General features: G+C 36.4%; 4 protein-coding genes, 1 non-coding gene and 1 pseudogene across 14 annotated transcripts in view; 2 read left to right on the top strand and 4 right to left on the bottom strand.

Annotated features, from left to right (window-relative positions):
* Positions 1 to 4,021: 4,021 nt before the first annotated feature.
* Positions 4,022 to 46,027, bottom strand: LOC126964788 (5'-3' exoribonuclease 2 homolog). Its single transcript, XM_050808042.1, has 17 exons — positions 45,854 to 46,027; positions 45,547 to 45,786; positions 42,582 to 42,811; positions 39,924 to 40,030; positions 39,079 to 39,237; positions 38,562 to 38,689; positions 37,873 to 38,052; positions 36,919 to 37,116; positions 34,259 to 34,345; positions 33,608 to 33,768; positions 32,230 to 32,398; positions 31,192 to 31,281; positions 29,966 to 30,122; positions 28,957 to 29,152; positions 26,580 to 26,776; positions 25,664 to 25,774; positions 4,022 to 6,725 (listed from the first exon to the last, which is right to left on the bottom strand). The coding sequence occupies exons 1-17, from the start codon at positions 45,926 to 45,928 to the stop codon at positions 6,352 to 6,354; spliced, it is 2,859 nt and encodes a 952-aa protein (XP_050663999.1). The 5' UTR covers positions 45,929 to 46,027; the 3' UTR covers positions 4,022 to 6,351.
* A 302-nt stretch (positions 46,028 to 46,329) lies between these two features.
* On the bottom strand, positions 46,330 to 47,785 carry LOC126965185 (UDP-N-acetylglucosamine--peptide N-acetylglucosaminyltransferase 110 kDa subunit-like; annotated as a pseudogene).
* A 1,768-nt stretch (positions 47,786 to 49,553) lies between these two features.
* Positions 49,554 to 75,344, top strand: LOC126964791 (ribosome-releasing factor 2, mitochondrial). Its single transcript, XM_050808053.1, has 14 exons — positions 49,554 to 49,819; positions 50,627 to 50,755; positions 51,497 to 51,634; positions 52,329 to 52,517; positions 54,275 to 54,641; positions 56,539 to 56,683; positions 61,885 to 61,974; positions 62,257 to 62,443; positions 67,786 to 67,941; positions 69,559 to 69,781; positions 70,262 to 70,379; positions 74,011 to 74,106; positions 74,692 to 74,838; positions 75,137 to 75,344. The coding sequence occupies exons 1-14, from the start codon at positions 49,681 to 49,683 to the stop codon at positions 75,296 to 75,298; spliced, it is 2,286 nt and encodes a 761-aa protein (XP_050664010.1). The 5' UTR covers positions 49,554 to 49,680; the 3' UTR covers positions 75,299 to 75,344.
* A 715-nt stretch (positions 75,345 to 76,059) lies between these two features.
* Positions 76,060 to 84,365, bottom strand: LOC126965186 (AMP deaminase 2-like; the record flags this gene model as incomplete). The annotated part of the gene is made up of 8 exons (XM_050808627.1): positions 76,060 to 76,245; positions 77,766 to 77,903; positions 78,481 to 78,591; positions 79,253 to 79,426; positions 80,641 to 80,761; positions 81,464 to 81,630; positions 82,309 to 82,432; positions 84,343 to 84,365. Coding segments are annotated over 8 exons (870 nt in total), but the record flags the coding sequence as incomplete, so codon positions are not given.
* Positions 84,366 to 105,157: 20,792 nt separating this feature from the next.
* The window catches only part of LOC126964789 (AMP deaminase 2), a 62,224-nt gene continuing 23,202 nt past the window's right edge, over positions 105,158 to 144,179 (bottom strand). For 4 of the 10 annotated variants that reach the window (XM_050808045.1, XM_050808047.1, XM_050808044.1 and 1 more), the window contains exons 2-18: positions 142,443 to 142,624; positions 130,235 to 130,376; positions 123,256 to 123,421; positions 122,521 to 122,707; positions 120,798 to 121,008; positions 120,346 to 120,471; positions 119,843 to 119,936; positions 119,061 to 119,165; positions 117,128 to 117,259; positions 116,226 to 116,389; positions 114,934 to 115,057; positions 113,704 to 113,870; positions 112,190 to 112,310; positions 111,883 to 112,056; positions 111,432 to 111,542; positions 111,137 to 111,274; positions 105,158 to 105,381 (exon numbers count right to left, since the gene is read on the bottom strand). In XM_050808045.1, coding sequence (XP_050664002.1) covers positions 105,274 to 105,381; positions 111,137 to 111,274; positions 111,432 to 111,542; positions 111,883 to 112,056; positions 112,190 to 112,310; positions 113,704 to 113,870; positions 114,934 to 115,057; positions 116,226 to 116,389; positions 117,128 to 117,259; positions 119,061 to 119,165; positions 119,843 to 119,936; positions 120,346 to 120,471; positions 120,798 to 121,008; positions 122,521 to 122,707; positions 123,256 to 123,421; positions 130,235 to 130,376; positions 142,443 to 142,515 — 2,343 coding nt within the window. In that variant the 5' untranslated portion in view covers positions 142,516 to 142,624 and the 3' untranslated portion in view covers positions 105,158 to 105,273. Of the gene's footprint in view, positions 105,382 to 106,131; positions 106,166 to 109,120; positions 110,796 to 111,136; positions 111,275 to 111,431; positions 111,543 to 111,882; positions 112,057 to 112,189; positions 112,311 to 113,703; positions 113,871 to 114,933; positions 115,058 to 116,225; positions 116,390 to 117,127; positions 117,260 to 119,060; positions 119,166 to 119,842; positions 119,937 to 120,345; positions 120,472 to 120,797; positions 121,009 to 122,520; positions 122,708 to 123,255; positions 123,422 to 130,234; positions 130,377 to 137,044; positions 137,200 to 140,160; positions 140,270 to 142,442; positions 142,625 to 144,179 lie in introns of those variants that run through there. The other 6 variants (XM_050808048.1, XM_050808049.1, XM_050808050.1 and 3 more) reach the window with 5 other exon arrangements.
* On the top strand, positions 141,856 to 141,948 carry Trnay-gua (transfer RNA tyrosine (anticodon GUA)). Its single transcript has 2 exons — positions 141,856 to 141,892; positions 141,913 to 141,948. It is a non-coding gene; the product is annotated as a tRNA-Tyr (tRNA).

Here is a 144,179-nt window from a genome sequence, read left to right on the forward strand (position 1 = left end):
TCAAAATCGAAGTATGTGACTGATGTCCATATTATCTTCTTCAAACATACCAATTGTTCCTTGCCTGTTATAAAATCTTTCGAAATATACCTAGTCCTGTCATAATTTCGGCCACAAATTAAAATTTAACTATGTTTTCTTATATTATGGATTGCTCTCAGCTGCGCTCAAACTAGAAACCGCAGGCGTAGTCGCAAAGAGCGGCAACTTATACTACGCCCAACTGGGCGTACTCTAGCCAGTCTTGAACAATGTGTGACGTTGCGCCACATGTTATGTTAAACTTTGCTAATAATTAAAACTAAAATTCCGGGTTGCGTAGTAAAACTTTGTAAAAATACAAGAAATAAGAAAGACACTGCCATTACATATCATGAGTTAGTATTTTGTATTTTATCAATTTCAATGTAAAATAACACTAAGCTCGTATGTTACAAGACTTGAAAGGTGCCATTGAGTGTCGCAACAACGCAACGCTACGCAACAAGCATCTCATAATTGCCGTAATAAAAAAGCTGTCTTTCTTGGTAGTGCGGTATCTAGTTGGAGCGCAGCGGAGACCAACCCTTAATCTAAGTATTTTATATGACACATTGCAATCGTAATAAAACTTATGAATTGATATGTCTTGGTAGTACTGAAACAAATAATAATTCTATTCGATATGGCTTTGATCTCCGTACTGTTTCCATGAGAAAATTAGCATTGCTTATGCCATAGCATAAAGGATGTTCCGAAAATAGTATGAAATAGTTAAGGGGGGGGGTCCTGAGTAAAAAAATTCCTCGAATTGTATGTATCCACGTTTTTTAAAGTAACAATATCAACTTTTGTAGAGGTTATTTGCTTGATCTTTTCAAACACACAAACAATTGTGGCCAGATCAAATACCATAGTAATTAAAAATGTTAAAACCCATAGCAAAATTTATTTTTCTCTCCAACAAAATTTTTGTGTGAAAAAATTTTTTGTTACCTTATTTCAGAGCGCGTATTTCTGTTTAGCAGCTTAGAGAGATTTTATAATTCTTACATCACGTGGATCTGCCGAGCTGTAAGAATCTCCGATCTTTTGTAGTCGATAGAAGAAGTACCTATTGTTATTTTTGTCGATACTACGATATAATCAAGCTTCTGAAATGACTTGAAAATGACCATGATGACAATGACTCCATACCAACTCGCTTCCTTACGAGTGAATCTCATCACAAAATCAGATTTTTAATATTATGCTTTTTACTAAATTTGCGCTGAACCCTAATTCATTTTCTTAAATAAAAGCCTAGGTTATATCCAATTAAAGGAAGGTAGAGGCAAAATTTAAAAATTGATTAACTGGTAGAAACTCGAGAATAGTTTAACAGATTCTTTAAATTTATGTAGGTATAAATACTATTCTCAATTTCTAAAAACATACAATGTTTGCAGTTGCCAACGAATTTTCATACGGCCAGCAATTCCAAAGTTAGCTGTCAAATAAGGAACATGCTCTGACAAAGCAATCTGAAGTGCAATTGTTCGCGTTCAATAGTTCTTTAATTTTACCACAATCGAAGGCTCGAAATTGTTCGGATGAAAGGAAATTAGGGTCCCGCGATGGCTGGAGGCCACTTGAGACCCTAATGAAGTATAAACTACTGCAACTTTTTGTTCAGGTAAACGATTTTAATGGACCGTTAATATTCTTATCGTACTGGATTTTTATTAAAGACTATTAAATTATATGCATAAAGGTGCGTTGGATAATATAGCATATTAGGTATACCTGGTCTTGTCACCAGACAACATATTATCGAATCGTAGAATTAATTTGGGAGTTTGACGGTAGGTAGGTACGTGGAAGTATGATTATGGGAACAGTCTAACCACAGCAATATACACCGGTCATTCATTTAAAAAAACTATATTAGGTATAATAATGTAATTTTCTACACGCCATCTTACTGAAGATAAAAGAGCTTCATTACTGAGGCTGCAGAATTTATATTACTTAGCACTTTTATCGGTCAGATTTTGTTGATGAATCGAGTACCGACAATACATTAATTTGATAAAATTATTCCATTTTTCAATTTGCAAAATAAGATTTTTGTTAATATATATATTTTTTCAACTACACTGGCCTGCAAAAGTAAGTATCACACTTTTCAAATTTTTTTTTTCTTAAATATTGAAGGTAAAGATTTAAGATTAAAAACGTTTTGTTGCAAATTTTATAGGCTTTAATTCTTAGAAACTAAAATCATAAGTAACATTTTTAACTTAAAAAAGATAAAACAATGAAAATAGACATTTTTAGTTTAGTGTAAAAAAATTCAACTAGAATGTATTACATGTTATTTAATTTTTAATAACTAGTATTGCCTCCTCGAGCTCTGATTACAGCTTCGAGCCGGTTTGGCATACTGAACACTAGGTTTCGGAGCCGATGTTGGGGAATATTCTCCCATTCTTCTACCAGGGCCTGCTTTAGTGCCCTGAGGGTAGTAGGTCTGCGATTTCTGACTAGCCTCCCAAGCTCATCCCAGGCGTGTTCAATCGGGTTGAGATCAGGACTTCTTGGTGGCCAAGCCATCACGCTGATACAGACCTCCTGAATATACTCTTGTACGATATGAGCCGTGTGTGGCCGGGCATTATCATCTCGAGTTTTGGGCCACTCGCTGGTCTTCGGGGTTTCAAATTTGCTTCAGCAAGTCTTCTTCTCACTGTACTGTCACTAATGTAGTCCCTCCGGGTCTGAAGTAGCTGTTGCTGGACTTCAACTGCATTTTGGTGGCGATTCCTTAACACAGTGGAAATAATATAACGATCTTCTCGGGCACTGGTACACCTGGGTCTGCCATTACAAGGTCTCCTTAGATGGTGTCCAGTCTCTTCGTACTTTCGCTTTACCTTCTGGACCGTTCGTACCATCACACCCACCATTCTTGCAGTGCGATGCATACTGATGCCTAGTTCCAGAAAAGCCATGATCCTAGCACATTCTTCAACTGAAAGAGGCATGATAAATAAATGTTATGTACTTTTTAGCATAAATTTTTAAAACAAGACCCATCGATCTTGAAAAAAATTTAAAACAGAAAGAAAAATGTGAATGGTAAAATTGTAATTCGAAAACGTCCACTTTGAAAAAGGAATGGTTTTGTTTTTGAAGTTTTTTTTCAGCCAATTCTTAAAAGAAGGTTACCGACTATAGAGTTTTTATGTAAAAAATTAAATTCTCTTTGGAGTCCTTTTTATTTCGAAAGTATATCTTGTGAACTTAAAACGTTATCCCAATTTTAAAAGTGTGATACTTACTTTTGAAGGCCAGTGTATCTTCGATAAGGCAGGAATTGATGTTCAACCATTATCTTTTTGTCAACCAAAGCGTGTTTTTTAAACTATTTTTATTTTATATTAATGAAACTCAGCCAAAGAAAATCGTGAGACAATTTTCTATGATGATATTTTACTTTATTTGCAAAACAAATAAAATATTAGCTAACAACCACCACTAACATCGATGAATATTGGCAACAATCATATTGCTACAATAATTTATAAGACGAAGTGACGAGTCGAGCAAATCATCGCCTTTTTTTGTGACAATGGGACGAGTCCAGCATGATATTCAGCTGATGGAATTTGACAAGCCCTGCCCATTACTATGCCGTGCACCTGATGATATAACATAGTTTTGCACTGCACAGGATGCCAGCTAGATTATGGGTACCACAACGGTGACTATTTTTGCCGTGAATCAGTAATGTGTAAGCATTATTGTGTTTCGGTCTGAAGGGCGCCGTACCTAGTGAAACTACAGGGCACATGAGACATGAAATGTCTTATGTCTCGAGGTGACGAGCGCTATTGTATTGGCGTTCAGAATTTTTGTGTTTTTCAAGAATCCTGACTGGCACTGAATTGTAATGGACAGGGCGTATCAAATACAATCAACTGAACGTTCTGCTTGTCTTATCCCTTAATTTCATAAAAAAATCGCAACAGTTTGAAAGCAAGAAATAAAAAAACTCAAATTGAGTCATAAAATCATTTATTATACAATATGTAATCTTGTAACAAAGGTGATACAAAATATATACAAATATATATCAGCTGTAATGTCAGAACTATGCACTAGATATACTAAATGAAATGACCACAGACTATTAAGTCCGCCCATACCATTTACTCGTCATGTCATATCATTTACGAGAGTAGATACAAAAATCATGTCGAATCATTTGAGAAATAACGCTATAATCATCAAAGTTAATCAGAGTCGTTTATGCATTTTGCAGACAAAAATTCCTTGTAGTGCAGGAACAGGTTACTGGAGCAGAAAGTGGGGAGAGAACATTTTGTTATACCGAAACATGTAATTCTAAGTTTTATTGTGAATTTAATTTCAAGAACGCTACAAAATATAGACGCAGTACTATCCGGATATATATTAGTAATATAACAAGTATATAGTTAGAACTGAAATGTAACATTGTTGTAAAAATTACGTAAATTTTTTTATCTCAACATTTCGATGATATTTCCAATAAGCATGTTGACGGGTGGTTCATTTATGTATATATTTATGTAGGTACAAATGTATTCGTACATTTAGTTGTCAAAATAGACGGCACAGAGTCGCTTTAGCCCGAGTCCTACAAAACAGATATGTTTTCATACCAAGTCCGTTCACAAAAAAGTTTGTATTTCAGTCATAAACGGTCGGATTCTAACGTGTTTTTGTAATCATTTAGCTATTATAATTATGAAGCCGTTTTGTAAATAAAACATTATATCTAGCAAGAGATAGTTTTCGAGTTTACGTTATATTTTCATCAGTGCCTAGATGATAAATTAGGAATGGCATACCTACTCACCCAAGAGGGTCTAATCAAAATCAATAAAATCGCGGCTACTCAAGCCCATTTAAATCAATTACATTGGTATGACTTAAAATATTATCTAATAAAAAAAATTAATGCTACTAACACCTTTACAACTACTATTGCTTTCAAAAAACTCTAACTTATACAAGTGCACCAAGTTAGAGTATTCTGGAAATAATAATATACATTTGACAGTATTATTTTTTTTTATAATTAATAAGGCTTTTTAATAAGGATATTTATATATAAATATATATATAGAAATGAAAGATAAATTGATAGTTAAGAATACTGAACTCTTTTACAAATAGTACTTTGAACTCTAATCGTGAATTCGCCACAAGAAGATCCCGTCACTTTAAACGTCCTACTAATATCTTCTTGTCGTGCGTCCGTGCAGAATGGGATGTCGCTATGTCAACTTAATGGCTGACAGGCTTGCCCTGCATGTTTCAGTATGACAACTCTCTCTGTTATCCCTACCTATTATTTATTTAGTTATCTATACTATATAGTTACAATGGATCGCAACAGACCATATTGTCAGATTTATGTTTTCAAACGTAAAGGTCTAAGTTTTCACGTTCTTAAAACTTATATAACTAAGGCTGAGATCTATAGAGCCTACCTATTTAGACTTTACTTACGTAAGACTTAGCTGCGTGCAATCTTAGCATGCTCTTTTTTTAATAGTGGTGATAGTGGTCTATTTCTACACGACGTTGGCAAACTTGTGGTATACCTTACACAGAAGCCACAGCAGGAAGAATAGAATGAAAAAGTCAAGTTCGCGTTTTATCACACTCAGCTAAGTTTTGTGTAAGTAAAGTCTGAGCAAAATCTAAGTACGCTCTATATATCTCAGCTTAGACTTAGACCTCCCTGCAGATCTGCTGTGATTATTCATTGATCGGCTATAAGCAGATTGATATATATGATGAAAAACAGTGACATAAAAATATTCTATCTACACCCATGCTTTAATACTTCTATTAAAGATTCTAAAACAGCTTATTGCCAACATTAAAACACCCAATGTCCTACTAACCATTACATAATCCAAACGAGTGTTGTAATGAAATTCAGTGCAACATTACAACACTCGTTTGGATGATGTAATGGTTATTAGGACTTGCTTTTTTTAATGTTAGCAGTAAGCTAACTGTTTCAAAATCTTTTAAAGAGGATTCATATTATGGGTGTAGATAGTCGTGTGTGCAACTGTTGATAATTAGGTATTAAAACACTCATGTGATCGTGTTTCCATACCCCTTATTATGCAACAACAGTTGCATAAATCATTTGTAATTGCCCCAACTATCAATTTATATTTTAGTAATATTTGTAACTGGCACCAAAATACCAACAATTATTATGTACCTATAATTGATATCAGTTTCAACTTCAATTCATCTTATTATGTTGTTGAGTTGTAAATTGATTCTAATTTATTAAAATATTTGCTTATCTACATAATATCAGCGCCAACTTGAGTTGCCCTGCCGACCTGAACTCTGGGGCCTCCAGTTGGACTGCCTGTGACTCGTCTGCTCCTGGTTGTGGCCGAACCTCGGGTTCTGGTTGTTCGACGAGTAGCCTGGGTTACTCGACCTGTATCCTTGGTTGAAGCGGTTCTGGCCGCCGAATCTGTCCTGGCTGTTGTACGGTCTATCCTGGTTGTATCTCTTGTTTTGGTCGTTAGATTGCCTTTGGCCCCCAAACTGTCTGTCTTTATTCCCGTACTGCCTGTCCTGGTTGGTATTATACCCAGGCCGGCTGTAGGGATGCGGCCGCTCGGCGCCTTGTGACTGCACATACCCACTCCGATGAGGTCCGAACGACTGCGAGCGATCTAAAACAATCATCACAAAATTATTTACTTTCTAACAACATTTAGGGTCTAGTTAGATCTAGCTTTACATATCTAAACGGCTGGACCGATTTGAATGAATTTTTTGTGTGTGTTCAAGTGGATTCGAGGATGGTTTAGATTCTCAATTGAATTACCTCCAAAACGGCTGGACCGATTTTGATGATTTTTTTGTGTGTTTCAGTGAATTTGAGATTGGTTTAGATTCTTAATTCAGTCCATATATAATTCTCCTGACCATGTGTATGTAAGAGAACTCCTCCTAACGGCTGGACCGATTTTTTAAATTTAACACGTGTGTACAGGGCAACGTCGGTCGGGTCCGCTAGTATAATTTATAGAGCGAACGTAGAACGTAGACTTTGCTCTGAACGTACTCTCTTACTGTACTCTTACGTAAAACTTAGCTGAGTGTAAAGTTAACATTATCTTTGTTTTTATAGTCATTTGACATCTAAATTTATAAAAAATTTGCTATTTTTTTAAGTGATAACCCTCACTTCTGGGATTAATTACACAAACAAAATTTATTAACAATGTGGGACTCGAACCCGCGACCTCTCACGTTCCGCGCGAGCGCTCTTTCCACTGAGTCAACTGTTCGAGTGACGTATCGTTGATAAATCAGGTATGTCTTGTTCAAATCTCAAGTTATCAACTGTAAAGTAGATCCTTTAGATGAAGCCACAAACTGAGCTTAAACTCACACTCAGCTAAGTTTTACGTTAATAAAGTGTGTAAGTTCTATAGATCTTGGCCTTAGAAAACACAATATGTCGTGTGGCTCTGTTTTTTGCTGAAGTAAATGAGCATATAATGACGCCAAACCAACTGGCGACGACAGAGACAATTTGTAGCACATACGTATATCCATGGGCGTGCATTGGTTTTCTAGTAACGTAGGCACTGTGGATCTAACTAGTCGTAGTTGAACTTTGGAATTTGAATAGATTGCTTACCATAGGTATTTAGTATCTAGCGTAAGGAAAAATTTAAGAGTGGGTGTTAAATAGAAGTTTGCTTATAAAATAACGGAACCAAATTAAACTAAATTAACTTTAACACTAGTGCTATATTTAATTAGGTTCATAACGAGGTAGGCACTGCCTAATTGCCCATAATATGATATGCACGCCTCTGCGTATATCACTTAACGAGTCTGAGAGTTAAATATGGAATACCTCGGACGGCTATCGTTACATCGGTTACCTACCCAGCAACAAGAACAATTAATATTTGTTACTAATTGTTAATATTACGTTTAAATTCAATTATCTGTGGGTATTATCATAAAAATAATATAGAAAAATATAAGAAAAAACAGTTTCATGTGATGGTTTTTTTTTATGAAAATAAGGGACGAGACGAGCAGGACGTTCAACTTAAGGTAATTGATACGCCAAGCCCATTACAATGCAGTGCCGCTCAGGATTTTTGAAAAACTCAAAAATTCTGAGCGGCACTACAATTGCAGTCGTCACATTGAGACATAAGATTAAGACTTAAGTCTCATTTGCTCAGTCATTTCACTAGCTACCCTTCAGACCGAAACACAGTAATGTTTACACATTACTGCTTCACGGTAGAAATAGGCGTCGTTGTGGTACACATCCGGCATCCTGTGCAAATGAGCCTCCCACTGGTATGGATACCATGCAAAATACGGAAGTTATTACGAACAACTTGTTAGGACGAGAGATGTCAAAATACATATTTACAACTTAAGAGTTTTACAAAACAAAGTTACTCTTACAAGAGTTGTTCATAATTAGTACTCGTAAAGTAAAGTATGCATTTATCATGACAACACAAAACATATATACATAGTAAAATTAAAAAATAAATAATACGACGTCATGAAATTTGAATTGATTTCCAACACTGATTTTCAGTAGGTACCTACCAAGTCGACCTGTTGACAGCAGCCGTCTTAAAAGTGACCATCTAAAAATAGTAGAAAAAGAGAAGAAGAAAGTGTAAAGAAAAAAAAAGAAAGAAAAATTTGTAATTATAAATTGCTAATTAATGTGCAAGCAAATCAGACCAACGACTGTTCGTTGATATTGAGAAAGATGTTTTTTATCCATTTTGGTTTGGATTAGACGACTTCCGTATCAGCTTCAAGCAAATTTCACAACTTTATTTGAAGGGGCCGAAAGTCAATCTGGTAATAAACGCTTCTGGATTTAATGACGCATTACTAATATAGCTAGCTTAAACAACTTCTGAATCCTTTAAAGTCTAATTTATAGTTTTCACCACTAACGGAAAACCAGATTCAGATGGGTCAGCATAAGAGTACGATCACTTGGTGCCTCGTTAGCCCCGTCCAAGCAAAGCATTTATTAGTTACTTCATAATAAACGATAATTGGCACCTATTATAAGTGATGAATATCTTTTGTACTAATACATGTAATTGTACAAGCAAATATTAGTTTTGAGTATTTTTTTTTTGATTAAATGGCTCCGTCGAAAGTATTCTCGACTTTATTACTACAACATCAATAAATTACTACAAAATTTGGCTTAAAAACTCCCGTACACTAAGTTATTAATATGTGATTCGAAGAAAATATATGTATCACTCTTAAATAATTTATACGTATCCAGCTGAAAGTTAGATAGAGCCTAAGAGCGCGTTCGCACTACGACACGGGTACGGATCGCATTCGGATCGGACATAGTGCGAAAGCGCTCTTATGCAACGCATGAAAACAGGCCACCACATTTTTTTTTGACGCGTTCACGGCTCATTTCATGTCTCAGTCTATCTACAGCCGTTTTCAATAACGTATCTCTAGTTACGGATACATTGCTATCACAGTTTAATGATAAGATAATAACTATCCATAGTTATGTCCAATATAGTTATAGTCCAATGCTTTATGTCGATATGTTATTGAAATGTAAGTAAGCGTAAAAGGATAGATTTGTCTACCTCTAGTAATTAAACTAAAGATAGATAGGTTATTGAAAACGGCCGTTGGACGTATAAATTATCTAAGGTATCACTCAAAACTAAAATTACATCGTCGACGTAAACAAAAATGTTCATAAAATGAAACTACTGGGCCAAGGTATGTTAAATTATTATGGGACCAAATTGTATGAACGAACAACATGACATTAGGTTCTTACTTAAATACGACATTTGACATTAATTTATTAATCATCATCAGCCGGAAGACGTCCACTGCTGTACAAAGGCCTCCCCCAAAGATTTCCACAACAATCGGTCCTGCGCTGCTCTCATTCAACGTATTCCGGCGATCGTGACCAGATAGTCGGTCCATCTTGTGGGAGGCCTACCAAAACTGCGCCTTCCGGTACGTGGTCGCCATTCGAGGACTTTACTTATCTGTCCGTCCAACTATGAGCCCTGCCCACTGCCACTTCAGTTTCGCAATTATTTGGGCTATGTCAGTGACTTTGGTTGTTTATAAATGACATATATTGTAGTATATATTATAGATTTTATATTACTTTGGTTTTGGTTTGTAAGCTGGAATATGATCTATTCTGATGGTCACTATTAACTATAACTCACTGATTATATATTTTGCCATTGAACTGAGATGGTATTCCCAAAGAAATGGCACGTTTACGCATTAAAGGAAACGCCCAAATATCGTAACGGGGTTTCATTTGCTCTGCAAACATCTCAGTCAGTTAATGACTGGCATAAAACTGTGCTCAAACCAGCGGCCCTCCCTCTTCACCCTCAAAATACCTACCGCTAAGTCGACCAATACACACAGAACAAAAGCTGGATTTGAAAGATCGCAGGCGTGTCGAGTACCGACGACTCGCGAGAGGTCTATTGTTTGTGGCGCGTTAAGCTCTGCCGCTGGTGATCCTTAGTGAAGCACCGAACCTACCGCCATCTATGTGATATCTTGCACTTGAAGAAACGCCGGCGGGGCCCTGGCTCTGTTTGTTAAACATACGACTTGGTGAAGCACGAACCAGGAGTGAATTGATTTGAAAATCTATTAGCTCTTGCGACATTTTTCAATTGTGACACATTATTCGCTGTAACTATAGTAATACGAAAACTTATGTGGAATTGGACCATACAATGTTATTAATAACTTGAAAAAATTTTAGTATTTTAGTACCCGAAAGATAGAAAAATAAAACAGCATAGCTACACGACAAACTTTTCATGGAGTGTGAACATAAGACATAACCTCCACCGCCTATTATACCAGGCCAGTCAGAGTTTGTGAATAAAAAAAATTATGTATGATTAATTGTTATTATTTAAAAATATATGATTATTTCCGTGTTTTTAAAAATACCATCGTTCGTATTTCAAATACCTCTCTATATTTTTTGACAGCTTAATTGAATTATCGCGTCTAACGGCCGTTCCCAATATACTATTTACACATAGAAATAAATTACTACCTTCTACTTTCAATAATCTGAAGCTGTCCCAATATACCCGATTAGTCATTGTCATCGCCTTATATTGGAACGCATGAAACTTTTATCGCTGGTAAGCTCTACGTCTTCCCATTGACAGACAGCGTGTACGGAAGTTTATAGGGACAGAAAATTCAACGATAGTTACGATTGTTATCTCAAGTAGGCCACAACCGGAGATAGACTGAATATTAGGAACGGCCGTAAGAAAGTTTCGCTATTTCAAAACGAACCAATGTGTATAGGGCCTAGTGGAGAGTAGGTATCTACTTTCAAGATTTAGTAAAATAATTATTTTATCTATATAAGGTGAGTGTCCAACGTATATTTATTTATTTATTCAATATTGCACAATCATTTCAATTCCTATTCTATAATATTTATTAACTATAATAAGTTTTGTTATTTATACGGTACATCAGTCAGACATGAATTTATATTCAACTTTTTAGGTAGCCTAAACAGTAATGTACAGAATATTGTAACTTTGTAAGACTGTTTAATAATTATTCGACCATGGCTGAGCCGTCTAGATGCTAACTAGAGTAACGAATTCTAAAAATGCGCGTCACATGAACCCCGGCCAGCCGCCATCTTGCAACAATGACAGCTAATGGCGTGTGCCGTGGACTCGTTACGTACTCGTATCCGAGAGTACAATAATTATCGGGATGCACGACTGTAGTTGTGGGAGGGATTCAAATCAAAGTTAAAACACTTTCGCTAATTTGCACCTGAGCTCCGCTCAAATTAAGCCCTCCTTTATTAACAATAAGGGTCTCTAAATGAAATTGGAGAGTAGTGTATTCAGTTTGGATATCTCACCTCGTTATCTTAGAGTTCTAGGTAGGTAACCAGTAAAATTGATAATTATAATATTGAAACTAAATCCAACTAAGAGAACTTATAAAATTGTATTGTAAACAAATAAGTTTTAGCTCAATAATGGTGGCTCAGAGGGCAATGGTGAGGGCTATGCTCGGAGTTTCCCTGCGAGATCGAATCAGAAATGAGGAGATCCGTAGGAGAACCAAACTTACCGACATAGCCCAAGTGACTGAAGTGGCAGTGGGCTGGGCACATAGTTCGACGGACAGGTGGCCATTGGGGCAGTAAAGTCCTCGAATGGCGACCACGTACCGATAGACGCAGTGTTGGTAGGCAGTATGGACCGATCGTCGTGGAAATCTTTGGGAGAGGCCTTTGTCCAGCAGTGGACGTCTTCCAGCTGATGATGATGATGATGACGAAGTTTTACCCAACAGTATACAAGAATAAGGTCGCAACAATTTTTGTGTGACGGTTAATGAGTCTATTATAATAGTAAGTCTCCAATTCAGAAGCAAAAACTTCTATCGAAATTGGCTCACACAGATTTTTTAGGGTTAACTGAAAACTACTGAGAGGTTTTTAAATTAACGGACCTGTTGGTGTGACTATGTGTTGCGGGTTCAATCTCTACACTTAACATTGCATATTATTCTTTATATGAGTGTGTGTATAATATTCAAGTTTACAGATGAAAGGCACGCTTGTCTCCCAGAGAGGTAGGACAAGACTTAAATTTGTCGTCTTGTGGTCCTGAAATACTTCCGACTTCTCCCACTATCATCAAAGCTTTCAAACATGTTCTCTTTCTTAGCCATTTTTCTGTATCCAAATTAATGCATCCCCTAACATATCGTGGAATGTACTTTAAGGTCAAACTATCCCAAAAATCTAGCTATCTAAATTTGGTATACATAAAAATGGTCAACAAACCATCGTTGACAAATTGTGTTAGTATCTGTGCCGTGACTTCCCATGGCCTTCGACTGATGAATGACGTTCAAAAAAAAAATTGATCCAGGTTTCAAATATCTATTTCGGCTGGGCCATTCACGTCTAAACGCGACGGGTAGAGGACTTTATTTGGTAGATGTCGCTTTATTTATATACATTTCTATATGCAAGCATGTCACTAGTAAATAAATAGTAAATGGGTCCTGATGAATGAATGATAAATAGTAATTTGCAACAACGATTTACAACAAACCACACTCCTTTCTTTTGGGCACTTGTCTTTGATTTCCCGTAAAAGGGCCTGATAATAAACATAATCAACGTAGCATAATATGCAACGAATTGTACACGTCCACCATATAATCATGCTGACAAATGACGGTTACCATATTATGGACAACATTGAAACAATTAGTTGAAATTGTAAAAAGCTTGTTATTTCCCTATTTTTCTTCCTTAAATTTTTTATTTTTGGTGACTTAATTCTGTAACTCCTATATATAACGGCCTATAAAATTCTTAATATTTTCCACAAAAAATTACTTCAATTAATCTTTAAGTCAGTAGGCACGTACAATCAGACCGTAGAACGAGTCAAAGCCTACATGCAAGAAAAGGTAAAAAAAAAGAAAAAGTGGAAAAAGTTCGCATTCATAATGGCCAGCTAATGGACGACGGCGCGACACATTCACCGTCTGAAAGCGCCACAAATGAGAGCAAATGCGACGCGTTCGCGCCAAAATTGCAAAAGCAATATGGCGGCAAAATGACGGCGGCTGTCAAACGTGAGAGACCTCGAGTGGCAGCTCGAGCTGTGTAGTTAATGTCTGAGCAACTTGACGATCCCGTAGCCTAGTGGTTAGTAACATTGGGTTCTAAGTTATGGGTCCTGGGCTCCAATCATGGTAGGTGCAAACGTTTGTTTTACGAATATGTTTGTTTCCAAGTCATTGAAGTTTGTATAGGTACTAGATAATTTGTGTGAAAGTGTGTCAATTGTATTATAAAAGATTGCATGGTGGCAAATGATCGCCGCCGCCCATAATCTCTTGCAATATCATTCATCACAAGGAAATTCATACCATAACGCTGCTCGGGTACAAAGTACAACAAGACTACTGATAATTTTTTCTGCTTGAGAGCAATATTACTTCTGTTCCGTCTATATTTTTTTTTGACAATAAGGGACGAGACGAGCAGGACGTTCAGCTGATGGATAATTGATAAGCACTGCCCATTAAAATATAGTGCCGCTCAGGCTTCTTGAAAAACCCAAAAACTCTGAACGGCACTTCAATTACGCTCGTCACCTTGAGACATAAGATGTTAAGATTCACGGCTGAAATAGTCGCCGTTGTGGTAACCATAATCTAGCCGGCATTCTGTGCAAGGAAGCCTCCCACTAATATATATATATTTGTTACGCCAATGTAATAATAATCAATTTAAATTTTATTCTTAGACAATTGGGGATTCACAAATCAACGCCGAAACGTACAATACACCCTTAACGGCCCTTACATTTACAAACAGTGGCTCTCTGTCCCGTCTTGAATAAGTACGCGATTTTAAATGCGGACACAAAAGCTGCTACTCGAGAACTACCACTCGACCACTCCGATCGCCGGATTTCCCCGAAAGTCAAGACTTCTATTAACGCGAGGGTTCTCATGCAGAAGCCAAAATCGCAATAACCCTAAGTTCGGAATTTTGAGTACTTTTGTATTGCAAAGATAATTTTTTTAATAGATATAGTTATTCGTCATCTTTTTTCCCTGGATGTAAAGGATCCATGACCTTTACTGGATGTAAAGGATTCTTGAAAACCCAATAATTAAAATGCAACGTGATTGCACTCGCAACATCCCAGCGGTTTCACTATTTTTAACTACATACATTCCAGTGTGGAAAGATAAGGTAAAATTGGACTGGTACCTGAAGGCGTCCGTAGTTTCGGACAAAGTATATTTTTTTAAACTTCGGTTACATAAATAATTGAAGATCGCTATATTAACAAATATGTAAGAATATGTAAAGTTGAATTCTTTGTTTCTTATCCTTTTTTTTAGCTTCACCTGTATGTATGTTTGTTTGTAAGCGACTCATTTGGGTGCGAATTTGACCCACTTTAAATGGCCAGACTTCGTCCAAATTTCGTAGATTTATCGAGGACGGATGGCAATACATTAATTCGATAAAATTATTCCATTTTTCAATTTGCAAAATAAGATTTATGTCGTTTTTTAATTATTTTAATGTTAAATTTTAAATTTTGTATTAGAGTAGGAATTGATGGTAATTTTGAATTACTTTTCCATTCTTTAATTCGGTTTCCTATCAAAGCGTGTTTTTTTTAGTTTTTTTTTTTAATTCTATTAATTTATAATGGCAATTATATTTACGCACTCTGTCAAAATTTCAACATTCTAACTAATACACAGGTTTTTGATAAACTGAAGCCGTTATCACTGTGTTATTGTTGGTTACACTTCGAGTACGGAACCCTAAAAATATGATAGTCAAGGCAGGTCACGGATTTCAGGAGACATAAGAGGTAAAGGAGACAGGGCGCTCTCGAGCGCGCCGTGCGGCGGTAATGAGTACGGGCGGGCGTGCCTGAGTGGCCGCGCTGAGCCGGGCACCTCGCACGAGGCACGTACCTAGCACCAGACGCTCCTAGCTATCTACTGTCACCGTGCCATTTACTCCGGTATCAGAATCAACTATATATAACCTATCATTAACAATATTGTAGGATGGTTTGGTCGAAATGACGAAGAATATTGGCAACAATCGTATTGCTACAATATTTTGTCAGACGAAGTGACGCGTCGAGCAAATCTTCACCTTTTTTATGACAATTATTATTAGAATATAGAAAAATCCAAAAATTCTGAGCGGCACTACAATTGCGCTCGTCGCCTTGAGACATAAGATGTTAAGTCTCATTGGCCCAGTAATACAGTCACTCTAGCTACGGCGCCCTTCAGGCCGAAACACAGTAATGCTTACACATTACTGCTTCGCGGCAGAAACAGGCGCCGTTGTGCTACCCATAATCTAGCCGGCATCCTGTGCAAAGGAGCCTCCCACTCCGGTATCAGAATCAAGTATATACCTATCATTAACAAAATTGTATGATGGTTTGGTCGAAATAACGATTGATGAACGAAATGCAATTGCATTAACATATTGAGTCCTATATGGATGAATCATTAATAGAAAAATTTAAGAAATGAACATTTAAACGTAACTTCTTTTCCTTTAATAAACTTGTAATGCCTACAACTCGGTAAAGTCGAGTTACTGAGTCTTTGTAGGGCGATGTGTATGCTTTTAGGTATAACATTATACCGGAAACTGTACAAAAAATAGATTGTGATGAAAAATTATTTAAAAAAAAGCTCGCTAAGTGTCGTGTGCTAACGGTATCCATTGTCTCTGCCAGAATCAGACAGCTCTAGAAGCAATCAACTTTCTAATTATTGTTAACACTTTTTTTCACGCATGATATCGTAGAGCCCATCCACATGCTGGTGCAAACATTCCATGAACAACTCCACGGCTCCTAACAGTCGCTTAAGAGGCATTTTATACGTGATTCGTAGGACTCTATATAGTCGGCGCAAATACGACCTCCACAGTGGCTCAAGTTAAGACTGATTGAATTTTTTTTTCAATGAAAATAAGGGACGAGACTAGCAGGACGTTCAGCTGATGGTATATTACAATGTAGTGCATAATCTAGCCGGCACCCGGTGCAAAGGAGCCTCCCAATTGTGTAACACTCCAAAGTTTATAATAAAATTAATGCTTGGCTTTTAATATAAAACATACCACAAAATCCCTACATAAAGTTTGACTGCAATTTCCAATTTCCGCCACGTCAATAAAAAATAAGCGTGCGCAATTAAAAAACCGTGCAGTTTGGCATCTAGATAATTAGGCCACGTGCCTGCCCCAATGCAGGAATCTAATTGTTACGCACTCCATTGGATTGTGAACATAAATCATTATTAATAGGGCTCAAAATAGTTGTTCGCGATCGTCTTGTGATATATTAATTGGGAGTCAAGTGGTTTTGTATGTTTGTAAATTGTACGATTCATTATTTTTGTGGGCTGGTACTATAACATATAAGAAATGAAACCATAAAAATCCTGTTAAATGAAATGTTATAAGTTTCTTTCAGCAAGGTTTACAAAAACAATTTAACACAATATCATTAATCAGTTGGATCCTCAACTCGTTCTGTACATCTGTAAATCAGAATGTCAAAATATGTTATTCAGTGCGGAAAATGTACAATCACCTTTTGAAAAAACCTATGCTAGAAAAAACAACGGACTTAAAAACTTAAATGTATAAAATAAGAAAGATTTAATTTAAAACACTTCTTATGCAAATTTAACACCTTTAATATTAACAAAATACTATAATTTGTATGTGCTTACTTATTGGTAGGGTTTAAGTCGGTGCTTACCCGTCTTGGGTTGTTTTGTTCTAGACCAAGCTATCCCGCTCAAAGTCACGCGTGGCGAGTGTAGGTACCTGCTGTTACATTTGGCTTGGCAAATAAATCGGTTCACAAACCTCAGCGTAATCGGTTGTGTACATACATAAAAAAATACCGATCGAATTGAGAACCTCCTCCTTTTTGTAGTCGGTTAATAAGCCAAGTTACAAGCTAATGATTTATAAGTCGTACCAATTTTTGTTGCTAATAATATAAGAATATTAGTGTTGCATAAACTGCTAATATTTTAATAAACAACTAGTTATATGATCTTTATTTACATGTACTAATGTATTCTATTGCATTATGTATTTATCCGAACCAGTAATATTGGTGCTAATACCTACAGAAAATTATACAAATCACAAGTAAATTCCTTGGCTGAATGGGTGAAGCTATTGCCCTGGTCATGTTTTTATGTTCAATAAAAATGGCGGCAATTTGAATATTGATATATTGTCCGTGGCGTCTAAGTTTAAAGCCTTTTAGCTTTAACTTTTAGTAACACAATATTACAATATTGTTAAAAATTACTGGAAAATTTGTAGAAAAACAAAAATTTAAATATTTAGTTTCGATCCACGTACATTAATAATATGGTGTCCCTTAGGTCCCTAGTTATAATTACAAGGTTCTTCTAATAATTTGTATTTTAAGCTTAATACCGCAACAGAATATAGTAAAATTACTTATATTATAATACTAGTCATAGTACTGGTATTTTGCCAATTGTAGTTTATTACTAATACTTTATTAAGCAACATAAACGTACAACCAAAACCACTAATAATATTAATAATAATTTTAAAATTTACCGCCTTGAAGTAACTTTAAATATACAAAAATCTATTTATTACATACATTAAGACAAAGGGGAGTAAGTAGGCTCCGCTTATGGTGCTTAAAATAATATTTTGCTGGTTTTCAGACATCCCCATCTCCCTAAGGTGTTAGGTGGGATACTTATTACAATGAATATAAATAAAATAAACTTTATTTTATTTAAATGTATCAAACTCTGTATTAATGAGTATATTTGGGAGCGTGAGTGAATTTGTATTAGCTTGTACTTTGTTATGCAAAAGGCCCCCGATGATAACTAATGACTATCATAAATGAGAATAGACTACCCCTATAGCCCAGTGCTTACTGACCCTGCCTACTGAGCTAGAAGTTCGAATCCTGGTAGGTGCAATCATTTATATGATGAATATGAATGTTTGTTTCCCAATCATGGATTTTTGTATGTTTAAGTAAGTATATTGTATTAAATATATCGTTGTCTTGCACCCATACTACAGGCTATGCCGTTTGGGGTAAGATAATTTGTGTAAAAGTGTGTCAGTATTATTATTATTTCAAAATCTAATTATGAATAAAAACTTTGAATTTGAAAATAGAACTGAGATGAAAATGATTTAGTCATTACGTCAAAATATCACGCTAACACACGTAGCGCCTACAGAGTACATGTACGCCGTCAACCGGTAACATATGATGGTGATTATATGTCTTCGTAACTGCCAAAATAGTGGAAATATAAAAATTATAATACCTGCTACAAAAAGTCCAATACCAATTCGATTCTATAACAAAAGTTCGTAAATCATTTAAAAAAGCTTTGCTCCATAAAGACATAAAAAACTCTAGCAAATCTTCGGAAACATTTCCGCGAGCTCATCGGATTATAAGCTAAACTCTAAAGTAAATACACATTACCACACCTTCGTAAGCCACCTGGCTGAGTGCTGCTAAAAAATCAATAACTTAGAAAAAAAAACCCTTCGATAACGTAATCCTCTTCAACCGGATAATAGGAAGCACTTGAGCCTATCGACCCGTTATTTATAAAAAGCTCCCATTGTGCGCGACAACCCTCTGATAATTATTATTTTCGTAGTTGGCGACACTGCGTCCAACAATGGCGTCCCTACGCACTTCCTGTTTACTTTCGCGCGCTATTACACGTCAAATGACGATTTGCATTCACGTAATGGATTCCTTTCACGACGTTATTAGAAGCAATTCCGATTCTTGTACATTGTCGGAGCTCCATTGATCTTTTATAGTTATTGTGTTATTTTAATTGGTATTATTATTTAAACATTAAATCGACAACGAAGGCCAATCCTGTCGCAGTCTATTATGGCCCATATTCCAGATCGCTTCCGAGCCACTAATCAAGTGTATTTTGTTTCTTTCATAAAAAGTAAAGTAAGCATTTATTCATAGCAAATTACAATATAAAATAATGTATACATAGTAAAATTAATAAATTAAAAATATGGTGTCATGAAAAGGACAAGAACAGGCTAATCCCAGAAAAGCTGTTGGAGACTAGATATTAGAGAGTGCTTGATATTAACACCGGACCAGAAGGACGCGGAAGACCCCGATTAACATGGCAATCAGTTAAAGACAAAAATCTACAAAAAGCCTAAATAGATCTGCAGACGTTTCAGTTCAAACGTAATCAATTCAAGACGTAATCAGTTTCGCCAGGACATAAAGTCCTGGCGAAACTGATTAGGAGAGCCAACCCCAACCAAAATGGGATAGGGCGAGGATTAAGAAGAAGGCGTCATGAAAGGCATGTACACCTGTCAGCTGTGGGTAACATTTACACAAAAAGCATTTAGAAGAATAAGGGTCCAGTATAATGATACATACAGGGCTCTTATGAATCTTCCGAGACGCTGCAGTGCATGATGTTGGTGGAGGGTGGGGTCCCTGACTTCTTCGCTGTAATAAGAACGAGAATCGCGACATTTTGGGAGTCGATTGCGCAGCTCATATAAAAAAATCCTTACGGCTATATCTGACGATATCAGGAGCCCTATATATAAACAATGGATATCTGTTCACATGGAGAATAACAAAAAATTAATTGGACTTGTAATTAATATTATGAATTTTTATATCTTTATATTTTGGACACCACACCCTTATACAGTGATGGTTTTCTAGTTTTTAAGTTTACTTTTAATAAGAATAAAGAATTAATGTTTACTACGGGACGTAATTGGACTGAAAAAAAAAAATTATTATTATTAAAGGGACATTCAGAATTTTTGGAATTCACATTAGGATAACCCCAATTCCAACACTGATTTTCAGTAGGTACCTACCAAGTCGAACTGTTGACAGCAGCCGTAGACAACACGGTTCCTTTTGTTAAAAAGTCCAAAGATGTGAAGACAATGAGAAAACATACTTTATCACGGAATAGATGTGTACGTGTTTGAATAACCTATAATATTATCGGTGGCAACAGTCGCGGAAAGCTGTATAATGATTGACAATTACTGAATTACACGTTTAAACTTTTACTGCTATTTGCATTTAGTTTATGCGTTTAGTATTACTAGTAACTACTAGAATCTTAAGAGTACATTTAGCAGATACGAAAAGTAATTTTAATAAAAAACAGTCAAATGCTAGACCATGGTTTCGTACTGCTGAAATAAAAAGATCGTCAATTTGTATTATTTTGGTACGTATAACAATTAAGGCGTACACAGCACTCATAACAAAACTTACTTATTATATACATCTCAATATTATATTCTTGATAATGTTATGCATGTAATATAATAGGCACATAAGCGAATTTTCGAGAAATTTCTCGTTAAGACCAACAAAATTATTAATTAAAAAAAACCGACTTCAAAAACTCTAAAGGATAAAATAACTTAGAGATTTAATTTAATACAACTCTTGTGCAAATCCTACACCTTAAATATTAATAAAATACTATTATTTGTATGTGCTACCTATTGATAGGGTTTAAGTCGTCGGTTCTCGATTCGATTTCAGTAAAGCTTACTGTAACATAAAATATGACTTGATTATCTTAAAATATCAAATCTTGACACAAACGGTAGGTAATGGTCGCCAACAAAGACTTTCAATCCTTCAGAACCGATTTAATTCCCATGTCAAAAACTTATTGCGACAATTCATACGAGCCTTAACACCTCCGTTCCGCGCGCCTCACAACAATGGCCTCTAATTAAAGGGAGCTAGTTATTCCGAACAAAGCGTCGATCAAAGACAATACCGGCTTAATTGGCATGCTTCATTGTTCCAAGATTTGCCACTGCAAGGCATTGTTCCAAGATTGTTGCCTTTGTACCAAATGTTTGTTTTTGTGGAATTTTTGATATCGCGTTAAGATATGATATTTAAGCTCTTACCTCACACATAGAGTGGGCTTAATAATAATATCTTTATATATGTATATTTATTTCTTCTGTGCGTGTGCATGTCAGTGAACTCTGGGTGTCTTCAGGTGGATACGAGAATGGTTTAGAATTCAGTCCATATATAATTCGTATGTGTATGTTAGTGAACTCCTAACGACTGGACTGATTTTTATTTAAGATGTGTGTACAGGACAACGTCTGTCGGGGTTGGTTGGCATCAGTGGGATGCTTCATTACATAAGATTCTGGCTAGATTATGGGTACCACAATGGAGCCTATTTTTGAAGTACCTATAAATGTGTAAACATAACTGTGTTTTGGTCTGAAGGGCGCCGTAGCTAGTGAAATTACTAGGCAAATGAGACTTAACATCTTACATCACGGTGACGAGCGCAATTGTAGTGCACATTGTAGTGGGCAGAGCGAATCAATTACCATCAGCTGAATGTCCAGCACGTCTCGCCCCTTACTAACTACGATTAGATTAAACTTCAGCTAAAAATTATTTTATTCAAACTATCTGGACTACTATAGTGACGTCACAAAATGGTGGTCGGCGTTTTCGGTCACGTGACATAAAGATAATAAAACTACGATTTCAATTATGAAAATCAAAATAATCCTAAAAATATTACAACAAATTAGAACTGAATTCGTAAGTCTTATGGTAAAAACACTATAAATAACATACTGTCATAAATTAAGTTTAATACGTGAAACTGGCAAATATTGAACCTTGTGCGTTCTATATTAATTAATTCTCTTTTTCATATTAAAATCATCATTTAATCGTCAAATAATATTGTTTATAGTAATCCCCGGCACGCTCCCGAACGTCGCTATACATCACGTCACGTGTGTTAACGCCCTCCCCCCCCCTCTCTCTCTCCTCCCCGCCCCCTCCCGCTCACCGCCAGCCACTATATCTCGGAACACGGGCGTCTCGCACTGATTAATAATGCAGTGTTAATTACTAAAGGACAAGTGGAAATATATTTATTTAACTACAGGCTGTTTACTTGAACGGCACCCATTCTATGCCAGTATTAGAACTAATTTAGTGTCGGTAATTTTAAAAATTCGCCAAAGTTTATGAATGAGACGAGGGTGAAAACAGATTGTTTGATACAAGCCATTCACTGAGTCTTTAAAGATTACATTTATATTATATACATTTTTTTGATGGATAAATATTTCTTTTGATTGATTTCATTTTGCAAGAGTTTACAATTTATTTTTTGTTCACTCCACAAAAACATCCATAAAATATATTAATAATATATGAAAGTAAGTCAATAGTTGACATTTTCGTAGGTACGTTAGAGATACTAGCACTAATATTTAAATATTTATTTTTACAAACAATATATTTTCCATCCCCAATACCTTGTCCGACTATTCAAAGTAATTGAATTGATCCTATTGAATAAATATATTTTTTATTTGAATTTAAAAAAATATAACGATACTCGTATTTGGCACATCACAAAAAGCATTTCGAGAAATGGAAGTAGTGTTTACTGCTCCCAGACTTTGTTAGAAATATTCTAACAGCAGGCAGTAAAAGTGAAAGCATATGACCTTACCTAATGAATTAAATGGACTAATGGACAAAATGATCGGACTAGCACAAAAATCAATTAAGTCGCAGAGCTATCATCGCCCTGACTCAAAGATGGAATATTTAATGTGCCTGTAATTCCGCAGGAACACCCATAAACAATTATTACACAAAAGGGCAATTGTTGAGCCCGTAAGTGCCAGATATAGGTGTGCTGTCAGTAGTGCCCCAGCGCCTATTTCTGCCGTGAAGCAACTGCTTCGTAAGCATTACTGTGTTTCGGTCTGACGAAATTTTGGGTTTTTCAAGAGCCCTGAGCGGCACTGCATTGTAATGGGCAGAGCGTATCAATTATCATCAGTTGAACGTCCTGCTCGTCTCTTCCCTTATTATCATAAAAAAACGAAGACTGGGATAAATATATCGTAAATAACGGGACGATCAATCGGGCGTAAAATGCAACTAAAAATCTTGGAATTATTAAAAGAGTGTAAGGCCCGGTATCACCAAAACAGAGAGGAGAGGAGATGTATTGTGATAGCCAATCAGATTTCGTTATTTTCACATCTCCTCTCCGTTTAGCTTCGGTGGCAATTAATGGGCAGAGCGTATCAATTATCATCAGTTGAACGTCCTGCTCGTCTCTTCCCTTATTATCATAAAAAAACGAAGACTGGGATAAATATATCGTAAATAGCGGGACGATCAATCGGGCATAAAATGCAACTAAAAATCTTGGAATTATTAAAAGAGTGTAAGGCCCGGTATCACCAAAACAGAGAGGAGAGATGTATTGTGATAGCCAATCAGATTTCGTTATTTTCACATCTCCTCTCCGTTTAGCTTCGGTGGAAATTAATGGGCAGAGCGTATCAATTATCATCAGTTGAACGTCCTGCTCGTCTCTTCTCTTATTATCATAAAAAAACGAACACTGGGATAAATATATTGTAAAAATGCGGGACGATCAATCGGACATAAAATCTTGGAATTATTAAAAGAGTGTAAGGCCCGGTATCACCAAAACAGAGAGGAGAGGAGATGTATTTTGATAGCCAATCAGATTTCGTTATTTTCACATCTCCTATCCGCTTAGCTTCGGTGGAAATGAATCCAGCTGAGAGGAGAGGAGATGTCTCATTTGTCTATTGAACGAACGATCAAGCAGCGCACCGTAGCGAAGATTCTCGTGCGCCCTTCTCCCCGCGCCTCGTACACCCAAAAGCGTTGCTATAAACACAGCTCAAATCTGCTCTCCGCTCTGGTGGAAATAACCTGACAGCTTCGCGGCTTATCTCCTCTACTCTCCGCTTTGGTTGATACCGGGCCTTACCACTAGCTAGTTGCTTTTTTTTTTGAAAGATTAAATAAAGTCATTTTTAACTAGATTCTATTCTCTTCATACAGTGAGTCTTGTTGTATTATAAAATAAAAGTCTGGTCAGACGAGCCAGACGATCACTAGATGGTGTGACACGCTCTGCCCATTACATTGCAGTGCCGCTCAGAATTCTTGATTGTTCTCGTTTGAGTCCTTCATTTGGAGACAATATGTTGAGTATCTTTGTCCCATTAATTCCACCAGCTAGTATCTTCAGCGTCCTTCAAACCGAAACAATAATGCTTGCACACTGCAACTTGATGGGAGATAAAGGAACCGCTGTGTTACCCATCTAGCCGGCATCCTGTGCAAGAACCCTTCCACTGGAAATAATGAACTTGTACTATTGCTTAATACAGAATTGTTATAAATACTATAATTTACTATAGTATTTATAATAGTTTCTTTGACAAACAAAAGTGTTACACATTTATTTAAATAGGTGTTTGCTAAGTCACATTTTTATTATTATTATGTTATATCTTTAAACAAGCAATTCTTGTATATATATAATCTGAATCTCGGAAACGGCTCCAACGAAATTTTTCATAAAATTTAGTATACAGGGGATTTCAGGGGCGATAAATCGATATAGCTTTCAATTTAAAAAAAATTTAGTTTTATCCGTGTTTTAATAAGAAACAGTTACAATAAGAATAGAATACAGTTACAGTAGAATATAAAGGTATATTTCGCCACTATATACAAGACTGTAATAGCTCATAAGACATTGGGTGATCCGGAAAGCAGTAAGATCCCGGTTCGAATCCAGATGTCCCATTAGTTTTTTTTTGTTCAGGTTTTTGTACATTTCTAAAGATCTGAGCAAGGCTCGGTCGTCCGGATATTTTACATAAACCGACGTTCTTGGCATTTGCAGAGTCAGCACCCGTTAACGCAAAAGCCAAACGTAAACATAAGAGTTCCAATTTTAATTCTTTAAAAAAGTATTTTATTTAAATATACTTGTAATTAATTGTAAACTATAAGCACACTAAAATGGTTTTATTTTGTGTGAGTACAGTTGTTTATAATCTATTACTTACTGTGTTGCGGCGGAGGCACAGACGAGTATGACTTGTCCCGCGGCAGATGATGGCCCAGCATCCTGTGTCCTGCCAGTTCTAGGCTGGCCACGGTGTGCGACCGCACCATACCTGTGTACAATAATATTATATGACATGTAAATAGTAGCCAAATGGCAATAAACGGAACCCTAATAGATTCGCCATGTCTGTCTGTCTGTCCGTCCGTATGTCGCAGATACTTTTTTCCGAAACTATAAGAACTATAATGTTGAAACTCGGTAAGTAGATGTATTTAATAAACCACATTAAGATTTTCAGGCAAAAATAGAATAAAAAGCAATACATTTTTGGGGTTCTCCATACTTATAACTGAAACTCAAAATTTTTTTTTCATCAAACCCATAAGTATGAGGATATATGGATAGATAGGTCTTCAAAAATGATATGAGGTTTTTAATATCATTATTTTCTAAACTGAATAGTCTGCCTCATTTATAAAAGGGGTATTTTTTTATTTTATTCAGATACATTTAAAACTATATAATCATAAATATGCAGCATAACACTCAGTATTATAGAGTGTTAATTTCTAATTTTTACAAGTCTTTGTTTTATTTTTTTTTAAACACGGAATTGTTAATCATAGCAAGGCATAAAAAGGCATTTATTTTGTCAAAATTGATTCCTTTAGAATTATTTTTGATGTCATATCTAATATACTAGATACTACTACGGAAACAAATGGCGCTCTGAGAAAGAAGAAGCGGTGCAAGAAACTCTCTTATCTAGTCCCAGGCTGTCGGATGACGATCAAGTTTTCGAGTTTGCTCTTATGAGCGTTTATAGAAATCAAAAAAAGATAACGTTTAAGATTTAAAAACAGATTGTAAATGTTATTGCATCCGTTGTCAAACAGTCGTAATATTAAGCTCACCAATCTGCGGCCTCCAGTTCCTGTTCTCCTGGTGAGACAGATCTCCAGGCTTGAGCACTCTAGGCGGCTGCACGGCACCTCGCAACCTTTTCGCGGGGAAGATAAAGTCATCTGGATATTCCGGGTCTTGGAACCGGACACAGACCACCCGGTTATGCAGAGCTGGTGGCAAACCCACCACTGGTGAGGCGAGCTGTCTAAAATATCATAAAAATTCCAAATCAATATCATGTGATCAAATCCGGGATAATTAAAGGATTTATTGATATTTGTTTATATCATTTTGTTATTGAAAATATTGCACGCCCCATAAGCGAAGCATTGAGATTGAGAGTGCAATATTATATTGAGAAAAGATTTTTTCACGAAACTGAAATTGATTTTTTTTTGCTTATATCGCCCTTACAGGAAAATATGAATGCGCTTATGTCAAGTCAACAAATCTGTGACGTAAATAAAATATATTTGAATAACAATAATTCTGTATAACGTAATAAATAATAACATTAAAATAATCTTTTCTGGATGTCTGTGTGTCAGTGGTGTGTTTGTGGCACGGAAATCGATCGAAACAATTATCTTTTTTTCATGACAGTAAGGGACGAGACGAGCAGGACATTGAGCTGATACTAATTGATACGCCCTGCCCATTACAATGTAGTGCCACTCAGGATTCTTAAAAAAAAACCAATAATTCTGAGCGGCACTACAAATGCGCTCGTCACTTTGATATGTAAGATGTTAAGTCTGATTTGCCCAGTAATTTAACTAGCTACGTCGCCCTTCAGACCCAAACACAATGTGCTTACACATTACAGCTTTACGGCAGCAAAAAGGCGCCGTTGTGGTACCCATCATCTAGCCGGCATCCTGTGCAAAGGAACCTCCCACTGGTAACTGGTAAAATCGTACCGGAATACATTTTTTTTACTGTCTAAAGTAACACATTGCGGGCTTTCTCGATTTATATGAGCGTTAAATTCACTGTCGTTTAATTATTATTTATAAAAAGCTAAAATACGACCAGACATAGATTACACTCGTTACAATATTGTTGAGAAACTTCACAATTATACTGACAGTTATATAATGATGATGGACTTTCCATTTTAGTTACGTTGTTTTTGTCACGACACTCTACTTGTCACATGGATCCCATTAACTTTATCTCAATCTATCATCTATGTAAAAGTGTACACACTTATTTACAAAACATGAATTTTACTGTGGTAATTGAGATTATCTGGCGGGCACTATTGTATTTTCTAAACTTTTTGCATCACTTTTTATTACGTTCATTTTCTTTTATTTTATTTTTTAAAGCGTTAAAATAAAAATAAAATTTATCTATACTACCTTTATTTGCTAATTTTAATTTCTGTTCAATTATATTCATAACTATTATGTAAAAAAATACTAGTCGCTGCTACTCCAGGAGTCAATAATGTTGGGGCTACTGAAAACCAGTGCTACATTTACGGTACGCCATTGCAGCTTACTACTGAGTCAGCTCCATTTGGTGACATTCACTGCCACACAGTACTTATTTTTTCGTTTTTAGAAATAAATTGTATTATTTAATTGGATTTATTAGTTAGTTTTAAGAATTTATTACTCATTTTGGTTTGTTATTTAATAATTGTGTGGTGGTGGTTTGTTATCACCGGCCGTTCCCAATACACTATCTACAGATAGAGATAAATTACTACTTACAACTGTCAGTAATTAGCTGTCAATAATCTGAAGCTGTCCCAATATACCCGATAAGTCATTCTTATCGCCTTATATTGGACGCGTGAATTGCAATTTCCATACAAACTTCTATCGCTAGTAAGCTACACGTCGTCCCATTGACAGACAGCGTGTACGTATAAGGTGAGTTACCGTCGATAAGTTTATTGGGACAGAAAAGTTAACAATAGTTAAGATTTTTATCTCAAGTAAGAAATAGACTGAATATTGGGAACGGCCGCTAGACTACTTGATGTCCTGAGCAATCCATGCCTGTGGGCCCCCGTATATCAACTAGAATCGGTCTTTAAACCTTTACCGGTCCGGTGATCGCAATTCCGGGGCATTCGAATTGTCGAATGCACAAGCGGGTATCGAGTGGGCCAGCGGGAGTGGGGTTATGACTCTAGGTCGGACTCTTTGTCCACTTAAAACGCGCGAATTATCAAATTAGTCCTACAAACTTTTATTGGTGTGGTTTTTGGTGAAGTGAGAGTGAGATGTGATGCCCTAAGGACGGATTTTTTTTGTGCTTCTGCCGGTACCCCCTCAGACGTGATGCCCTAGGCAATTGCTTAATTTGATTAAGGGTTAATCCGTCACTGATTCTATTCCACTTCGGTGTAGTACTACAATGTGCTCCTACCCTCCTATTATAAGATTGTCGTCGCTAAGCATGACGTCACCGCGCGCTCCCTGGCTGCGGTACGGGTATCGCTGGCCGTTGTTGACGAGCGCGCGAACATCTGTCCCCGACGCCTGGTACAGCCCCAGCAGGAACTCGTAGCTCTGGTTGCCGGTGCTCACGTAGAGCCGGTCGTTACCGCGAATGTTGCGCTTCACTAAATAAAACAATTTGTAGTAAGTAAACAAGTAATAATAATAATTCATTCAATTCTAATAATATATAGTACAGAAATAAAGAATGTTTTGTGCCCTACACTTTGCGGTAGGATACCATGTGTGTGTGTGTGTGTGTGTGTATGTGTGAGTATGTATTGGCGCGTTTTAGTGTGTATTGGCGCGTGTGTGTGTGTTTTTTTATTATGTGTGTTAGTATGATAGTTACGTTAATATGACACCAGTCCGTTCGTATCTGACAATAACGCAAACCTCCGCTACGCGACCGTATCATATGTAATATCATATGCAAACCGATAGGTCCACGCAACTTCTTAATTCAGCCGCTTAACACAGGGACTGTTTCGTTAACAACCAAATCAAAAATGGTATTTGTCCAGGTGTAATATTAGTGACAATGCTGTAAGTTTCATACCCAAAATTATAAGCAGAACGCTGGATATGATCCCTGTGGCGTTGTGACTAAGAACAGTGTTATGGCATTATGAAAAGACAGAACAAATAAATTTTGATCTTTAGATTTTCCCCTTACCATTGAGTATATGAGTTATGAAGCACTTGAACGTTTTTTAAACTCTACTCAAATAAAATTTTATGAACGATGCGGGACTCGAACCCCCGACCTCTCGGGTTCCGTGCGAGTGCTCTGCCAACTGAGCTAATCGTTTGTGTGACGTATCGTAATAAAATTTTAAATTTTAATTCTAGAAGTGAGGGTTATCACTTTAAAAACATAACATATTGTTTCTAAACTTTAGTGAGAGATCTAAGATTTTAAAGTTAAAGAAACCCACCTTCCGCCTGTGTCAGCTCCTTGTAATATGGCTCTAAGGCCTTGAACAGTCTTGTCTCATCGACGAAGGGCAGGAGAGCCACACCTTGCCAAGCGAACTTCTTGCCGTTTAAGTCTATCTTGAAATCTATGGGGTAGAAGTCGATGATGGGCGAGTACTGAAATATACAATAAAGGTTAATCTATATATATATAGAAGCTTTTCCTAATAAAAAAAAAATATAAAAGAGAATGTATGTTTGTATGTTCCCTAATAACTCCTAAACTATTTGACCGATCTCAATGTAATCTTTTGTAATAGATTAGTTGAAGCTCAAGGAAGGTTTACATATTATATAGTTTGTCGTGTCACGATCCCACCCACCACTCACCCACGCATTTACCATATCTCTCGAACCGTTTATTGACAGAACAACATCTGTCGGGTCAGCTAGTAATTAATAAGATTACAATTTAAACTATTTTAAAATGGCTAGGGAGTATTAGCTGGTGGCGAGCCGTTCCCTATACATATACATGATCGACGTAAGCGATGGCTGGTCCATTCGACATGCTTGTGTACACTACTTGTGATGGCTGGATGATTTTATCATCAGGAACCCATTTGTTTTTGTTGTAAATTTATAATATGGTATTTATATATGTATTATAAAATATGAAAAGAAAAGAGTGGGGAGAAAGAGAGGAAAGGAGAAATCTATAAAAGAGGATGTTACTGTCGTAACCCTCTTTTTAGTTTTTGCGCTTCAGCCGTTGTTTTTTACCCTCCAACTTAGGATTATTATATATATTAATTAATTTATAATATGCAATTTTCAATTATCAGATTAATATTGTGTTGTAATAAAACGATATTATATTACTGTTGCAACAATTTGCATATGTAGATTATATTAATATTTGTAAAATTCCAAAGTTGTTCGGCGATTTGAAACTGTGGAACTTTTGGCCATTTCTTCTTATTTTAGCTCACCTTTTCCTAATTGACAAATGAATAATGTTTAATTCTTTAGTTGCAGTTATTTGGCATCATTATATCAATTGGAAACAAAACTAGTGCTGAGAGACTATTGGCAATGATGATCACTTATCAACACAATACTTTTTCTCATCCTTATGGCCAATAGGGGTAGTCTATGGTATCTGGTAAAACGAAAAACGTATTCCTTACTGATGCTAGGTTGATTTATGTGAGTAATGTAGTAGTATTTAATATGCTGTACTCACGGGGTCGCTCATGAGGGTAGCCCAAGGTTTGGGCACGTGCTGCGAACTGGCTGCCGGGAACACACCCATCAGTTGCTCCAGTGGACGGAACTGTTTACAATCATGTCATACATTTACATTTACTTTTTTTATGGAAGCTATAAAAATTGTTATATTTTCGAATTAAAATATGCTATAATTATTTCATCATACTGATTGTCATTTTTGTCCATGACAGCCTTGATGTAAATAGAAAAAACAAGTCAAAAAAGTAGCTCCTAAAAAATATTAAAACTATGATTCAAGGGCCGACAGAACCAAAATCATATTTCAATAAATGCACTTTTGCACAGGCGCTTTTTAAAGCATTCAGATTCAGATAACCGGTAAAATATATCTATAAGTACATAGAGCCAAAAACCACTTATTTGGAATGATTTTTGTACTCGTACTGAATTATTTGTGTGTATTGGAGTAATTAGAGTTGCTAATAAACTAAGCGATTCAGTATGATTTCAGCTCTTTCAGCTCATCTGCAGTTTTTTCTTTGTACAAAATAATTTATACCAAAATTCATGGACGATGCGGGACTCGAACCCGTGTATCTCAGGTTCAGTCTAAGCAACAAATACAGATTATAATATAAATTTAATCAAGTGAGAGATGTCACTTTAAAATAACAAATTGAAAGAGCGAGATCTAAAGCCAATTTCCTAATATGCATTTTGAGGTAGAGCAGGTTATTAACTGTAAAGTAGAACCTGCACGTGGAGCCACAACCTGAGAGTTGAATAAGACATACCAAAATTTCGGCCGATGCGTCACTCGGACGGATGGCACAATTGGTAAGAGCGCTCGGAAGGAACCCGAGAGGCGAGGGTTCGAGGCCCAATTCATGAAATTAATTTGTATATTTATATATATCACTTAAAATTTGTATATTTATATATATCACTTAAAATAACAAACTGTTTAGTTTTTTCTTTGTTTGTTATGATTTAGCAACGGTCGGGGGGGACAGCGTGTGGGGTTTGTTAAAACAACATAATGTAATGTTACCGGCTGCGTGCCCTTCTCGAACTTGGTGCTGAGGCCGGACACGTTGACGAAGTCTGAGGCGAACGGCGCGTAGTGGTAGGGGAAGTACCACTTCCAGCTGGCGCAGCCCTGGTAGTAGTAACGCAGCACCCAGCACAGACCTCGCACGTACTGCAACGCCACGCGGTACCTAACACATACCATTCATTATTATTGTCTACATTATAATCTTTTTATCGAAGAGTGAACCTGAAACATCTGATGTTAAGTAAGCCCGATCTGCTACAACACCAGAGGAATCACAAAAGTGTTGCCGGCCTTTTGGTAATGTCTCAATCCATATATGAGTTGAACGTGGCAGAAAGTTCCTTGAAAACCTCACCGTCTAGGACGCCACAGATGCAGATGGTGGGGATGATTTTCCAGGTACCGAATTGTGTATGCGAACCAGATTGTACGCGAAGATGGAATTCGGCGGCAAGAATCACGTTAAAAAGCTCTTCGAAAACTAGCCGTTATAAATGCGGTAGAAGACACACAATGGACGCTTCTACGCAACGCCAAGTGATCGAGACGTTTACAAAATACAGTTCCCTGACGCGTAAGTTAAGGGTGCTCACCCTATAGATTTATGCTTTGTCAGCTAAAGTAGAGTATAGCAACAGGCCGTAGGTACAATTACTTTACACGTGTAGAACCTTCTGGAAACAATATTGTTGATGTACCAATTTACTTTCTGTGAAATAAGTAATATGACTCTCTATATTAGAATAAGCTATATAAAGTAAGTTTCCGTAAAACTAAGCATTCTGTGATTAGTCTTAGCTCCGTAAACATTGAAAATCGGGTTTATTGAATAAAGTTATTTTTTATTAAGTAACCATTCAGTTATTCCTTGACTCGCTCAGCTCTGTGTTGCACGTATAGTCTATTTTCCTGAAACGATTCTCCTTTATAAGCCTTAATAGGTTATTAGGGCGATAGATGCATACAGTATCAGCCCAAAAATTTAACGAGTGGAACGCAGAGCTGCTGGAACCTTCGAGAATACAGCTCATACGGCGCGTTATCTTTACGCATGTTAGTTCACTTCAATGTCTATATTATACAATATTTAATATGGACAGGTTTCCAAAAAGCTTATAAGCAATAAACTGGCTGACCCGACACCCGGTGCTCTATACATGACAAATAAAATACTGTTTTTTATGAATTTGTCAATAATATCTAAAAAATATGTCCATATAAAACAAATATTGGAAATAAAAATAATTATGGGTCCCAAATCGAATCACTGCACTCCATGAAGTAATCCCCGTTAAAATCTGTTCTTTAGTTTAGGAGTTCACTGGAAACAAACACTGGATTTATATATATAAAGATCATTTGCTAAATTCACCTGAACTCCAGATTATCCCTGCCAACCTCAAACTTGCTCTCGTAGTATCTCTCCTTGAACCCTTCCTCCCACAGACGTACTTCGTCGTGCTTATCGTCATCTTCATCTAAGCCGGCCTCTGCAGCAGATCGCTTGCGACTCTGTTTCTCTTCATCATTTTTCTGCAAATGTTACATGGTATTGACATCGACATTAATATAATGATTTTTAATCAGTAGTTACATCTATTTCATAAAATACAAAAATGGCATCACCACCATTACCAGTGGGTGGCTCCTTTGCACAGGATGCCGGCTATATTATGGGTATGCCGGCTATTTCTGCCTTGAAGCAGTAATGTGTAAGCATTACTGTGTTTCGGACTGAAGGGCGCCGTAGCAAGTGAAAATACTGGGCAAATGAGACTTAACATCTTATGTCTCAAAGTGACGAGCGCGATAATTGTAGTGCCGCTCAGAATTTTTGTGTTTTTCCAGAAACATTTACCATCAATTGAACATCGTGCTCGCGTCGTCCCTTTTTTTCATTAAAAAAAAAGCAAAGCCATTTCAGTGAGCATGACGAACGAACCGTGTTATATATCATTCCGATTCACACCGGAAGAAAGTTAGCCACTTGTCACTAAATTAAGATTATATAAGCCAAACTTACGTCAGCCGCAGCTTTCATTCCCGCCAAGCGGATATCGGCTGCTTCTTGTCGGGCATTCTGCACGGTGCGGGCACCACCGCCCACCGCCTGTTCACAACATTTGAAAATATAAATACAGATATAAATAGTTTATTTCACATGCGCGCAATGTATTGCGTGAGCCGTGGGCGAAAAGTTAACAATACACATAAGCTGGTGCAAAATTTAGTGGTTAAAAATTATGAGGATGTTGTAATTTTATATACATATAAAATTTGAAAACAAAACTTAATGAAGGATGCGGGACTGGAACCCATGACCTCTGCCGTTCCGTGCTCTACGTCAGAAGTCGTAGGTTCGAGTCCCGCATCGATCAAAAAATTTTGTTTTCAATTTTTATTTCTGTATTAATCCTAGAAGTGAGGGTTAACATTTTAAAAAACATATTGTTAACAAATTGTTATGTTTTTCAATATATGTATAATAAATTCAACTTAATTTAAAGCCTTTATAATGGTCTAATTACCTTTATCTACACCCATGCGTTAATTCCGCTATTAAATCCACATTCGTGTTTTAATACCCCTTATTACAAAACAGTTGCATCAATAACTATTACCAATGTCTAGTAACTATGAAGTGTGTGCCAAGCCATATACTTTGTTTGTTAAATAAATACAGTTATAATATATATATTATATATTTATATATTTATTTAAAAAAATATAATATATATATATATTATAACTAAAAAAACTAAATATATTATAAGTATATATATATATATAATACAAAAAAAACAAAACCTTCTCAGGGTCGTCGGTAAATTGTATGTAAAAGTCTTGATTGAAAGAGTTGTGAATGAAACAGACGAAAGAGTATGGGATGCACAAGCGGGATTTAGAAAGGGAATGGTATGTACGGATCAGGTCTTTTCCTTGCGGTGTATAGGCGAAAAGTTTTTGGCTTAAAACAAGAAGGTCTATTGCGCGTTCGTGGATCTAGAAAAGGCCTATGATAGAGTGGTGAGGAATGAATTGTGGTCAGCATTGTCCGCGAACGGTGTGAGCAGTGTCCTCATACGAGCATTGCAATCTCTTTATAGTGATTCTAGTGCTAGTGTAAGGATAAACGGGGCATACACTGAATGGTTTAATATCAAAAAAGGTATTAGGGATGTGTAGCGTCACCGTGGCTGTTAATCTGTTCAAGAACAATGTTCAATGCTTGAAAGATTTCAAAGAGAATGAAAGTGGGTTGAGAATAAATGAGTTACTCGTCAAATGTTTTCTCTATGCTAATGACCAAGTATTACTTGCATCTTCGGCCGAGGAGTTGCAGACGATGGTAACTGCTATGAATGGAGCTTTTGGTAGAAAGGGAATGAAGATGAATGTAAAGAAGACGAAAGTGATGGTGCTTGAAAGAGATAAGGTTGTGACAGACTGCAATATCGTGATTGGAGATGAAAAAATTGAACAGGTGAATGAGTTTGTGTATCTGGGTTCTAAATTTACAAGAGATGGAAAGTATCAGAGTGATATTGAAAGAAGAGTGAATGCAGGAAACATGGTGAATGGAGCTTTGCACTCCTTTATGTACAGGCAGAAGGTGTCTAATAAGGCTCGTTTGGCTGTGCACCCTAAACCGGAGAGCATGTATGAAAGGAATAATGAAAGTGGACGAAGCGAAACTAGTATGTACCTAAGGATCGTAGCAAGTGGAAAGAAGTGGCCTCTGCCTACCCCTACGGGAAAGAGGCGTGATTTTATGTATGTATGTATGTAATTAGAAAAATATGCATGTTCACTGCTTTAACACCACTGACCTGTATAAATACCACTGGACAGGCTGTTCCATATGTTTGACAGCAATTTTTTTGTGCCTATATGAAGCGCCACTCGCGAGCGTCCAGAGAACTAAATTTGACGTATAATACAAATGGCTGCGAAGGAACGTACAATACTCTGAAGTATTTTTGCATTTTGAATTAATTTCATTCGTTTTCCGTGTTATTTATATTTCAAGAATCAACGTTATAAAGTACACATTTTTTTTTGTAAATAGTTCCCCACCATCTATCGATGTTTGCCGAGGTATCACTAGTTTACCGCAGACTCTCGCTACTTGGCCAACAGTAAAAAAATGGCGAATATCAAACAGCCACAAAAGCACTTTGACAGCCACCAGTCCAGTGGTATATAGTAGAGGTCAGTGTTTAACACTCAGTCAAATGCATTATACTGCAAATAACATTATAACGTGTATATCGCGATAGAACTAGATACACGCATTAAATAAAGTGTTATTTAATTAATATAAAGTTATGTGGTGAGCACTGATAACAAATTACATAAATTTGATTGAAGTCCAGCTTTTTTAATCATCATCATCAGCCGGAAGACGTCCTGTTCTGGACAAAGGCCTCCCCAAAAGATTTCCACGACGATCGGTCCTGCGCTGCCTACCGACACTGCGTCTCCGGTACTTGGTCGCCATTCGAGGACTTTACTGGCCCCAACGGTCATCTTTTTTGAATACTTTTTATTAATTTATCATTTATTTAAATCATTAAGACCATTATTTTTAATGATTATAGTTTCATGACGATTAAAAATATACTTAGAGGTCCGTAATAATAATGTTTATTATTTAGATACCATAGGATGCAATAGACACACCTGTGGCGCAAACTGTGTATCGTTGAGCAGCTGGAAGTTAACCCTCTGTTGCTGCTGTTTCTTGGCCTTGTCCCGAGCTTTGAAGTTGAGTTCGTTCTGGTGGCGGCGCCGGAATATCTCATCCTCCATGCGGCCAAGCTCGTCCATTATTATCTGCACGCGGTCCAGGTTCACATCGCCCGAGTCAGTCACCCAGCCCTGGACATGACGTCATTTATATACATATTATTGAAAGGCCCGCTGGCTAAACAAACAGAACCGTCCAATAGATTAGCTATTATATATCTTAAATTAAATTTGTAACCCACACTTATCAAAAATGCGGGATTCCGTCCGAGCGCTCTTTCACTGAGCCAACCGTTCATTGTCGTTCCTCCCGAGAGGTCGCGTGTTTGGCTGCCGCATCGTTCATAAATTTTGGTTACAAATTTAATTTTCCCAGCAGTGAGGAATATCACTTTGAAAAATAACAAATTGTTGTTATATATTGTGTTAGTGATAGAAAAGTGTGGACAAAAAGTAGGCAAAGCCCTTCTCCAACTTGATGACAGCACTAAATACACTACGAAACATTGTCGGTTTTAATTTAATTTAAAGTTATTTGCTTACTCGAAAAATGTTTTCTAATAAAAAAATATTATTTATTATATTATTTACAGTATTTGGACGACTTACGGCCATTTTCAATAACCTATATACCCTTAGTTTAACTTACGGATACATGGCTGTCACCGTTTAATAAAAAAAAATCTTATCTATCCATAGTTATGTCCAATGCTATATGTTAATAGGTTATTCAAATGTAAGTAAGCGTTAAAGGATAATAAATAAATATTTGTAAAAAAAAATAGTTTATTGAAAACGGCCGCTAATGATGGTAAATATTTAAAATTGTACTCTTCCCCAAATGTAAAAGACTAATACATAGAAACTTATTATTGAAATTAAGCTCACTCTCGTTTTGTAGACGCACTTCTTGTAGAGATTGACCAGCCGGTCCACAGCGCCCTCCCTGATCTCCAGGCTGGGCAGATGTGGCAGGAAGTCGTTGCCCACAAAGAAGCACATGAAAACCCAGTCATCCAGCGCCCGCTCGAAGTCGTATGCGAACGGCAGGTTCGGCATTTGGAGTTCCTGGATACAAATATTAATTAAAGCGTGAATTTATTGCACTCCAGGAAATTTGTAGGATTTCTGTGGGTGCAAGCCAATACATCGGCAACTTAATTTTACAACTGTGAAATTTTTAACATTAAAATATCTCTGAACGTCAAAATATTCGAAAAGATTGAAAGTGTAGTATGTTTTATTGAAGTTTATAAGAAATATATACCACCTACCATATTCTCTTACAAAACCAGAGGGATCACGGGGGTGTTGCCAATCTTTTAGAAAGGGGTATGTGCTTTTTCGAAGGTCGTTTTTGTGTGTCTTCTACCATACTTATTACGGGAAGTGTTTTGAAGAGCTGTTTGGCCTGATTTTTGCCGCCGATTTCCACCATCGACACGACACAAATTAGGGTATCATCCCCACCATCTGGCAAGTGTGGTGTTCCTCCACAGTACGGTTTTCAAGGAATGTACGCTCGTTTGTCCTCCTATACCATAAAAAATATTAAAGACTATTGAATCTCAGATTACCTTTTCAAGATATTCTCGGAGGACGCTAAGCCTCACAAATATGAAGCCATCTTGATTTCCAAATGCAGGGTCCGATCTAACCAGTGATGCTTCAGGGCTGCTACCGGTACATTCCTTCATTTCGTGACCTGAAATAAAATCAAATATGATCTAGAACTGTTGGGTAAGTAAGCAAGCTTGTGAGATTGTTGAAAATAATAGAGAGAGTTAAGTAGAGTTGAAAGTATTAACCTTCCAAATACACCGTCGGAATCGGAAGTGCCGTAAGGCGCAGTACGGCCCGACCAAGTTCTGACCCTCGCTTGATTCATAACATGGTTAATTTTGCATGGTCTTATTGCTTGTTTTAAAAGCTTTCTTATACATTCACTCAAATCATCATAATTATAAGCAATCTTTTATACATGTAACATAATAAATAAAATCGTGCCGATCTACATACCGCGGCGCGGGGGCACTTGCCGAATTCGGAAGGTTAAAACTTGTTTTAATCAAAGTAAGGTTCAATGGTAAATACCTAATTGGCCACACACATCACAGGGTCTCGGCTTATTGGGCTTGAACTCCTCACGAATTATAGTGAAGTTTGGTTCATGAGTTGCCAACCCCAACATTATCAGATCCGCGTCAGCCCCGCACAGCACATGTTGCGTGTTGGGATCGTGATCAGGTTGCGCTGCAATATAATAATAATTCAAGTTACACACTGGATAAACCTGTTCTAGGTCCTACAATAACGGCCCAAAATTTATAAACTATCATGTGTCAGCTTGATGTGTTAATAAGCACTAAATAATATATCCCAATTAATAATTACATTTATTTAACTACTTTCTGTGTTAGTAATGTTATTTTATACAATTACCAATATAATTAGAAATAACTATAGTAGCACATAATATTCAGATCTTTAGATAAATTGATTCATGAAACTTGGTTGGCACTGCTGTAGTGCATCATCACGGTGGACGGTCGTACCCTATATAAGCGAAATCCCTAAGTTTGAGTAGACATTACTTATTGTGAATTGTAAGGGGTTTCACTGCCCAAATTGTATTGAGTCAGTTATTATTATAATTATTAGTGGAAACTGTAAAATTCAGATATTTCAATTTTATTAAGTGCGTTTAAATTACCAATCCCTTCTACACATGGTTGTTTCTTTTGGATGGAAAGAGATAACTTATTTTTTTTATATATGAGAACTAACAAACATATGCAAACACGCAAATAGGCAGAGTAAATTGGACACACAACTCATATTGGTAATATCAAACTTATTATAACCTTAATATCCTGAGCCAATTAACTTCAAATATACCTACAAGTAATTTAAATATTATCATAAAGTTTTATGTTTACCTCTTTGCCTCCGTATGTAGTCCATGATTTTATGTTCACCCTCACCAGGTACATTGGCATCTGATAATATGACCTTGATTCCCTTCCACCCAGGATCACTGTTTAATCTAAAATTTAAAAATAAAGTCTTGTCTTAAATATTATTACAACGTAAAAACTTAAAGCTGTTAAAACCATAATTTTCTAAGAAACTTTAAGGAAATAATTAAAAACCCACAGAAAAAGTGCGTAAATGTATAAATCCGTGGTCACACAGATAACAGCCCTGCATTAATTAAGGCCTAAGATAGTCATTCCAAATATAATTATTCTTCATTAAACGCTGAGACTAATAAATAAATAATTAATATAAGTTTTATTACATAACATAAAAAAAATTTTTAATTGTAACTGAACATTAACTGTCACTAAGTACCTATACTTGTGGTATAGAGGTATTCACGAGAATATATAGTGTGTGGAGGTTTCCTCACAACTCGCTTAAATTTCACTGATTGTGGCGGCGACATGGGACGAGTCGTCCCCTTCCCTAAAATATGGTCGAGGGTGGCGATGGCTGGCCCAAGCGTCATACTCGTGAACGGACGCTACTTGTGGTGGCATGATGATACTGTTACGGGAAACTCTGCTTCAGATTCTTAAGTTATTAGATATTTTTTAATAATCGCTTATAAAATGCTCGCAAAATACCTTTATCTATTTACGTTGTGTGTGGGTGATGCAGCACCCCTTCTTATTAAAATAACCTTTGTTTTGTATAAATTTCCATTTACTTTTTTCAATTTCAAGAGTGTTGTGTAAGTGAGTATTTTTGTTGCATCACTTTACACATATTGAAATTGTAATGATTTGTAAAACGATGAAAATGTTTAAGTTGATTTAAAAGAGTGGCACTGAGTTTCTTGATACTTCTTCTCGTTAGCCCGTTAAACCCTTTACGAAGTAGCGGTAAATTCAATAAGAAAAAAATTTTTTTGGCATTCCTAAGAGTCATTTCCATGACCTACATGAATAAAGTGATTTTGGTTTGATGTGTTTGTTTTTGATTTATATGATTTCGAGTTGAAGTATCTAAAAATCAATTATATTAATTTGGAAAATGGAAGATACATTGGTACATAGCAGGTAGGAAATCAAAACAGCTCTTACACACCACTTATGCAAACCAGAACAGAGTCACTCTGCACTGGATCAAAGGACCCAACAACTCACTGGGCAATGATGCTGCAGATAAACTAGCCAAAAGGGGATCCTAAGCTGTAGCATGGACCAGAACCTCTGCTACCCATACCTCAGGCCCAAATTAAAAGTGGCTGCGAGAAAACACGGAACTATCCCACCGAACAGAATGAAGAAACAGCAAAAGATGCAGGCAAACAAAGAAGGCGGTTCTGGTGCCCTCAAAGTGCTTCGCCCGCATCCGGACGAGGCTACACAGGGACAAAATACGTAAAATTGTAGGTGTTGTGTCACTAGTCACTGTCCCTTGAACAAGCATCTATCTGTCATAGGTGTAACAGACAACCCTTTGTGCAGGGGATCCATGCAGGCAGAAGAAACGCGAGAACACATGCTTATGGAGTGTAGGATTGTGGCTAAACAACGAGCACAAATCCTCCAATCACCAGCATCGCTCCCAGATGCCTGCAGAAATTTAAAAAGACTGCTAGACTTCTGAAATGATCTACAGGCCTACTCGCTTCGGAATGATACGATAATACTCCGAATATATCGCAACTATCCTACTCTAACAAATGTTCGAATTCCTTATCGTTTATCGTTACCATAGACTAATATTTTGAATTTTTTACGATGTAAGTGTGAATGAAATATGTTCGAACTTGAACATTATCTGTGCTGTTAAGTGTCAAAAGTCAAAACATAGATTAGGCGCTAAGGACCATGCCAGCTCCGCACCACCAATTTGGTATAATTTACACATAATGCAAATGTTAAAAAAATATGTAAATAATATAATATGACCATGTAAAATTGAATAAATAATACAATACTTGCGGATAATAAAATGTAAAAAAAACTTAAAAAGCAACTCAACCCTTCTCGTCGACTTCCTATTTCTCAGGCGGACATTTGCATTATTTCTACGCATAAACGATCAACAAAATGACGTACGAGTAAATGATGTAGATTGTCTGGCAAATACATCTATACAACTTGAAACGATAATAGCATCGACAGCCTAGAAGGTGTCGTTGAGATTATCGTAAAAGTGACGTTTGATTATTTGTGAAATTCGAATATTCGTCGAAGAGAAGGGTTAGGACCGATAATATAGAATAATGTCTCGTTCGTTCAATCATCGTTTTGACATTGATTACGATGTAACTAAGAGTAGGATTCGACACGACTAATGCCACTATTTATCGAATATCGATTTTAGGAGTAGGCCCTCTGAGCTGGTTGGAGTAAAAAGAGAAACGAAAACACACAATGGCCCAATACAAACGAATTGGCATGATAAATTTTAAGTGATAAAAAGATTATAACCTTGTAAAGAATAAAATTGATTGCAATTTCTTTTAATAGTGTAAGAATTTCAGATTTTAGTGAATATTCAAAACAATTTGTCATAAATAACTTTTGAAAAAAATTATGAAGCTCCAGTACAAACCTGAACATTTGGTTTACATAAGTTACCTGTCATGGATGTAATAATGCAGGCACTTGCTCAGTCGGTCCATGAATGGGGTACCAGGAGTAATGCAGTTTGAATCAAAATGAGCCTCCTTAGGTCTCTCGGGAGGTAAGTAGGCACCTTTGGATTGAAGTTCTGATCTGATACGAGCAATTTCTTCAATCTTTTCCTGGGTTTCCTTAGAGGCTCTAAAACGGCGTGAACGTTGTTGGTTCATTTTTGCCCTAGGTGCCTGAAATTAGAATTAATATACTGCAGGGCTATTCCGCTAAAATACTGCAACTGCACTTGAACACAATGCAAGTCAAAAATATAAAATTGTCACATATTGGAATTCCACTAGGTAGGCCTGTTGCAGTTGTTTTGCAGTTACACAGTGGTGCAGGTATATTATTATTATATGTATTCCACAAATAAAATTACTCTGCAACTTTACTGCAATAAAATCATATTCTGTAAAAATTATTATGATATTTGAATTTTTAGGATTATATTATTGTAGTTTGCTGAGTTCTCGTAACAGGTTTCATCATGCTCGCTTAAATGTCAGTGCTTGTGGCGGCGACATGGGACGGGTCGTCCCCTTCCCTAAAATATGGTTGAGGGAGGTGATGGCTGGCCCATGCGTCATGCTCGTGAACGGGCGCTGCTTGTGGTGGCGGGATGACCCTGTTGCCGGAGACTTGGTTTCAGATTATTAAAAGTTATTGTGTATATATATATGTATGGATATATACATGTTTATTTATTTATAATCGCTTATAAAATGCTCACAGAATACCTTTATTGATTTATGGTGTATGTGGATGATGCAGCTACTGTACACAATAACTTTTGTATTAATTTACATTTACTTTTTGACTTACCTACTTGTGTAAGACATTGACTATTTGATGTTTGAGTGTGTTTCTTGCATCATTTTACATTTTACATATTATATTGTAATTGAAATTATCTGTAAATCTTGATATAAAAGAGTGGCAATGAGTTTCTTGCTACTTCTTCTCATTAGCTCAACCCTTTACGAAGTAGCGGTAGAGTCAATAAAAAAAATATTTTATTTATTTTGACATTCATGAGCGTCATTTCCGTGACCGACGTGAATAAACTGATTTTGATTTGATTTGTAATGACAGCAGTATCTGTGCAGTTATTTTGCAGGTTTATTGATGTGGATCATAAGCAACTTTTTGGAAGTTTCAAGTAAATAATAAAAATGATATGCCGTTATAATAAACACTGTGTAACAAAACTCATTGGGTCCTGGGATCTATGTTAACTCTAAAATATGAATAATCAAATTAAATATTATTAAATTTCACTTCTGGCATGGATATATAGATACATGTCATATCAAATGAGCTGCATAAAATTGGGAAATTGGAAGCTGCTTGTGGTTTGTTCCTACACCAAGGTTGTGAACTAGTCAAGTGTCATGAGATATAACTCAGCTGTTTGCTATTTAACACTTCAAATTTTAATTCAGCAAATAATTTTCTTTAAACTTTTGCTGCAATCCAATTGTAAGTTCTCTCTACTTAATCTTAAGTTTACTAATTTATTATTTATTGAAGTAGGTCTTACTTTGCGGAAATCCATAATTATACAAATTATTTGAGTTTATATTATTAGTAAATTGGCGGAATTAACACTAAAGAAAACTCAAATCATTTGTATAATTTATTATTGTTATAATGATGATAATTTGATGTTTCAAATTCACAAATTTAAAGACAGTTGTGCTCTAGGCATTTGTCACAATGTTTGATGGTATTTATAATGAAAAATGTGTAGTAGGTATGTATTCAAATTTAATTCATTAATTTCTTTGACTATTCTTAAAAGTATTTCAGCCTCAGGCTTAGTAAAAGGAGTTGGTAGTTTTAGGTAAGTAAATTTCACTGATAATTTTCATTTTCTTAATGAGACCATTTTACGAGCTATCTTAACTATAAACAATTTAATAAAAAATAACAAACAACAAATGGAACAACAGGGTATTTGATACATGGTGCATAATTAATTAGAATCACTTCTATGAATTTTTCGCAGTAAAAATGTAATATTAGATCTCAAATATCATAAAATGATTTCAGAAAAATCTTTATCACAATGAAATTACTATATTTTATTACATTAAATATACAACTTTGAAGCAAAGTAAGAAACTTAAATATCATCCCAACATGCTCTCAATAAAATCTAGAGCAAGTTGATGGTGCTTACCTATCACCAAAATATTTGTCAATTCTGTTTCATGAAGAGGTTGTGTCACATAAATGGATCTTCATAAGTTTTTATTTGAAAATATGTATAAATTTATTAAAAGGATAAAAAGGAATGTGAATATAATCACATATTGAAATTTTAGGGTATTCAAAATCTGTAAAGACCAAAGAGTATAATTCATGAGGCTATATATACATATATTTCTTTATATGACAATGATGTTTGTAAAACATATTTTTCCCTTTTAATTAAACACTTCTTTTTTTTAGTGCTTAGTAACCAATTATATTAATTCATGTCTCATTTCGAGCATTCATTTATTAGTAGAAATTATATGGTAACATTAATTGTAGCAGTTTTATTGATTCGTGTAGTAGCAGTGCAGATTAGGAAATACATCAACTAGCACTGCACAACTTTAAATAACAATTGTAGAAGTGCAGTTGCACTTATTTACCAGAATTGCCCTGCTGATCAGGTCAGTAAGTAAATATTTATACCAAATTCCCATTTAATGTGGGATAGAAGCCTAGTCATTCTTATGGGACCCTTGATAGTATGTGATCACTGCTTCCTATGTTCTATGATGTTGCATTTTCCTTTCAGGTGATATCAACCTGGGCACTTAGCTGTACACACTGTACGAGGGAATTTGTTTACTGAATTATCAGTAAAACTAAAGCGACATTCAATATATATTTTTTAATTTCTAATGAGACAAACACATAATTCACTTACCACTCCATCAATAGCCATGTACAATAACTTTCTCGGACGGACTATACGGAAAAGCCTGTCGATGCACTCAAATATAGCCACCATCATCTCATCCTCGTCTTTCGGCGGTGGTTTATCTTCAGGATGAGTGCACGGATGTATAATACCATTCATATCTAAGTATAGATTGTCAAATTCCACTCCATTGGGATTGGGAAGCGACGAATCGGCATACACCAAAATACCATCAACATCAGTAGGCTAAAAGACACAAAACTATTTGAAAAACGGAAACGAAAGTAGGACATTTTAAGGTTATGGTATTTACCCTTTGCTCAATACATTCGACAATAACGCTTGCATATTTTCGACTAAGCCAACGGAAAAATGCTGGTACTCCCATTTTTTATTCACCACAAAATAAACACTGTTAATTTAACTGTGATTTTTCATTTATATTGTGGTGCGCGTAGTTTAACAACAAATAAAATGACGCGCACAAGAGTCAACGCACAACTGTCATCGTCAAGTTAAGCGTGACAGCTGACATTGTAATGATGCTCTAATTCTTATCCAATGACAAAACTTAAAACATCAAGCAAAACATGGTGTAAAGAAACATGCCGCTCTAGTTGCGAGGACGTTACAATGGGTAATGGATTATTTTTAACATAATATATGATTATTAGTGATGTGCAAATGCGCAAATGTTATACCTACTAATAATACATTACGACTTAATGTTGTTCGATTGTTCGATTTAAAATATTTGTGAGGAATCTTTTTTAGATTACTTACATACAATTATTGTATGATATTAGACCTTGCGGCCTTTACAATTTCTTTCATTTTCTTAATGTCCATACTTTCAAAAAAAGGCGACAAATCTGTAGCATTGATGACGGCCACATTATCCGCAACAAGCTATTGAGAGACTTTATTTTGCCACTGAGAAATGAGAATCGAGCGCTTTTGCAAATGCGGAAACATTTGCTTGTCTCCAACGAAGTATGTATGAGGCATGTAGGCGAGTTTCTCACAGGTCATCATAGTTGATTATATAGTCAATCATAGGTGATTAAATAGTCCATATAGCTACCTCCACTGGTACCTAGTACCACATGACTTGGACTGGCACAGGCTGCAAAGCGAATATCTCATTCCGCACTCCCTTTGTGAATATTGTGAAAATATCTTATCTGCTGTTTTTCTATTACAATGAACAATAGACAAGTAAAATGTTCAGCTTCTAGTGCTAACTTGGAATGGAATATCGTCCCATCATCTGTGCTTAAAGCGTAGCAGAAGACCTCAACGTTGCTAAGATCTTGCAAGCCGGGGAAAGATTGCATCAAATTAGGATTAGGATGATTCCCGATGTCACTGCTTACGTAGCCTATGCGTAAACGTCTTTGTAGTTCCCGAGGGAATTTGTAGGCTTATGCAACACCTGAACCTTTTCTAGGCACATATTGGAATGACGAGCGGCTTTTCTGAACTCGTGAGTCATAGGATGCAACATTGCATGATGTGGATGTACTGAAGGCAGTCTATTCTTCTCAAGCTGTTCAGCAACGATGCTGACCAATTTTTTAATTCTGGCTTCATAATCAGTCCGATCACATACAATTTGTAAGCAGTGTGCCAAGTTGCAATACGCGTCAGGGAAGTCAGGTTACAGCTTGAAAACTTGTGAATGCTGGCGAGATTATAATAATTAACAAATCCTTTCAAATTACATTAATTTCATATTACACTGTAGTTATAGAAAGAATCGAATTGTCGATGTTAAAAAAATCTATATCTTACAAAGAAAAAAATATTAATAAATAACACTATTCAAAACATATTTCGTTCCATTATGCGTTATCTTTTAGTCCAGTCATTATAGTATGTTCACCTCGGAATTCGAGATACCCAGCTGTAAGTCTGTAAATACTTGTATATTGACACCCTAAGAGTTGTCTCAAAACCTACATATGGTAGGGTGTAAGCAACTATTAAATTTCAAGGTCAAAGGAATATTAACCTAATTAATATTAATAATTTCTTAGATGATGAAAAAAAAAATCATAAATTGAAATATATCATTCAATACATTTATTTTTATAGAAAGTAAAAAATGGAATAAAGGGTACAAAAACTACAATTCATAATTTTAATCATCTTCTTCCTCTTCATCGTCGTCTTCTGGCTGCTGGTAAATTTCAAACTGGTCTTCATTATCGTCTTCAACGACATTTGTCTCAAGTTCTTCCATGATTTCGGGGTCAAAGGTTCCATCATCGTTAATGTCGCTCTGGTATGGTAGAGCATTGAGACAAGCTTGCCCATTACATTGGCCACAAGCTAAAGAGCATGCAAGCGCACTAAAATACTATGTTACTTAAGAAGAGTTATTAGTTTTTGGCCATTCTTTCGATTGGCATCTTAAAACTAGGGGTGTTTTTTTTACATTTAATTCGGTTCGATTCCCAGACGAGGCAAGTAATTTTTAGAAAATCTTTGAATGCAGAATTACTAACTTTTATAAATAACATAAAGTTTTCTTTCAGTAAAATAGCCTATCTTCGATATTTATTGTACTTTCCCTTCATGTCCCATAACTTTGGGAAATCCTGTATACTGCTTTAGAGACTTAGCGTTTGGCGATTAAATAAAACAACTGCTTGACTGTGAGGAATATGTGGAAGATATATGATTTATTAAAAAGTTACATGATATATATACAAAATCCTTAAAACTAGTTACCCAATCACAATTGTTACTTAAAAAATATTTACAAGTTCATAAAATACACACCAATACTAAAGCTTACATTTTAACCAATAGTAAAACGTTTCATTCAATAAGAACTGAGAATAATATTATGTGTTCTATCTCGCTCTAAAACTAATGCTATCGCAGTTTGTGTAACCTCGCGTCGAACCTCGATCGTACGATGTCAATGAGCATTCCGCACCTACTCTGTTGCTCATTGATTAGAATTGCATGAATAGCGATCGACGCCCGAGTCCCGACGCGTCATTCGAGGACGCTCGGCCTTGCTGTGCGGTTGTGTAACGCGGAGCATATGACTGATCACGTGAGTATATCTGCGGCCGTCGAGAGAAAGTACGATGCTTGCAACTTCACTGAGATGACTAAACTGGTGATCTGTATGGTTCTATGAGTTGATGTACAGCATTATGAAATGGTTCTTATCAGAGCTAATATTACGTTATACAAAATAAAATGTTCTTATCAGAGCTAATCTTTCGGCATACGCTTATTACAGTTATTATGCACGATTACTATTTCTACGATCTATAATGTTACGTTACAAGTTAGATATTAGACATTTGTGTTAATTGATATTATTGGTTGTTGGTACAGCTACACTGCCAATAAGGTTTGAGTTCCACTCTCTAATGATCTCTGGGCCGAACAATTTTTTTCCTCAAATGCGAAAGAAAATGATAAAATCTAATATAATAGTTAAAAAAAATTGACAACTATTTATGATCTAAATTGATTTAACGATAGTTCATCAACTATATGGCGCGTTTTCGACCGGAGGCACCGGTTGACCTGAAGTGATGCTGTGAGCGCGCGCTCTCCGCCCTCTATCTCAAAAATGGTTCATCGTATTAAAAAAAATTATAAAACAAAACTTGTAGAGAATTTTGTATTCTACAATATTGATAATAAATACAAATAGCATAAAACCCATAGGAAATGATATTTCCAAAAAAAGCGCAAAAAACCGATTTTTGTGACCTTTGACCTTGAAATTTAATAGTTGCTGACACCCTACCATATGTAGGTTTTGAGACAACTTTTAGGGTGTCAATATGCAAGTATTTACAGACTTACAGCTGGGTATCTCGAATTCCGAGATTCTTACCTAATTTAAGCTTAAATGACTGGACTATTTATCGTTACACCCTATCCGTGATTTACTTTATCGTTGATACTGTACCTACATCTCTATCATCTATGTATGACTAATCAGCTGTTTTTGACATAAGTAGTATTAGGTATTGTAATTAATAAATATCGAGGCAGCAAGGAAACTCATATAAATCATTACGTAGCGTAGTACATTTTAGTTGTGTTAACATTATTATTTAATCGTTATATCTTAACTTATAAAGCTTGTTTTAATGTATTAAAATGAGAACTTATTGTCTTTTAAACTATTTTCGAAAGTTATTAAAACATGGACATTTTCGCAAGTACAGCACTGCTAGTGCGGGAGATAAAAATATTCAAAATATCCGAAATATCGGAATCTTAGCTCACATAGATGCAGGTTAGAAATAATTGCCCTAAAGTTATCAAAAGTAATTCTTGCAAAGACTGAATGCATCCTCCAGAAATTTATTTCAGTTTAAAAAACACCTTAAATACAAACTTACATGTTATTAACATCACCATTTGGATAAGTCGCGTTCCTCCACACTATCTACCTACTCCCTTGCCTTGGATTCTTTGCACAGACTGCCAGCTAGATGTGTACTATACAGTTATACACTAGTGGCACGTTTTTCTGCTGTCAAGCAGTAGTGTGCAAGGATTATTGTGTTTGAGTAGATAGGATGCCATACTTAAAATTACTGGGCTCAGAAGACTTAACATCATATGTCTGGAAGTCAATTCAAGTCGCCTTAAGCAAGAAGTAAACTATGCAATTATATAGATACCAATCGGAATGTACTTGTGATTTGCAGAGAATATTCCGTCTACATTCCTCTCCACATGAACAAACCATCTCAACTCAAAGTATTACTATATAATTGCATAGTTTACTTCTTGCTTAAGGTGCTGTCAAGTTTTTTTTTTATGAAAAAGGAGGACAAATAAGTGTCACCTGATGTTAAGTGATCACCATCACCCACATTATCTTGCAACACCAGAGTAATCACAGAAGTGTTGCCAGTTATATAATATATTTTGATGATAGGAGAAAGCTATGTATAATCTTTTAGGTTAGAAGCGTGATGGTAAGTACTTTTGAGTGGTTGGTTACTTTGAATTGTCTGCCTAGACCTGACATCTTAATATAGGGGCCTCTTATATTATGAGAGGATTATAACTAAAATGATTGCACTGATTACAGGGAAAACAACAACAACAGAACGAATGTTATTTTACTCTGGAACAATAAGAACAATGGGTGAAGTGCATCACGGCAACACTGTTACAGATTATATGGAGCAAGAGAGACAGAGAGGAATTACTATTACTTGTATGTAGATTATCTATTTTTACTTAAATGTATGAAACTGTCCAATTACTGTCTCTACTTATTCTGAGTTTTGCTGTTCTCACATTGACTTTCTGGTAGATACAAAGTGGATACCATTCTCTCTCTGTTTCTCCACAGTACCTTCTTTCTGGTGTGGTGTTTCTGGACAATATGAGAGGTACCTTAAAAAAAACAACCTGGAAGGCTGTCAGTGCTCCTGTGACTTCTTTTTGATGAAAATAAGGGATGAGACGAGCAGGATGTTTAGCTGATGGTAATTGATTGCCCCGTACATTGATTATTGAAAAACCCAAAAATTTTGATCGGCACTACAGCTGTGCTCGTGACCTTGAGGCATAAGATGTTAAGTCTCATATGCCCAGTAATTTCGCAATTCACTAGCTGTGGCACCCTTCAGACTGAAACAGTAATGCTTACATATTTCTGCTTCACTACAGAATTAGGCTCCGTTGTGGTACCCATAATCTGGCCAGCATCCGGTGCAAAGGAGCGTCCCACTGGTTGTGTGGTGTTTCTAGACAATATGAAATTGAAAATGAAAAAAATTTTTTATCAAGGTACCCTTATCATAAAATTGCAGACAACTACCTAGAAGGATGTCAATGCTCTGATGACTTTGAAATATCTGAAATCAACAGTGTGGATAGCAGTGATCACTTACCAATAGATCTAATTTGTGCTTCTAAGTCATAAATAACATTTATTTTGATTTGACAACAGCTGCCGCTGTATCATTCCCGTGGCATGACCATCAGATCAACCTGATTGACACACCTGGACACATCGACTTCACCATGGAGGTAGAGCAGAGTCTTGCTGTTCTGGATGGTGCTGTTGTTGTCCTGGATGCTACAGCTGGTAATTATTTATATATATATACTAGCTGACCCGGCAAACATTGTTTTGCCATATTAATTTATTTTTAGTGTTTAACCGTTTTTTCTCATTTTGAATAATTCACACTATAGTTTTATAAATTATAGCCTATGTGTTATTCTGGTGTGTAATCTATATTATTGTAAAGTTTCATCAAAATCCATTCAGTAGTTTTTGCGTTAAAGAAGTACAAACATACACACAGACATACAAACTTTCACATTTATAATATTAGTAGGATGCAAAAGAAATCTAAATCTTGTGGTGGTTGGATGATCCTGTTAAATTTAGAAAGTCAGACAATTATAACACTAGCAACTTATTAGTTTTATTATATCTTTTCATAATAGTAGTAATCATTTTCATATTCATGTCAATGCATATACTCTGCATCTGATGGAACCACTGAGAAAGGCACATTGCCTATTCTTCGTAAGGGGCATTTAAAACGCAGCCACAGCTGCCTGGGCGTACATGAAACATTCTTCTCGAAGTCTTTCTTTCTTTCGGGAATTAATTTTGGGGTCTTGAAAGCATTGCAAATTCCTTGGTCACCTGGAAGGCAAAGCCAAATTATGAAACCCATCAAATAAATGACTGTATTTATATTTTATATAACAATAATCAATAGTTTCCAATATTTACAAACATCACCTCTTTTTGAAACATCTCTCAGGTGTGGAAGCTCAAACACTCACCGTGTGGAGACAAGCGAACGGTTACCGAGTGCCCCGGATCCTCTACTTAAACAAGATGGACCGTCCTGACGCCGACGTGCTGCAGTGCGAGCGATCTATACGCGACAAGCTGAGGGTTACTCCGCTGATGGTTCACACTCCCATAGTTCAGGAGGGGAAGCTAATTGGTAAGTTGACTGTTTCCACTCGGAATATTTTATGAAAGTAAACAAGTACAAACATAGATGATATCTTGGAGAAGTCAAATATTGTAAAGCTCTTCTTTTAAGAAACTATTTGGTACATACCATTTTGTTTTGAATTTATTTCAAATTGTACCAGGTCCTCATTTAACAAATGACAGACAAATAATAATAATACTTTATTTCAGACCCTTGATCCATAGTAGGTACAGACACAGTATAAAATATTTAATTAAAATAAAGTCATAAATATAAATTACAAATAGAAAAGAGGTTTCAATATTCACTCAGCGTCGGTACATTGCTCATAGCATCAGCCTGTCAGACAAACTCCTGATAATGCCGTTATTACACGTCTCAACCCTGGACATGAACGATGCAATTCTTTTACGCTGAATAGAATTAAACGAATCAATACTAGCCTCCGCGTACATTTCTGAAGCGCTACAGCAACGTTTCAGGCCCATGAGGAATCTGAAAATGTTATTGTAGGCGATTCGTACGCCATCATGCGACTTCTTAGAATAGTTAGTCCAAAGCTGACACGTGTAAAACGACTGGCAGAATGACGTGAAGAGAGTAATTCTCACGTCAGGCGCTGAACGGTTAAACTTTCTCGCAATCATATTACATATTCACATAGAGCCCTACGATGACGCTCGATATCTGCGTCATCCTTGAGACAGGACGTAACAATGTGGCCAAGGTACTTGAAGCTGTCCACTATCTTTACAGGCTGTCCTTTAATGCTCTCATTTTACAAAGAAAGCTGAAAATCAAATAGGTGTTGAGGCGAGTGAAATATTGCCACTGTTATTATTTGTGGACATTCTAAATATACTTCATAACTAAGAATAATAACGTTCAGAACGATTGTTTAATTCATAGTTCCTACCAATATAGCAGTAACATTAGAATTAATGTGTGCGTAAGCGTTACGTACTTACATTCGCCAAAACGCTCACAGACAGCCAAATAATGTTGCAAGTGAATAGACATTTCCCTAAATCAGCAAATTGTTAATTAGTAAATTAGCTTAAATTATAAGTTCTGAAATGCTACTAAGGTGTGAAATATGATTTTCTTATCGTTATTTTTATTATGAGATGCGTTATGACACCCTTTCACTGCACAGTAAGTCATTTTTCAATTAAATTTCGCGCGCTTATTGGCATCGAACTTTACAGAGTGACACTGAGGCAGCGGGAAACGTATGAAGTCTTAAAATGACACATTGAAATTGCTTCATTTCGCTTGGTCCTACTCACGTTCTGAGCGTTAATAGTCTAAGCTTCATAATATTTGCTCAAGATTTGCAATTCGTGTGTCGGTGATGCAGCACCCTTTCTTATCAGAATAACTTTTGTTTTGAATTAATTTAAATTTACTTTTTTGACTTACTCGTGTAAGGCATTGACTATTTGACCTTTGAGTATTTTTGTTGCATCACTTTACATATCGTAATTGCAACGATTTGTAAAACGATAAAAAAGTAAATGTTGATTTACTTTTAAATGGCAATTTTAAACACAGCGGCAATGAATTGCTTGCCACTTCTTCTCATTAGCCCCTTTACGAAGTGGCGGTAAATTCAAAAATAAAAGATATTTTTTTTGATGTTCATAAGTGTCATTTCCATAACCTACATGAATAAAGTGGTTTTAATTTGATTTCATTATTTTTACAATAAACATTTATCGGGCAACATTTGGACGATATTTAATAGTTGAATCTCTTTCCAGGTTTAATAGATTTGATATCTTTAGAAGAAATAGTGTGGAGCACTGGCCGGGGGCAAAATTACGTGAAAAGAAAACTGTCTGAGGAGGCTGATGGACAAAAATGGGAGAAATCAATGAGTGAACACAGGCAGCTTATAGACACGCTGTCATCAATGGACGATCAGTTAGCAGAGACAATTATACAGCAAGAGTCGTTGGACAACATTGATATAAAACATGTACAGGGTGCTCTTCGTAGATGCACGTTGGGAATGAAAGGGTATCCCGTGCTGTGTGGGAGTTCGTACAAGAATATCGGTGTGCAGTGTCTGATGGATGCTGTTGTGTCGTATCTACCTGATCCAGTTGAGATTAACCATCTTCACCGGTAAGATTCCGAACTTTTAGTAGATTGTAAGTAAGAAGTAGCACAGTTCTGCCTCTTTTTATAATCATTTTTTCTAGTGAGCCTTATTACATCGTTCTTAGGGCCATAACTATAACACACACATACATAATATTATTACACACTAGTGCGTGTTTGTGTCTACTGCACTGACCAACAATATATTGAGTCAGCTAGCTTCTTTTAACAGGGAATCACGCGCACACAGTTATTTTATTTATAATATATATAATAATAATATTTATTTATTTATTTTTAATTTTTATTATATTCGTTACATTATATAATTTAGTATTTTAAGATTTTAATTAATATTGTAAATTGTGTTTTTGAGTGAGTGTTTTTTATTGCTAATATAGTGTTTTCTATTCTATTCTAATAGAATTATCAGCTCAGTTAGTACCTAACTGCAAATTATATGAGAGTAAACAGTGCATCTTCAATTTATCTGAGTAATACAGTTTTTTTTCCAACAACAAAGATGTTTTATGCCGCTGAAAATCTATTTACATTTTTGGAATAATTAAATTTGTCCTTAATTAAGACGAAAAAACATTTATTATTATCAAATTATTTATAATTCACAATAATTTGTTATAATCATATAATATACTCGCAATATCACTAAAATTATAATTTTGAAGTAGGCTATATTATGTACCTAATCAATCACCTTACATTTGGCGCGTGCAAAAAAAACATACGTGCCATTTCCAATAATTTTCATATTTTGTTTGTATCCCACTTGCTGCTGTGTGATAAATAATTGTAAAAATGTTGTAAGTTTTAGTACAGAAGATGAACAATTGATTGATTTAAGCCCGCCAGAAATACTAAATGTAACAAAAACTGTGAAATTGCCATAAAAAAAGTTAAGTCCTAATCGTAATTCCCAGTATGGTACTCAAAATCTCTGATTCACATAGTAAAAGAAAAGCTTTAAAAAACACTACGTTTAAAAAACGACTTCAAAGCTATCAATATGTAGCACATACAAATAATAATATTTTATTAATATTAAAGGTAAAGGTGTATTAAATTACATTTTTAGTTATTTGATACTTTTCAGTTTTAGAACTCGTTTTTTTTTTATAATTATGTAGTTTTTTTTTGTTTTTTACTTTTTAGTATCAGTTAATAATTAAAATATATAATCAACCTGAATGAAAATTAAAAAAGCGCTACACAAAAAACTATTATATCATCGAGGTAAACAAAGATTTTCATTAAAATTTTTCATAAAATGAAAACTACTGTGTACCAAACTACGTAAGTTTTTATGGGACCAAATGGCATCTATTCTGCATCGAACTAAAGATACAAAAACCTCCTCCTTTTTGAAGTCGGTTAAAACAATCCTTGCCACTATGCTGAATTCGTGATACATATATATAGAGGTTAAGGCAAAAAATACAAAGGCAAATGTTTTGGAAAATACGTATGAAACTTGTGAGCAACTTGCTCACTTAACACTCGTCTGATTTACGCACACGCCTACGCCTCGGGCTACAACACAGCCTCGTGTATAGCAGTATAGCATTTCTCTTATTTTATGTAATAGTAATTGGTAAACACCATCCATGTATATGGAGGTAGGTAATGTACAAGGTAACTAATTGGCAACATATAATATTGCGAATCTCTTATTAGGTCACCAAACACATGAACATTTATCATAGACTCAATTAAGTTTGTTTCTTCTTATCTTTCTTATTTGTGAGTGATTTCCTTCACTTCTAGGATTAACTATACAATACTAAAATATACAAATTGAATGTAAATTTTTGGATAATAATATAAATTAAAGTTGTATATCTTTATCTGAACACGTCTATCTATCTCGAGTACTACACTCTTACATATGAATTAATATTTGTAGACATTTCGGTCCCGACCTCTGCGCACGCGCATTCAAAGTGCAACACGATGACCAGCGGGGCGTGCTCACTTACCTGAGGCTGTATAACGGGGAGATTTGTAAAGGACAGAAGATATATAATATAGCTCGAGACGAGAGCGAGCAGGTTTGTAATACAGACAGAGAGAGAGACATACAGACAACGAATCACAGAGAATATGAAAGATGCCTAAGAATACGCAAGAGACAGATATATATTTTTCTGCATACTTTTTATCATTTTGTTGGTAAGTCATCACTCGTTCTCCTTCCAGGCAACAACTTCTATTAAGTTTTTTATGAATTTCCAAAAATATACTTATAATATCAATGGGATAGACAGATACATTATTATATTTTACATTTTTATCCTTAAATTTTATAACATATTATAAATAACGCTACTCTCGGGAATTCACCCTGAGTGCAACAAAACAGATCCGTCTGCGAGGCAATTTCATTAAGGCCTATCACAGACGACAGACTATCTGTGACGCACTTTTTAGTCTGTGATAATAAAATATAAAATTCTGTGCAGTACCGCAAAGTGTGCAGTGCGCCAAAATATAATGTTCGCTTCTACACGCGCTAACGCAGACGACGCTCTCTTTAGTCTGTTGTTTGCACTTGCTTGACGTGTATCACGGCAGTGTGAGCTGCTAACGATCAACAATTAATGTGATTCTCTTTATTTCACACGGGATTGTACGTTTTTTGAACGAGAAAATAGTTGATAGTTAGCCACTTTCCCGCCGACGGTGAAGATGTGTCGTATTGGCTAATCGCAATAGCGGCGTTTGAGAGGGAAGGGAAGCACAGTGAGGTCTATCTAATATAATCTTAAATTAATAGAGGACATTGGTCGCGAGGTGAAAAAAGCATTTCGAGAAGAACTTGTTAATCTTGAGTCGTCACTGGAGTACCTAAGTGAACAAATGAGCACAATGCAGCAATCTATGAAAAAGCAAGATACCCTTATCAAAGACCTACAAAACAAAAACCTTGACCTTCAAAATTCCAATAAAAATATGCAATTAAGAATATCGGTACTGGAGCAAGAGATTAAGGATTTTGAACAAAAATCTCTTTCATCATCTTTGGAAATAGCTGGGCTCCCCGAAATTCCTCCGAGCAGCATAGGCAAAGTGGTGGAAACTGTGGCTTCCAAATTGAACGTTGACCCAGCTGATGTCCAGTCTTCACAACGTCTACCGGGTTCAAAGACTAGACCAGGAGTTATCCTACTGGAATTAAAGTCGAATGTATGCCGAAAAAAATGGATTGATGCTGGAAGGGAGAAATTACTCACTGTTGGACACATAGTACAGGGCGTCCCGAAAGAAAGCGTTGAAAATCGTGTCTATGTACGGGATGCGCTAACTAAGCACCTTAAGTCACTATTATTCAAAGCGAAAACCCAACTTAAAGAATCCTTTCAGTATATATGGTGCAAAGATGGTAAAGTGTGTGTTAGAAAGTGTAGTGATAGTAAAATATATTATATTCGTTCAGTGCAAGACATAAACCTCCTTGAAAAGCAGTGTTCGACCTCATCTAATTTTGAAAAGAAACTGAAAGGATCTACCCCTCAATAAGCTATTAGGTACAGTTTTTGTTTCTTTTTTCCTTACATTTGATAAAAAAGCTCATTAAATTCTCGCCTGTATAAGTTTGAATTTATATAAATATATAATATGGATACACATATAAAAGAAATACAAGATTGTAACACACTTAATAATTTTTTACAACATATACCGCCTAAAAATACTTTAAAACTATCATGTCTACATTTTAATATCAGGTCTTTAATTAAAAATTTCAGTAAATTAGAACAAACTATTCATAAATGTACTTTTCCAATTGATTTAATAGTGTTGACCGAATGTGGTATCTCGAATAAAATTTGCCATTTGTTTAACCTTCCTGGCTTTAACATGTACTCACAACTACGGAAAAGTAAAAAGGGAGGCGGCATTATGATATACATCCGAAATCACATAAAATTTACAAAATTCAATCATAAAACAAGCACTTTTGAAAGTCTAACAGGGTCGTTTAAAATAAATGATTGCCAAGATGTAGTTGTTTGTGCAGTTTATCGCCCACCATCAACAAACAAGAATAATTTTGTAAAAGAACTAGGTAACTATCTTTCTATATTTGAGTCAAAACTAAACTTACTAATGATTGGTGACATAAACATTGACCTAAAATCTTCAACGACATATAAAGATTCATATCTAGCAACACTCAGCGAGCATGGATTAATGTGTGGTATATCCGATTATACGAGAATTGAAATAAAACAAAACTATGTAACCAAATCTTGTATCGACCACATTTTTGCACGCTTCCCCACATTAAATCCGTACTCGGCGGCGTTAGATATTGTACTGGCGGACCATCGAGGCCTTGTCTTCGCTTGCATTGGCGATGCACAACCCGAGCGTACACGGGGTGATATCAAACAAAAAATTAACTATGACATTCTTTTTCGGGAACTAAAAAACGTTAAATGGTCTGTGACAAACGACATGAAATCCCCGTATGATATTTATAATTTTATTTGTCGATCCTTTCATAATGCCAACAATGCGGCTACAAGTACTGTGAAAAAAAGGATAGGTTTAGATAATGGTAAAAATAAATGTAAGCTGCCTTGGATCGATAATAATATCAATGAACTTTGTAAAAAGCGTGAGAAACTCTTTCGCAAATGGAAAAATAATGATTACGATCCTAAATTAAGATTAGAATATAATAAAGTTCGTAACAAGATACACAAGGTTTTAGAAGCTAAAAAAAATTCATATTACCTAAAAGAAATTAGTAATAACTTTAGAAATACAAAAAAAATGTACCAAATAATAAACCAAATGTTAGGTCGTGTGTCATCATCTATTGATTTAGCAATTCTTAAGGCATTCAATGCGCAAGGGTTACATACTGAAATCATTGCAGATAACTTTGCGAAAAGCTTTGATAATGCAGTGAATGATATTAGTCCAACATGCAACATAAAACTTTATAAACAAAATAATTGCCGCCAACCAAATGATTCCAGTATCTTTTTAAAAAAAGCTTCAAGCGATTCGGTCTATAAAATTATACAAAACTTAAATTCACGTAAGGCACCTGGTCTGGATGGTATCAAGGTATCAGATATTAAATTAATTGGAAGAGATGTCTCCACGGCTATTGCAAACTTAATAAATTGCAGTGTAAGCAAAAGTCATTACCCAAATGAATTAAAAGAAGGCTGTGTGAGGCCTATATTTAAAAAAGGTAAACATAGTGATTATGATAACTATCGACCCATAACAATACTATCATCGATTGATAAAATTGTTGAAAAGTTTATATGCGAACAAATACATGGTTTTTACAGGAAACATGAAGTACTACAACAAAATCAATTTGGATTCCAGGCTGGTAAGAGTACTTCAATCCTTTTATCAAAATTTACTGACGAAGTGAATAGTCACTTAGATCTTAAAAAACACGTTTTAGTATTATTTATAGACTTCTCTCGCGCCTTTGATACTTTGTTGCATAATCAACTTATTCAGGAGTTAGACTTTTGTGGAGTCCGTGGTCCATTACTGGAATGGTGCAGTGACTATCTAAAAAATCGGACATACAAAGTGAAAATAGACAACACGTTGAGTAAGCCAGTCATGGTGAGAAAGGGCACCGCTCAAGGTTCAGTATTAGGGCCGCTTCACTTTCTTTCATACGTCAATAACATCAAAGATTGTATAAAAAACTGCACTTGTTTCCAGTTTGCGGACGACACTTGTCTCGTAATCGCGGACAAAGATCCAATAAAGGCTTGTGATCTTATGCAACAGGACCTCAATAACCTTACCCGGTGGTGTCATGATGTAGGCCTTGTTCTTAATCCAAATAAAACTAAGCTCTTATTGATAAAATCACCGTTTATTAAGAAATTACCAATCAAAAACATAACAGCTCACGAACATGTCTGCCTACATAAAAACTATCACTCATGTAAATGCACACCCTTGGAAATAGTTAGATCTCACACATATCTTGGGTTAATAATAGATGATAAATTTAAATGGAGTAATCATGTGGACTATGTATGCAACAAACTTAGACAATTCCTTGCAAGTATCTCAATTCTTAAAAATCGCATACCCTATAAAGTCAAAATAATGCTCTATAACGCGTTAGCCGAATCGTACGTTGAGTATGGACTGAGCAGTTACGGTCGTACTTACAATTCGTACCTTGACAAAATTAATAAAATTCAAATTCAAATTCTTAAAAAAATAGTATCAAATCAAATTAAACGTAAATTTCAGGGTAACGAAAGCGGGCTATTTAAGCATTGTCAAGTGTTGTCAATATTTAAGCAAATTGAATATGCAATACTAAAAGAAAATTATTTTAATAATAAATTAAAAACAGCCATAAATCACCCCGTGTATACGCGCGCTGTTAGTCTAAACCGGCTGCACAAGCCTCGGGCATCCAATGCGTTCGGTGAAAGAACAACAGCTTACATAGTACCTAGACTGATTAATAAACTGCCACGTGACTTGACCGACTCGTTGACTGAGACTAATTTAAAACAGAATTTAAAAAAATACTTTTTAAGACTTGACTGACCACCGATCAACTTATCGTGCTTAACTATTAATTGTATCAAGTACTTTTACTTTTATTTGTATTATTATAATGTATAGCTAAGTGATTGTGAACTATTTTTTCTTTTATTAATTTAACTCTGTTGGTGTAGACTTAATTTAGCAATTGTACAAACCTCAGTGGTTTTTATTGCTTTGAAACCGCAATGTAAAATTTGTTTTTTATTAATAAATATATATAAAAAAAAAAAAAATCTATGATAATCAATGAGGGACGTCACGTCCGCAAGTCTACGAGTCGTGGGTTTGAGTCCTTTATGTAGTTGATATGACTGTTTTTTTTTATAAAAAACTAATGGTTCCTTTGCTTAGGATGCCGGCTAGTTTATGGGTACCACAACGGCGCCTATTTCTGCCGTGATGCAGTAATGTGTAAACATTACTGTTTTCGGTCTGAAGGGCGCCGTAATTACGGGGCAAATGAGACTTGACATCTTATGTCTCAAGGTGACGAGCGCAGTCGTAGTGCCGCTCAGAATTTTTGGGTTTTTCAAGAATCCTGAGCGGCAGTGCATTGTTATGAGAAAAGCGTATCAATTATCATCAGCTGAACGTCTTGCTCGTCTCGTCCTTTATTTTCATTTAAAAAAAATGTTTGAGCAACACTCGCTTTATATAGAAGTGAAATAACATGTATCTTTGTTTGTTCAAGATAGGCGCGTTGTACGTGGCACTGGCAGACGAATACCGGCCTGTGGAGACCGTGGCCTCTGGGAACATTGCTGTGGTTAGCGCTCTGAAGGTAACTTAATACTTAAAGCAAACATAACTTTAAAAGGGCTTGTTAAAGAAGGCTTGTTAGGCGTTCGGCGTGTGACGCACCAATCTATGCTGGCGCCTATTTCTGCCGTGAAGCCATAATGTGCAAACATTATGGCTTCATATAGGTTCAAGTACTGACTTGAACCTATATTGGCGGCACATCATTGTTAATGACTGCAGCTAACTAACACCTGATAAGGATGGGGTTGACGTCGAAAATGTTCTCCTGTTTTTTGTTATATATATTTATTATGTCCTCTAGACAACAATATCTGGTGATCTGGTGACAACGACGAATGCAGCGGCCAGCCGTGCCAAGTCCCGCCTGCGGGAAGTTCTCAGGGATCCTGGGCAAGTGGAGCATCTGATGTCACCCGGCGCCAGACAAAGGCTACAGGCCATTGAGAACCCTACCCCTGACGATATGGCCGATGTTCTACTTGGTATTGGTACGTTGTTCAAATTATATACACATTAATTAAAAAAATATATTTACTCGTATGAGAAGAAAAATTACAATGCAGTGCCGCTCAAGATTCTTGAAAACCTAAAATATAATATAATTATAATAATATTGACACACTTTTACACAAATTATGTTGCCCCAAACTAGGCATAGCCTGTACTATGGGTACAGAACAACGATATATTTAATACTACTATATAATTACTTAAACATACATAAATACATATAAACATCTACGGCTCGGAAACAAACATCCATATTCATGATATAAATTGTGAGTGGTATCGTAATAGCGCTGGTTACTCGTACTTTGAGGCATACGATGTTAAATCATATGCGCCCAGTTATTCCACTCTGTCGCCCTTCAAACCGAACTACAGATAATGTTTGAGTGAGTGCTTCACGAGGTGCCGGTGTGTGTCCATATAGCCAGTATCCTATGCCTAAAAGCCCCCCCACTTGTATATGGGATTTAATAATACATGTTGCAGAAAGTGTCACAACCTACATTTTATTTTAAATCTAATAACGTCTATAGTTCCAGTTAAATCAAAAATGATTTTCGAAGTTCCACTTGACAGTGACGGTCCTGAGAAAATAAGTCTTAACAGACATACAGTCATGTGATTCCACCATATCTGAAAAATAATTAATAAGTTTTATTTATTCTTGATATCTTCATGTTAGAAAAGAATAAATTGAAGCGCGAAATTATTAAATTACACCAGTCTAAATTTCCTTAAATATATACGTATTATTATCTACTGAACACACACATACGCATTCACACCCACACACAAACATAGACTCAGAAAGTGGAGAAGAGGCAGTTGTTCTGTAATACCTAGGTAACACTGAAAATGTTTAGAAAATGAAAAACGGTTTAATGTAGAAAGTTGCCAATACTTTTATTGTTTTTCGAAGTAATCTCCGTTCCTCTCTACACATCGTCGCATTCGATGGAACCACTGAGAAAAGCAGTGGGCTCATTCTTCCTCAGGGGTCTCTTCTATGGCATTTTCGTACGCTTTCACCGCATCTTCAGGGCTCGTAAAGCGAATACCTCGAATTTTATCTTTAGTTCTTGGGAATAAATAAAAGTCGCAGGGCGCCAGATCAGGACTGTATGGCGCATGACTCATTATCTCGACACCTGCCATAGTCAAATGTTCAACAGTCCGTTTTGCGGAGTGCACTGAAGCATTGTCGTGGTGAAGGAGAAAACCTGCTTCAAGGGCGCTGCTGTCGAATTTTTCCAAGACAACAGGCAAACAGCGATTGACATACCAGTCTGCAGTAACTGTCCTTCCATCTTCTAGCACAACTGTCGCGAAATGACCTTTCCGACCAAAGAATGAGGCAATCATCATTTTTCCTTGACTTCTTCCTTTCTTTACCTTAGTTGGCCGATCCACGAAAGTAAACACCCACTGAGCTGTTTGTCTTTTGGTTCCGGGCTCGTAGCAATATATCCAGCTTTCATCACCTGTGACGATGTCAAATACACATTTTAGTCACCGCCGTTGAACTTATCTAACATTTGGCGACACCAGTCCACGCGAAGGTGTTTCTTGCCTTCGGTTAAAGTATGGGGAATCCATCTGGTACAAAGCTTCCTGACGCCTAAATGTTTGTGTAATATTTTTTGTGATTGTGACTCATACCAATGCCTAGGCTTGCCCGTATCTGCTGATAGGTCACTCTCTTATCTTGCTCTATCGTGCGTCTCTCAGCTCTGATGTTATCTTCAGTAGTCGCTGTTAAAGGACGTCCCTCACGCGGATCATCACTCAGATTGCTACGTCCACGCTGAAACTCGTAAAACCAATTGTAAATAGTGGCACGAGATGAGGCTTCATTAAGAAATGCTAATGGCAGCCTATCATATATTTTTTTTTATGGAATAGGATGACAAACGAGCGTACGGGTCACCTGTTGTTAAGTGATCACCGCCGCCCATACTCTCTTGCAACACCAGAGGAATCACAGGAGCGTTGCCGGCCTTTAAGGAAGGTGTACGCGCTTTTTTTGAAGGTACCCATGTCGTATCGTCCCGGAAACACCGCACAAGGAAGTTCATTCCACAGCTTTGTAGTACGTGGAAGAAAGCTTCTTGTAAACCGCACTGTGGAGGACCGCCACACATCCAGATGGTGAGGATGATATCCTAACTTGTGGCGTGTCGTGCGAAGGTGGAATTCGGCGGCAGGAATTAGGTAAAACAGCTCTTCGGAACACTCCCCGTGATAAATGCGGTAGAAGACACACAATGAAGCGACGTCTCTACGCAACGCCAAGTGATCCAGCCGTTCACAGAGTACTGGGTCCCCGACAATTCGCGCTGCTCTGCGTTGCACGCGGTCAAATGGATCGAGCTGATACTGGGGTGCGCCAGACCAGAGATGACAGCAATACTCCATGTGTGGCCGGACCTGCGCTTTGTACAGCGCTAGAATGTGGGCCGGCTTGAAGTATTGCCGTGCTCTATTAATGACGCCCAGTTTCTTTGAAGCCAATTTGGCTTTGCCCTCCAGATGGCCACGGAATTGGCAATCGCTCGAGATTTCGAGACCCAGTATTCCGATACTAGGCGAGGCTTTTAGGGAAGTGTTGTCGAAGAGCGGTGATGCGACAAATGGGGTTTTTTTAGTGGTAAACGCGCAAACTTGAGTCTTCTGGGGGTTAAATTAGACAAGGTTCAATTTACCCCATTCCGCGACCTTCTCAAGAGAGGACTCGATAGAAGACACAAGTTTCTCCCGGCACTGGTCGACGATTTCCCGAGAGAGACGTGCATGGCCCGTGTATACGGCATCACCAGTGCTGTCATCTGCATAGCAATGAATGTTGGAGGTGTCCAACATATCATTGATATGCAGAAGAAACAGCGTAGGAGATAGCACACAGCCTTGGGGCACTCCAGCATTCACGGGCTTCGGGTTCGAGCAATGTCCGTCGACAACGACCTGTATGCTGCGCCCAGTGAGGAAGCTGGAGGTCCACTTGCACAAGCTCTCGGGAAGCCCAAATGATGGAATCAAAGGCCTTCGCTATATCCAGGCTAACTGCCAGGCCTTCCCCCTTGCTTTCAATAGCCGCAGCCCATCCATGTGTTAGGTATACCAGAAGATCACCTGCCGACCGACCATGGCGAAACCCGTATTGCCGGTCGTTGATCAACTGGTGACCCTCTAGGTATACCAAGAGCTGACGGCTAATTATGCTCTCCATGATTTTGGAGAGCAGGGAGGTAATAGCAATAGGCCTGTAGTTTGCCGGATCCGAACTGTCTCCTTTTTTTTGGATCGGATGGACAAGGGCTGACTTCCATGAGTCAGGGACTACGCCTTTGGAGTAAGAGTGCCGGAATAAACGCGTTAGCACCGGCGTCAACTCAGGGGCACACGTTCTAAGCATGATTGGAGAAATGCCATCCGGCCCGCTCGACTTCCTGACGTCCAACTAAAACAGAGCTCGCCTAACAGTTTTCTGTCTGAACTGTACTTCAGGCATAGAGTTCTGACACCGCGGGATGGACGGCTGTGTTTTTCCGTTGTCGTCAAGAGTCGAGTTGGAGGCGAAAAGATCGCACAGGAGATCGGCTTTCTCTTTTGCCGTATGGGCCAGGGTGTCATTCTTCATGTGCAACGGCGGCATGGACGGCTGGCTGAAGTTACCAAGAGCAGCTTTCGACAACGACGAGAACTTGCGTGTTCCGGTCGGGTAACTGGAAAGCTGCTCGCCGATTTTGACGACGTGTTTTGACTTTGCACGGGCGATTTGCCGCTTAAAAAATCTGGAAGCACGGTTGTATTTCCTCTGTAGAACTATGCAGTTCGGATCCTTTGTGCCCAGCGCCGCAACCCAAGTTCGATACGCCTGTTTTTTGCAGTCAGATGCTGCTTTAACTGACGCAACGAACCAGGGCTGTGATCTGCCACCGATCGGTACTACAGAGCTTGGTATAAAAATATCCATGCCCTGTAGTATCACATCGGCTACTGCAACGGCGCAGGCACTAGGATCATCCGAAGGGAAACAAACCCTGCTCCAAGGGTAGGATGCAAAAAAGGAACGCATGCTATCCCAATCTGCTGACTTGTAGTGCCAAACGCGGCGGGTCGCTGGTGGTCTGCGACGTGGGCGTCGTAAAGGCACTACACTCCTGACCAGGCAATGGTCGGACGTTCCGAGAGGGGCGTCGACAATGACCTGGTAACCATCGGGATGTGTAGTCAGCAGAAGATCTAATAAGGACGGCGTTTAAGTTGGAGTGAATTCCCCTGATATTGCAAAAGTCCACGTTGAGTGTGGAGCGGGGTGCTGTGGTGTTACTGCCTCGTTTGTCCTTGGTCATGCGCGGTACTGTGCCCTCCCCAGAATACGAAGGGCAGCCCGAGCTAGAGTGCTCGGAGAGGGATTCTCCGACTCTGGTAGAGCCGGTACCCTCCTGGGGTACTATCTCTTTAGGGACCGCTTTCATAATCTTTGTTGGGGATGGGGGGGGGGGGGGAATGGCCTCCGGTCCTCGACACTAACGAAATATGCGAAACATAGCGGCACTAGGCCGCTATTTCACGCCGGTATTCTGTGCGAGTGTGGTAATTAACCCGGACGAGTCTGGCCCGATTGTGCTGACGTCAAAAGACGGCTGCGTGACTCTCCTACTTCTAAAAGTTTGTTGCTCTAGCTTTGTTGTTGAGTAAACCCACAACGAAAGTCATAATAAATCACCTGTATAGCCGAGTGGTTAGCGATCCTACCTACTAAGCTAGAGGTCCCGGGTTCGAATCCCGGTATGGATGTTTGTTTCCGAGTCATGGATGTTTTAAAATGTATTTATGTATGTTTAAGTAAGTATATTGTATTAAATATATCGTTGTCTTGTAACCCATAACACAGGGTATATATATGCTTATATTATTATTATTATATTATTTTCACTTGTGACAAGAGTTTTAGATTTGCCGCCAATTCACAAAAACAAATGACGAATGAATGCAATATACTACATAAGTTTACCAAAGAGATCTAAAATTTAAATTCATAAAAGTTTTCATTAGCAATGTTTCTAACTGGCCAATTCTAAACATTTTCAGTGTTACCTACGTACAACTTGACCTACAAATCCTCCTATTGTAAGGTAATATTGTCAATATGAGTAATCTATAATAGCCTTAAGAATTATGTTTTATATTATTGTTTATTAACGTTTACTGTAAAGCTGTTGATTACCAATAAATAAATAAAAACTTAAAAATAAAAGGGCACCCCCTTTTATTTTTAAAGCTAAAGAATTTAAAATTATGTATAGCATATTTCCAGGCACAACGGTCCCTGAGCCCGTGTTCCTCTGTTCGATCGAGCCCCCCAGCGCGGCCTACCAGAACGCGTTGGAAACAGCCTTGGCTGAGCTGCAGCGAGAGGATCCCAGCCTCAGGGTCACGGCAGACGAGGAGACTGGCCAGATGGTGTTAGCTGGTGAGTTGCTTACGCTTGATGTTCACTCACTTTGGGTAGATAGTAGTATTAAGTGAAAATGCTGCATTTTTAGTCCTCATCAAAAATTTGCATTAAAACTCATAAAATATATCTTAATATTTAAAAGAGCAATGAGTTTCTTGCTACTTCTTCTCATAAGCTCAACCCTTTATGAAGTAGCAGTAGATTCAATAAGATTTTTTTTATAACATTAATCAGTGTCATTTTCGTGACTTACATGAATAAAGTGATATTGATTTGATTTGAATAATGTAATTTCAGTTACATATTCATCTGTGTAAAGTTCATTTACACAATAGTGACAATTTCTATGTAACAATAACGGATATATTATATACATAACTGTAGTACAAAAACAAACTAAATATATTTTTTGAAGAGTGATATATAAGTATTATATATATCACTTACATTTACAGAGCTATTCATACCTGTAAGAAAGCTATTCTGTTCATAATATTCGTTTTATATTTTTATTATTTTTGTTTAGTTTAGAATAGCTTGTTGGTGTGTCTATTATAAATAAATAAATAAATACATATGGAGTACGCCGAATACAAGAGTGAAGCAACCAAATAAAAAAAATAAAAAAGGATTGTGTGGTTTTATGACACCACGGTAAAAGTGAAACTTTTTTTCACATTATAGACATTTAACTAAAATTTTTTGGAATAATATTCCATTAAGGGAAGAAAAATCGCTTTATCAATCTTAATTTTATACTTGGAAAATTGGAATGATAAAGGGAAAAAATAAAAGTAGACTAAGTCTCAAACGAATATTTTTATTGAAGTCTGTGTCTTAGCCCTGGTTAAAAATATTGATTGAAAAGCATTAAAAATGATGAAATTTGAATACTTTTGAATTCTTTCAATTCTTTTTCATGTATATATAGATACACAGTTTACATGGGGTGACTGATTCCCAATACTTTTCAATCAATATTTTTAATCAGGTAGAGTACGGCATACATAATTCTTAACAATTATTTAGATTATATACACATACACATATTAAAAAACTGAAAACAATAATTTATTATCGTTTAGTCATTTAGATCCGTTTTTCAGTTATTTTAAAAAACAAACAAAATAACGTGGAGCACTGGCACAAATGAGTAATAGTCTATACACTACACGGTCAGCTGCTGCGAACTATAGGCGCCTCCCGACCGTCACGCGACATGCAACACACAGACGAAAAAGTTTCAGACGATGTAATAAAAGTTTCACTTTAATAAATAAAGTTGTTTATTGGTTTTAACACATTCTCCTTAACAAATAGTGGTAAGAACCTTCTTTGAAGCATATATACAATGCTTGTGCCAGGACGCTCCGCTCTTTCTAAGCCTCGTGGGCTATGTGACATTGAAAGTCAAAAGTCAAAACCGTAGGTATCGCAGATTATCCGGAACAAACAGACACAAAATTGAAAATTGGTATTTGTATATATATTTATCGCGTAAATATTTATGATATTATGTGTAAAAAGTTATTTTAATTTTACATCGTACTTAAATTTTATTAATGTGCCTGTACATTTATTATTTTAAATTATTTCATCCCGTCCGAATTTGTTTTGATTATCAACCTTCAGGTATGGGCGAATTGCATCTGGAGATAATAAAAGAGCGGATAGTCCGAGAGTACAAGATCGACGTGGAGCTGGGCAGACCCCAGATCTCGTACAAGGAGGCGCTGGTGGGCACGGCCAAGCACACACACAGCGTTGACAGGAAGATTGGCAACGCGCGGCAAACTGTCAAGCTTACAATGTCTGCCAGAACTGTCAAGGGCGTCACACAGGATAAGATTTTGAGGTTAGTAATCAAACGTCAATCAAACAAATAAAGATCTTACTTACTTACGTATCTCGCTGGGTTCGCTGAACTTATCTTCTTTACTATCTTTATGAATGTTTCTTTCACGTACGAACAAACTGTGGCTGAAACCTCGTTTCGTTAAGTATCCAGCTCGGTACGACATTGGTACTATCAAAAAACACTCGGAATATTCGAAAGAAAAGAAAAAATTCCTGTGATTTGTGTTCTAGTTTGCAAGAGAGTATTTGGAAAACAGTTGACCCGTCCTGCTAAGATATAATATATTTTTTAATGAAAATAAGGGACGAGGCTATGAAGACGTTTAGCGGCTTTTTCTCTCTCAGAGCCTTATTTGTTTCCGCAGCGGTGATGGTGTTAGAAATGACATCAAAAAGAATTCTAAAGGAATCAATTTTAAAAAATAAATGCTTTTTATGCCTTTTAATTAGTGATGAAATGGTTATGGTATGGTCGAAGGTATGACAAGAGTGCGGAGAGTGCGGCAAACCTGGCTCACATCCACCCTCGGTCTGTGATGGCCATCGAGCGAGGAGTGACCACCGCCCTGCTGCACGGACCCAAGCTGGACGCTGCGGTAACACACCCACACTCACACTGAGATTTATAGAGCGTACTCAGACTTTACTTAAGTAAAACTCAGCTGAGTTCAAGCTTAGCGTAATCTTTGATTTGGTATTTATAACTGACCTATATAAAATGGCTGTTCCATGTGTTTGACTGCAATTTTTTGTGCCTACTTGAAGCGCCACTCGCGACCGTTCAGAAAACTAATTTTGCCGTATAATACAAATGGCCGCGAGAGAATCGTACAATACTCTGAAGTATTTTTGCATTTTGAATTAATTTCGGTCATTTTCCGTGTTATCTATACTTTAGAAATCAACGTAATAAAGTACACATATTTTTTTGTAAATAATTTTCCTATGGATGTTTGTTTAGCTGCGGTTGTCATCACTAGTTTTAGTACCGCTGGCGCTGTTGGCCATGTAGCCAACAGCGCCAAAATGGCGATTATCAAACAAGCACAAAAGCAGTTTGGCAGCCGCCAGTCCAGTGGTATATAGTAGAGGTCAATGGTATTTAAAGTGATTTGACAGTTGAGATTATGTTGAGCTTACACTAGGACAGTCCAATAGAATGGTCAAGCGCGCGATTCATTATAAAGAGTGTCTCAGCGCCGATTTTAAACTTTGAAAATTTGTATAAAAAAAACAAATTGTATTCATAATATTTTTACTGTAGTAAATTAAAGTGTATTAGTGCGGATTTTATGTACGGAATCTTACAACGTCAAGATATCTTCCATCACGGCGAATGCACTCTTCAAATCGGACACGCGAATTTGCCGAGACGCGCCGAAGGATGTCCGCTGATATGGCTCTCACTTCTGTCGTTATTTTAGTCTTCAGCTGCTCCAAATTTGTAAGAGTGGTATCAAAAACTCTTGCTTTGAGATAACCCCATAAAAAAAGTCAGCGGGGGTTAAATAGGGAGATCTGGGTGGCCACAATATGTCTCCAAAGCGGCTTATGATTTTTCCCGGAAATAAAGCATTTAGTGTGTCCATGGAGCAGTGTGGGCTGTGGCCCCATCTTGCTGAAACCATACATCAGACTTGTCAATATCCTCTTCTTGCAGCTGAGGTACAAAAAAGTTATTAATCATGTCAATATACCGCTCACTTGTCACTGTAACCGTCGCACCTCGGTCATTCTCGAAGAAAAACGGCCCGATGATTTTCTGCGCCGATATTGCACACCATACAGTGACTTTGGGGCTGTGCAATGCTTTTTGATGTTTTTGCTATGGATTGCTGGATGACCAGTAACGGCAATTTTGACGATTGACGTACCCTTCGAGGTGAAAATGTGACTCATCACTTAAATAAACGTTGTCCATCACGTTTTCCTCCGAAAAAATCTCTAACATCTTCTGACAGTAAATTTTTCGCTTGTTGTACTCTTCTTCTTTAATATTTTGCACAATTTGGATTTTATACGGATGTAATTTTAAATCTAAAGCCAAAATTATTTGAATGCATGACCGATGGAGGCTTAAAGAGGCAGCATGTATTCTAAGTGAGCGTCTTGGATGCTCCGCGACCGCAGCGGCGACGCGGTCGATGTTTTCAATCCATCGCACAGGTCTATTTCGTGGTCCAATTGAATGATTTAGTGAACATCCTGTCGCTCTAAACTGCTCTACCCACGACTTAATTAATTGAGTACTCGGGGCATTACTCAAACGGCGGATTTCATAGCGACTACAAAATTTACGCCGTGCTTCACTCAACGAAAACCCATTGCATAAGTACGCTTCTACTGCGTTCGCGCGGTGCGCACCAGACCATTGCGCCATGGCGACTAAAAAATCCGCACTCGTCACCTATGACCTATCGAACGCTACCACTCCCCTCCAGCTAACCCCGCAGGTTGCCGAGAAATTCGTATTTAAAGTTTAAAATTGGCGCTGAGACACCCTTTACATAGTACATACATTGTTGATTATTATTAGACAAACTTTTACTAAACAATTTGTTGTTTTAAAGTGATAACCCTCACTCCTGGAATTAATTACAAAAATAAAATTTATGAACGATGCGGGACTCGAGCCCGCGACCTCTCCCGTTCCGTGCGAGAGAGAGACTTAGATTTGCAAGCGCGACATCTCAAGTCATTTTCCAAATATGCGAATATTGGGGTTGAGCAGGCTAACAACAGACTGTAAAGTAGATCCTGTAGATGAAGCCACAACCTGAGAGTTGAACAAAGCATACAAGATTTATCAACGATTCGTCATTCGAACGATTCGCTCAGTTGGAAGAGCGCTCGCACGGAACGCAACAGGTCGCGGGTTGAGTCGCGCATCGTTTATAGGTTTTGTTTTCAAATTTTATTTGTGTAAACTTTTACTATAGAAAGTATACTAAATTACAACAGAATCCAAAACATATCTAAATAACTATTAGTTTTATTGAAATAAGTTGAAGTTTTTCTTCCACGTACTACATAGCTGTGGAATATACCTCCTTGTACCGCGTTTCCGGGACGATACGACATGGGTACCTTCAAAAAAAACGCGTACACCTTCCTTGAAAGGCCGGCAACGCTAATGTGATTCTTCTTGTGTTGCAAGAGAATGTGTGCGGCGGTGATCACTTAACACCAGGTGACCCGTACGCTCGTTTGTCCTCCTATTCCATAAAAAAATATCGTTGAAAGATATATGCGAAATGCAGTCTTGATAACTTACTTTGAGAAGTTGAACCCCTTTTTAGAAGCTTGACAGCTATGGGAGACAGTAGGCACTGTATTATAGGGGAATTTTAAAACGTCGAACAACAGCTGTTGTGATGACGCAACGAATTCTTGATCTCCTTTTTGTTCGGATTGAAGTCTGAGATTTTCTTAAGTTGTCGATATTGTTGATATAAGTGCAAGTTAACTTTAGTGGGCACTTAAAGCGTTGTTTATAAATTCGGACTTCGACTCAACCCGCTAAGTAAGTGTGACCAGTCTATGTTCGTCGTACACATATAGACAATATTCACTCGCAATCTTAAATCCGCGATCAATTTACACAAACTGTAAATAAATACATACAGTTATTACCTATGCAATTTTTTTTTATACAAATGATCTCGAAAGAGAAGAGACGCACGAGAGTTGAGAGAGAGAGAGATACTTTGGCGAGACAACACGTTCTGAGGATGCCTCGTGTAGAGGCGAAACACGTGTGGAATTGTTTTAAAAACAAATATTGGTGGAATTAATCATTTGTATAATATTATGGATTTCCGCAAAGTAACGCTTAATTCAATAAAAAAAATTATGTCTGTCCAGTGTATATTAAACCTTATTACTTTAAAACAATTATTACACGTGGGTGGAATTGAGGAGCGAGATGTAGCTTATATTATTTGAGAGACCTACATTTGAACAGCATAAATCTAAAATCTCTCTACCTAACATGTACAGTTAGAACTGCAGACAGTTCTTAAAAAAAAAGTTCGTTAAATCAAACTGAAGACTGGATTTCCATGCGAGGTGTGTACAGGTCGATGCGACATGGGTACCTTTGGTGATCCATGAGAGAATGGGCGGTGGTGATCAGTAATGATCAGGTGGTGAGCATCACCATCATCTATGAGAAAGTGATTAATATTTGTAGTGTTGTGATAATGAATATTAAACTATTGGGAGCAGGTGGTGGACGTCCAGGTGACGCTCCACTGGTTCGAGGTGGGGCGCGGCACCTCTGACTCCACCGTCTCCTCAGCTGTGGTGCACTGTCTTCGTAAGGTACAATTTTCATCAAAAGTATATTAGATGACTTAACTATTTATTTCCGAAACAATTGAATAAAAATACTAAAGCCTAATCTTGCTAAAATACATCTGGGGTGACAAACGTACAGACAAATAAACATAAATCCTCGGAGCCATTGTTATAGGATCCATTGGGATTTTTTTTCTATGAAAATAAGGGACGAGACGAGCAGGACGTTCTGCTGATGGTAACTGCTACATCCTACCCATTACAATGCAGTGCCGCTCAGGATTCTTGAAAAAAAATCAATAATTTGGAGCGGCACTACTACTGCGTTCGTCACCTTGAGACATAAGATGTTAACTCTCATTTGCCCAGTAATTTCACTAGCTACGGCGCCCTTCCGACCGAACAGTAATGTTTACACATTACTGCTTCACGGCAGAAATAGGCACCGTTGTGGTACCCACAATCTAGCCGGCATCCTGTGCAAAGGAGCCTCCCACTAGTGAAAACTCCATATGCTGCAGAACAGAGTCTATTAGCCAACCCAATATAGGGCAGTGATGCTTAATTTTATGATGATATGATCCTATTCAAAAATATTGGTTGTGGAAGGTGTTTGAGCTGTGCGGCAGCACGCTGCTGGAGCCCGTCATGTCGCTGGAGGTCGTGTGTCCGGAGAGCCACTCCTCGCGTGTGTTGGCAGACCTGGCACGTCGCCGGGCAGACATACACCACATACACCTCCGACACACCAACAAGGTAACTGAAGAGTGGGGGTCGTCTGCCACTCACTGGCAGCGATAAAGAACTATTGAGCCAATGTGAATGTCAAAGCTCTACATTCTACCACCACTTTTGAAAATGAACATTTTTTTCGTCTTATTATATTTATATAATATGCTCAATAAAATGGTGCAATAAAAATACTGGTTAAAACTTTGTATCACTTAGCACAAGCGGGAAGGGGGGGGGGGATTTACCCAGTAATATCACTGTCATGTGACGCCCTTGCCCTTCGTAAGCTTTTCCAAACTAATTCATAAGTTTCTAATTTCAGGTGATAGAATGCCTCGCGCCGCTATCCGAGCTGCTGGGCTACTCCTCCACTCTTCGGACGCTAAGCTCTGGGCTCGCCACCTTCACGATGGAGTTCCACTCCTACAGACAAATGTCGCCCTTCGATGAGGAGAATGCCATCAGATCTGTCACGGGCTTTTAAAGAGTTGCTGATTCCGAAAATTGTAATAAAATGACACAATTATGAATATGTTTTTTTTTTAACTTTGAACATACAATACAGAAATAACGTAGAACGGTCAAAGTACTTTTGTGCCTGTTTGATTTTCGCCATTTCGCACTGTTGGCCATGAAGTGAGAGTCTGCGGTACTAAAACTAGTGATGACAACCTCAGCGAACATCGATAGGAAAACTATTTACAAAAAAAAATTGTGTACTTACGTGGTGCTGGTTACATGGTTCTTGAAGTAAATAACACGGAAACGAACGAAATTAATTCGATGCGGTAGGTATATTCACTAGGTAGCGAACAACTAATTAGCGGTGTGTCTTCGTGTGTCAACGCAAACAGACTGGCCGTGTATTCACTCGAGTGTTGCCACGAACGAACTGTGCTTGCGCTCGAGGCTATTCTCTGGCCTGCCCTCCAATAGATGAAGTAGGTGGTGTAGACGGATAAGGCTTAGGTGAGAGAAGAATAGATATATAAGGAATGAGGTATAATGGTACGGACAATGTTTTAAGTTTACTAGTATGTCTAATATGTTAACTTCAGTTCTAAATAATTAATGGAACTGCTAGGTCTGTTTGAATTATATACTATGTAATTATGCTTGTATATGACTGTTTGTTTCCTCAAATAAATAAATAAAGGCTTTGTATTATGACGTGTCTGGCAGGGTTTTATTAATTCCTATAACTGTCTTCGAGTGATTAATTTTAACTCATTGAAAAAATATATATCAAGTAAATATCATTTATTTCAGATAAGTGACATTCAAAATTTTGATTTTGACCACAAACAATTTACAAGTGAAATTAAAATATAACAACAATATAATATGTAGGTACATTTGTGTGAGTTTCAAATAAGATTCATCTGAAAGGGAAGTTCAGGACTCTTGATAAGGTGGGTACTACATAACGCCCTGGAACAAATATTATTACTAGGAACAAACTGTTACTTTAAGAGAAGAGTATCTAGGTATTGTTATTATAATACACACAATATAACATAGACAAGCAGTGCCCTGTGACCGAATTTGATAGTTTTTTTGTAAATAATTTCAAAAATACATCGGTTTTATATTGCTGTGTTGCATCTAGAAAATATGGAATTCCTGCCATACGATAAACATAGGAAAAGTCAAAAATAATAATACCATTGGTGATAAAAAAAAGTGGAGGCATTGAATCTAATATTTTTTGCAAAAGCGAGGAAGTTTTTGGAAATCAACACTTTTCACCAGTACGAACCATTGCTTCCGATCAGATATTATAGTGTTCAAAGTACTGAACTGTAGAATAATTTCATTTGCTATGTTTTGACACATCTATGTTAGAAGATATGTCAGCTGCAGACCTTTGAACTCTCAAATTCAAATATTTTTATTCAAAATAGGATGTGACATCACTTATTGAAAGTCAAAAAACTACCACCCATTCCAAAATAAATAAATCAGCCCTGAGAAGAATAGGCGGAACAAACTCAGCGGGCTTTTTTTTCATCAAAAATATGTTTTACAATTAAAGTAACATTTACAAAGTAACATTGTACAATTAAACTTATTATTTAAGAGCCTGAGGGCGGTCGCTCCATTCACATTCATATCATTAAGAAAGTCGTTTATGTTATAGTAACCTTTACCACATAAACGTTTTTTAACAATTCTTTTGAATAACGTAATACTTTTGTTTTGAACATTTTCTGGGATCCTGTTGTAAAAGCATATACATCGCCCCACTAGAGACTTGCTAACTCGACTTAGCCGACTAGTAGGCATTATAAGCTTATGTCTGTTCCTGGTGTTAACATTATGGTTATGACAGTTTCTTGCAAATTCACTTATGTGACTATGAACATACATTACATTATCAAGAATATATTGAGAAGCCACAGTGAAGATGTTAATTTCTTTCAATTTTGCTCTCAATGATTCCTTGACATTCGACGCAAAGTAACATACAATAGATAAGCACTGAGGACGTAGTGCTGCGGTGACCTTTAGACATTTATTGGAAGGTACAGCGTGCAGCTAATATGGCGACATTAAACGAACGCAGGGGGAGAGCGTTATCATAAAAAAAATACATAATCTAACTAATTAAATGAATTATCCATATTATTCACAACACCCTGCAAGTAAGTCACTCACTAGCGTAGATACTGACACCTATTTGTGCCACGCTGGGCCTTAGCCGTTTAGAACTCATCGGTGAGTAGCGCCCACTTAAGGATGATAAACCTTTGTTTGAAAATTTGAATTATTTAGTTTAATTTTTACATTTATTTTTTTATTATTACGGTTTAGCGTCACCCGTTTAGTTTTACTCGCTTTAAAGTTTAAAACTTTAAGCGTATGGTAATGTATCTAAAGAGTTAGAATCAAAATATGGATTTTATTTGGGCGAAACTTCCAAACTCCAGATTTATAAAGGAATCCTGTACCTTGAACAAGTTGTCTAGCTCGTCCATCAAGGTCTCGTGGCGGTAGGAGAGCCTCACGTCTGGTACGTTGGAGCGGGTGATGTCGTTACCGTCGGGTCCCTCGCGGGTGTACTGCGGGCCCAGCCAGTGCTGCTTCATCTACCAATCCATGTCCAATAAGAGAAATTGGTCAATATTACCAAGCAATGTCCTATTTCTGTTTTTTTTTTATAGAATAGGAGGACTAACGTGGATGTGGATAGTAAGGAATCATCGCCGCGTATACTCTCTTGAAACCCCAGAGGTATCACAGGATTAGTGCCGGCCTTTTAGGCTGTCAAGTTCGCAATTACACAGTTTTGTTGTATGTGGCAGAAAGTTCTTTGAAAACCGCACTGTATAAGAACGCCAGATTATGATATTATAGATTATTGTGTGTGGTATGATAGCGGAATTTGGTGATAGGAATCACGTCTGTTCCGAAGAGCGATCTCTTGATCGCTTCCTCGTGATAAATGGGGTAGAAGAAACACGTTGAAGTGAAGTGCTGTTGTCCTTGAAGGAAGCGCAGAAGCGTTTAAGGCCTTTTATGTAGGTGTAGGGTGCTTTTTATACTTTTACTAACGAGGTTTTAAGTAGAGTTAATAGTAGTATAATTTTATACAAAGTGCCAAAGTTTTAAACAATAGTATTCGGACTTATACAGAAGGTGCAGGTTAGGTTACGTCGTACTAACTTCATGCGGGAACCCCGACATGATGACCGAATGTCTCGCCAGCTCACACATGTCGCACGCGCTCAGCTTCCACGCCTGCGCCGCGACGCTGTACTCCTCCATCAGGGCTTCCTGGCAATTAGTTTTAAACTGCTACAGCACACATACATAATTGTTGTACTTGTCTTCACTTCATCCTCCCATGAAAGGATTAAGACTCACTGAATACAAATTCAACAAATACAATATTAAAGCTTCTTTGACTAAGAAAGCTTACTATAGAAGCGGAGAAAAAAAGAAAATTATTTATTCGCTTAGGTCAAAATGATACATGAAGTTTATAGATTTAAGAAAAGAGAGTGTCAAGAAACTCTTTGCCACTTATATAAAGAGGATAATGATGACCTCGCTGGTCTCTTTTGTCTAGCTCTCTTATTTTTGGAACCCTTGACCTGTAGTACGTGGACGACTTCTTCAGTAGATCTCCAATCTTATCGTGGGATGTACAGATAAAACTTCTCCGTCGAGTTTCTATTTATATGTTCGCTCCATAAATTTGCTCAGTCACTACTTTCATCCATCCTGTAAATTGCCAAACCACCCAAATATTTCCTGTTCAGATACTGTCACCGCATCTCCACACAAATTAACTTTCTCCCTACTTGCATTATTCGATATTGTTAAATTTCAGTGTCTGAAAAATGTACTAACAACAAAATCTTTGCTTCTCTGACAAGAATTGGTCTGCGATAGTGTTGTCTAGTTCGCTCAGCCGCAAACCCTGATGGTTTACCTTTGTGTAGTGAAACTGCAGCGGATCGTCTGTACTGAGGGTGACCTTCAGGCCCCGCGCGAAGTACTCGGGCAGCGGGTTCCGGTGGTAGCGCAGGAACAGAGAGTTGTTGCTGAGTGGCGACATGGCGATGTAGATCTGAGCCAGGTAGTAGGCGTACTGGAGCACCGGCACCTGCATCAATCAACAAGTGAAAAGGGCAGACGGCCCACTTGAACTTCAGCTGCATGATTGCTGTAAGAGACCATGCCGATTACACTATGCCTGTCGCTCTGAATGGTTAACATTCAACCATTCAGTATTACCAGTAGAATAAATTATTTAATATAGTTATCTTTTGGATTTAATGTTATGATATGTAAAGTTGCGGTGATGGTTTAACATTTAGGGCGAAAATTGTTAATTACGGATCTGGTACTCAATCACTTCCACCTATCACATGATAAGCGATGCGCTACCGATCGAGTATTTTAATTACTTTGAGTACCAAGGTGATTTAAAGGTCATACGCATGTAATGTCTATACAAATAATGATGCAATGGATGTTCCAACATTTCGCGTTATTACATTATGATTCAACTTTTTAAATCAGCGTCACACTACATACAATTTTAATAAGAAAACGCCTAGTTTCTGTCAACTTTTTTTAATGTAATAGGAATACAAGGTTACACCGGAGGAACCACGCAGAAAGTGGCCGACCCTTATGGGTAAATATTTGCGCTACAATAAGACAATACCACATAAACAAGAACACGCGGGGAGCGGTGGACCGCAGCTGTCAACACTAACTTTTGCGGAACTAATGCAGTTAGGTCTCACTCGTCCCTAACACGACAGTCAAGACTATATCACATCAAAAGTCAAAACGGACTTGCCGACAGAGCATATCCGAATAACTGGTACTACTAAATGTAAAAATACCTTTAATCGGTTGATGACAGATATAAGCGAAATAAATTTTCTTCCAAAAAAGCCAGTTGCGATGCCTGTATATTTCTTTTTTTTATGAAAATAAGAGACGAGACGAACAGAACGTTCAGCCGATGGTAATTGATTCGCCCTGCCCATTGCAATGCAGTGCCGCCCAAGATGATTGAAAAACCCAAAAATCCTGAACGGCACTACAATTGCGCTCGTCAATTGCCTTGAGACATAAGATGTAATTTCACTAGCTACGGCGCCCTTCAGACCGAAACACAGTACCTAATGCTTACACATTACTTCTTAACGGCAGTAATAGGCTCCGTTGTGGTACCCATAATCTATTCGGCATCCGGTTGCAAAGGAGCCTCTCACTGGTAAATTTAAATTGTCCAAATAATGTTATTGAAGCGATAAAAACAAGCCCTTATCTATATTAGAGAAGACTGTCTCTAAAAGCTACCTTTCTCAACACGAGCCCGTGTGAGATGTTTTCGGCCAGCAGGAAGCCGGCTGCGAGGTGCGACGCCGGGCCCGCCTCGCCGCAGTGAGGACGTAGCACAAACGTGTTCATACCTTGCTCTCTGAAATATTGTAATATATATATGTTACACATTACTGCCTCACGGCAGAAATAGGCACCGTTGTGATACCCATAATCTAGTCGGCATCCTGCGCAAGGAGCCTCCTGGTAACTGTTAATAATTGATAATCGCTTCTGAAGATCTCCTATAACTACCGGACAAGTGTTGCCAGCTTTATTTGCATTCTACCTGGAACACTTACACTTTAAATGGAAACACAGTCGATGGAAGTTCTTTAAAATAGCTACGTATAAGATCTGAACATTGTAGTATTTCACTCATCAAAATATAAGTTTTTTAATTTATGTACCTACTAAAGAAAGGTTCTCAATTGTTCAGTTGCTTTTTCGGTCCAGGCGACCGAGGAGAGTTGTGACAACCTTTACATAAATTAACATATGTCGCAAAATAAACTCTTTAGATATTATGTGTCGTGTGAGCTCTATAGGTCATTTGGTTTTTAAAATAATCATCAAAACAAATGAAAGCATTATTTATTTATTTTCTTTGTGTTGTGTTCGTGTTTAAGTTAGCTGATTTCGCTATTTGTAATTTGATTATAGATTTTTTTTTTAAATTTTGGGATAAATCATCATCGTCAGTCGATAGACGTCCACTGCTGGACAAAGGCCAAGTGTTTATATATTCAATTGAAACTTGACTTTTTCTTTACTGAACGTACTCGCAGCAGACAGCACTTACTTCCTGAGCTGGTTGATGGTGCAGATGTTTGCGTACATGTAGTACAAGTAATACGCGTACGGCGGGTTCTCTTCGTCGTTCCACTCCTCAGGGCTCCTCATATTCTCGCTCAGGATAGGGTTCTCGGGCTTAGACTCGTCGTCGACGCTGTCGAAGCCAATTACGTGCTGGAATTCAAAGGTAGAACTAGTTTTGATCTAAGTGGTTAACTTAGATAATTTACACGTCTAGATAGACAACCGATAAAAACAGGCCAGGAATATAAGTTTAGTGTGCGTGAAAAGCTACGTCTTACATTCGCGATTTCTATGACACTGTGTTAGTGTGCGTGAATTGCTCAAAATAGAGGTTAGTTCTTAAAATATTTTTTTTCACAGCTGTCATAGTCTATCTATACCTATAAATGATCTAACGTGGTTAATAGTAATCTAATGCCTTGACATTGTTTGCCAAGCGACTAACATATACTCCCGAACCACAACTTACGACAACAATGAAAACTTTTTTGCTTCACTACTCTTAGCTACGAATGTGAAAACACGTAAGGATACATGGTTTCACTTAATCTTGCAGCTCAAATCTGTCTCTTAGTTGAAGCAACATTCTCTTGGGTATTTCTTTAAAAATTAATTATTACAGCCCCTTAAGTACAATATATTAAATACAATTTGCTTAATTAGAAGGAAGTTTAATTAATGTCTTGTGCGCTAACTTCATAACAGCGTACTAAACGTTGGCCTCATGCCGTTGCCATATGGCAACGTGAGCAAGCAAGAAGTAAATAACTATTAAATATTAATACACTGTAAACTACACGAGTTAATTAGAGTTGAGGATACGGTTACCGTGAGGAATTTGTGAAGCTCCAAGTTAGAGTTGGGATTTATGGAAACTTCAAACAACGGGTCGAAGAGATTGCTCAGAAACTGTTGGAAGTTGTTCAGCAGTTTGTTTGCGCGGTAAATATCACTGAAACAAATTTATTATGCTTTGATTTTTAATAAGCGTTATAGAATAATAGTTTCTAGTTCGAAAACAGGCTTAGTTAGTTAGTTGTTAGTTACCAGAATGTCAGTGTGGTGTCGCACCAGAATAGTACCACCTCATCTCCTACCGTGGGTGTCGTAAGAGGCGACTAAGGGATACAAATAAAGGAGGATCTTTCCGAGAGAGTATCAGCATCTACTGCGATTGAACCCGCATGCCAAGGGTGGCGATTATGGCAAAACCCCCCGAATAACATAACATAACAGACTGACAAAATCAGGCCCCGGTCCCAGTCTCCGGGGGCCATATTCGTGGTTTATACAGTTACATAAGCGATGGGGCAGGGGGTTCTAAGAATCCCAGGGTTTGTCAAGTCTACCGAAATACCATGGGCCTGGCAATATATGTCAAAATAATGCGGACCAATGAGAAATTGGAGAAAGCTTTGAGCTGTTGAGGGTGAGGACTCGATAATCTTAAATTTTGGACACCTGCTCTACTTCCCGGAGAGGGCGACCAACTGTCGTGCTATATTAACTCAGAATTACCGAACGGAATTCGTTAAAGGTCATTCAGGTTGAAGGTAAGACTTCGTGGAGGCCATATATGAGGACATCTCAACAGCCATCCACACTTCTAAGACCCAGTTTAACCCACCGACTTAGCCCGGATGATTGCGAAACTGAAGTGGCAGTGGGCAGGGCACATAGCTCGAAGGATAGATGGCCGTGGGGGCAGGGCAGGATCTCTATATTATGATGAACTCCTTCACCAAAAATGATGATGATAGGCAAGTCAAGTAATTGTGCGTTATTTAGACAAATTGTATAATACGTAGATATTAAATACATCAATTAGGCGAACACAAAGTATGTGTTTGTTAAATTGCTTGTTCTGTGCTACATCAGTGGTCACTAACTAGAGCCTCGGCACCTGCACCACCCAGCGCACGTGGCTGGAGTGCACGTCGTGCCGCAGCGCCCACGAGGCCAGCTTGTTCCACTCGTTGCGGTTCTTGCAGTAGATAGAGATGCGCGGCTCTATGTACGTGTACTTGTTCTCTTCCAGGTCGCATATCACCTCCTAATCGGATATTCAAACAAGTCACTGTCTAAGTACGAGCATAAATGTTTCGGGAGATATCTATGATCCAGTCTTATTTTTGAAAATGTTTACATAAGTATCCGCGATGTGAGGGCATCCTTAGCTCAGGTTTCTGATTTACAATATTTATAACACACGAGAGTGAGACAAAGAGAATCGTCAGTTGAGACGCAAAGCTGGCCCTCACCACGACCCCCCAGTTCGTTCGCCACGTACATGGGTACACCTACACTCCCACCACCATAAACGAGTAGGTTATTAGGTAGGCAACGCTCTAATGATTTTCTGATGCCACAAGAGATAGGCCGCGGACGTGATCACAAACTATCAGGCAAACCGTATGAAAGCTTGTACGCCAATGCAACTATGAAAGATCGAATTCTCAAGAACATCTTGGCAGACATTGACACTGGATGATATTTTAGTTTAGTGAAAAAGAAAGTCTAAACATTGAATATTTCATGAGTGTTCTATGTCGAAATAAATTAAAAATAGTCAAAACAAAGAATATTTGATAGTAATATATCTATGAATTAAAAATAAAATTCTATTATAATATTTTAAAATATACCGATACCTAATAGACCACCTGTGGATAGGGGCCATGGATTGATTGTGGCATCAAGTAGTTTTAATCCGTTTATTTATTTAAATCGGCTTTACTCATAGATTTAAATAAATAAAGTTAATAATGTCTTATGCAAGTTTTAATAATTGAATTTTTATCGCGCACTGAATTGAATGTAACTTTTGAACAATTCAAATTATGTTAATGTGCACATAAGTACCTTAATAATCCTTGCAAAGTAAGCACCGTTCAGATAATTATCCGTCTTGAGGAACGCCTCACGAAGACTACTTTCCCCTACCGGATTGTACTTCGCGTTGAATTTGTCGAATCTATGGAAAGTGTTTCGATCCTGAAATGATAACATTTTATACCTTTTATTAAGGAGTAATAATTGTTAATTGTAACTGCTATTACATTATATTTAAAATATTGAGATAGGTAGGTGATTGAATTTTGGAGAAAATATTATGGCTTCGCTGTGTGACAGATATTTTAATATTATTTAATGTAACGAGATAACACATCTCGTTCAGAGGAGCTGCATGAAACCAAGATCAGTTATGGTACGGGGAGGAATAGCAGGTCGGTGAACCATCTATCCTGTTGTGGACAGTTCTCCTTTTTTGGTAAGTAATTAAATGTTTTAACTTAACTTTAAATTCAACTTTTCTGAAGAAGCGGTAAATACTAAATGACTTTGATAAGCACATTGAGTCATTTTTGACAAAAATAAATAACTTGTTTATTTGACTTTGCCTTTACAGGTAAACTCACCGCGTGGACATCGAGTAAGTCTACATTCAGATCGTATGCATCCAGTCGCATCTCTTCGAACACGGAGCGCAGCGTCTTTGGAACACCATCCTGCATGGACACTACCTCGTCGGCATTGGACCGTAGCGTCCGCTTTATGAAGCGCAGAAGATGCTTCTGGTTCATACATGAGGCGGCATGGATGTGAGTATCGACTTTTCTAGAATTAATATTGTTTTTAAGCTATTGCATAGCTTCTATCGCGGGCCTTGAGCGTGGAGACCGAATCCAGAAATTCCGTAACGAAAATAACCTAACACCCCACTACTACATATATATATATATTTCGCCATGACCATTACAGTTGCCGTGGAACAGCGGTTATCACGTATGCTTTTTGTGCAGAAGGTCCCAGGTTCGAGTTTTTATCACGTTTTATTAACTTTTATTATTACTTAGATTTCTCAGATTCCAAAATTGGACGAGGTAGAGCATTTTATTTATTTACATTGAAGAACGGTCGAAAATACTTGGTACAAATGGTAATAAATTTCCACTTATTTTGGCTGGTGACTTCAACATCAACTTCGCTGATAAAAAATCAGAGCGGTTGACAACTTTTCTTTCGAAAATATTGAATTTGAAAATGAATAATGATCCATAAGAATCCACAACAAAATATGGCACCATTGACGCGGTATTTTCCAGATATTTAGAAGATATCAAGTCTGAAACTTATGTTTCTTATTTCACTTACCATAAACCTATAGTTTCAATGATAAATATTCCTGAATAACCTACATATATTGTAAGATAATAAAAATATTTTGTACAATATTAACTTCCCCTTTATTTAAAAAAAGAAAAAAAAATTGTTTTGTTATCGGTCACCACGCTCAAAAAAGTGTAACTTGAATTAAAATCAAAGAAAATAAAATACTGCATAAATAAAATAAATAAATAATTATAATTGCATAAGTTGATAAAAAATGCTATGCAATAGCTTTACCGCGGCAGTCCCCGAGTGCCACACGTCTTTTTATTTTTTATAAATATGTTGATATACGAAGAAATTATAAAAAAAAGTATAATAATAATAATCTCTCAGGAAAATACTAAATGCCAAGAACATAATTGACATAAAGAAAACAACCAGTGGGAGGCTTTTTTGCACAGGATGCCGGCTAGGTTATGGGTAAAACAACGGCGCCTATTTCTGCCATGAAGCAGTAATGTGTAAACATTATTGTGTTTCAGTCTGAAGGGCGGCGTAGCTAGTGAAATTATAGGACAAATGAGCCTTAACATCTTATGTCTCAAGGTGACAAGCGCAATTGTAGTGCCGCTCAGAATTTTTGGGTTTTTCAAGAATCCTGAGCGGCAGTGCATTGTAATGGGCTTGACGTCTCAATTACCTTAAGTTGAATGTCCTGCTCGTCTTGTCCCTTATTTTCATAAAAAAAATAGTAAACGTAAACTTTTTGTTAGCGTCTTTCAAACCGAAACACCATTTCGATCTCCCATGTCAGGAATGAATATTACAGGATTCTTTGAATTTAGAGAACTGTAGAATGTAGAATGTAATATCTTCTGTATTTATAAATGCAGCCTTAAGTTGACTACTATAAACCATATGGACAGGAGTCAGGACAAGGCTTAATGTGATAGCAATAGCCGGGAACTGATCCTAAAAACAAATCTTTTCAATTTAAGATTATCCAACCATCCAAGAAAGACTTATCTTTCTATCTTCAATTTTGGATCAATTCTGTGAATTTATCAAAAGCGTTTTTAATTTGCCGCATTACTGTGTCGCTGCCACAATAAGGTAGTGGCATGGCTCTTCTTTGAGATGGGGGTAATACAAGCCCCATATCATGAAAAGTTCTATCGTCATCATTATAATCCATAATATGACAATGGTCCTACTGAATTGCGTATTTTTGAGAACTACTAAAACATCTATTATTCAATCTACTCTCTTCACAAGTAGTATAAATTATTATGATACGCATACGCAAATGCATTTAATGAAAATCTTACAATATGTTCACCTACCTGACATTGTAGAAGTCTCTATGCGGGACTGCCTTCTGTAGGGCGAGCTCGTGAAGTTCGTTCAGCAACACGTGCATTCTGAATCTCGAAGAGAGATAACTCAGGCGGCGAAAGCAGAACGACTTCCTGTGAGAGTGTCGGGTATTCAATAAGAGATGTGTGTGTTTCTTACCCCACATACCACATTTCTACTATTAGATGCTAAGCGAAGCAACTGTTTCTCATCTTCTCTTGAAGTTTTTACAGTTTCCATGACATATAATGAACTTTGAGCTTAAACTATATTATTAATTAAAGGAGATATTGTCAAAAAAAAATCAAAAACTTTTTGAATATGTCTATAAGCAGTACTAACCCTACATGAATTATTCCAAAGTGAATGTAAAAGTGTCCGCGTCAATATAATAAATATCTATTATCTATATATTACCACGGTCATGTCAGGTTCAATTTACTTAGCTATGCGATTTTGTGGGGGTGAACCAGAGGCCAAAACGCTCTTCATTGCAAACAAAATGACACGACGACAATTTCTGACGCAATTTTCTTAAAAAAGGTTATTTAAATAAATTTGTTGCAAATGCGTCAACTTTTGGAGGCGATCGTATTCAGCACATTAGTGGTAACATGGATCCGTTAGGTCTATCAAATGCATTCGATAGTTACATGTGAAGCAAGTATTGTTTGTTATGGGTTGTTGTCAAGCTATACTCACAGTGGACCATCAGCAATCATGTTGGAGAGTAGCAGGAGGTCCTCGACGTACTTCCGGAAGGGTATGTTCCTGTAGGGTAGCGGACGGTGCTCCTTCTGATCATCCTCGTTGCGGTACAGCACCCCCACCCCGCGTTCCCAGCGGTACAAGTAGTAGCGGTCGCTCGGAACCGGGCAGGACCACGGATCTAATTATAACAGGCGATAACAAAAAAGTTGTGCATGAAGAAGTCTTCGATTTATTTCTCTTAGGTATCGTTTATGCGGAGCAGATGACGTTCCTTGAGACGTCGCTTAATTATGTGGAGAATTCGACTTAATGCCTGTCGCCGAATTCTACTTAGTACTTTCAGACAAGTTACTACAAACTTGGATATTTTCCCCTCCATCTAGAAGTGTGAACCTTTACAGTACGATTTGTAAGGACCTTTACAATATGGGTAAAAAAGCGGTCCTTCCTATTAGGTGGAGAACGCTGCGAGTCCTCTGATATTATAAAGAAATTTGTACGGCGGCTACCAGGGACTAGTAAAAAAAGAAGGACTCCGAGCCGTGATATTAGCAAGTGAAGCACCTTTATGCTAGTGTGTGTGCGGTTACGGGGTATACCAGTTACACAATGTTTTCTCCCTTAAATAATCTTATATCCACAAATACTTTTATAGTATTGTTTTTACACTTTTAGACAACGCACGACGGCATTTTTAAAATATTTTATTGCGACGCAAACTGATCTGTCATAGACATTGGCAAATCTCATAATGGCGGCAGATCGGCTTGTATTAGTGTAAGTGTATGCGCGGGGCTATGTATTTAAACGTTAATTGGCTTGTTTTGGTGCCTCACTGATATGTAAGGTGACACGGAGTCCTTCTTTTTTTACTCGTCGGTGGGCGGTTACGACACTTATCATATTGTCACTGTTATGGGCAGGTGACGCTACTGAGTCAGCACCTCGCTGTCACTTGTGTGACTCGCTGAGTCTCTCGTGCCCGTTCTTCTCAGGCCTGACGCATATATTTTCGAATGGGTAGATTTTGACGTTCAAAAAAGCAATTCTGTGTTCATATTTTGTACTTGATCTAATCTGAGTCCTTAAATTAAATGAATGAATTGTTGTTTACCGAGTGTATTGGTGTCTTCATTGAGATATTCTTCCTGGCTGTCAACTGTCCCTACCCAACCGCCAGCTTTGACCATTGTAACTGTTCCAGCTACATTCACTGTATGCACCCAATAATCAATTTATAGTTTCAGTTCACATAATACACATAAGTTAGTAGAATAAACAGATCTTTTCAAGGTCAAAAATACTTTATTGACATAAAACCAAACAGATTGTCAAGTAGAAACTCTTCAACATCAATCACTAAAAATACTGTGTATATACTAAAATACTATGTAATTATTTCTAGTGTTTAAATAATGGCGGTCACTAATTTTACTATAATATTTTTTGTGAATGTACGTGCTTGATCGTTATAGCCGTTACATATATATGCGCCGTATATGGTCATAATGTGAATTTCTTTGAATTTTCCCTAAGAGATTCCCGTGTCATTAATATTTAATTATGTTTGTACTTTCCTTACACTTGGCAACGTAAATTTCAAATACTTGTTTTTATTTTATTCAAAACTAAATTAAAAATAATTTAAACCGTTTTTATACTTCTAACAAAGCAATATTTATTTCAACACATAAATTAATAACAGTATCATGGTGAACACAGACGAACGCTTTTTTCAGGTCATAAAAAACTCCCAAAGCATCAAAAGAATCTTCCCAAACACCAAAAATATCGCTAAGTGTAGGTAAGATTGATATGGGTCTATAATAATTATTAGGATCAGTTACACTGCCTAATTTAAGTACAACATGAAAAACATCCTCGTCAATACAGCTGGTATACTATCAAATAGGGCTCCCTAAAGTTTACAGTTAATACTTAATACTTAATTAAGTACGTAAATAGTTATTACGTATTAAATGGTGTAGAATTTCTTTCTACATAATGTAAGTATATTGCATGCAGTATGGCGCTTAAAATAAACACACAGGTAAAGCTACACAACCGTAATGATATAAAATAAATTCAATTCATCAAAACTTTGAATATTTTTGCAAAGCGCTGTCAGGACCAAAGACAATAAACATTTTTTCATTTGGGTCGTTCAGTAACACTGAATGTCACAGATTTTTTCACAACGCCTGATGGAATGTTAAACTAGCCGCACTTAACCATAACCAGCGATCAAGAGATGCGATGCCTTAGTTTGAGGTAGGAGTCAACGCTCTAAGCTTGAAGGTTCCTAAAGTGAAATCATTTCGGGAATACGGCAGCCGGCAAATGAGTCCACAAAGTAGTTGCGCAGTGAAAGTTCCTTGCATAACCAACCAATGTAGAATGGGAGACATTACCATCAACCTATCATGTGCGTGTTATTTCACATTTTGTCAAGATTTCTGGTGGTGAATTTGGTTGCTGGTTTGAACCAGAATAACTCGTCTGAAAATGATAATTATGTGTATTGCATAAAATATATCTACCATTTAGTGGAGCTTAAGTGAGAAGAAAGGCAAGAAAATTATTGCGACTCTTTAAAAATGTTTACAGCTTCAGCATTCTTCACCAAATAAGTATATTGCAAGTATGCGCATTTTGTGTAAAAAAAATACTAACACGTATGATGATCAGATCTGGGTAGACTGATCTTGTCAGAGTATGAGGACTGGAGGTCTTCTGAAGAGCACGTCGTTAGCTTCAGGTACTGTTCAGCTGCAGCTGCTACAAAACAAAAAGTAATGGAAGATAATGTTCCTCGAGTGACGCATAACAAGATTGTATCAAGTAGGTAATAGGTAAATATTCTAAGATAAAGTTTAATATCACAGATCTGTTAGAAATAAATTCGTGCAGACGAAATAGTTAAGTAGGGGAGTGGGGGGCTAGTTGTTACAGGGGTAAGTAGTAACAAGCATTTTTTACCTAGATAATAGAAGAATATTCGTTTGATTTTCAATCTAACCCACTACGTAACACCCATTCTATAATATAAGCGAGAACAGTATCACGCCGGACGGCACAGGTCGCGGTGTTGTGCTGGCGTTCCGATTTAGCCAGATAATGGACTTTTGTCTGTTTATACAAAATTGATTATCGTAGATTTTAAATGGTTTAGCAGTTGTTGATTTATACAAATACATTAAGCACTTGTTAAGTTTGATTATACTAAATGGAATTTCACACCAAGTTAGCCAATTTTTATTAATTGAGGTTATTTCCAAAAACCGGGGTAAGTTGTAACACATTTATATATATGTATATATGCAAGTTGTAACATGTTACTTATAAGTTATTTATAAGTATAAATCCTGCAAGCAAACATTAGTGCCTCTAGCTTGACAACAAATATTCCTAATATAGATTCATTCGATAAGTAATCTTTAGATATAAGTGTCAGTGAAATCATAAGTTCCATGGAAAATTTAAACACAGTAACTTAGATTTAACAAGAATTGAGGATACTTAATTTACAACAGCTTTACCTGGAAGTCAACCTGACTTTGAGCCGACTCCTCGAAGAGTGGATACAATGCATCATGTGCAAGATGTGGGCACATGTATTGTATGTATGTTTAATGAAGATTTTTTTATAATAAATGGTTTTGATCCTAAAGTTCATTTATAGTTTAAGAAAGAACATGTATTTGTTAATATTTGATTACTTTTCTATCAGATTAAGAGTAAAATCTAAAAGTTTGCTATAACGTACCTAAGGTTTATAATGCTAAAAATTAATAAAAAGTCTGATTACTGTAGTAGTTAAGATTATAAATGGCTGTAAGCCTAAAATGCCTTAATAGTTTTAGTAGAGAAAGCACATGTTATTTGTTTGTTTTTGTATATATTCTGTTAATTTTAAAATTTAACTTAACGGTTTAAACCTGTTTTTAGTCTTTGTAAAGTTTCTTATGCAAAATATGCCAAATAAATATTCAAAAAATATAAACTGGCTTCTTATTCCTAATGTTACAATTTGCCCCAAGCCTGTTACAACTAGCCCCAGTCACGGGGTAAGTAGTAACACTCGTCAGTTTTGTTTCAAAGTCGTTTCTACAAAATATTGTTACAGGTTAGATAACAAGATTATTGGGAATCAATAGTTGAATAGTTGTTAATTGGAATAGTACTGCTAGATTTCATAAATAACCAACAAGTAAGCTATCATAGCCAAGAAGCGTAAAATTGTTACAACTAGCCCCCCGCTCCCCTACGATACAAATTTAAATTTTATCGTTTACCATAGAATACAAAATATACTCCTAGATATAATGCTTCTTAATATATATTTCGGGTGCTAAGGTCTTTCGACGTGTAAGCGGCGTAGGTAGTGGCTGGCAACTGTGCTCTAAAATAGAGTACCTAATCTATTGTACTCTATAACATTTAAGTGTACTTTATAATCTGTAGCTCTAAAACGAGTACGCTAAAACACCTTTAGTAAGACTTTTTCCTGAGTGTTGGTACATAACAGAGATGCACAAGAAGACATTATATTCACTGAACTAAATAAAAAACCTACCTACTGGTTGGTGGTAAAAAACATTACTCTTTTTAATTCACCTGTACTCTTCATCTAGCCTCTTTTAAATAGGGCATACTTACTCTACTTTTTACAAAAAAAGTTTACAACCTAATAGTTAATTACAAAATAATGATTTATTACAAAATAAGCCTATTGAAAATATAAAGAAATCAATATATTCATGAAATTATATAAAACAGTAGATGTATTCGAGCCTAAAAGTTTCTGCATCCTGGAGATCATTACTGGCGTACTTGTAAAAATAGGAGAGTTAGTTTAGGTACTTCATTTGCAAGAGAATCGATAAATACGTGTAAAACCAAAGAATATGTAATAGCACATGTATAACGCTGAATAAATACGGAAAGACTAACTATCAAAATGCAGCAAGGTGCCCTCGAAGTCCACTCCTTCAGAATGCTTAAAGGGAACCTTTGGAGGCGCCTCGTGATGGTCCAGGTAATAGGCGAGCTCTTGTGGAAACGACTGGTTCGAGATCTGCATGTAGCTACGGCGAAGATTCAAGGCGTCGATGAGAATGTTGGCCGAGCGAGCTAGCTCCTCGAATGGAACCTTTGAAATAACCATTCAAAACTATACCAAAATTATAAAGAAACATGGTAAAACGACTTGTGCGGGTAAAGATATGCACTTTTGTAAGTTTAAAAAATACCTCAGTAAGATGCAGACTATCAAATTCGGCAAATATGAAAAAAATCATGTAGCTGAAATGGTTGACGTTGTATTAGATAGTCCGGCATTACAGGCTCAACCATTTGACCGCGTGCAACGCCTCTGCGATCCCCGAGCGACTACTCGAACTTCCGAGGATCACTCGGTATTGCGTAGAGACTTCGACATGCTACCGCATTTATCACGGGGAGTGATCCGAAGACTTTTTTGACCTGATGTCGCACACAGTGCGTTTCTCAAGAAAACTTACTTCCACGTGGAACCAAACTATGCAATGAACTGCCTTGTACGGTGTTTCCAGGACGCTTCTTTTCTAAACGGCCGAAAACGCTCCTGTGATTGCTCTTGTGTTTAAGTAGATTGTACTTGCGTCATGATGCTAACATTTATATTAATAATATATAGACAAATTGTCATAGTACCTAGACAGAGCACACGAGGTAACTGACATGTGAGAGGTTGATTTAACATTAATTGTCCCAATAGTTGTTTCCGTAAACGGTTTTATAGCAAAGAGCCTCGACGATCAACGATCGATAACTGGATTAAGGGTCAGTTACAGGAAACAGCTGTTTTGGGAACGGCACGCATCGTGCGAAAGTTCCTCAGTCTGTCGCCCTAACCACCGGCGGAATTCAATTATTATATTTACATTCATAATATTGATTTTTTTATAAATACGTAATATACCTATGTAAATGTAGGAAAAAAGATGAAATTATGAGAAAAAGTATAATAATAATAATAATCTCTCGGAAGAAACACTAAATGCCAAGAACATAACATAAAGAAAACAGCCAGTGGAAGGCTCCTTTGCACAGGATGCCGGCTAGATTACAGGTATCACAACGGCAACTATTTCTGCCGTGAAGCGGTAAGATAGAGTTATTAACTCCTTATTTATTAATAGCAATGTGTAGACATTATTGTGTTTCAGTCTGAAGGGCGCCGTAGCTAGTCAAATTACTACAAATGAGACTTAACATCTTATGTTTGGGGACTTTTTGGGGTTTTATAAGAATCCTGAGTGGCACTGCTTTGTATTGGGTATGTCGTATCAATCCATCAGCAGAACGTCCTGCTCGTCTCGTCCCTCATTTTCATTGAAACAAAAGCCAATGTAGATGGTACTTATTAGTACTCCTATTACTCCTATAGTATTGGTACTCCTCTCCACATATCCTTTTTCTTTGGTCTCATTTAAACTAAGATCCGAGTCCCTTTAATTTCAATACCGGTAGGTGCGCGTACAGACTTTTGTATGATAAATAAAAATGTTTATTCGGAGTCATAAGACATGTTATTTATTTTGTTTGTATATTGTATTTCATTGACTGGGACTAGATTATTTGTATAGAAGCACGTCAATTGTATCATGAGTGAGTTTATTGGTGCTGGAGTTACCCCGGTGACGTGCAGCCCGCACACGGAGACCCGCTGGAACGGAACGGAGAGGTGGCGGCCGCGCCCGTCGCCCGGGCCCCGGACCAGGAGACGGGCTGACTCAGTTATTTCGCGTTTCATTTCACTGTGGACACATTGTATTATATGGCCTCGAGTAATCAAGTAATCACCGCCACCCATGCTCTCTTGTGAATGCTGACCAGTTTCTATCAGATCAAACAAAGTGGAGGCTCCTTTGCACAGGATGCCGGCTAGATTATGGGTATCACAACGGCGCCTATTTCTGCCGTGAAGCAGTAATGTGTTAGCATTATTGTGTTTCGGTCTAAAGGGCGCCGTAGCTAGTGAAATTACTGGGCAAACGAGACCTAACATCTTATGTCTCGAGGAGACGAGCGCAATTACCATCAGCTGGACGTCCTTCTCGTCTCGTATCTTACTGTCATAAAAAAAATACTATTTGAGCGAGTGCAACGCAGAGCTGCTTGAATCATCGTATATCCCGAACCAGAGCTCGATCACTTGGCCTTGAGAGACCTCGCTTTGTCCTGAGTGTTCTACCTTATTAATCACCAGGAATGATCCAAAAGTCTTTGTAACAGTGATTCGAAAACACATGACATAAACTTAAATAATATCATCCTTACAATCTGGATGTGAAGCTTTCCTGAATGATTTTCGTTGCGCCGGTTGTTTCCAGGATGATACGACATGGGTATTTTTAAGGAAAGCTTTTCGAAAAGTCCGTCATCTAATGAATGATCTGTGCTTATGCACTTTGAAACGAAAAAGATTCATCATTGGATACTAATAAAATTTTAGCTGGACATTAACTTTTGCAACCAGAAATAATTTCTGCTACAAATAGCATACTTTATGAAAGATCTCCATTAACAAAAACGGTCAGTGAATCAAAGATTTTTAGACCGTGTGAAATTTATGCAGAAGAACAGCAGATAAAAGACAATCGCAAATCCCTTAAAAAAAGCGAGTGCGAGTCAGACTCGCCCATGAAGGGTTCCGTAGCAGCAAGTAACAGAATATATGTAACTTTGATTGATGTTTTAATAATAGTGTATTTTTCTTCAATTAAGTTATTGATAATACGATTTATGACGTATAAAAAATAACTACTTACTAGATCTCGTTCAAACCAATTTTTGGTGGAAGTTTAGATGGTAATGTACATTATATATTTTATTTTATTTGCATCATTCTCTTATCTTAGAAGTTACAGGAGGGGGACACATTTTACTACTTTGGAAGTGTCTCTCGCGCTAACTATTCAGTTGAGAAAAACATGATAGAAACCTCAATATCATTTTTGAAAACCTATCCATAGATACACGAATGGGAAACTCCCAAAATTTACTGTTTTTTTTCCTGTTTTTGTGTGAAAACCCTAATCTACTTACATCTACATATACTTACCAAGTTTCAATAGGACATATAGTTTTTATAGTTTCAGGAAAAAGTGGCTGTGACATATGGACGGACTGAAGGCAGGCATGGCGAATCTAGATAATGCCTATTAGTTTAGACGCTAACAAGAATCATGACAAAAGGAAGTAGAAGCAGTGCGTTATTTATAATGATGACCAGGACTTCGAGAATACCTAAGCCGTTAAGTATAATGAAGAAATCTATATTTTAGCGTCTTAAGTTGGCGTCATATACTATGCGCAGACATACCTACCTTAAAAAAGAAACTAACGTTCGATGGTTACCTGTTATAGGTATAACATTAAAAATATTAGTCAGAAGCTGGCCTCCCATGAATTAGTTTGAATCATCATCATTTCAGCCGGAAGACGTCCACTGCTAGACAATGGCCTCCACCAAAGATCGCCATGACGATCGGTCCTGCGCTGCCCTCATCCCTCTCATTCTTTTGTAATAACTGTCTAATATAGTAAATCATCGAACATAGGGGAATTCACTATTGTGCCTGTTTTAAATTATCTGTTTGTTATTTCAGTTTGTGGCATTATACTTGATGGTAGAGTTGAGCTTGGATTCTGTTGTTCAAAATAACAAAGGTGGCTATAAATATAAAAAACATTTATGACTAAAAAAAACTGAAAAATAGTTGTTACTTACCTCCGTGATTTTGCCCACCTTTTATAATCACTGTGAGTCCCGAACATATTTATTATTTCCACGACATAACTGTAATACACTCAACTATATTTTTATGTATATTTACATGATTTTCTCAGATTACTAAAAATCTGGTCCAGTTATTAGCTTATCTGACAAATGGTGACACCGTGACAAAGATGTGTCAATTTCAAAAAGAGCCTTTGAGAGTCGTTGTTTAGCAAACAATCCGTGGATTTTTGAACTATTTTCTAAACTTTCATAGCACTGACCTGTATAAATACCATTTAGTAGAGGTCAGTTTTCATAGAAACAAGATAGAAACCGACTGAGAATAAACAGTCATAATACTAAAATTTTAATGTTGTTTCTGAGAAATATACCTAACGCACAGCTGACAAACAAATTTTAGAAATTAACCGACAGATTACTAAACTCTGTAACTAAGGTAATAGTTATTTATGCAACTGTTGTGTAGTAAGGGGTATTAAAATGCTTTGTGAACGGCTAGATCACCTGTTGTTGCGTAGATAGGTCGCTTCATTGTGTGTCTTCTAACGCATTTATCACGGGGAGTGTTCCGAAGAGCTGTTTGACCATATTCCTGCCGCTGAATTCCATTTTCTCACGACACGCCACAAATTAGAATATCATCCCCATCATCTAAATATGTGGCGTTACTCCACAGTGCAGTTTTTCAAAGAACTTTCTTCTACGTACAACCAAGCTGTGTAATGAGCTTCCGTGTTTGGTGTTTCCAGGACGATACGACCTTACATTACCTAAGGATACCTTCAATAAATGCGCGTATAGCTTAGTCCTGAGATTCCATTGGTGTTGCAACTGAATAACTGTGCCCCGTACGCTCGAACTGGTAACTATGTTTGTCCTCCTCTTCCATAAAAAATAGGTCACTTGCTTTATATTTATCTTTCAATTATTTCAATGTAGGAAAATTTTGGAATGAGTTTTTCAATTTTAAAATACGCAGTCTTCGCTATTTTATTTTACTAAACTTACTCAGAAACTTCACTCAAGTTCTTGTCGATTGTAATACCTAGTCATTTTTTTAAAAATTAGAATAGGTTTATAGTAAATTATTAAGTATGTTAAAGGTAGCGATATACTAAAAATCTTCAAATTAATTAACCTAAAAAATACAAAGGACCTATGGGGCCATTCGACTAATATTGTAAAATACACAGTTACTTGACATTATAGCACCTGAATTATGGTTAAAGAACTTTATTCTCATTAAGAACAGAACATATTCACTTACATGAGAAAACAATATAAACATTAGGTATCTTATTCGTAGTACTGCGAGTCTATACAAAACAAAGTGGGTAAAAATGAAAAAACCGCGTAAACATTATGATCAACACATGCATTGAGCTACTAGATACGGCATGACACGTCGGGGTAAGTATAGTTTGATATAATTTTTTTTATATATATATTTTTTTGAATGACACTAATTACGTGTATGTATTTTATGTTAATTAAAGCATTTAAAGTAGATATGTATAGTAAATATATATGTATATTTCGGTAAGTTTTGAATTTATTTTTATAGTTGCGTATGTTATTAGTATTAAATTATAATGTTGTTATTAGTATTATAGTATTGTACACATATTAATTAATAATATATGTAGGTTTACATTTAATATAGTGGAATATAGGATTATGATTTATTATTTTGATAATTGTTCAATATGTAATGTTTCAGGAGTTTTTTATAGGTTTGTAAAGATTGTGTATTTTTTATGTTACTGGGGAGCTTATTATATAATTGTCTTGTATTATGTCGCCTTCGTACATAATATTTATCTTACCGTAATTAGTTCTTGGTGCTCGACATATTAAATTATTTGCATTTCTTAAAATAATTTTTTGAACTTGTACTTTTTTAGTGAAACTTATTTGTGTATGTATATTTTTCGTTAAAATTTTTCTTACTAATAAACAAGTATTATAAATACTCGTATATGTTTGAGTAACATTTAGTAATTTTATTTTTTTGTAAAGTTTTTCAGTTGGCGTTAAATAATTATAATTAAATAGTACCTTGATCAATTTATTTTGGGCTCTTTGCACTATATTTATATTGGTTTTAGCTGCCGAGCCACAGAGTTCTACCATATAATCAATGTGGGGCTTAACAAGTGTGTTATAGATAAGGTAACGCACTTTTTGTGGAAGACATCGTCTTATACTCCGTAATAGTCCAGTGAGAGAGGCAAGCTTGTTTCTGACTTTGTCAATATGTGGTTTCCAAATAAGGTTACAATCAAGAATGAGTCCTAGATATTTTTCCTTATCACTCCTTTTTATTTCTACATTATTTATCTTAAGAGGTTGATAGTTAGGGATTTTTTTTATTTTTGGATTTAAATATAATGTAGTTTGTTTTTAAGGTATTTACAGTAAGTAAATTATATTGAAACCATTTATTGAGTAAAATCAAATCATTTTGTGCATCTGTAATAATTGTGTGTATTGAGCTGCCAGAGTAAAATAAACATGTATCGTCAGCGTATAAAGTTATGTTTCCTGTTAAACCTATTTCATTTATGCTATTAATATAAATATATGTAATGTATATATATAAAATAATGGTCCTTGAGGAACGCCAAGATTAACAGGTTTCGGCTAATTAGCAATAATATTTAACGACTGCATAGATGAGGGTGTGTTCCCTGACCTCATGAAAAAGCTATACCTTCGTTTAAATCGGGCAGTTCTTTTGACCCTGCTAATTTCAGGCCTATATGAGTGCTGCCTATTTCAGTGCTACCTGTTTTTAGAAAAACTTTTGCTAAAGCAGCTATAAAGCATTTTTGTAAATTATTGAACAAAAATCAATTTGGTTTCACTTCGGGCTTATTAACAATTAATGCGGGTACTAGACTCATTACATTTTTCAACATTCAACACATCTTTGATGCCTGGGAAGAGTCACAGGATGCATTGGGCTTTTTTTGGGATTTGTCCAAAGCATTTGACTGCGTCCACCATGAAACTTTACTCCTAAAACTAAAGCATTATGGAGTAAAAAATAGAGCCCTTAATCTGTTTAATTCATATTTAAGCCAAAGAGTTCAGATAGTCGATGTAAATGGCAAACGGTCGTCGGGTAAACCTGTGGGAATAGGTGTTCCGCAGGGTTCTATTCTCGGTCCTTTCTTGTTTCTTATATATATTAACGATCTACCGTTTGTGGTAGATGATAGCCATGAGATTGTATTGTTTGCTGATGATACTTCACTTATTTTTAATGTGAAGCGACGTGCGGATATTGATGACGAGGTAAGCAATGCACTCTCAAAGATAGTGCGTTGGTTTGAGACGAATAATCTGCACTTAAACAGTAAAAAAACAAAGTGTTTACGGTTTATTACACCAAACACAGCGGAGGTACAAACCAACGTACTTATAAATGACCAGAGATTGGAACTTGTGGACACTACGGTCTTCTTGGGTATCACGTTAGATAAAAAGCTTCAGTGGGGTCCACATATTACCCATCTAGCAGATAGACTCAGCTATGCGGCATATGCAGTTAGAAAGATTAGAGAGTACACGAATGTTGCGACCGCTAGATTAGTGTACTTCAGTTATTTTCACAGCATCATGACGTACGGTATTTTACTGTGGGGTCATGCTGCTGACATTGACATAGTGTTTGCTCTGCAAAAGAGAGCTGTTCGTGCTATATATAAGCTTTATGGTTATAGACAGTCTCTCAAAGAAAAAAATTAAAGAAATAAATATTAAGACTGTTCATTGTCAGTACATTTATGAAAACTTAATATACGTTCACAAAAATCGTCACCTTTTTGCTCTTAGTTGTGATTTTCATTATTATAACACACTTATATCTAACTCTAGTAGGCTTCATAAGATACATAATAGCTTTAAGGGTAAATGTATACACTTTTATAATAAAGTCCCAGCCACTGTTCAGGCATTATCTATAAATAAATTTAAATGTTTTTAAAAAAAATTGCTCCGTCGTAATTACTCCACAGCTGAATATCTACTTAGATCACTTGATCGGACGGCCTGAGACTATATTATGATTATTTTATAGCAATAGCAATGAAAGTACTGTTCCTGCCATATTAAAATCTTTTTAATTGAAAACTCCTTCGTTTTAATAATCAATTTATTATGACTTTCGAAGTAGTTTAACACAAAAACAGTGTGTTGACCGGATGGTTTCTGCATTTGGTGATGAAGCCCCATCCAAAACCACAATTTATCGCTGGTTTGCTGAATTTCAACGTGCACGTGTCAAGCTCAGTGATGATCCCTGTCAAGGTCATCCAAAAACTGCAGTCACCAAAGAAAACGTTGATGCTGTGCGTAAGGTGATTGAGGAAGATCGACATGTGAAATACCGCGAAATTCAGGCAACTTTAGACATTGGCATGAGTCAAATACAAATAATCTTGCATGAACAATTAGGTGTAAACAAGTAGTTTTCCCGATGGATACCGCATTGGCTCTGTGAAGAGCAAAAAGCGGCTCGCGTTACTTGGTGCGTCAGAATTCTCGAAAGATTCAACGCAGGATCCTCAAATGCTGTATACAACATCGTATCAGGTGACGAATCCTGGATATACGCGTACGAACCCGAAACAAAAAACCAGTCACGAGTTTGGGTGTTCGAAAATGCTCGGCAACGCTCTTGTGATTCCTCTGGTGTTGCAAGAGATTGTGGGCGGCGGTGATCACTTAACACCAGGTGACCCGTACGCTCGTTTGTCCTCCTTTTCCATAAAAAAAATGAGTTAAAGCCAACAATTGTTCGTTCACGGAGTGTTGCAAAAAAAATGGTGGCCACGTTTGTCTCCAAAATCGGCCATGTTGCGACTATTCCTCTTGAGCGACAAAGAAACGGTTAGACGGCAGAATTGTATGCTAGCATTTGTTTGCCACAGGTCGTTTCTAAACTTCGTAAAGAGAACTGAAACCGCCGCATCATCCTCCATCACGACAGTGCGAGTTCTCACACCGCGCACAGAACAAAAGAGTTTTTAGAGCAAGAAAACATAGAATTATTAGACCATCCGCCGTACAGCCTCGACCTAATCCCTAATGATTTTTTGAACTTTCCCTAAAATAAAGAATAAATTGCGTGGTCAGAGATTTTCATCACCTGAAGAAGTTGTGGACGCCTACAAAACGGCCATTTTGAACTTCCGAATGGAATGGTTGCTTCAATGATTGGTTCCATCGTATGGAAAAATGTGTCAAATGTCGCGGAGAATACTTCGAAAAGCAATAAATACATTTTTAAATAGTAATGTTGTGTCACTTCCTTGATTCCCGAAATTTTCAGTGCCGCTCTCGTATCTAGTATATTAGAAATGACATCAAAAAGAATTCTAAAGGAATCAATTTTGAGAAAATAAATGCTTTTATTAATGCTTTTATGCCTTTATAGTAATTTATTCAAAATAGCCTAGCAAAACTCTCTAAGAAAAAAGAGATTCACTCGTTTGTATGAAACGTGCTGTCATTGATAGATTGACAGATACGGCTATAAATTTGAAGATGGCTGAAATCCACTACGTTTTAGGCAAGTGTTCGCTTTCAAACTTAGCTGGATTATACTTCGTCACCAATCGCCATATTGTAATTACTACTATTTGAAAACTTATGTCAAATCACTGTACGTTTCATACTAAACTAAATTTCAATTTTTACTTAGGTAGTCCCGCCTCTTATTACGTGCTATTAACATTCTCTTTGATAGACGTATACCATTACGGAGATTTCTGTAGATTTATTGAATTTTTCGTTGTGTTACGGAAAGCCATAATTATTATCGAAATGTTAAAACTTCTAAGGGGTATAATATGTGTCCTCCAATGAGGAATCGGTCAAAGATTAACCGATGAAATTGTAGCCTTCTTATTAGTAAAGGTGCAGGTGGTGAACGAGTTTCCGCAGTTACATATTGAAAGAAGTAGGTAGGTAGGTAAACTATTTACTTACGCGTTCTTTTAAATACTAAATAGTCACTACTAAATCGCTAGTGTTCTATAATTGGCTAATGGAAGCTGAATCCAGCCATTTTTATGGGACTGGCAACAATAAATAAAATGTCATTATCGTCTAAGATCCGGCTCTATTACTTCTCGGTGGTTGAGAACACTAACATTCGACACATGCGCAATGGCTTGAAAGCATCGCACAGCCGGCAATCGCTATCCTCGTCTGACAAAAGATGTTACGCGCTAACTCTCTTTCACTCTACCTTAAATATTTATAATTTTTAAAAGCCAGCAACCCTTATTTTGGGGGTGGATTTAATTAGTCAACCATATATGATAATATATAGAAAAATAATAGCTTTAATTTGATATATGATTAATAAATAAACGGAACATATAAATGTATCGAAATCATACCTGTTTACACCTGGCTGCGAAGAGGTGCGGCCAAGTGCGCAACAACAACCGTGATTCTTTTTAATCTTCATATAAATTGCCGTGATGTAGACGTTATTTTATTTAAAAAACAAGTTAACGCAATTTTTTTCCAAAAATTAATTAAAAAGACTGGCGGGCAAATTTGGATAGGCAAACTGGTCAATACATATACTTCTAATTATAAATATAAGTACATAAAAATATGGTTTTCAGCAAAAAAATGAGGAACGCACTAATCCTGCAGTCGGATCTCGTACTATCATGACAATGTCAGTCGATCTGTTGTTTCTTGCGTTTACAACGGAGTTTGTGCACATTGAATTTCTTGTATTTTCTAGAAACTGTCACAACCATAATGTTAAAACCAGGATCTTAGTATGCCTACTCGGCCAATTAAAAGACATTTATGGGGTAAAGGTTATCATAACATTTTTTTTATGAAAATAAGGGACGCTCAGCTGATGGTAATTAATAAGCCCTGCTCATTACAATGCAGAGCACTGCAATCCTGATCAGCAGCTCAGGATTCTTGAAAAACCCGATAATCCAATTTCAAAATCACCAATTTTTATTCAAAATAGGATTTAAAATCACTAATTGAACGTCAAAATCTACCACCCATACAAAAGAGACAAATGGGGGCAAAAAAATTCAGCGGGCTTTTTTTTTTAAATATAAAATATGGATAACAATGTAATATCGTACAATAAACATTTATAATTAAAGAGCCTGAGAGTGTTCGCTTTATTCCCAGTCCGTGGTGTCATTAAGAAAATCGTTTATGCTATAATAACCTTTCCCACACAAACGTTTTTTAACAATTCTTTTAAATTTCGTAACACATTTGTTTTGACATATTCTGGGATCATATTGTAGAAGCATATACATCGCCCAACAAAAGACTAACTCGACCCAACCGAGTAGTAGGCATAACAAGTTTATGTTTGTTCCTCATGTTAACATTATGAATGTCACAGTTTCTAGAAAATTCCTCAATGTGCTTATGAACATACAGAACATTATCAAAAATGTATTGAGAAGCAACAGTCAAAATGTTTATTTTATTAAATTTTCCTCTTAATGATTATTTAGGACCTAGGTTATAAATCGCGCGAATAGCCCTCTTCTGCAGCTCAAAGATAGTATTAATATCGGCCGCACTGCCCCATAACAATATACCATAGGATATAATACTATGAAAATAACTAAAGTATACTAATCTCGCCGTATCTATGTCAGTTAACCGTCTAATTTTCTTAAACGCATATGCTGCAGAACTAAGCCTACTCGCCAATCCTTCAATATAGGGGCCCCACTGCAATTTGGAATAAAGAGTAATGCCAAGAAATACAGCAGATTCCACTGGTTTTACCATTTAATAAAATATTCGCATCTACATTCTTGACATTTGGCGCGGTGAATTTAATATATTTGGTTCTCGGCACTACAATTGCGCTCGTCACCTTGAGACTCATTTGCCGAGTAGTTTCGCTAGCGGCGCCCTTCAGACCGAAACACAATAATGTTTTCATATTACTGCTTCACGGCAGAAATAGGCGCTGTTGTGGTATCCATAATCCAGCCGGCATGCTGTGCAAAGGAGCCTCCCACTGGTGAACATAAATGACTTTCTTAATGATACCACAGATCGAGAATGTAGCGACCGCAGTTAGGCTATTAAATAATAAGAAGTTCTTGCGACCGATCTTCTCAGGTCTGAGGCATTCATTTCCAAATGCATAGTAGTTTTTGACTTTCAATAAGTGATTTCATATCCTATTTTTTAAACATTTGAATTTGTCCAATTAAGAAGAGTCTAGTTTACATGTTTACCTCTAAAAACCCTATTTGTCTTATCAAATCAAAATCACTTCATTCATGTAGGTCACGCAAATAATACTTATGAAAGTAAAAAAAAATTGTTTTTGAATCTACTGCTACTTCGTTAAGGGTTGAGCTAATGAGAAGAAGTAGCAAGAAACTCATTGGCACTCTTTTAAATCAGGATTTACATTTTCATCGTTTTACAAATCATTTCAATTACAATATAATATGTAAACCAACATACTCAAACGTCAAAAATTCAATGCCTTATTATCATTTAATGCCTCAGTAGGGGAATTTTCCTGGATCTGGAAAACTCGAGCTATTGCCATTTCCACGGTCATTTGGGAAAAGCCAAAGTGGCTTTTCGGCAAATCGGCAATCCTTCAAGCCTACATACATAACTTAAATAAATGGTATAAAATAATATGAAAAAACATACTAAAGACAATTTTTTTTCATAACATTTATTTAATAATAATATAATGTAAAAATATATGATAATAGGTACATATGTTTTACAAGTATACAGCACAAACTAATACATATTTGTTTAAGTAATAAAACTCACACTAAGGAAGGTCGCTTAAGGCTAACGATAGGCGTTTTAAAGTTAGGCGGTGGTGGGGTTACGGGTGGCACTATTGGAGACAACTGGCTGTGTGCGAGCCGCGCCTGAAATATATGGCATGCCAACATAATAATTAAAAAACTGATTGTATTTAGTGAGTTTATACATTATAATTATATTGATAGGCACCATTAATATGAAAACATGCTTAATCAAAAAGTTAAATGGGTTAATAAGGAATTTGTATGAGTTTTACCACAACAGACAAAGTTAAATGATTATATAAAATGCAAATAATCAGTACATGAGGCCAAAGTTGTTACATTGATATGGTTTGTTATAGAGAAAATATAACTGTTATCCAAAAGTGCAAAAAATAATATAATGACCGAACTATTTGACATGAGACTGAATGATCAAATGATATTATAAAATGCGAAAATTTCGTATGATAAACAGATAGACAACATTAAGTACCTACCGGTCTGCATTTAGCGAAAGGTTAATAAACATGGGTGTTGTGTTTTATTATAAAAATACTTAATTGTTATTGTCAATTCTAAATATATAGCTATAAACACAAACTCTGAATATCGCCCTTCAAATTTTGATAGAGTAAAAGGAAACCCATGCCATTCTCAAGTTAGATAATAAAATTATTATTCCGTCAAAATTATACAAACCCTAAAATTAATAAAAAAATAGGGTCAGCATCTTTCCAATTTCAAAATTATAAAATATTGAATAAATAAGTACCTTGTTGTTAAAAAATTGCTTTGTACTGAGAAAATTTTAATATAATTTGTTTAAATTTCCAAAATTGTATAAGTTTGACTTTTTTATAAGAAGAATACCTTAGTATTGAATAGGAGTTCCGCTCCGCTTTATCTATTGAATAAAACATATCGAGGCTGTCAGTATTTTGCTTTATATATATAGATATATGTATGTTTAAAGATATGTTTATACGTATTTATGTATGTTTAAGTAAGTATATTGTATTAAATATATCGTTGTCTAGCAACCCATAACACAGGCTATATATGCCTAATTTGGCGCAAGATAATTTGTGTAAAAAGTGTGTCAATATTATTATCATATATGTTGACTACAACTTTCTTTATAATATAGCGGGTAGTTTATTAAAAACATACTATTTGAGATGAATGTTTGACAGAATGTAATTTTATGATCGTTGGCGTGACAGTAGAACAACTGGAATATTTTATAAATTATATGTGGAAGTTTGTGTATGAGAAATCAGGAAAAAAAGTAAACCAAAACCAGCATAAACTTTGCATCAAGGCACGTTTAGATTTGTAGCGTTTTGGTTACGCTTATTAATGGTAGTGAAGGTTGAAGGAATGAGGCAAGAATGAAAGCAGTAGAAATTATAGCTTTGCGTAAAATAATTGGAGTTAATTTGAAAGACAGATTACGAATCAGTGACATATAGGAGCAAATTTGAGTAAAAGAAGAGGCAGCGATAGTAATTAAATAAGTAAGAAGATTTCTCCTTTCCTATCAACTAAATTCATTCCAACTCAGTTGGGTTTCGGCTGCAAAAGTGGTTGCATGGCTGCAGTCCACGCTGCGCGAACTTTTTTGGAGAGGAACTCTGGTGATGTCTTTCTAAAATTAGATGTGAAAAATGCTTTTAACTCTGTTGATAGGGGAGCTCTGCTGAGAGAAGTTAAAAATTCAATTCCTTCAATCTATCATTATATTTGGCAATGTTATAGAAAACCATCCAAATTATTATTCAAAAATCATAATATTTGGTCTTCCGTTGGCTGTCAGCAGGGCGACCCTCTTGGTCGCAATATTTAGCCCTGCCATTCATTCCGCCATAACAAAACTAAAATAAAAATTTAATGTTTGGTACTTGGATGATCGTACTTTGGGTGCTGAAGTGGACTCTGTTTTAGATGATTTGAAAGTTGTAATAGAAAGTTTTAGCTCAATCAGCCTTGAGTTAAATTTTTCGAAATGCGAGCTTTTTATCGGCGAAAATTTCCAAATTTCAGACCGGGTTGATATTACCAATAAAGTTAATGTTCTGGCCCCCAATATTAAATTTTGGATAAGAATTCACTTCACCTTCTTGGAGCTCCATTATTTCCTATTTAAATTCCAACGATGTTAAACGATCACATTAAAAAATTTAATAACGTTTCGGACAGATTATTGAAAATTAATTCTCATATGGCCTTAACTATTATTCGGTCTTGTTTATTTGTTCCAAAATTTACGTACCTACCTCTTAAGGTCTAGCCCGTTATGGAAATTTCCAAATTTGCTTGATGTGATTGATATTTCACTTAAAAATATTTTAGAAACCGTTTTGAATTGCGCGTTTACAGATCGTGCATGGTCTCAAGCCTCTTTACCGATACGGTTTGGTGGTTTGGGTAATCGCAAAGTTTCGGGCGTTGCCTTACCAGCATTACTATCTTCAGTTCATAGTGCGCAGCCTTTGGTTACTACAATTGTAAATCATGTACCAGGTAACTCAGAGATTGTGTATTTGAACGAAGCTAACAATGCTTGGCTAAATATTGCAAATATTCAAAATTTTCCAGACGGTTTAAAGTGTCAAAAAGCATGGGACGCACTTCTTTGTAAGTCAGCCTTTGATGATCTTTTGATCTCATCTACTGACATAACAGATCGTGCTCGTCTTTTGGCCGTGACACAAAATGAGTCGGGCTTTTGGTTACAAGCCTTGCCTTCTGCGCCGATTGGAACGCTACTTGACAATATGACATTGTCAATATGCGTATCACTCCGGCTAGGTATAAAACTGAATGAACCACATCAGTGTAGATGTGGCGTTCAGGTAGGTGCTCTTGGACGCCACGGGTTATCCTGCCTAAAATCGGCAGGCCGTATCAGTCGTCACGCCGGCATTAATGAAGTCATCCGCAGGGCATTTGCCGCTCTTAATATACCAGCTGTTTTAGAGCCAAATGGTATTACCCGCCGCGATGGCAAGCGTCCTGATGGAATGACGCTGGTGCCTTGGGCACGGGGAAGGGCGCTGGTGTGGGACGCTACTTACGTCGACACTCTGGCTCCTTCTCATGTCCAAGTTACGTCAGTTGGTGCTGGGGCTGCTGCTTCGACTGCCGAAGACAGCAAGCGTCGCAAATATGTTGGTCTCAGTGAGTCATACATCTTTGAGCCGTTTGGTGTCGAGACACTTGGCCCGTGGGGCCCAGAGGCGCGGAGAATGTTCAAAATACTATCTTCGCGCCTCAATAAGACTACTGGAAACCCAAGCGCTGGCAGTTATTTCGGTCAACGGATCAGCCTTGCTATACAACGCGGTAATGCTGCCAGTATTCTTGGTACGCTTCCACGTAATGATAGTTTTAATTTTATGTAATCGTAGAATTGTTAATATAGTTATAAGATTTGTTTTCGTTTGAATAATAAATATCCGTTGTATACAAGTAAGAAGATTATGTAAAAGTTTGATGATAAAGAAAAAACGGATTAAAATAGATATACTGCGATATATCGTGCTAGAAGTACATGCTACGATCAGGTCGGCGATGTATTGAAAAGGGGAAGGTAATCAAGATTACCAAGAATAAGAGAGCAAGTATGAAAGTTTTTATGATAGAAGAAACCAGGCAAGTATATCAGGACCGTGACAAATGGATATCTCTATCTACCCCTCTGGAACATTGTTTAAGATCAGAAATAATAATTTCTGCAGAAAATGTAGGGAAACAGCAGAAACCTATACGTCACTGACCACTCCTTATCTCAATGAGTGTAAAATTTGAAAGCAATATTAGCCCTGTATGTTACCAACTTGAATATAAAAAACTCATATCCAAGGAGCACGTTTATTTTTAACTTTTTATCATTATAAATATAGCGTATAAAAATTATACTTTAACGTATCAGATAGAAATGTTATAATATTATGTATCTAATATGTACCATGGGGATACCAAACTGTAATAAAAAATTCATAGATGAATATTGGGTAAGACACCATATTTTAACAGAAGAGTAGAGACATGATTACTGCACTACATCGAACTAACGTCTACATTTTAGCTTTGAGGTGAATGCTGAGGAAAAATCCAGGTTACTTTTATTGGCTAATCAACCCAGTACTGTAAACTGTAAAGAATGCATATTTGCTTATATAAATTGATAATACGCATCTGTTTAATGCCTGTCGATATCCAATTTACTACAGTTTTAATAGAACTGTTACCAAATAATGTTTTTTCTATGTATAGAAGCAATACCTTGTGCTCAACATTTACCTCAAGGAAAACACGTTAAAGATTAAAAGAATAACTAATAGATTTAGTCATAATGATTGAAGCAAAAACACAGAAAGTCAACAATCACACGGTAAAAACATTTTATAACAAGTTACTAATGGTATAAACAACATCAAACACAAAAGAAGTATTTTCTAGAAGTTATCTTAAATTATCACTTATTTACTTCGAGTGGATCACAAAATTAAAAAAAAATTAAACCATTCAGATCAAGAGACTTGAAGACCTTTTCGACAACAAAAAAGTCATACATAAGGGTTAGTCATACTCTCATTTACAGATCGGATGCAAAACTAAGATCATTACAATATATGTAAACTTCTAGGAAATAAATCCTAATTATAAATACAAATAAAAGCATGTTATATGTTAAACATACTAAGAAATAATCGTGCGTACAATGCACATTAAACGTTCATGGTATTCATCCAAACATCATCTAATATTAAATTCGTTTTTAACATCATAATTCAGACAAATATGATTATTAAAAAAAATTATTATCGCGGATCGTAGACATTTTTAATATTAAGGGTTCCTACGATATTTTAATATTTTATACTTGAATCCAAAGATCCCAATGCAATTGAATAGATGAATGGCTTCATGTATATAAATTAGTATTGTAGGCATCCGTACTATTAATAATGTAAAATAATAACGTTAGAAGTTAACTTCAATAAGCACCTAATATTATATTCGCATTTGGAGGCACTTAGTTACTAAGAGAAAATTCTTACAAATGATATATAAATATAAACACAAAAGACAACTTAATCAAAAAGAACCCTTTTAAGACGTTATAATTTGTACATTTTTGAAATGTTCATATACTTAAAAATGATTCAAATAAAAAATTATAATAAATTGGTTATAATTTAATTTATAAAAAAAAAGTGTGTAAAAACGATTTATCAAACAACATTTATAAAGTAATTTCCAAAAGCAAAAAAACCGCACAATCAATCCACATTAAATGTTATACTTATCACATTAAAAAGACACATTTGGGGCAATTGCAAGCTACAATCATGATATATATTAAGATCAAAGGAGCAGAAGTCAACATTTTGAGAGTTACGTTTAGTATAGTCAATATGAGGTCAACGATCAGGACGCTTAAGATCGTGTTGTCAATGTAATTTTTTATACAATTGGAGCATCCACTGTTCTGTTGGGGATGTTTATCTGCAAGCCGACATTCCATCCTGAAACGGACACCTCGCTTTTAAGCATTATGTAAATATGACCCACATGTCATGTGAACACAAACATCACAATACAAACGGAAAACTTGTTAGACACATTACACATACAAACACTAGTTGAAAGAATATGATAATATCATCCAAATAAAGAACTAAATGATAATACCTATTTATGATAAATAATTAATGGATTTATTAACTTTATGCAAAAAATTTAATGTTTCAATATAATTTAAAATGTATATAGAATATGTGTAAGTTCAGTATTTTAACATTATAAATATCAAAACCGGTACTATGACTTGATTATACACTTCATGTAACTCTATATTTATCCTTACCTTGAATATATTCGTAAGTTCATCCAGTAATGTCTCGTAACGGAACGAGATACGAATATCAGGCACGTTTGTACGAGTTATATCATTACCGGCAACACCCTCCTTCATGTAGTTAGAGCCGTGCCAATATTGTTTCATCTGAAACAAGCATATAACTTATGTTATTTTTAACAAAATTTCTGGAAAGGCAGTGTGTGGTTAGCTAATTGCGGACTGCGGTCCTCACTGACCTCATTATCACAATAGTAAAGCGCCTTTATACTTCATAATAGTACAGAATTGTTAAAATACTAACCTCGTGTGGGAAACCCGACATAAGCACAGAATTACGGGCCAACTCACACATGTCGCATGAACTCAGCTTCCAAACCTGAGCTGCAATGCTGTACTCTTCCATCAATGGTTCCTGTTAACATATTATTTTTATCAAATCTTAAGTATGTGAGAAAGTAATACAAATTCTAGTTACAAAAGGTGTTATAGAACCATAATGCAAATACAGCATGAATGTCCAGGGAATGTCCATCGCGCCTCAGAAGAACACAATAAGGACATTTTGTAATTTTTGGCGTACGGTATAAAAAATTGTGAAAATGGTAACAGAATAATTCAAGTTTTTTTGTTATTATTTGAAAAAAGACACTGTCAAATATTGTAAATATATATATTTGTTTTATTTCCAAAAGTATACATTTTTATAAATAAAGTAGAGCTAAATCTTAGAACATTATCATTAAAAATATTACCTTAGTGAAGTGGAATTGCAGCGGATCGTCCGTACTGAGGGTGATGCACAGTCCTCGCGCCAGGAACTCGGGCAGCGGATTGCGATGGTAGTTTAGGAACAGTGAGTTGTTGCTGAGCGGCGACATGGCAATATATATTTGTGCGAGGTAGTACAGGTATTGGAGAACTGGAACCTGCAATAATATATCTTGTATGAAAAAAGTAAATAAAATAACCAAAGTAAATGTTAATTAAATTATTATTGCTCGATGAAGGTACATAATAAATTATAATTTTAAAATATATGAAGGGTACAAAATAGCAAACCTTCCTGAGCAGTAATCCGTGGGAAATGTTCTCTGCTAACATGAACCCGCACACCAGATGTTGTACCGGACCCGCCTCGCCGCAGTGGGGACGAAGCACGAATGTGTTAAGGCCCTGTTCCCTAAACACAAATTGACTTGAATAGTTCTATCACATAGATCCAACAGAATACATTAAAATATATTCTTATTCGTATTTTTTATTTGGACTGCGAGGGAGTCGCCTACTTTCAGATGGTATTTAAATAATTGGTGCCGGAATTTTGCGGCAGTCCGAATCACGTAGATCCTTTAGTAAACTTCCCGTGGTAGACGTGATAGATTGCGAAAAATAAAAAAATTAAGCGACGGCTCTACGCAAAGTCAGAGGATCAATGCGTTTAGAGTATATGATCCCATTTCCACTAGTTCCGTCTTAGGAGGTTGAAAAGGTTCGATATGATACTGGGATGTACCAGAGCCGGGTTAGCGTGTGGCTTTAGCTGCATACTATAGACTTGTGTGTAGGCCGGTAAATCATTGTATTTATTCGCAAATATACGGTAGAATCTGTTATATTTCTTCACATTACTCTCGAATCCAAATTACATTGGGGCGCCATATTAAAGGGTTTGCTAATGGACTTAGTTCTACAGGATTCGCGGTAAAATAAATTAGACAATAAACTAACATAGATACAACGCGACTAGTTTAATTTAGTTAGTTTGATAGTATTATGTCGTTCGGTATATTGTTATGGGACAATGCCGCCGAAGTACAAGAGGCCGCTCTTTATAATCTAGGTTCTAAGGAATCATTAAGAGAAATTAAAAAAAAATATAAACATTATACGGTTGCCTTCTCAATGTATTCTTGATAATATTAGGTATGTATGTGCAAAGGGACATAAACATATTTTCTAGATACTGTGATAATCATAATATTGACACCAGGAATAAACAAGAACTTGTTATGCTTAATATAAATCGAGACAGTTAGACGTCTATTTTGGGGCGATGTATATGCTTTTCAAAGTCAAAGACAAATAAAGTTTATTCAATTAGGCTTAAACTAAGCGCTTTTGAATCGTCACTAAAAATATTTCATTTAAGTTACTGAATTTACCACATGTTCGGAAAAAGTCGAGCTCATGAGAAGAACATACAAGAAACTCAAGGAACACTCTTTTCAATCAATAGAGTATCTTACAATGGCTGTAATATACAAAAAAAAATGATTATGTAAGGTGCTGCATCCAATACACATATATAATAATATAAATTATCCTATATTGGATGCATCAACCTTCAGAGCTTGAATTCAATGTAGGTACAAATAATTTATTAACTATAACAGGTCGCTTTCACAACATGATCTGTTAAGACCACTAGGACCACCAGGTAATGGTTCCACTAACATAAATGACTTCTTAATGATGGCTCAAATTGGGAATTGATCGACGCCCTCAGTCCTTCTCAGGTCTGAGGCGAAAGGTGAATGCGAAGGTGGTCCACGAAAAACAACAACGGAACTCACTTCCTAAAGTGGTTGAGGACTGTCATGTTGGCATACATGTAGTACAAGTAGTAAGCGTACGGCGGGTTCTCTTCGTCATCCCACTGGGGCGGCGCGCGCACCTCGGGATCCAGTATCGGGTTTTCCGGTTTTGATTCGTCATCCACACTGTCGAACCCTATCACGTGCTGCAATTATGACATATTTATAAATTTCTCCTTTGTGGGGCGATGTATATGCTTTTACAACAAGATCCCAGAAAGTGTTCGAAACAAAAGTATTACGTTATTCAAACGAATTGTAACAAACGTTTGTTTGGTAAAGGTTACTATAACATAAATAACTTTCTCAATGATACCACATATTGGCAATGGAGCGATCGCCCTCAGGCTATTAAATAATAAGTTTTCAATGTACAATATTACTTTGTAAACATATTTTATTAAGGAAAACAAAATGCCCGCTGAGTTTGTTGCGCCCAATTTTCTCAGGTATGGGGCATTCGCTTTGGACACGGACTAGTAAAAAAATAAGGACTCCGTGTCTCCTTATATAACAGTGTAGCACCAAAACAAGCCGATTAACGTGAAAATAGATAGCCCCACGCACACATTTACACTACTACAGGCTTATAGGCGGCCATTATGAGAATTGTCATCGTCTGTGACAGATCAGTTTGCGTCTCAATAAAATATTTAAAAAATGCCGTCGTGCGTTGTGATAAAATGTAAAAACTATACTATATAAGTATTTGTGGCCATATATGATTATTTAAGGGAGAAAAAATTGTGTAACTAGTATCCCCCGTAACCGCACACAATAGCGTAACGGTGCTTCACTTGCTAATATCGCGGCGCGGAGTCCTTCTTTTTTTACACGTACGTCACATCCTATTTTGTATGAAAATATTTGAATTTGAATTAATTTAATTTGTGCATAAATTAATTAGCCATACGGATAGCTGCTTATAATTAATTAAACACCAAGAATTATTAACGTTGTAGTTAATTGAGTGGTAAGGCAATCACTATTCATATTCATAATCGACAGCATCCGAAAAGGATCGCAGAGTTCTGACAGAAGTTGCATGCTGCTTCTTATATAAAATCTATTATGTCTACATTTACTCGTAACATAAGATTAGACCAGATTTGAAATGAGTTTGGTTTGATTTTGAGATTTGTCTTGATTTCTTTAAGTATGGAAATTTCTACACTGACACAAATAAAAATATATAAAACCTTAACTCACAGTAAGAAACTTATGCAGCTCTAGATTGCTATTGGGATCTTTAGTGACCTCGAATAAGGGCAGGAAAATGTTGCTGAGGAACTCCTGGAAGTTGTTCATGATTTTGTTCGATTTGAAGATATCACTGAAATTAAGAATACATATTTAGAATAAATATGAATGATATAATTCTATCAATGAAATTGAAAATTGTATACTCTCTAATTCAGTAAGTTTTACGATAATCATTTTAAAACGCCATTTACAAAGATTTCTTCCGATCGAACACCAGAAATTGTGTTCGATAATATTAATGGTGATACATAATTATGCTTAGTTGAATTTTTTAAAAACATACATTGATTATCCGACATTGAATTATGCCTAATAATCAAGATTGGAAAAATTAAAAATAAACATATTTTATATAACTGAAATAACAGTGAACAGTAAAGTCACCTTGATTGATAAGACAGGTAAGGTCAAGAGAAACAGGAGGCCTACCATCATGTTTTAATTAGCCATTCAATTCCGATGTAATTCAGTTTAGGGACCTAAACTGAATCGATAAGATTCGTACCATGAAGTTGCCTATAACTTAACTGACGTTTGAATCGCTTTTCGAAGAATAAACGAATGAAAAATTTGTCTGTGGTCCGCGGTGTGATTCAACTGAAATATTATGACTGATTTATGTATGTTTTCACAATTTTGTAAAATTTATTAACAAAACAATTCTAGTCTCGCTAATAAAGTAAACGTAAAGTTCTTTTTTTGAATCGATCACTTCGACACATAAGCTATCCAATTTAGGTTAAAATGTTACCGCCTGGTACAAATGAATGAACGAACTAAAACAGTTTGCGATTAAATTTTCGACTTGATTTGACGTCAACCTAAATTCGATAGCTGTAATGACGCCGTGGTATGAAATAACAAAGCAGTTCATTTTAGGTCGTCAATTAAATCACAAAACCAGTTCATAGTAGGCCCACAGCTCTGCGTTTGGGTTGACAGAAATTTTTTGTGCCAATTTGAAGCGCCACTCGTGAGCGTCTAGAGAACTAATTTTGACGTTTGTTACTTATACTTCAAGAATCAACGTAATAAAGTAGACAATTTTTTTTGTAAATAGTTTCCCACCATCTATGTTGTCCACTAGGATGTCGTCACTAGTTTTAGTACCTTAGACACTCGCTATGGCCAACAGCGCCAAAATGGCGAATATCAAATCAAACAGGCACAAAAGCACTTTGACAGCTGCCAGTCCAGTGGTATATAGTAGAGGTCAGTGAGGTCAAAGCAGTACTTACTAAAGTCGCGGTATCTGTATGAGCCAGCGCACGTTGTTGGAGTGCACGTCATACTGGATGGCCCACTTGGCGAGTTTGGCCCACTCGGTCGGACTCTTGCCGTAGATGGACAGCCGTAGCTCTGCGTTCTGGTATTTACTCTCCTCTAGATCCGATGCTACTTCCTGAATAATTTATTATTCGACTGTATGTTACTGAATGAATTCAAATTCTTGTAGATTATTTTGACCACAATATTATTGTTTTTTTTAATAAATAAGGATACCAGTGAAGTTAATTTAATGATTACTGTTAATTTTTTTTTATGGAATAGGAGGACAAACGAGCGTACGGGTCACCTGGTGTTAAGTGATCACCGCCGCCCACATTCTCTTGCAACACCAGAGGAATCACAAGAGCGTTGCCGGCCTTTAAGGAAGGTGTACGCGCTTTTTTTGAAGGTACCCATGTCGTATTGTCCCGGAAACACCGCACAAGGAAGCTCATTCCATAGCTTTGTAGTACGAGGGAGAAAGCTCCTTGAAAACCGCACTGTAGAGAACCGCCACACATCCAGATGGTGGGGATGAAATCCTAACTTGTGGCGTGTCGTGCGAAGGTGGAATTCGGCGGCAGGAATCATAAAATATTATTTATCTTGTTAATAAATATTAAAATGATACTAGAAAATTTGGATTCCTCCACAGTGTGGTTTTCTAGGAATTTTTTTCCACATTTATCCAAATTCCAGGTCGATTCAAAATTATCAAATTACACCATCTTCAGCAAAGCTCCTATGAATCATCAATGATCAATGTGTTGGTATTGCGAGAGAATATGGGCTGTTTTACTAACAATCAAAATAGAAACAGAAGAAAAGAAAAACAAAATATCAAAAGAAAATAAACAAATATTACAATTACCTTAATAATCCTAGCGAAATATTTTCCGTTCATGTAGTTGTCAGTCTTCAGAAACACCTCCCGGAGCCTGCTCTCGCCGATTGGATTGTATTTGGCGTTGAATTTGTCGAAACGATGAAACGTGTTGCGGTCCTGTCGATAGTTACATTGCTATTAATTAAACAGCGGCAACTATACATTGGCAATACACCGCCTTTGACGGTGAAGGGTAACTTCCCATTAGCACTGCCTACAGCTAGACTGAGATTCGTGTGCGCAGAAGACGCCCATTTACAGTGTGCTTATAACACACATCAAATCGCTTCGCCTTCTACCCTCGGTTACTCTGGAAAATCTATTTCGAAATGACAGTCCAGTCTGTATTATCTATTACAATAATAAGGGTATATATTGGGGTTGGTAGATCAGCAGGAGCGTTGGGCTTTCCTTGTTCTTATCAACGCCACATGTGTTAACTAGTGGGAAGCTACTTTGCACAGAATGCGGGCTAGATTATAGGTAATACAAGGGCGCCTATTTCTACCATGAAGCAGTAATGTGTAATCATTATTGTGTTTCGGACTGAAGGGCGCCGTACCTAGTGATATTACTGGCCAAATGAGACTTAACATCTTATGACTCAAGGTGAAGAGCGCAATTGTAGTGGCGCTCAGAATATTCGGGTTTTTCAAGAATCCTGAATGGCACTACATTGTAATGGGCAGGGCGTATCAATTCCCATCAGCTGAACGTACCTAGTGCTCATCTCGACCCTTATTTTCATAAAAAAAATGAGGCAATAACTTGGTGATATTCAAGATAGATTGTAGATGTATCTAGATCTGGCACACAACAAAAACCGACATGTGGATGTTAATTCAACAATTACTATCCCGACTGCCGTAATCGCGGCAAAAACGGTCTTTATTCAGCATGTGTTGCGGGGTTTTTCAAGGAACTTTCTTCCACGAACCTACTACCATACTATGAATGAACTGCGCGCTGTTTCCAGGACGAAAGACATGTGTACCTTCACCTCTTAAGGCTGCTATCCCAAGAAATCACCAAAATAGCGCATAGGTGAAACCATTTCTTGGCGGTTTAAAGTTTATATATTTACAAAAAATAGTTATATATATAGCTACAGAATATGAGGAGAAAATTATTTTTTATTACATTTCTATTTTTATAGACAGTGCGAAAAAAAAATCACCAAAACACCCCTAACTTTTACAGTTGGAGACATGCTAAGCATTCGATCTAGATAAAAATTGAATGAAAATTTATTAATTGTATACGAATACTATTTAACATACCAATACTATTTTTGTCAAGAAAATTGTATTATGTTTATAATAAATTAAAAAGGCTTCTAATTCCGAATTAAAACTATGGCGATCTTGTACGGGAGAGGTAACCTAACTCCGCTCGATTCCTCAAGGCCGTTGGTTCAGTCCCCAGCCTTAACAACAGATAAATAATCGGAGTGGATAGGTAGACATTTGTCACTGCGTTTTCCATGAAAACATTGCACTTTTAAGATTATCATCAAGAATATTGATTTAAGCATAATTTTAACGCTATGGTTCTAAATAACGTTATAGTAAATTCTTATAAAAAGTATTTGAGTCTTATTTAAATTGTATTATCTTATATCATTGGTTAAATACCTTCGTCTTCAGAAACTGTGGTATTTTGGAAGATATTACGGAGCTTCCCGACGCTGCCCATCCGAGTGGGATTCGACGAGTGACAAATTTTCCGACTTTCCCGAAATTGGACCTGTTCAACTGGATTATTTGTCCAAGGTAGACGTACTCATCAACAATTTCGAGAGTACAGTACCCAACTGTTACGGGAGTAGGTACGACATGGGCATTAGACATGATCTTCGTCTTGTCCATGTTCATATATTGTAGTGAATCATTATATTAGCGATTTGGTGAATACGTACCGCGTGCACATCCAGCATGTCGACAGTGAGGTCGTACGTGCTCAAGTTCATGGACTGGAACACAGCCTTCAGCGTCATCGGGGTCCCTTTGTGCAGGGTCACCACCTGACACCAAACACTTATGAGATATCGATTAAAATACCTTCCAAAACGAGTAAAAACATGGTGTGCGTACAAAGTCCACATGTCACAAGTGAAACTTCTTTAGAAAACTAATTTTTAAGTCTCGTTTTTATCAATTATCCTAATCTGTTCTCTAAATCAAATGTTTTTTGTCAATATTAGAAATTAATAGATGTTCTACTGAGTCGCGGCCACGCGCTAAACCTGCACGATACAACGCTAGTAGGGAAGATGTTCAACTTTTTCGCATCTGCGCGCTAAACCTGCACGATACAAAGCTAGTGGGGAAGATGTCCTGCAACCTTCGAGAACCTCGGAGTCGATATCCATATTGTTGAAATCATTAAATTGCGCGGCGGCCATCTTGGATTTCAAAAATGATCCCAAATTCGTTCTGTGCACCCTCGAGAGCCTGGGATTCGATATCCATAATGTTGAAATCATAATATTGCGCGGCGGCAATCTTGATTGGAACAAGATGGCGCGTAACCGAAAATCGTGACTATTTACTGTACAATTTATCTCATACGTCGATAAAGAAGTTTCACTTCAAAAAATTAAGCGGCACCTTTACCAGACTATTACTAGACCTGAGACAATTTTACTATTTTAATATTTATTTGACATTTGAAATTAATTAACTACTAAGAATGTCGCACCTCGTCAGCGTGATTTTTCAATGTTTTCTTGATAAATCGCAGTAAATGCTTCTGGTTCATACACGACGCGGCGTGGATGTGAGTGTCCACTTTCCTGAAATAAATATATTTACATTAAGCTAACAAAATATATTTTATTTAGTTGGAAGCGTTGGATAGTTGTTTATAGAAATGTATTTAGATTTTTGAACGTAAAAATAAACACCTTTTGGTTTGCGCAGTTTTATATGGATATTAGGAAACATCTGAAAAACGAGAGATCGACCAAGACATTTACCGATTGAGAACTTGTTTGTAATAACGACTGTTAAACTTAACATTTAAATTAACACTCGTATAATATATAAGAATTGGCATTGTAATGTACCTTAAGCTTGCTTAAACCATTAATATTAAATAACTACCTGATATCACATTCCTCTGTCTCCACACTACAGTTACTGTTTTGCATTTGCCTATTTATGTACTGACAATATTGATTATTACGAGAAAACTTCACTTACCTAATATTGTAGAAGTCTCTATGAGGCACAGCCTTCTGCGAGGCTAGCTCTCGCAACTCGTTGAGCAAAACGTGCAGCTGGAACTTCGAAGACAGGTAGCTGAGCCGGCGGTAGCAGAACGACTTCCTGAAGTACAATTTTTGTATAAGAAGATGAAGATTACGCCCTTTATATCATATCTTGAGTTAAATTGTGTGAGCTATCTATTTCTGCCGTGAAGCAGTAATGTGTAAGCATTACTGGGCAAATGAGACTTAACATCTTATGTCTCAAGGTGACGAGCGCAGTTGTAGTGCCTCTTAGAATTGTTGGAATATTTTTAAGAATCCTGAGCGGCACTGCATTGTAATGGGCAGAGCGTATCAATATCATTACCTTCAGCTGTTCAGCTGAGCGTTATTAATACGCTTGTCGCTTATTTTCATAAAAAAAATATCTAGAGAGTTACATACAGCGGTCCGTCGGCGATCATGGTGCACATGACATTCATGTCCTGGATGTACTCCGGCAGCGTAACGTAGGGATAAGGCACGCACTGGCTGCAGGCGGCGTCCCGGTACACGTTGAACACGCCGCGGTCTGCGCGGATGGTGTAGTCCTTGGGCTCCGGCATGTGGCATTCCCACGGGTCCTTGTCTTTGAATGGCGGGTGGACTATGTGGTCTAGAAGGATAATGGTAGAGTTAACAATGATGTAATAATAAAACAATTAAATGTAATTAATTTCTATTTTTTTATAGACGTGTTACTTTTTAAGGTTGCCAACCACAGACTAGTAAAAAAAGAAGAACTCCGAGCCGTGATATTAGCAAGTGAAGCACCTTTATGCTAGTGTGTGTGCGGTTACGGGGTATAACAGTAACACAATTTTTTCCCTTAAATAATCATATATCGCTAAATACCTTTATATTATTGCTTTTACACTTTTTTACAACGCACGACGGCATTTTAAAATATTTTATTGCGACGCAAACTGATCTGTTACATCTCATAATGGCGGCCGATCGGCTTGTATTAGTGTAAGTGTATGCGTGGGGCTATGTATTTACACGTTTACCGGCTTGTTTTGGTGCCTCACTGTTATGTAAGGTGACATGGAGTCCTTTAATTTTTTACTCGTCCGTGGTTGCCAGCCTAGCGAAATTCTCTACTAAAAAATCGATTCACTCGAATGTATCAAACGTGCAGTCATTGATAGTCTGACAGATGACGGCTAGAATCTTGTAAAAAGTGGGGATAGCCGAAATCACTGCGTTTTAAGCAAATTTTCGCTTTCAAACTTAGCCGGATTATATTTCTGCGCCAATCGCCATACTGTAATTACCAATATTTGATGAGACTGCGATACGTGACACTGGATAGGTAGCTGAGATGTTAATATCCCTTATTTAAATTTATTTGTTCATCATAACAAGACAATCACAAAAGAAAATTACTTTGAACTTGATTAACGTCAAATATTCATTTTAGATTTTACCTGCGTAGTCTGCCAGGGCTTATCATTACAACAGCCATCTTCAACCTTACACAGAATGGGCGAGTAGGGATTACTTTGCGGTGAAGAACAGGCTGAAAGTGATTACTGAAGATCATAGACATCATATATTTCAAGGAACAGCACTTCCCGGTCATTTTTAATTATAACAGCATAAAAGGTGCAATAATAAAAGGTGGTGATGACATAGGGAACGCAGACGTGGTCGCTAACTATGGGCCTTATGAGGAAGCTCACTGTCGCTCAGCGGACAATGGAGAGGGCTATGCTTGGAGTTTCTCTGCGAGATCGAATCAGAAATGAGGAGATCCGAAGGAGAACCAGTCACTGACATAGCCAAAATGATTGCGAAACTGAAGTGGCAGTGGGCAGGGCACATAGCTCGGAGGTCAGATGGCCGTTGGGGCGGTAAGGTCCTCAAATGGCGACCACGTACCAGAAGGCGTAGTGTTGGTAGGCTCCACAAGATGGACCGACGTTCTGGTCAAGATCGACGGAGTAGGTTGGATGAGGGTAGCGAAGGACCGATCGTGGGGATATTTTGGGGACGCCTTTGTCCAGCAGTGGACGTCTTCCAGCTGAAATGATGATGATGATGAAAAGGCGCAAAGATCCCAACTACGTCTCCTACCTGAGATGCCTACTCTTAAGTTTAAATTAATGAAAATCAAAAGTCTCACCAGCAATGTGATTATTGGGAACGCTCACACAGGGAGTATGATTATTAGCGTTGTCCGGATCCATAGTCCTCAGGAACCTGGCGGTAATGTTCTCGAAATTCTGGCTGGACATCTTCATGTATCTCTTGCGGATTTCCAGCGCCTGCACTAAGTAGGATGACGCCTGCTGCAGATCTTCAAGTGGTACCTGACCGAATGAGAAAACTTTAGCTTTTTTTTAAAGTTATTTAATATTAAGATATAGGTACTGGAGCTGATGTCCGACACTTATATAATATTTAGCCATAGATTCCCGATATTCTTAGTCCTAATATAGGATATTGAAAAAAAAGGATATGCTTTGCCGTGTAAACACAGAGGTGCAAGCTTCAGAAGTTCCAGTTACCTTGTCAGTTTAGACTGACCAATTTTAGTTTTTTTATTACGACGAGAAGCGGTATATTAGACTCTTGGATGATTTGAAGATATACTACAGGCGGTAGCGATACCAGAACGCCATTGTCGCGTTCCAATAAATGTTTTATACCTATTCATTACCAGTTGCAGTAACCATAAAAGTAGGCGATAGCCTGGATATACAACAGATTAACACACGCAGCAAATCCACTAGGACGCCAGAAGACTCAGCCTTTGCGCGGATTCAGGTTGGCTGCAGTAAAATAGTTAAAATTTCGCACTTATGACCAAGAGTAAAATATAGATTCTAATGTTCTATAATCTCCGGGCTTCACTTACCCCCGAAGTGTCCTCCCCGCTGATAGCCACTCGCTGGAAGTGCGGCAGAATGATGTCCATGTCGTCATCATCAGGTCGCAGCCGCGCTGCCTCCTCAAACACGGATGCTGCACCACCGGCCTCGCTGCCCGCGAAGGACCGCGCGGATTGACTGCATTCTGCAGCTCTGTTGTGCACATATCATTTGTTACTAGCTGTGCTCGACGGATTGCCACACAAATGTTGAAAAAAGACAGATAGGTGTTTGTCAGGTGACCAAGTTTTTAAATTACTAATTTTCAATATAAGATGTGTTATTGGGGCTTATTATATTATATAATTTACCTACTATTGTATACATTCTGTTTCTCTCGCACGCAAGAGTTGACCTCTCACGTTCCTTGCGAGCGCTCTTTCCAACTGAGCCAACCGTTCGATTGACGTATCTTTTATAAAATCTTGTATGCTTTGCTCAACTCTCAGGTTGTGGCTTCATGTACAGGATCTACTTTACAGTTGATAACCTGCTCAACCCCAATATTTGCATATTAGGAAATTGAGATGTCGCTCTAGCAAATATAAATAATTTGTTATGTTTCTTCTTCTATAGGTTCGTTGTATATTATGTATGTTTCAGCTAGCAAGGACTCCTAGCGCTTCTGGGCGAAAGGTAGCTTTAATAGCCTTTAGATAGTTCCAGAGCGTAAATGCGTTCAACAAACTAACAAAACTTTTATTATAATTATTACTACTAAAATCAATAACCATTCAAGACTACTTTAACTATATATTATCCAATTTCGTTTCTAATTCTAAAATACAAACTACACTGGCCTGCAAAAGTAAGTATCAAACTTTTCAAATTATTTTTTTTTCTTAACTATAGAAGGTAGAGATTTAAGATTAAAAACGTTTTGTTGCAAATTTTATAGGCTTTAATTGTACCTAACTAAAATTATACATTAGTAACATTTTTAACTTAAAAAAGATAAAACAATGAAAATAGACATTTTTAGTTTAGTGTAAAAAAATTCAACTAAAATGTATTACATGTTATTTAATTTTTAATAACTGGTATTGCCTCCTCGAGGAGACAATACGCAATACAAGCTGTAATCAGAGCTCGAGCTCTGATTACAGCTTCGAGCCGGTTTGGCATACTGAACACTAGGTTTCGGAGCCGATGTTGAGAAATATTCTCCCATTCTTCTACCAGGGCCTGCTTTAGTGCCCTGAGGGTAGTAGGTGGTGGTCTGCGATTTCTGACTAGCCTACCAAGCTCATCCTAGGCGTGTTCAATCGGGTTGAGATCAGTACTTCTTGATGGCCAAGCCATCACGCTGATACCGACCTCCTGAATATACTCTTGTACGATATGAGCCGTGTGTGGCCGGGCATTATCATGCATCAGCATCGATCCATCACCCATATTTGCTAAATACGGCCCTGCATACTCATTGAGAATCTCTTGAGCATATCTTTGCCCAGTGAGGGTGCCATTTTTTATGGCTACTAGCTCTGTGCGACCTTCTGAAGATATGCCAGCCCATACATGTACACTGCCTCCACCGTATTGGACTCTTTCTGAGATGCAGGCTTGAAGGTATCGCTCACCAGGTCGCCTGTAAACACTTCGCTTTCCATCAGAAGGGTAAAGGGAGAATCGAGACTCATCTGCAAACAAAATTCTTGACCATTCTTCTTCATCCCACTGCATGTGTTCACGGGCGTATCGCAGTCTCGCTACTCGATGCTGTCTCTCGAGTTTTGGGCCACTCGCTGGTCTTCGGGGTTTCAAATTTGCTTCAGCAAGTCTTCTTCTCATTGTACTGTCACTAATGTAGTCCCTCCGGGTCTGAAGTACTGATACTGATGCATACTGATGCCTAGTTCCAGAAAAGCCATGATCCTAGCACATTCTTCAACTGAAAGAGGCATGATAAATAAATGTTATGTGCTTTTTAGCATAAATTTTTAAAACAAGACCCATCGATCTTTAAAAAAATTTAAAACAGAAATAAAAATGTGAATGGTAAAATTGTAATTCGAAAACGTCCACTTTAAAAAAGGAATGGTTTTGTTTTTGAAGTTTTTTTTCAGCCAATTCTTTAAAGAAGGTTACCGACTATAAAGTTTTTATGTACAAAATTAAATTCTCTTTGGAGTCCTTTTTATTTAGAAAGTATATCTTGTGAACTTAAAACGTTATCCCAATTTTAAAAGTGTGATACTTACTTTTGAAGGCCAGTGTAGTAAACTACCAAAAAGTAAAATTCAAATATTTAAATAGATAGGTACACAAAGATAGTCGTAGCGTGATGAAGCAGCAGCCAATACAAAAGTAAGATAGGACGACACAAGTGGGAAGAGCCAATAGAGGAAGATTTGATGTTATTGAAGCTACCAACAAAAAAGATCGATCAATCGATAGTTCATAGATTAAGGTCCACATTCCTACACACATCGCGCGTACTAAACCTGCGAGGATCGATTAGCATGAAGATGTTCTTCATACTTGGGGCCGCGTACTTTGTACAATTCCTATGGAATTTGGCCGTCATATATAAAAAGATTTGTTTTATATGTTTTCTGCGAAACTGAAGTGGCAGTGGACAGGGCACATAGTTCGACGGACAGATGGCCGTTGGGGCAGTAAAGTCCTCGAATGGCGACCACGTACCGGAAGACGCAGTGTTGGTAGGTCCCCCACAAGATGGACCGACGTTCTGGTCACCGATAATCACAAAGATCGCCGGAATACGTTGGATGAGGGCAGCGCAGGACTGATCGTCATGGAAATCTTTTGGGGAGGCCTTTGTCCAACAGTGGACGTCTTCCGGCTGATGATGATGATATAAAATGATTTATTTTAAGGGCAAATGGTAGACTAAGAAATTAGCACGTACAAACAGACAAACATTAAGCTCTTCAGCATTACAGTACTGAGTTTAAAATGATAATCGATATGTAGTTATAAGACCACGAATAATACTGATCTATTTATGCCGCCTCTCATACAGTTTGGAAGTCGTAAGCATCTATTATTGATCGACAATCTCCGCAACTGTCAGCGGTGCAAAGCTGACACGAGGCAGGTGTTCACACTTGTGAGGGTTATATTATGATATACAAGTTCTGGATTTCTGACACTAGCCGACGTGAGAAATAGCAGTAACAATCCTAGCGAAGACACTATATACTGTATTATTCAATTGGAAATAAATAATGGTATCAAAAATGGCCAATAGCTAATTATTATGATTTTGATGGCTTCTCATTTCTTTCTGTAGAATTGCAGATAATCCAACATTTTTCGTTTTCAGACTTCGACTCTCGAAAGTGATACGTAAATGCCATATATTATATATGTTAGTGTATCTAGATAACTAGACTAAAATTTCAAAAAAAATTGCATGATATTTTAAATACACCGAGGTACTGTGTTTATATAATGTCGGCATGGTTACTGAAAATTCAGGCTTCTAGTTTAACTCACAAAGAAGTTATATAGGGGTCGAAAATGGCCTGAACTGGTTCGAGAAAAGGATGGTAAGGCCGTGTCCCCAGATATATTTAAAACGATGAAATTGTAACAATTCTGCAAAAGCTACTAAATATATATTATAGGGTGTCTTATCAAGTTATCTTATAGGGTGCTTGCCGGGTGGGACAAAAAGTTTGTCGTCTTGTTCGTGTTAAAAAAAACCTCTAACACTCACTACAGAATTGCATGACAGGGAGATGTAATTTTGAACTTGGAGTAACTTTACGTCACGTTTTAACACAGACAGAATATTACTCAGACCTGCTCACAGGTATACTTACAGATTATGTCTCGTAAGGGCCCATCGCTGACAATCCACTTTACTGCCAAACATCACAATTCCCGCCAATACTAAACAATTACTTCTTCGTTCAGTCCTCGCTCACAAATGGCTTACATCCCCCAGTATGGGTTGTTTCAAGGTTTATCCAATTATGTGGTATTAATACTTTGTACACAGTTCAGAGACAAACAGTTTGCATAGGTACGCCACTTGCTTATCCATATATTTGGAATTACGTTAATAAAAATAAATAATTAAAAATACATAACTACGTTTTCAGTCTCTTCAATAAATAAAAACCTATTGTACACTTTATTAAAACAAACCTTTTTCTTTTGTTACTTGGCGGCTACTGTATCTTATCTGTGAACCACTAAATACCACCGCAGTTAAAAAAAAAAAAATAATCGAACTTCTTACACGTTTCAAAGGGTCGGTAATCATTAGCCACAAAGAGAACTTTGAATGAAGAGTGTCGTATTACAGTGATTATATTGATTTAGTTCTTTGTTGTAAGATGTGTTGAAATAATTGATGCATACCTAGGAACATTATTCCGTGCATATATTATAAATGCGGTTAGTAGATATTTTATATCTGTCGTTGTATCTGAATTGGGAAATGGTGCTAGAAAATGTATTTATCAATTCGACCGAAAGAGAACATAACGGAACATGACACGATGTTTAGCTACATACGATATTCAGTTTAGTAAAAAATGATTTCAGAAACCTCAATATTATTTTCAAAGTCCTATCCATAGATACCCCACACGAATGGGTTTGATGAAAAAAAATGTTTGAGATTCAGTTGTGGATTGTGGTTCAAGACAGTTATTGTTCCATAAAGGAATTTCCACTTAAATGGAACTTACAGGCTATTTTATAAAAAGTAGGTTACAAAATTGCATCTTGAAGAGTATTTACTATACATAGTGATTAAAATAGGTTAAGTAGGTAAGTATAGCTTATATACATTTCTAATACAAATATTTTATAAAAATTATAATACTAGTGGGTAGTTTTAAAACATCATCGCATCAAAATCATACGGACCCGGGACGGTCGACGTCAACAGTCGACGCGAGCCACGGTTGAGTCACTACTCGCTACTCAGTTACAAATCACTACACAAGATTACATAGATTCATCGATAACGAGTTACTAGATATGACAACAGATAATATTATTTCTATTTAATGGGTTAACAAATAATTTCAAGATATTTCTATTTATGTTTAAGTTTTTTGGTAAAATGGGCCTTTAGGAGTTTTTTAAAAATGTGCATACTGTTGGACTCTTTAATATTTTTAGGAAGCTTATTACCTATACAGTTCAACACTTTCAAAAGTTATTTACAGTTCTTAGTACTAACTTAGTAACTTCCAAAATTTATTGTTTTTGTGCGGTTTACAGAATATATTTACTTACCTTATTTCAGTAGTATAGTTCTTATAGTTTCAGGAAAAAGTGGCTGTGACATACTGATGGACAGACAGACATGACGAATATAGAAGGGTTCCGTTTTTTGTCATTTGGCTACGGAACCCTAAAAAAGAATACATCTTTAACTTTACTTCAATAGTGGCAGTTCAGAAAAGTAACAATGAAACGAAGTATGTGTAGAGATTCTGTGTTGTAGGTACATGTCAAAGAAATTTGTTACGTTGCGTGAGAACTATGAACTATTGCGCCTAGTAAAGTATTGTGATGCATTTTCAAATTACAAACGTCATCTCTACTTTTGTTGTTTTGTTTCTTAGATAATTTATACGTCTAAATAAAGTCTCTTGCATTTAGACAACCCATAAAGTGTGCGTGACAAGCTACGTCCTACACTCGCGATTTGTGTTATTGTTATTCGACGTTTTTACAGCTGTCATAGTCTATCTAGACGTAAATGATCTAAGATTTCTTTCTGATCCAAAGAATGGAAATTCAGCATCATAAATTAAATGTGAAAATCTTGGTGATCCATATAAAAATGACACTCACGTAATATACTCAAAGAAAATATCAATAATATGTATCTATTCAGGCAAAAGTCACGGTCATGGCCGAAATAGGCAGATTTTATTTGTCTAACTTGCCGCTCCTTTCCCACAATAGTACAATCACAAATAAGGGCTCAATCTTCAAATGAAGAATAATAAGCTATACGTTACAACTTCATTGGAGTTCTAAAAGTTGTCTCAAAAGTCTACATCGTATGTTATTTAAGTTTAATCAAAAAATCGCTTTTTCGCCTCATAGTTCCATATGGATGTATCATAATATAACCTACTAGTAAAATTATGGAAAATTAAATTTCCGACACAATTTGCTCCAAATATTTTTCAACTCAAATGTTTTTGAGAAAGAGTACACAGCTGGTAATCCGAATTTATGTAAATGTAATAGATGGTCAATAACAGGTTGCATAAACTTGTTATAATTTTAATTATTTATTTATTAATACATACTGAACAATATTTTACTAATATTGAATAATATATTAATGAAACTAATTTGACTAATTAAAAACTAAAATAAGATAAGATCTTATTATATGTATTACCTACTTTTATATACATTTTTTGAAATAAGATTTTTATACAAATTGTATAAGTAATTATATTTTAATTTAATCTTTACAAATTTTAGTTGTTCTAGACGTAATTTGTGAACTCTACATTTCTTCAACCTCGAAAGTATCAAATAATACAGAATTAAAATTAGACTGTTTCAAAAGACACGCAGTCTTTATAGTATTGCATGCTCACTTGCAACACTTTTAATATATCATAGGATAGGATAGATCATTAGGATATTATCTCCACCATCTGGACCACCATACGGTCCTCCACAGTGCGGTTTTCAAGGAGCTTTCTTCCACGTACTACAAAGCTGTGGAATGAACTTCGTTGTGCGGTGTTTCCGGGACGATACGACATGGGTACCGTCAAAAAATCGCGTACACCTTCCTTAAAGGCCGGCAACACTCCTGTGATTCCTCTTGTGTTGCAACAGAATGTGGACGGCGGTGATCACTTAGCACCAGGTGACCCGTACGCTCGTTTGTCGTCCTTTTCCATAAAAAAGCATACTTTTTTAAATTTGTATTTCCCTCTTTTAGTGATTCTTGGTTGATAATAATGCTCGAAGGAAAGTCCAATGAGAACTCAGATAACTCACTTGACATTCAGCTGTCTCTGGATGAGGAGCTTCTTCTCTATCTGCTCGATGGGGAACTGCGGCACTTCGTAGGGCGCCGACAGTTCGTTGGGGAGTTCCCGGGGGGCTTCCGCGCCCACTGCACTTGTGGGACTCTCGCTGCCTGTAACAAGCGCAATTTAATAAATATTTGATTCAATATAAATTTTTACTTTTTTAAATACAGTAGCGTTCGTTCGATCAAATAAAATCAAAGAGTTGATTTGAAGAATTGATAGATATGTTTTAGGAAAAAGCCAGTCCTAGTAACCATAATATCATCCAAAGGAGTGTTAGTATGAAAACGGATGATAAAATGTTGTAGTGAATTTTTGTAACATGACTCGTTTGGATAATGTAATGGTTATTAGGACAATGGGTGTTTTCATGTTGGCAATAAGGTAACTGCTTAAGAATCTCTAATACAGGATTTAAAGCAAGGGTGTAGATAAAATAGTGTGTCGGCTTCGACGCACGACTGTAGTTTAGATACTCCAGTCCATTTTGTATGTTTTTTTAAGTACGCTATAGGTACATTATAATTTTGCACGGCCGCCATCACTTGAATTTCAAGAATGATCCCAAATTACATCGCAATCGCCGAAAATCTTGAAAATAGTTGTAATCACATTTCAAACGGTACCATAGACTGGTAATTTTAAAAAAGATCTAGTTGCACATTAGATGCAGAAAAGAGCACCGTACATGAGGACTACCAAGAACAATTTTTGAAAAAAGATTTGAAGTTACTTTTAAAATTCAAAACTTTCAAAGATTTAAAGAAAATGTCTTTACACAATTATTTTGTGAAACGATGCTGGAGCGTTTTCGCACTTCTAAATGTGAGTTGCATTTTGATATCAACGGTGCTCATTTTCATTCGAACGGGCAAGTCAACAACAGAACCAGCAGTACCAGGTCCAAGAACCAGTTAGCCTTGAATGAAGCATCAAAAGCACCTTTGCCTTGCCCAGGGTATGGTGTGGTGTGATTGGTTTACCCACGAATTGAATTATTGGATCTTCTTACTTTTTAAATGCCCGGGGTCAACAACGAGAATTATGAGCTCGTAACTACGGATAGGAGATATGGTTCCAGTAATCCTATTCCACACAGTTTCAGAATTTCAATGAATTTGCTCGGGGAAATAACTCACAAACTGATCAGCCGATTTTCCGTAGCAACCGAGGTAGCCCGACTTAGCACGAATTGATTTTTATTACCTTTATTTAACTCATAGAGAATATACACTAACAATTCGCGAACTGTTGTGAAGTTAAAAGAAAACATTCGTCATGACATCAGCATAATTCATCCAATGTGCGTGTGGCGCTCAACACGAGTCTTTGTTTCGAGCTGTGTAATTATTGTTATAAACACAGTTAAGAAAATGTTGTTCGATATTATTTAAAAAAACATAGTTGACTCTTTCTTCTAATCCTTTCAAATCATTAATTTTATCAAAACTTACTTGTTAGTCTTTTTATTTTGCAAATATAAATCTGCTGCAACTGCAGGTGGTGCAAGAAACTCTAAATATAAAAATCCTTACTTTAATATTATAAATACGAATGTGAGTTTGTTTGTTTGTTTCTTATAAGAATAGCTTTTGAAATATTGCACAAACCTTATAAGGGCGACAGAAGCGAATAAAAGGTAAATAAAAATGTTTAGCCCAAAATTTTTAAGATCCCAAGGCAGCGCAAATCGATGTTTTGGTCTGGTCCTTAAATATGGGTAGGTATATAGGTGAAATAGGCCTATGTAACGAAATAGAGAGGGTACGACGTGTAGCGAGACGAGTGATAGATAAGGATGACCAGTCGCTGGATCGCTCAAGTCACAAAGCCTAATGCGAATAAAGTATCTTGCAGTATCTAGAAGATATATTTGTATTAAAATACACCTGCAGATTGCGACCTTTTATTATATTATTTTGATTAATGTTCATGTAATTGGTTACTAGTATATTGAAGTTATTTTTTTTCTCATTAATAGGTAATTATCATTTTAATTCATCATTTGTAAATGCTTGAATAATAATAATAAACCTAGAGAGTGTAACTGTTGTTTGGCAGTTAATCTATCAGTTTCCTCTGGAAAGCGGCGTAGACACTAAAGAGGAAAACAAGATGAAGGTCGCATCATTGGAACTATCATATATTACCTTCATGTCGACGCACATTTATAGTATTGGAATATTTATTGTATTGACCACGGAATGCATCTTAAGCAGTATGACTGAATGCGCAGCCTAGCGAAACTCTGTAAGAAAAAAGCGATTCACTCGAACTCTTGTATGAAACTTGCAGTCATTGACAGATGACGGCTATAATCTTGTAAAAAACGGAGATAGCCGAAATCCACTCCGTTTTAACTTATATGCAACTGCTCGCTTTCAAACTTAGCCCGATTATACTTTGTCGCCATATTGTAATTACTATTTCAAACTTATGTCAAATCACTGCACGTTTCATAGTAAACTTAATTTTATTTTTTACTTAGGCAGACCCGCCTCTTATTACGTAGTATTTACACGCACTTTGGAATGCACAGAAGTCGGTAGGCGACATGTGGGGCCATTTGGATGATTAGGCTGAATAAATAAATTCCTACTTATAAAGTTTTATTATTGTCCGAGTATTGTTACAAGTTTTTAATAATTACGATTATTTACTAGAGTAAGATTTAAGTTAGAATCGAATAGTAATATTTTTACTCATCTGTCATTATTACATAATAACTAGTTTTATTTGCCGACACATTTTCCTATAAAACCATAGTATTTTTACTGTTTATAACGTCCACCGTCTTTGTAACTATCTAAAATCTAAATACAGAGAGGAAATGGACGCAAAGTATTTCTTAGACCTATATGAATAGTGATTTTTTAACTTTGCCTTTCATTTTTTCTTGCTAAAACATAATATAGAATTTAAATTGGTCGTTAGCTCCTTGTTGACATATCAGCGAAGGTTATCGTGTAACCTCTGTCACGTAAGCGCCATTCTCTTATTGATAACACACAGTCAACCAGTCACAAGGATGGTTCACTTATCTGTTATATCCCACTTACTACATAGTTACTAACATAAACAATTATGAATTTTTTGCTCCATAAGGCCACGTTTAGATGAAAAGCGCTCAACGCGCGTTTTGTTAACGCGCGCTTACAACTACATACCTTTTATTCAGGCCATACATATGCTAACGCGCGTTTTAATTAGGCGCGTGTTGATGGCTGCGCTAGCACTCGATTGTTGTCAACGCACGTCAACGCGCGCTTTGAGTTAATTGGTATTTGGTTTTCTATGTTTCGGTTCAGATGAGCGCGCGATTTTTTCGCGGATAAACATAATATAGGGTTCATATAGTTCGTCCGGAAATGTCCGAAATGGAAACCGAAGCTTTTAATACGGAATTATTCATTGATGAAATAGAGAAACGTCCTGCGATTTGGGACATGACAAGTAGCGATTATTCAGATAAGAATTTTAGAAGACGGGCTTGGCAAGAACGCCTCCTTATATTCTGTAAAGGACATGACAATGAAGAAAAGAAGAAATTGTTTCTACGTCCATCGTCGACAAAATAATGAAGAACTCAAACTGAAACAGGGCAGCACGCATTTAACGCCTGACAAACGCGTACTATGTGAACACTATACAAAAGTTCAACGTTAAGCGCTTGTCATTTGAACGTGGCCTTAATGGTCTGTGAAGTGATGTAAACAGGAAACTACTGTTCTTGCAATCAACTCAACAACAACAATAACACGAAATATTTACTACCCGGAGCCCCTGCGTCAAAGTGAATAGAGAGAAAACATTTAAATAGTAAATATACCTACAGCTGTTATCAAAATAAGTTATAACAGCTCTAGAAAATGTCACTTATAACCTTATATATTTTATACAAAAAGTGCTGAGCCGGCAAACATTGTTTTGCAATATAAATTAAGAACATACCTAGCCCGCGCCCACTGGGTAGGTATAGGTATTAATTATATTATTATATATATTAAATAAATAGGTAAATATGTATTGTAGGTAGTAATAGGTATGAATTGTCAAATATGTATGTTTTAGGTCAAAAAAATATACGTTCCGCATCACCGAAAATTATACATTAAACCTTCTTTGAAACACACTGCATCTTATGGTTTAAGTTTTATTCCGATCGGTTCAGTAGTTTTCGCAGTATACCTATATAACCGAACAAAAACGCGGCTCTCCATTTATTAGTCGGTATATGATACTAAATCTAGTAGGTATTTATTTGATGATGTCGATTCTGTGAGATTCTTGTGGATTAATATTATTTTACTTGGCTTGACGTTCTAAAAAAGTATAATAAGATTGGACGGAATAAACAGATAGGCATAAGTCGTGATTAATATATGAAAGTATGCTGGCTGGCTAATTAGATATTAGCAACATCTGGTTTATTTAAATGTATATTTTGTAACGATTTCGCAATTATAAAATTTCTAACAGATAATCGTAAAAAATAAAAAAGTAGGGTGAGTATAAATACATAAATTTTTTCGGAATCAAAATAATTGATGATTGACTATTTTTTAAATACTTTCTTTGATTAACGCGAAAGTTACACATTTCAATAAAACACTGTACTTGTTATTGTTTTTACATCACATTTCATATTTATTAATATTTCAGTTAACCCGACGTTTCAAGACCTTTCCAGATTTTTCAGTCGAACAGAAAACGAGATCCGCAAAATCTAATGTAAAAACAGTTACAAGTACATGCGTTTAAATCCTAAAAAGTGTTTAGTTATTTTTTATTTTATTTTTTCATGAATTTATTTATTTAATCTTGCCTTCTAATTGTATAAGGAACCAAGTACATGTTTAAAGTTATTATTTTTTCATCTTTTTTTATTAACAGTATACCTTCTTATGTATAAAAATAAAATATTGATATTAATACTTTTTAAGTACAGTAGTTGTGATCGGAGTGATGCATTTGTACCAAGCATAAACCTACACAGGTTTCTGCGGCGCATTCTTAAGTTTTCATTGTACTCTTTTTTTTAATATGAATAATAAAAAAAAAAAAACAAAAAAAAATGGAAATTTTACACCTTAGACATTTTCTTTTTTCAGATCTACGAGTAACTTGCTTGAAGAATTGTCGGCTGATAATAATATAGTAATTCTATGGATATTACTATACGTGGAATAGTCTCATTTGAATTTTGTGCGTTGCGTTATGGGTAACCTAACAATTTGCAACATTTCCCAAACCACTATTCAGAATAATTACAATATACTAATTGGTAGCGTGGCTGCTGAGGTCTTTTAAAATACTGGAACGTAATTAAAATTTGTACTCAAGTGTTGAAGAGCGTGTGAGTGTCGCCACTCGCCAGTCGCCAGTTACTGTTGACAATAGGCGGCCTTGGAGCTCTGCGAGGGACAGGCGAGATGTTGTTTGCCGTTCAAAATGGGTCACTTGTTGTTTGAAGCTTCGTTGTGGACTTTTTATATTATTAAACAGAATGGAGGCCATTTAAACCTAGTTTAAAGTATAAGAAAATCTGTTTTAAATTAATTAATCATTAGAGATACGATTATATTTTGTACCACTTTAAAATAAAGTTATTTTTATTTGTGAACTTACTGGGTTAATTGTACTCATCAACTTAAAGTGACATGACTAATAACTGTGTTGAAGCTTCGGATTTAGGATTTTTTAAGAACCTAGAGCGGCAAAGCATTGTAAGGGCGCATCGCTTACCCGCAGTATTTAGTATTTAAATAATCTAGTAAGAAGATTAGGAAGTGACAGAACATGTACTTTTATAAGTTTCTATATAGCTTTTTAGGGGCGCCCCCATGATACTTTCAAAGCTTCATCTCAATCTGATCAACGGTAATTTATTATTGCCTTATAATCGAAACATAACGAACTTCAACAAAACAAGAGATGATAATGAATAAAGTTAAGCTGATAGCCAAGATAAGCAGTTCATGATAACTTCAACGCACAAAAAATTTTCATGGAGAATCGTTAAAAATTCTGTGTGTATCATTATCAGTGAACAGTATAGTAGATATTAATATACATGTAGAATTATCGAGTGTTAGCTAGTTTAATATTCAAAATACTTAGAAGCTAATGGCATGCGTGGCCGACTACTTACGACTTGTCCATCAAAATCAGTTACAGTGACAATAGATTCGCTTTCCTTTTCTATCTTGCTGAATCTCCGTTAAAGATGATCTTCTATGTCGCACTCTTTGTTTCTATATATGTATATATATATTTATATATATATATATGTGATGCAACACAACAGAATGTTGTAAAAGTGACATGCACATGCGTCGGTGATTACTAACAATTAGCCGGTTCTCACTAAGCCACTAAGTAAGTATATAAAAAAGGACTAAATTCAGACACAAGGTATTTTGATAAGAAAGTTATATTTAGATAATAATATTGCTTGATCAATCCGCCAGGATTCAATTTGAATATAAAAATTTGAGTAAATTTGTTTTTAAAATATCAGTAGGTACGTAAAGTTAATGCAGCATTTCTGAATGTTATAAACAACGCTACCTAACTACTGAATGGCTACTGAGTCCAGTTGAAGATTGGATGCTATGTTTAAAAATAGTTAAAAAAAATTGCAACAAAGAACAAGAGTGATTGCAATACTGCCTTTCTATTATTTTCATTGGCAATTGATTCAAGGGAAATTTTCCAAGCTCAAGAATTAGGGGGAGATCCAGAAGAAAAACAAATATTATTAAATAATATTCACCGTTTTGTGTATGTTGATCTCCATTTGCTGTCTTCGCCCGCACGTGCCACAAGTCTTTGTCAAAACTATACATGGTTTATAGATATTTTATCCACTCACTATAACACTAGTTAATAAAACACTTCAATGTAATATAATTGTCATGCAGATGATAGCTACAAGAATACATTCATCTATATTAATATTGTATAGTAATGAAATATATATACATATTCTAGAAACAGGGAGTACGTGATATTTTCTCGTTACAAAGACTTAATTAAAGTCATACGCAAGTCTTACAATTAGGACATCATTAAGTGGGTTCGCTTTGTAAAGATAACAACGAGGCAATTAAATTAACGATTTGTATGAACAACGTGATTAGCTTGATAATGGAACACAAGCTCGCGAATAGTATTAGTATTGTAACTAGTCTTTTTGATACTCGATGATTATCTTATTTTATTTTTACTTAGAAGATGAAAAGGAGCTTTACTTAGAATTTAATGTATGGGTTTGGTCCATTAGTGAAACTTAACGTAATTGTGTTTCACACAATACGTTCAACACCTGCTCCAACTAAAATGTATGCAGCAGCTGACTTTTGTCCGTAACTTTTGAGTCAATCGTAGAAGTTATTCATATTAATTCTTAGAACATCCTGTACAGTTTGGGATAGTGATAAAAACTTACCCTGATATTAATTTCATCATTCAAAATAATTGCTCAGTATTATATTTTATTGTAATAAACGTCATAGTAATAATAACTTTAATTATTTTGCTAGTTTATCGCATAATAAGCAATATTAAACTGACATTGCAGCTCTATAGAGTAAGCCATGATTAAAATTTTACCCATTCAGCAAATAGATAGAGGCTTATATCAAACATTTTAAATTTATCATAATTACTAATAGAGACTGACAATATTTACATTGTTATCACGTAATGTCACGTAATTTAGAACTGGATATATTTTTTCCTGATTACATATTATCATTATATTTTATGACGAAATAGAGAGGACCGGTCACCAGGATTTTTTTAATGAAATTAAATAAAAAAATTAAAAATTAGAAAAAAAAATTATACGCCCTGCCCACTACAATGCAGTGCCGCTCGAGATTCTTGAAAAACCCAAAAATTCTGAGCAGCACTACAATTGCGCTCGTCACCTTGAGACATAAGATGTTAAATTTCATTTGCCCAGTTATTTCACTAGCTAACGGCGCCCTTCAGATCGAAACACAGTTATGTTAACACATTACTGCTTCACCGCAGAAAAAGGCGCCGTTGTGGTACCCATTATCTAGCCATCATCCTGTGCAAAGGAGCCTCCCACTGGTAATGTACTGGTAGGTGGCAAGTGTTCCCTCCCCATTGGTTGCACATTCTAATAATACCCAAAAGTGAAATCACAAAAGCCTAAGTGCTTCTGAAAGTTAAAAAAAACCGGTTGGATAACGATGCCTTATATTTTTTATGTTTGGGTAACTCTTCTGTTCCACCAAAACATTAACACGCCAGTGTCACACTGTTGAGCTAAGTGTTTATCAGTCATTATCAAGTTCATGATCAAACAGCATGATTCACACAACATTGTTGTTCATTCGTGTATGAAGCGTGGGCCGGGGAGGAATTTGATTAACTGTCACAGATGGAGTTTTTTTCGTTCACATAGAACCAGAAATAAATCTTCAATTATTATTATATTACTATTAATATAAAGGTGTTGTGTGGCAGTTGATTTCGACCACTTAAAAAATTGTACGAGTCTTTGTTCTTTGATACCTATAACAGCATTGGGTGTAAAACTAAATTTCCAAGTGTTAGCGTTTCTTACACTTGGCCGTTATAGACAAAAACTTTTAATGACTCAAAGAGATAAAGATCGGTGTAAATTATTATAGCTGTATAGAAAATCTATTAATATTGATTTTTAAAGTTTACCAACGATCGGATAAATGCATTTTATTTATCACAGAAATTATAACAATAGAAATTAGATTCCAAACTGTCCCATAACTGACATCAAACATGAGTAGGTACCATACCTAGATTCTCTTTACAATTGGGATAATATAATGTCTGTCTAATTCCATACAATATTCAGTTGCCTAAAATTCAAATTTTGATCCGATAAAATAATTGATTTACAGTGAACCTAGTACATCGTACAATAAAAGTAACGTAGAAACAGTGACCATAAAATCGATCGATATTAATTTTGTTACACCGCAAGGCGAGTCCGGTAACTACACTGGAATTTATAAGCATATTGACGTCTAATGGTGATTAACATCCGCACGTAGATTAAAAAATATGTCAGATAATAAAATAATACTAACTTATTTTTTTTAAGTTTATCGAAGGAGGTACTTGTTTTTAAAAAAAGCTCACTTTAACCAAATATATCAAAAATACTGACTACCTGTCGACTGTCTAACTGTCGAAAGTCTTAATATTATTTTTAAAAGAAGACTAATCATAAACATGTAATTGAATATACATAATATTATTAGGGATCTATAAATGTTAATAAATTTATCTTCAATATTACGTTGCTATTTAATCAAATTTTTAAAATATTTGTTCACTATTCCACGCAAAACTATGTGATATTGTATAAGAAATTACATCATTTTTGTTAAACATATTGAACTTTATGAGAGGTTATCTATCTCCAATATTCCTCTTATCGCGTAAACTATAGTCGAGTTGAATATCATGTAAACAACTTATTATTAAAATATATTATTACGAATTGCTAAATATATATAACATTGTACACTGAAAATGTGAAATTATTATACATACATATATAAATTATTTATGTAAGTGTATGACCTATTTATTAGATAGGGTACAATAACTATACTTTTTATTTATGAAGGAATATTCAAAATTGACTAAAATAATGATTATAAATGAAATTTTTATTTGAAATACCTATATAATGTAAATTTATTTATTTACTCTGTATAACCTAATTTTTTTTAAAATCTCCTGCTTGTACCATATTAACCAAAAGTAAGTCCGACTAAGATATAAAACAGAGTCACAAATTTCAATTATGTCGTAATATTATTTTATTCACGATGCATAAATTATTAACAAATGCAATACACCAACACAAACAGCTGTTGTAAGTGAAACTCAAGTTGTTGTGAAATGCACGCGATTAGCATCAGGCAAGCCACGCGCAGTTTTCACTCTTAGCGCGGGTGACACGAATGACGAACGCGGCGGTACTGTCAACTGTGCCGCCTGCCGTCTCCGTTCTGACAGCTCACAGTAGTGCCCTCAGCTTTGTAGCCGGTAGCGACTAGCGACTAGCGAGTAGCGACTAGCGACTAGCGAGTAGCGACTGCCACAGCTCATAAAATACAGTTACACGGCAATACTGACATGGCGCTATTGTGCACGAGGTTGTTAACCAAACAGATTATTCATTGCATATTATTAATAACGTAAATTTATTCAAATAACATTAATACATAATTTTCTTACATAATATAAAAATTACTTAAATCAGGTACAAAGTGAGTTTACAGCCCTTTCCATATTAGAAATAGTAAGTATTTTTTATATAAAGATATTTAGAATTTCTTATTGTTAGTGAAATTAGATAGCCTAAGTAGGGAATCGGGGAGCCATAATACATCCATTTCCACTCAACAGCTTAGGGAGGAGGGGATGGCTGATAAACAGCGCTGCATGGAAGTCTTCTCTTTTTGGCGATTGCTTCATCGCTTAATTATATATTTAATTTTTGTAATGTTCTGTATGACAGGTAGAGAATTTATTTATTTCTTTAAATTGCATTATTAAGGCTGCCAGGATTGGTCATCATCTGCTGTGTCATAATTTTTAAACCTCAATTTCACCTATTATTTGCAACCCCAGACACTAAATACTAAAACAAGTTTGAAAAGTGATGGTGGGCTTACTTAATAAAAAAAAAACACAATTATCTCTCAATCTTGCAAATAGGGTATCTTACAATTCCAGATCTGGTAAAACCAGCATTTTTACTATATTTGATAATATTTAGCATGCAAAAATCATTGTTAAGTAGGTATTAAATATTGTAATCTGCAAAGTTAAAGTTTCACATAAATACCCGTGCCAACCCTATTAAAATGACAAACTAACTGCATGCCACCTAACACTGTGACAATTTCGACAACTATCATAATCATAACTTGTATAATATCGCGTGCTTACGTGACAGACTGCCGACTGCGCCAGTCGCGCCCTTATTACACCACCCAGAGTCAACAATGGACGCTTTAATTGACTTATGTATCATTCTTTCCTATCGTATCATTTTATATGGAACTTTACTGATAACACTGTGACGTCATCTTTTGTTTTCACAAGAGAATCTTAACTAGCTTTGTGCTTGAATGATATTGATTTGATTTCATAGGTTAGTTATGCAGCCTAGTATTAACGGATACTGTTAAGAACTTATTAATATGAATAAGTACAATCCCTTTTTAGAAGAAAAATACAAACGAAACCGTTTTACTTTGTGAAAAACATTTGGAAATATTTGTTACCTTGTTGGTCCTGCAAAAATTTATATCATAAATTTGTAATTTATATTTCGTTATTTAAACAAACTGTTAAACAAAATTACCTGGTGTAAAACATAACTTACATATTCATAAAAGGTTTCGCTATATTAATAAATTCAAAGCGAAGTGCAAACAAGTTGTTTCAACTTTCTAACAGTATCGTCACCCTACTACGTCATAAATTATTATTAGCTACAATAACACAATGAACAATCTTGTTTGTAATTTCGTCTCTACGCATATACCTTCGATAGCTCAGTTGGTAGAGCGGTGGACTGTAGAGGATATAACAATAATTGTCATCCATAGGTCGCTGGTTCAAATCCGGCTCGAAGGAAAGTGGATTTTTTTTTTTGGAAAATAATTGTTTATAAATTATTTCATATGGCCACAACATTAAAATGCATTCCATTTTAACTACTGTCTATTTCTTTAACCTTTATGAATATAATAGTTTAATTATGATTATAAAATTTAAATAGTATGTAGCTTTAATTTTTAAAACACTGTTTTACTATTCCACCTCTCTGGTGTATTGTATGTAGACTATTGAGGGCCTACAAATTGCACCCTCGCCAACTTTCTGCCCTTCTGAACAATGTACGTACTTTTGTTTTTAAGAATTAAGCTGGCAGACCTTTCTTTTCGCAAAATTTCATGAAGGTCAATGAGAAGTATAAATTATAGATTTTAATTTTTCGTCGTGCCCCGTATGTCGTAAATGCCCCTTCTTTTAATTGGGTCGATGAAATTTTCAGGATAATCTACGTGGCTATAAATATTTTTTATGTTGATTGTAAAACCTTACATCAAATAAACAAACTTACTTACCTTCGTCATCGAAGAAAGAATCGGTGATGATTCTTGGTGATTTAGAGCCATCTTGAATTCCTCTAGAAGACATGTTGACTCGGGTACCAGGGTACTATAAGTACAAGAAAGGGTAAAAGGACATTCAGTTTACCCTCCACTCTTCACTTCACTTCACATAATCACTTAGTTAATCTTGTAACCTACAGGTATATATTGACAGCCGAAGCGAAAGTGTTATAAATACATGTTATCAAGGCGAGAATATAGTATTTTGAAAATTCTCCGCGCCTCTAGGCCCCACGGGCCAAGTATCTCGACACCAAACGGCACAAAGATGTATGACTCACTGAGACCAACATACTTACGACGCTTGCCGTCTTCGGCAGTCGAAGCAGCAGCCCCAGCACCAACTGACGTAGCTTGGACATGAGAAGGAGCCAGAGTGTCGACGCAAGTCGCGTCCTACACCAGCACCCTTCCCTGTGCCCAAGCCACCAGCGGCATACCATCAGGACACTTGCCATCGCGGCCGGTAATACCATTTAGCTCTACAACAGCTGGTATATTAAGAGCGGCAAATGCCCTGCGGATAACTTCATTAATACTGGCGTGACGACTGATACGACTTTCGGATTTTAGGCAGGATAACCCGTGACGCCCAAGAAAATCCACCTGAACACCACATCTACTTTGATGTGGTTCACTCAGTTTTATACCTAAGAAACTTATACTGGAAACCTAAGCGCTGGCAGCTATCTCGGTCAACGGATCAGCCTAGCTAACCCACGCGGAAATGCTGCCAGTATTCTTGGTACGCTTCCACGTAATGATAGTTTTAATTTTATGTAGTCATAGTATTGTAAATTTAGTTATAATATTTGTTTTGTTCGAATAAATGTCAGTTAAGGAGTTTTATTGTTATCATAATTTAAATATCGTATGTACCTACATAGATTGTTTTTCCAAGCGAAAACTTCTTAGAGCGTATTGAGCTATTTCTGGAGTGAAAAACTTTCAAGATCGCGTCATCAACATGCTAACAATATTAATGTATGTCTGTAATTACATAAATCACTTTCGGTTGAGCAGTAATGTTCAAGGTATGTACTATCTACTCCTCTTAATAGAGCTACTGGAGCACCAAAAGCTGGCATAATATAAGTTAAATAAATAAGTGCTATTTTATTAAAATTTTTCATCGATACCCAAAATAACTGTAGATCTTTTTTTACATTTCATAAATCTTCATTCATTTTTGAGATGTATTTGCAAAAACCAAACCCCCTTTTTTAGTATTTTTTTAATAACTTCTGCAATTTTTTAGTGCGGAACATCTTTTTTTTCTAAATTTTCTAACCTCACTCATATTTTTCCGAGACTGCTGAAAAAAGTCGAAAAAAACTTGCTGAATCGCACTTCTTGATACGACTGTATCAGCCTTGAAAGCGGATATTCTGCCAGTATTCTTACGCTACTCTGTAGTTTCCACTAAAAGCTAAGAAGTAGTATGTATTCTTAATTTTCCAATATACAAATTTACCATTCCTGTTGGGGATCGCTGATAGTTTAGTAATAAACATCATAATAGAATATTATATGATTTTGTTGGAGTCCAAATTGGACCACATTGTAAAATAAATGCCCCACCGTAGTCTCCAGCCTATATTAATCAGAAATAAAATTACTACAGTTATTTGATTTTATTACATAAAGTTTTCAGTTCACAGTTGTCTTCACCGACTGCCCATTGTATAC

The sequence above is a fragment of the Leptidea sinapis genome, chromosome 6, assembly GCF_905404315.1.
Source record: "Leptidea sinapis chromosome 6, ilLepSina1.1, whole genome shotgun sequence".
NCBI classification, from domain to species: Eukaryota; Metazoa; Arthropoda; class Insecta; order Lepidoptera; family Pieridae; genus Leptidea; species Leptidea sinapis.

Excerpts from the sequence above, each read along its gene's own strand:
- LOC126964788 (XM_050808042.1), bottom strand. The coding sequence starts at position 45,928 with ATGGGAGTACCAGCATTTTTCCGTTGGCTTAGTCGAAAATATGCAAGC. Across the intron at positions 45,787-45,853 it reads TCGAATGTATTGAGCAAAGG|CCTACTGATGTTGATGGTAT; the intron begins GTAAATACCATA and ends TGTGTCTTTTAG. Across the intron at positions 26,777-28,956 it reads GACAATCTTATAATAGGAGG|ACAGCTCGCCTCACCAGTGG; the intron begins GTAGGAGCACAT and ends ATGATATTTTAG.
- LOC126964791 (XM_050808053.1), top strand. The coding sequence starts at position 49,681 with ATGAGAACTTATTGTCTTTTAAACTATTTTCGAAAGTTATTAAAACAT. Across the intron at positions 50,756-51,496 it reads GAGAGGAATTACTATTACTT|CTGCCGCTGTATCATTCCCG; the intron begins GTATGTAGATTA and ends ATTTGACAACAG. Across the intron at positions 70,380-74,010 it reads GACCCAAGCTGGACGCTGCG|GTGGTGGACGTCCAGGTGAC; the intron begins GTAACACACCCA and ends TATTGGGAGCAG.